Here is a 140,807-nt window from a genome sequence, read left to right as displayed (position 1 = left end):
GTTAGATACCAAAGAATGAGAATTGGATATCAATACACTAGCTAGAGCAAGGGAAAGAAAGACAAGAGACTTGAACCAAGTAAGGTATATCAAGGATGAGGATGAAAAAATGTTCCTAACTACGAAGAATGCAGTTATAAACAGATAGAGAGCTTATTTTCATATCTTTTCAATGAAGGACACGACATGAGTACTTTTTTGGGTGGTGAGTAATCAAAAGAGTAGAAATTACTCGTTTACCACCAAATCAGGAAAAAGGAAGTGGTTGTAGCTTTGAAAAAGATGAAGCAAATAAATTCAGTAAGTCCCTATGATATACCGATTGAAGTGTGGAAAGTCTTAGAAGAGACGGGTATAACACGATTCACAAATGAAGAAAATGCCCAATGAGTCGCGATAAAGCATTTAGCACTTATCAACAAGAATAAGGGCAACATACAAAATTGCATGAACTATAAGGGTGTTAAGTTAACGAGCGATACGATGAAGCTCTAAGAGAGGGTAATTGAGTATACAAATTGAGGCATGAGACATGGGTCTTAAAGAATCAATTTGGTTTCATGTCAGGGCGCTCAATAATGGAGGCAATCTATCTCTTACGAAGATGACATATGAAAAAGGATTTGCACATGGTCTTTATATATTTGGAAAAAGAGTATGATAGAGTCCAAAGATGAATTCTTCGGAGGATTGTAGAGAAGAATTGAGTACGAGTAGCATATATCCAAGCAATAAGGGATATGTATGATAGAGAAAGAACTGCAATAAGAACTCATGCAGGACAAACTGAAAGCTTTCCTATAACCATAGGGTTATACAAGGGCTCACTTTAAGTCTTTACCTTTTTTCCTTGGTAATGAACAAGTTAACGAGACACAGTTAAGATGACATCCATTGGTGTACATTTACTTAACCTTTGGTGGGAAGTGTTGGAAGCTAAAGGTCTTTGTCTAAGTAGGTCAAAGACAGAGTATATGGATTGCAAATTTAGTGGAAATGAGGGTCCAAATGAGATAGGGGTGGAGATTGGAGGTCAGGAAGTAACAAAGAGTGAATGTTTTCATTACCTTGGATCTATCTTGCAAAATAACGGAGAATTAGGTGGAGATCTCAACCATAGAATACAAGTTAGATGGATGAAGTAGAAGAGTGCATCGAATGTGCTGTGCAATTGTCGTGTGCTACTAAAGGTCAAAGGAAATTTTATGGGCCGACAATAAAGCTAACAATGCTTTATGGCACGAAATGTTGGGCGGTCAAAAAGCAACACATGAGAAATATGAACGTAGCATAGATGAGAATGTTTTGTTAAATGTGTGGCCAAATGAAAAATGATATAATTAAGAACAAGGACATTCGAGGTAAAGTAAGAGTGACCGCAATTGAAGATAAGATAGAGAAAATCGGTTAACATGGTCTGGGCACATAAACCAAGACCTACAAATGCTCTGGTTAGAAGATGCACTATGAACCGGAGACTCAGGGCAAAAGGGGTAGAGAATACCTAAGAAGACTTTGAAACAGACTATAAGAAAATATATGAAGTACTTAAAGCTAACAGAAAACTTGACGCAGAATCGAGCAATGACATCCTTGGATTCATATGCCGACTCCACTAGTTCGATAAAGCTTGGTTGTTATTTTTTAATATAAAGTGAAATTTCATTGGATAAGGTTCAATTCTTGTTGTTTAATATAGAGTGAGAATTAACCATAAGCCCTGTCACTTATATACACTTTATATTGAGGAGTATTGATGATGGGCCGTTGGGTTTTGTTGTATTGATGATGGGCCGTTGGGTTTTGTTGTTAGTCCATTTCAATTACAAAGTTAGAAACTGAAACTGAAACAGGGGTGTGGTGGGCAGGCAAATATATCATCGGATATATTGTTTCATTTCATTTCATGGCTGTCCTTTTATTTTAAACGGAGCGAGCATTTGAAACGAACCCAGTCCAAAACTAAATAGTGCTGAATCAAGGAATTGTTTTTTATTTATTAAGATTATAAATATATGAGAAATATTAAGAGTCTCAAAAGTAAGATTTTTCATGAAGTCCTGTCACTTCATGTTTTTTGCATAAAGTTTTATAAAATAAATATTGAGGAGACTCTCTCGAAGTCGGACTCTTTATGGACTCTATGTCACCTTACAATTTAACGTCAATTCCCGTGTCAATGCTATAAAACATTGTGTCAAAAATATGAGATGACAAATAGTTCATGCAGAGTTCTACTTTTGAGAGAGTCTGCTTAAAATTTCTCGTTTTATAAGGTTGAATGAAGAGTTTAACTTTGAGAGAATTTCCTTAACATTTTTCTATGGGTAGTGCTATCCAAACATTCTATATATTTACTTTTCACACACCCTCTCAATTTCTAGCTATCCGAATGAATTAAAGAATATCAATGACCCAAAATTAACAAAAAATATAAAAAATAAAAATGAATGTATGAATAACATTATCCTTCTCTATATGTATACATAGATCTCGATGGTTTACAATGTGAAAGGAATGTTGTGCTTGAAGTTGCATATTATTAGTTTATTAGTGTTTTCGTGTTTTGACAAGGGGAAGACCTACAGAGCCTACACTAGTGTACAAGCTCCCAAAAACACACCAAACCCTAAACCCCAATTAAATAAATTAACTAACCCTCATCATCATAATCATATTCATATTCATATTCATGATTCATATTGTATTGTCTTTGTTTGGATTGGATCAATTGGGCTGATCAGACATGAGAATTGAGAGAGAGATGAGATGCAACGAGTAATGAGGGAGGGAAGGCTCAGGCAGCACGTGAAAATATGATATATATGATATATGTATTCGCACTGAGATTCACATGGGATGGGGTGGCAGCTGGTTGCAGTGACGACATCATCATATCTGGCCACGACTTTATCCCTTTTCAATGTAAACTTACGTATGTTTCCAACATTCAAACATCACGTGTTTATTTAATTACTTCTTCTAATTATACAACTAATGAGAATTTTTTTTAAAGTGTATGATATTCAAGCGAATACTTCTCGTATTAGAATTTAACACCACATGAATTCCTGAAGTCTTGAGCTATTCTCTTCTAGTTCTAGTATGTGCTTGGTTCTAGTTTCCACCCAGATATATCCAATTTCTTTTTCTTTCTTTTTTCCATTTCTATTTCCAAGCTCTGCTCTCTCAGTGCTCATCCGATCGAACCTCCTGCACCCTCCTCAGTCCTCGATCACCTTTTTCTTATCCTCTCAGAAAGAGAGAGAGACTGTGGTGAATCATGCGTGGAGATCGCACATGACATATTACATATGTATATGTTTGTCCTTCCCTCCTTGTCTTGTCTTCTATATATCATATATAATAACAACTAAGATTTATAATGTACAAAGAAGTACAATATTAATATATAATGGTTACCACTAGTGATTAATGGTGGATGGACCAAACTTGAAAGGATATATTAAAAACAGTATATATATATTATGAAATGAAAAAAGGTAGGAACCTATGAAGGGATGAGATGAGACGAGATTAGACTAGATGCTTTAATAATAAGATAATAATATATAAATAGTTTATGGTGCCTCCTCCCTCATGACTTGTGAGGGAGAACGGAGAAGCAATTATATCTGTAGTGCAAGTGCAAGTGCAAGTGCAAAGTGCAAAACCACTCTTTCTTTCGTCACAAGAATTAAAAGTATTATATATTTTAAAAATATATCACTTTGTACAACCATCCTACCCTGCTCTTAGAAACGTGAATGCGAGAGGGAAGGCTGTTGTTCCAAACCAAATATATATATGCGACCAAGCTGGTTAGCTAGCCTGCGTTTAATACAATTTAAACTCCTTGCAGTTTCCAGTACTACTACCCACCCCACCCCACCAATGGGAAATTAATTCGAATGCGTAGATTATTCCGGGCAGGACTCAGGAGGAACAAATTAATTAAGAATAACAAATACAATTAGAGATAATTCTAGGGTTGTTTTATACACACTCCACATTTTGTTGATTATACCCCACATACTTAATAAACCTCACGTTTACTTTTTAGATTAAAATTTATCTTAATACACCTCACGTACTTTCAAATACTACCCTTACATTCACACTCTTTGTGAAATTTAAGATTTCTTTTTATATTCTCTATTCAATTTGCTGCACATTTAGTTTTGTCCACTCGAGGGTTTAGTCTTCCATCAATTTTCTGCACATTTAGTTATGATTATAGATTTTTTATTTCATTTTTTATGAAAATAAGCCTTTCATTAACATGAGGAATCAACATACAGTACAAGAGGAGAGAGCTAACTAGGCTCCTCTTCAATCCCAAATTTAAAATCATCATCACGAACTGCATACTGAGCTAGTTTATGAGCAACAACAAGCTTTGTTCTGCCATTGACAAAAAACATTCGAAACTTTTCCCCAACATTTGTATATTCTCCATGATACAACCCTCCGAACCCAGACAATCCTCCATAGACGTAATATCAGCTGCCCCAACATTTCAGCGGCTTTAACTGAAAGGCAATCCTGCATTGGTTTTGATTCGAATTATCGTGAAAGTTTACTTTTTAAATTTTATTTTTTTGTTTGTGAATGATTTGTGGTAGGTTTTGACATACCTCTTAACGTCATCGTCCAATGCATCACCATTGACTTCTTGAGAGATCCTCTTGTCCCATAATGCACGTAGTTTGGTGTCGTTGTCGATCTCAAGCTTATTCTGGCACCCAATGGTGGGATTCGCAATGTTAAACTTCATGTTTGCTGAAAAATGCTCCGCTTGCTAAACCACTCAAATTCGACGAGATCTTGGTAGCTTGTTTCTTGAAATTTATTGGCCCAACTAATTTGATTGTTTTACTCCAACTAATTTGGTTTTCGTGGGCTAGATAGTCATTTCATATAAAAGTATATGTCATTTAATAATAAATTTTTATGTAGGGTATATTCAATAATATGTGGAGTGCTAATAAAAATACCCTAATTCTATATCATTATCATCATTCATATGGTACATATGTACTAGTATTTGAGCCTTGAGCCGTGATATGCATGGAGAGCGAATAAAAGCCAATCAACTTTCAACAACAAAGAACAAGACTTCCACAGCTAGCTAAAAGGCTAAAAGCCTAAAAGGAGACACTGCAAAGGTATATGGTCAAAGAAAGACCTACTTTTACTCAATTTGTTATACTTTTTGGACAAAAACAATAGTGATTTTCATTGATAGATTAACAGTCATTACTGTCGTATAAAACACCGATCTTCAAGTATTATTTTTACTCTACATAGCACTTTTACTTTGCTATTTTTGTTTTTTTTTGTTTGTTATTAGATGGTTTTGAACACTAAACCTAGCATACTCCTACTTATGTCATCATACATCCACCCTTATCAAAGCACAAGAAGGAGCATAACAAAAATAAATAAATAAAAATTAAGAGAGACATAGTAATTAAGTCTTAAGAGCGCAATTACAGCCTTGCGGATTGTTGATTATTAGCAAGTGGTCTCTAACCTACGACTTTTCAACACCCAAGAACATGTCGCAATTATATAATATAGAAAGAGAGATTTGGATCCGGTTGGTAAATTTGATTAATCATAATACATGCATGAAGATTATCAGATTAGTGATAATTGGAAATTCCCAAATCATCTTTTTGCTTGATGTTTCTTAAAGGGTGGAGCAAATTAAGCAAAGCAAACATAATTGAAGAGTGGATTGAAAGGATGGAAGCTAAAGCGGAGTGATAGGGATAAAAGGAGCTCACTGCTCATATCATCACTTGCAACAAAAGAAAAAGGAAACCGTGACTTGTGTAAATGGTCTGTTTATTGTTTGGCGTTTCTTTAAGAATGGTATATTTGCATTAAGGGATGCATGAATAACACCACATCATAGTACTAAGTGACAATGATATGTTTGGTGTTAATCAAATGATTTTTTTTTCTGGTTGTGTTTAACTTTAACCGATTCCATAAGTTGCTGAATAATGTAAAAAGTCTCATATCATTCAACTTACAAAATAAATTACAACTTATATTAAATGGTTTCACTTCTAAGTGAATCGAGGTATTTTGTAGTAAAATTTCGCACCTATTAGATTGCACATGTAGTTAAGTTAAGAATAATATTAGTATGTATGGTTAGCAGTGAGCTAGTGGTTTGTCTAGTTGAAGTCTTAACCTTACTTATTCACTTTTAGTTAGTCAATCGTTATAATGGAAACCTTAACAACTCATATTATAGCATCTAGCTTACTTAAGTATACTAACAAAAAGGGGAATCCAATGTAGTAAGTATAGAAAAACTAACAACTCATGCTTGGTAGATAATTTCATGATCCAACACCACCAGAACGTCCAGAAACCAGAAGCGGGGTGTGTGTAGGCTGGGACCAATAGAATCTTTTTCTGGCATTTGGCATTGGCATTTGCATGGGGCCGGGGTACTAGTCCTGTCCTGGCAAACAGTCGTATCCTATCCTCTTTTCCGGCAAAGTGAAAACTGACAAGAAAGAAAAGGAAATAATGCAAATGCAATTAATTGAACTTCGTTTTAGCATTTTGGTAAGTTTTGGATGGAGCAGTAGCCAGTAGACAGACTTTTCCCATGGAACAGATAACCCCTCGCTTTTTTAGGACCTAAAAGCATAAACTCAATTACAATTTAACTACAAAAGCAAATGACCATCTCATCTGAAATGTATTTCTGGATGGTGGTTGTTCATCTCATTAAATTCCAACAGCCCCCCCCCCCCCTTTCTCCCATCTTAAATAATCCTCAACTTAAAAGCCCTTTGTCTCTTCTTTAAGTTTTCCTTCACATGACAATGTGTTATTGGATCGAAATATCACGTAATAGTGAACTCATTCCATATAAGTTGTTCTTCTTCTTTCTTACAGAAATTGAATCTTACCAACTTTTGTTTATTTTATTTTTAAATATGGATTAAGATCCGGAGACACATGCTTTTGACACACATTTAGATACACATTTTTGTGGGCTCACTCTGTAATGTATTTTAGTGAGTCAACCATCTATCTTTTATGTTTTTCCTCAAACATCATCTCTATAAAAAATTACCCAAATTCGAAGTCATATGACAGTTAGATTAAAATTAGTGTTTCTTTGTAGAACCTTATTCGTCCGTTTAATTGTTTTTTATTTGTCTTTTTTTTTTTTTGCAAATATATGTTCTAAAGTATAAATGTTTCGGAACGTTGAATTACATTACGAAGACCTTACAAAATGAGTGTCCAAAATATGTGTCTCCAAATCCAAACCTTTTAAATAGGGGTGTGATATTCACACACCCCTTTTTACTTCTCCCATGCTTTTTTGGTTTTCGAACGTCGGATCGGATGAGTTGAAGAAGATCAATGGACATAAATTAACAAGAGATGTGTAAGAAGTAAAAAAATATGTGTGGATAGCACACCCCTTTAAATATATGTATATACCTCTCTTATTAATCACTCTGTATTCTGTAATAGCATATGCGCACAAACAAACATAATGATGCTCCTCCACAAACACAAGCGGTTGTATGTATGACAGATATTACATGAAAACAGTATTTTAGGTTTACGAACACATGCATGAATGAATTGAATGAATGTATCTGGATTCTGTAATATCATTATATAAATCTCTGTGCGCGCGCAGTAGCAGTAGCATTTCCATTTTTCTTGATTTTGGAAAGAGGCACGTCTCTTTACGGGGTTGCAAAGTAAGAGTGGAATAATTTATAAAGTAAAATATGTGAACAAATAAATCAATAAAGCGCATTCCGCTCCTCCCAACCAGCACTTCACATGGAGATAGATGGAGATGCATAATTATTGATTATTCTTTTACTTTAGCTTTGGTTGCAACGCAAGGATGGAGAAAGGAGAAAAGAGAGTGGAAAGAAACAACAAAGAAAAGAACAAATTAACAGTGTACGGATGGAATCCTGGAAGGAAGGAAGCAGACTGAGAGAGACATACTGAGATGCCCTAAACCATTGTATTGAGTGTTCAATTTCGTGTTTGATTGATTAGATACCCTCCTTCTGCATCGCATCGCAGGCCTCGCGTCTTGTGTTGGAGTTGGACTATGGATTCATTGGATTGGCCACCAACCATGCACTTTCTTTCAATTTCCCACTTCCCACTTCCCGCAGTGAAAAATACAAACAAAAGACTGACAAACTTTTTCCTACACATGTGCTTTCTCCCCCTCTCACCCATGTAAATATCTAACCCACCCACGGATCATCCGCATTTACCATCTCTCCAATCTCCATTATTTATCTCCCTCTCTGGTCTCTGTCTCACCATTCAGTAATGATCGCTCGTATTCACTCAATTCATTAAAGGGTGCAACTTGGTACGAATACCAAATTTCGATATATTTCAAACCGAAAACTCTAAAATATTCTGTGTAATTCAAATTCAAAATCTACATTCCAAAATTAGAAAAAATTGAATAGGAATTGGAATATAGGAGATATTCTGAATCCGATCTGATGTTTCGAAGCTTGCATAACTCTATCATATATACTTAATTATGTATTTATTTACTTTGAATTTGAAATACAATGTGCTCAAGTATGTAACTCTTTATTCAGTTACAACTCCCTTGAATACATACATAAATGAGAATTTGAGAACTATATAATTTTATATTATGTAGAGAGCATGAAGATGCTATGTATTTTCTTTTATCTTGGTATAGATGAAGTCATAACTCTCATAATTTTGAAATTCCAAAAATACCGAATTAGTCGTGAGGTTATGAAATTCCAAAATTGAAAATGATATGCATTCTGAAACTTTTTGGATTGCGATTAAAACATGTATTTCCAATTAGATCCGACCAAAAATCAGGCCTACGCCTGCCTATATGTTATTAGCCAAGTGTATGCTCAAGAAAATAAAACAGTTTCGATCATAACAAGCATAGAGTGGGTTACAACAAGTGAGCGAGTGAGGGAGTGGATAAGGAGGCGCGCGCTCAAGCGAACCAAAGCATTGTTTGGGTGAGAAGTAGCAACTGAAAAGACATGGCCCCCCAACTTTTATGAATCGTATTCGAAACCATAACCTACCCCAACCCTATTCCCATTCAATATTTCAATACGATTACATTTGTGGATGCATCCACAAAATTTTAAACAACAACTGCGAATATGAAATTTATATATTTAATTTCAAAAGGAAACTAAAAAAAGAAGGAAAAGGCATCCAATTTTAAGCTAAAGCGAAAAATGAAAAAGTAGAAAATTTGTACATGAACTAGTCCAACACCGTAGTAGCTACTAGTAGTGGTAGATAAGGATAATGGAAAAAATGGTGACAAAAATTTCCCGGCTTTTTTGTACAGACAGAAATGAAACTGAAGCAAGATTCTTCCCGCCGGTAATATACTTGCAATTTTCCAATCAGCAACTCAACGCCTCATACTTGACTTGAATTGGGCGGTTAAACCCAACCTGCGACAGCAAACTCCCCACCACCGCAATGTCTCTGCAAAACACCCCTTGGAACGACGCTGCTGCCGCTGCTTTCGCTTCCGCTGACGACGAGTGCATATTATTCTTGTTATGATTACCACCATTCCTATTGCTAGAATTGAAAGAACAAGAGGAGGATTCCACTCGAGATTCTTGGGCTTGGGTTTGGGACACTTGCACTTGAATTACTGCGGCATGAGCAGCCTGACCTTGAGCTGCCTGTAATGCAGCTGCAGCCTTCTTCCTCTGTTTCTCCGCTGCCTCCTCCTCCGCGATGGTTGCCATCACGTTTGAATAACCCTTTTGCAGCAATCTGTAAAGCAACAGAGCCGACATCTTCGCTTTATCCCTAATTGAATCCACATCCCGATCATCCGCCAGCTCACACCGATCAATGAAAATGGTGGCCTTATCGGGCTTGTGTCGTAAACAGAGCAGCAAATGCGCTCTCTCCAACTCAGACCTCGAACACCCTCGTCGCAACCCTATCAAAGCATAGTAATCCACGTTCCCTGTTTCCCCTGAAGCCACCCTCTGCTTCAATTGCTGTATCTTGGTCGTCAGCAAACACAGCTTCCCCGGAATCTCCCTGTATCTCACGTTGTGCCGCTTCCACGCCGGCCCCGGCAGCTTCCGATCCCTCAAGATGGAATTGTACAGAAGCTTCAAGTGCTCCAGGTCATGTAAGCAATCCGGCAAACACCTGATGGTCTCCAGAAGTGAGGCTCTCCTGTCCAATGCTTGTATACAACTCGGCTCAAGAGCCAGAGTCCGATTGCAGTCCGCGATCGCCTCAGCGATCCGTCCCGCCGCCCGGAAAGCGGAGGCGCGCTGCATGTAGCACTCTGCCAGGAATCCCTGTGGGGCTCCACGCCGGCCGTCCACGATTTTGGAGAAGTGGCGGATGGCCTCTGAGTAAAGGCCTGCGTCGAGGGCAGCGATTGCGGCGGTTCGGCGGCGGAGATGGAGCTTAACGTGGCTAAGGAGATGGGTAACGGTTTCGGACTCGGATAACATCCTAGGAGGCGTGGCGGGTGAGTTGGCGGAAGAGACTGTGTCGTTAGAGAGGTTGAAGCTGGAAAGAGAGAAACTGTCGTCGGACCAGCATATGCTCTCGCGGCGGAATGCGGCGGTGGCGAGGCGTTTCCCGGTCTGGAGGAGAGCCATGGCGTCCTCCATTAGGCCGAGGTGGTAACACGCCTGGCCCAGAACCAAATACCTGCGTCATCAAGTGGTAAAGTAACTCAATTAGCAATTAGCAATTGTTTTTTATTTTCAATAATAACATCAAATTTAAAACAAGAAATGGTACCCTAACAAAACATTAAAGTTTATAAAACTGTGGGGCACACATGTCGAAATGCGAACGCCAATTGGGTTATATTTTTCATTTATTTTTAAAATTGGTTAGCTGGCTCTGCAAATATGGGAGTCAAATTTTCTGGAACACAACTGGAATTCATCCTTCTCGCCCCAATTCGCTCTCTCTTTTGATATTGGGGGCCAAAAATCGAGGACTTGATTTACAAAAGTTGGCAGGTGCATTTACTAGTGAAACGTATAAGGCACAACAACAAGGCTGATCTGAAAATAAATAATACCAGTAAAGTCATAAAAAGCATGACACAGAAGAAAAACAATTTTAGAAATCCAACGCGCATTAACCAATGGAACACAACACAACACAGCAGCAATCAATCCGAGGGTTTGAATTTACCTCCAATGCCCTTCCTTGTCGCCGTTTTTACAGAGGCCTGCCATGACCTTCTTCTTCAAGTCCGAGACAGAGAAGCACTTGAAGGAAGGATCCCGATCCGGCGAGCTGGAGGACGAGTTGCCGCTATTGGAGGAGAGAAGCTTGACTCGCTCACGGGAAAGCGGCTGAGACGAATTTTCAGAGCCACCAGAGGATGAGGAGGAGAAAGAGTCGTCGGTTGCCATTATGAGGCTGGGAATGTAGTCCTGGAGCATATCGGCTACCTCCTTGAAGCGGCGGAGATAGAGGAGAGACCTGGCTTTGAGTTCGAGGGCTTCCTCCAGGCGAGGGGAGACGGCGAGAGCCGCGTCCAGAAGGCCCACCGCCGATGCTACCTCGCTGTATTCGTGGGTCGCAATCAGGCTTCTGGCGTCTTTCATATACTTTTCCACAATCTGTGCCATCAAGGTTTAAACTAACATTTTGTAATTGATTTCTGTACAAATGTATATGTATAATTATTGAGTAAAGAATGAATCGGCTAAGAAAGAAATAAGATGAAAAGCAATACCTTTCGGGTGCTGAGCCACCAGTGCTTCTTCTCATTGGAAGTGGAAGAGAGACAGGAAGATGAATTGGTAGCAGTCATTGTTGCTGTTAATCTCTTGTAAGAGACTTCACCATTCACCATCAACCCCCTCTCCTCTCTTCCCTTCTCTTTTCTCTCTGCAATATTCCCTTCCAAACAAGGGAAGGGAAGGGAAGGAAGGACAAATATGTATTTATATATGGAAGCAAAAAAAAGAAAAAGAAAATGAAGATTAGAGAAGGAGAGAGAGGGAGGAGGAGGAGGATGATTTAAAATCTGCTCAAAAATTTGGAGAGTAATTATAAGGGGAAGAAGGTGGTGGAGGACAAAGCCCTCTTTTTTATAATAATAATTACTATTAATAAAAGAAATTGCCAGCTTTGACTCTTAATAATAGAAATAAAATCAAATAAAAGAGAGAGAAAAAGGGTTTGATCCCTGAAGTTAATTGCCGGCAGCATCATCTTTTAATTGTGACAGAAATATAAGTAGTACAAGACGTATTTTAATAAAAGATATAAAAAAATTTATTTTTTAAATTATTAATTTTTTAACATATATACCACATTATTTATATAATAACACGTGACTGATCACATTGAAAAATCCGTCTCGCTGCACACTGTGGTTAGATTCTCTCTCAAGTCTCTCGACCCTACGACCCTATGATATGACCAATTACGGTGGGTGCACCCGGTCACCGCATGGTTCTGACTGGATATACCCGGTGATCTATCACGGGTTCTTGGTTTCAACACTTCAACCTTGTGGGCGCAAAAGATAAGGCGCCACCAAATTTGTGCCCCCAAAACTCAAACTCGGTAAATACTCGAGACAAGGTCCGGCCTTGTTGTAATGATATATTCGATTTACTTGACATTTTGCCATGAATGTTTTGATTGGTGGATGTTAAAATGGAATTATGATGTTTTTAAGAAAGGGTTTATCATCTTTTGTTGCAGTCGTTCATATAATTTAACGCTGCTTTGTGGGTTATATATTAATGACCATTAATTGTCCTATTATGGCTGGTAATATGGATTATTAAAAGTAATGATGAATGAACAAATTGAGGACGCCTAAAGATCGACATGTTAAGTATTTGATTCATTGATAAGAGGGTGGTTAAGTAATAAGTGTAGTTTATCTATTAATTTAAACTTACACGATAAAAAAAATTAAAAAAAAAACAAACAAACAAAGTAATTTCTAGGTGTGGTATAGTGTGACATGTGAAGATGCTTTGATATTTTCTTTTTTAAATTTTTTGGGCCAGTATAAGATGCTTCTTAGCGATATAAAAACAAGCTTCATTCAATGTCTTTATTTTAAGGATCTGTGAGGACCAAATATATATTAACCACAAGATTATATTTATTTAGATTTAAAAGTTTAAAATATTTAATAATTTAATAAACAAAACCAACGTAAAATTCATGGACTATTAAGAAACTCATTTTCTTGTTTTTGTTTATCAAGTCGTCAAATATTTTAAGCCTTTAGATCTAAACTAATATAACTTTGTGGTTAATAGGCATTTGGTCTTCACAAATCTTAAGGACCTTAGGAGAGTAGGACTCAGTTTCATAAACTAAAAGAAAAGCTTGTACAAAAAGCAACTTTTTTTAGAGAATATGTTCTTTGAATTGTTCGAATGGAATGATTAAGGATAAGATAAGTTTGTCTCTAAATTTTGAGGAATGGGAGAGAGATAGTGAGTCTGATGATATGACGATTCTAACAGTAAAATGTAAAGAATTTTATAGAGAATACAGAAAATGAGAAAGGGGGATTAGTAAAATTGGATCGATTGGGATGATAGGCAAGCGAGCAAGGTAATTTTAATTTATAGGACCGGGGAGAAAGTAGAAAAAGTGACCCTTGCATTGTAAGGCACAGGAATCATGCTTTCCCTTTTGCTTTGCTTCGCTTTTATAATTTTTCACCCGCATTTCATATTTCTTTGATTATTAGCACATGAAATATGGATGGATGGATGGGTGGATAGACTGCCACTTGCCAGCATCAGCATGGGCTTTGTCTCTTCCTCTTATATAATTAACTTAGAGAAGTTTTATTGGCATTCTAAAAATCTCATTCTACACTCCTCATAAGTATATGTTTCTTTCCTAATAAAAAAAATTTACAATGTAAAATAATTTTTTTGAAATGCTAATAACAGTCCCCTAACTTAATTTCCCCTTCTTCCCCTTTCCATTTCCCTTTCCTGAGTATGGAGTAGTGGAGAGCGCCGTGCCCCCACCAAACCCCAAACCCCACCTCACAGAAACTCATTCATTCATTCCTGCCATTCTCTTAGCCACGTCACCTCGTGATCTTCTAAGCATATGTCCACGTGTCGGGTCCCGCGTTTCAAGGACCACTCCAAGTGTCCATATCAGCCAGACTCTTGGACAATGCTTGCCTTGCTGCCACCACCACGATGGCGATGCCCTCCCTTCCTTTTTTTCCATTCTCAATACATTATTAGGATTGGGGTTGAGGGTTGTGTGTGTTTGGTTATTATGCTGTCTATTGTATGATCAATCATTTTAATAGGAGTATAATATCCACACATCTTTTTTATTTCTTTCACACATTTTTAATTTTCGACCGTTGATTCAAATGAATTAAAAAATATCAATAACAGAAATTAACAAGGGATGTGAGAGAAGTAAAAAAAGATGTGTGGATAACACATCCCTTTTAATATCGCATATGATCCCCAACCCAAGTTCATAAACAGATAGCAGTGGCAGCAGCTTATATTTATTTACGTAAATATGTTATGAAGCTTAGAATAATTCCTCCCAGTTCCCCGCATGCAATAAATTAATATACTCAAATTCATAAACGAATTAATGCATCCTTTCATTTTTTTCATAAATAAATAGATCTTTCTTAATTGTTACTTAGTATTACGATATTTCTCTATTCTTGCAAATAAAAAGTTTTAGGTCCACCAAAGGCAAATTTGAACCCTATTATCGCTAGTCTATTGTGAGGCTTCGTCCACTTCCCCACCTTCTCAGTGTAGATAATATTATCTATTAAAAAGAATAGATCTCTCTTGATTATGTCAAGAAAAATGCTAAGAAGACATTCTCAAAGTGAGACTTTTTATGAACTCTCAGTTACCTCATGTTTTTGTAAACTAAATAACATGGAATTTGTTTATACCATACTTAGGGCCTCTGTATTTAGATCTCGTATAAATACTCAGAGGACTCAAATGTAATTATGTAATAAATGGAGGGGCAAATATGTAATAAGTGAGGAGTCTTTATTCTATAAAAGGGCCTCCTCACCCTCATAAACCTCAAGCCCTCTCATCCTCTCAAAGCTCTCACTCTTATATTCAGAGCTCTCTCTTCCTCAGAAATACAATATCAGTGTGGACGTTTGTGCATCAACAAAATTGTTGAATGAATTATTACTTTAAGTGTTGATTAACGTGTTTATTTCGTATTAGTGACGCATCATTTAGTTTGCAAATTAGTCTACCTAGGATTACTCAAACCTTAATCATACTCACATTTTTGTAACTCACACACAATTATATGAACCAAATGAATTAAAATTCGACATATATTTTTAATTAAATTCATGAGAAACAACTACAATAATTATACCTAACTAATTAATGGACTCCTCCTACGTGAAGACATGAAGACACGAAATTTGAAGTCTTCCAACTCATAAGAGATGGGCGTGGTATAACTACACCATTATTTGCTTACAAGGCCATTAATTGTTCACCTCATTGGTTATTATATATGAGAATTTTATGCCTTCCCTTAATTTGCATTTTTCAAAAAAATAAGGTTCAGGTTTGATAAATATTTTTTTTTTTGTTTTTAGTTTTTAGATGTTGTGTTTGAGATACAAAAAAAAGTATATGGGAGGAAGGAAGGATAAAGAAGAGTAGTGCGAATGGTGAAAATAAATAAAAAAATGAATGAAGACAAAATGAAAATAAAAAGCAAAAAACAAAATGGTTATGAAACGAGCCCTAAAATACAATGAAGTTTTTGAAGCTTTGTATTCATTATTGTGTAGGTTTTTGAAGCTTTGTTTCAATATTGTGGCTTAAAACAAATGCAAGGTCAATACAATGGTTCCCATTGAAAATATAGTTGTCGATGATGTAATTAACATTAAGAATGGAGGATGATTGATGAAAATACTAAATTCTTGTTGGAATGAGATTATTATGGGATGGGGACATACTAGACAATAATGGAGGCTAAGTTTGTTGCTCTTGCTCCCATAGCTTGGGGACCATTTGGACTCATGCGGGTCTACAAGTTAAGGCAAGGGCCAAGGGGTTTGGTTTCTTCCGATATCCACACAGAGATATGAGAAATGAGATGGCTGCAACTCGGAGTTGTACAGCTAAGAATTTAGAAATTAGAATTCCAGCTTGAAAACCTTGGGACCCAACCTTCCTTATAACTTGATGAAGAAGCCCATTTTTTTGGTACAAGCCATCAATACATACATGATGGATCGATCGAGTTATTGCACGTGTGTCATTCTGCTTTGAGCTAGCTACCTACGTGTCTTGTCTCTAATCTATATATATTTGGTATTGTAATATGGTAGTGAATTTCAGATCGATCATTTTCTTTTTCTGGTGTTGCAGGAATACATACATACATACATACATACATACATATATATATATATATAACAGATTTGGATTCTATTATTATCTCTTTGTCTCTTTCTCCCATCTGTCTCTCAGCAGCTGGACTCTTGGGAGGAAACAGAAGAGAGAAATCTAGCTAGGAGGGAGGGAGGGAGGTAGGGAGGCAGTTCAATTTTATTGGATACAGGTTTTGTAATGCTCTCAACTCTGAAGTGTGTGTTTGTGTGTATATATATTATATTATATATGTATGCTTGTTTTTTGTATGAAAGTAGTAGAAACTTAAAGGACGCACAACAACAAAACAAAAGAAAAGGGGAAAAAACATATATAGGGCGTGTACCCCGTTTGTGTTCTGTTCAAACATATGACGTGTCGACTCAGGAAGAAAGGATCTCATCATCTTTACGTTAGGGTAAGGCAGGATGGCCAGGTCGGGTCCTGGAAACCCTTGTTTTCTTCCATTTCCCTGCTCGAAATGAAGAACATGCATGTTTATGTAGCGTAGATTAAAAAAAAGGCAAAAATTCTCTTCTTTAGTAGAGTTATAGACCATAATTGGTGTTATTTTATTAGACCTTATATATTTTGGACTTATCTCCCAATGTATGTTGTGGGACATATATATGTTCATATGTCTGGTTTGATTGTATATTTTGGTCGAAGAGTGATTTACATGTAACAAGACATTAAAGTGGCGATATTTTAAATTTGGGTAAATTACATAGTAGCCCCTCAGGTTTGAGGTTTATTGCAATCTTATACAACATCTTTAAAACATTTCACTTTCATACCTCAAGTACTATTTTATTTCAATTTCATACAACCGTTAGATTTTCCATCCATGAATCTGTTAAATGCTGACGTGGCTGCCACATATATGACACGTGGATGCCAAATGTCTGCCATGTGGCAAATAAAATAAATTTAAATTTTTTTTTTTAAAACCTGAAATTGGAAGAAGAAAAAAAAAAAAGGGACCGAACCCAGAAGAAGGAGGAAGAAGAAGAAAGAGGAGGAGGAGGAGGAAGAAGAAGAAGAAGAAAAAAAAAAAAAAAAAGGGACCGAACCCAGAAAAAGGAGGAAGAAGAAGAAGAGAAGAAGAAAGAGGAGGAGGATGAGGAAGAAGAAGAAGAAGAAGAAGAAGAAAAAAAAAAGAAAAAAAAAGAAGAAAGGGACCGAACCCAGAAGAAGGAGGAAGAAGAAAGAGGAGGGAGGAGAAAGAAGAAGAAGAAAAAAAAGAAAAAAAAAAAGAAAGGGGTCCGAACCCATAAGAAGGAGGAAGAAGAAGAAAGAGGAGGAGGAGGAGGAAGAAGAAGAAGAAGAAGAGAAGAAGAAAGAGGAGGAGGATGAGGAAGAAGAAGAAGAAGAAGAAGAAAAAAGAAAAAAAAAAGGGACCGAACCCAGAAGAAGAAGGAGGAAGAAGAAGAAGAGAAGAAGAAAGAGGAGGAGGAGGGAGAAGAAGAAGAAGAAAAAAAAAAAAAAAGGGTCCGAACCCAGAAGAAGAAGAAAGAGAGAAAAAAAAAAAAAAAAAGGGACGGAACCCAGAAGAAGAAGGAGGAAGAAGAAGAAGAGAAGAAGAAAGAGGAGGAGGAGGAGGAAGAAGAAGAAGAAGGAAAAAAAGAAAAAAAAGGGGTCCGAACCCACAAAAAGAAGAAAGAGAAAGAGAAAAAGAAGAAGAAGAAAGAGAAGAAGAAGAAAGAGAGAAAAAAAAAAGTGGCAGATATATATATATATATATATATATATATATATATATATATTTTAAATTAAAAAATTATTTTATTTGCCACGTGGCAGACATTTGGCAGCCACGTGTCATATATGTGGCAGACACGTCAGCATTTAACAGATCCATGGATGGAAAATCTAACGGTTGTATGAAATTGAAATAAAATAGTACTTGAGGTATGAAAGTGAAATGTTTTAAAGATGTTGTATAAGATTGCAATAGACCTCAAACCTGAGGGGCTACTATGTAATTTACCCTTTAAATTTACTACCCGTTATTATATGTTTTAATCTTGAGTAAATTATAGTAATGGTCCATTAACTTTAACTCAATTGGAGCAATGGTCCCTCAACTAAAAATTCATTACCATTGGTTTCTCAACTCATTAAAACGTGCATCTATGATCCCTTAACTAAAAATCTATTACCATTTGACCCCTAACTTTAATTCAAATGAAGAAATAGTCCCTCAACTTTAACCCAATTGTAACAATGGTTCTTCCAACATAACTCATTTTGACAAAATTCTGACGAAGTTGATGAAAATGACCATAGCTACACGTTTTGATGAGTTGAGGGACTCCAATTGTAGCAATGGGCCTTCCAACATAACTCATTTTGATAAAATTTTGACGAAGTTGTCAAAAAAGATCATAACTACACATTATGATGAGTTGAGGGACTAATGGTAATGGATTTTTAGTTGAGAGACCATTGCTCCAATTTAATTGAAGTTAAAAGACAATTGCTACAATTTACTATTTAATCATTCTTCATGACATTGCATGATAAGTTTAAAACATTGTCATCTTGACATACAAGCGATTGTTCCTTGGTAGTAACATGCATGAAGTCATATATATGTAGAGCTAAGTACGTAAGTTTGTTAGGGATTATATATATGATCATATCTAGGGACACACGCCCTTGACATTCATTTTATACATGCTCACTTCATAATGTATTTCAACGATCTGCCTACATACACACACATACACACACACACACATATATATATATATATATATATATCAGACGTTTGTTATCCGACAGCTTCAAAACATTCCCCTCAGTAAAGAAAACAGGAAAAAAAAGGTAAATGTGAGGAACTTATTCGATATTCGACTATAAATATAAGAACTCCATTATGGTTCTTTCTAGAAAATGAATTCCTACCCTAGTTAGTTATTAATTATGGGATAATACTTGCGTTCTCCCTTGAGGATACGTTTATTCTTCCGTTTGCAAATAACGTATCTTTAATGTAGAAATTTCATAATCATAACTGTCCAGTCTCTTAATCTTCATTTGAAGGTATCAAGTAGCATAGTTATGACGATCTACTAATCTATTTGATATATTTGGATGATTAAATGATTACCGATTTGAATAATTTTTTGTATGGATAATATTTAAATGAAGATTGAGAAATTGAATAGTTTAAAACCATTTGATTTGAAGATCGTTTAGTCATTCATATGCATTAAACAATAAACAGTTCATAATGAGAATGCTACTTGCTATAAAAATACATCAATTGATTTGATATGAATGGATGACTAAACGATCTCTAAATTTGACTATAAAAGATCATGCTGCTTTCCAAAAAATGAATTTCCCGACCTAGCTATTAATTATTATATATATATTGAAACAGTAATATAAATTGCCACGGTGGCTATCAGTGTTTACAACAAGATCAAGATAGGTCCTTGTTTAGAGAGAGAGAGAGAGAGAGAGAGAGAGAGAGAGAGAGAGAGAGAGGCTGCAACAGCTACCATCGTCATGCAAGGAGAAAAGTGGGGGATCGATCTCTCTTTCCAATTTTTAAGTATTGAAAATTTAAATAATATAGGGATTAAATCCTTAAACAAAGAAACTTGATTAAAACTCTCTTGTTAATTAATTGGAAACGCTCGATCCCATTCTTAAAGACATGTTTGTGTCCAAAGGGGCAATATGTGACGTGAGCTCCTAAATATTCTCCTATGAAAAAACACACATGGTTCATCCGCATAGGCATAGATATCGATAAGGTTCTTGCACTATGCACTTTGCTCAATTTGACGGCAATTATCATTTATAGTGGTGATGATTAATTAACTATGAGATTAATTTAGTGGGTTTAATTCATCCAATGAAAGGCTTTCGGCTTTCTGTAAGCTAAATATATAAGCCTGTGCAGCTGCAGCAGAGAGGGACGCACGTGTCTTATGGATCAAATTTCACGTGGGAAAAGGTGTCCGTCCGTCCCACTCCCATGTGCAAAGACGTGCAGCTTTATGACGACGTTAACCAGTTTTCTTGGTTTGTTAGATTGATGAGTGAAAAATGGCCAACAACGCCAGCCTAATTGGTGTTGTGTTGGGTTGGGTTGGGGATGCTCAGACAGACACACTCTCAGTGGTGGTGGCGGTGGTGTGGTGCGACTCTTGCTTGTTGCTTTGCTCAAAAGTTGCTAACTAATACTGCCACCCAATTCCATTTTTATTTCTATTTTAAATACAATATGTTTATTTGAACAAACGATATTATTTACACTAAGAAAGTAGAAGAGCAGGCTAAACCTCATAATGGGCTAGCAACAATGTGATTCAAATTCGCTTTTAGCGAGAATCGAACTTAAAATCTCTCACTTACAAGTGAAAAAGAATACTACTAAACCGTACTACTAAGTGACATATTTATTTGAATTTTGAACCGACTAAATTTATTGGGACACTATCTTATATATATATATAAACTCTATTATTGTATGTGAACTTTATTTGTATTACAGAATTTGTCAGCTAATATGTTTTTTTTTTTTTTTTTTTGAAAAATTAGTATTTGGTCCCTAGATGCTAATGTTTTTTCACTGCGACTTATTGGTTTTTAGGTTTTAATCGATGTCTTAATGTATTAGCGAATTTATATGTTAGTAAATAACTTTAAAAAAAACGGTAATTGATTTAGGGTTTTGATATACACACACATTCATTAATCTTTTATTTAATTTTTAATTTAAAACATTTCCAAAATACAAAAAATTAAAATTACAATAATTTTTTACTCATTAATTTTATATAAAAGATTTTTAAATTTTTAATCTTTTTTTAGTACAACATTTTTTTTAATCTTAAGTGTACCAATTCTTATAATTTTCAGCTTTTTAAATCATAAATGTACATATTCATAAATATATAGATTTGTTATGTATATATGTATAGAATATGTTATATATATGTACATACATTTTATGGCAAAACATGATTTTTTTTATTGATTTTGAATTTTCTTATATGGGATAGGGAGTATAATTTATTTTTTTAATATTTCCATTCCAGAAATCACAGGTTTTATTTAAAATCTCATCAATATAAACAACTACAAATTTTAAATTTTAAGTTAAAAAAATATAATAAGTGACATGAAAATATATTAATATATTAATGTCAAAGACTTTGACCGAAAAATAATAACCAATAAGGTTGTAGTAAAAAAACATTAATAGCTAAAGATCGTATCCAAAGTCTTTTTATTTTTCCAAAGTGCATCAGTATTTTAAATATAGGGGTGTGCTATCCACACACCCCATTTTACTTCTCACATACCCTTGATAATTTTTGTCCGTTGATCTTCTTTAATTCATTCGATCCGACGACCGAAAATTAAAAAGGTGTGTGAGAAGTAAAAATGGATGTGTAGATATCACATCCCTACATATATTGCATCTTTTGAGTTCTATATATGTTGTCATCTGAATCCTGTAAATAAATCGTAAACCCTAATTACAATTGCCTTAAGCCCACCATGCTTGAAACAAACAAGAGTTGGTTATATAGGTTGGCAAGTGTCCAATTAAATTAATCCACGTATGTGCACGACTACTGACTTAAATGAAGGTGCTTTTCAGTACATGAACCAAACCTTTGAACTGTATACATCCCTCTCAACAGTGTGCTGCATGCTTAAGAAAATGACATAAGTTGAATGGAATTTAAAAATACAAATTATGTCATTTTCTCGATAGGTTAACTGTAATATAAAAATTAATTCTTGTAATGCTTTCAAAATATCATGGCACTTGCAGTCAAACTATTTCATTTTTCTAAGAGAAACATAAAGATTCCTAATTCCGAAAGTGGAATTTGATAATTAGCTCAAAAAATTAGTACATAATTAAAGCAACAAACTTAATAATTAGCTAGTTCAAGAAATGTCAATTGGAGAGAGGCAAAAAAAAAAAAAAAAAAAAAAAAAAACTTGCATGGGAAGTGGAGGTTCCCTCAATTTTTTCAATTTTAACTTTTATTCTCATATTAATTAAAAGTTGTACTCAATTTCACAGCTATAGTGGAAGCGAAATTATACACCGAATTAACTCAAGTTTTTAGTCATTATTTTTTCTGCAATTTTCTTTTCATTTTTAACAATCCTATGCAACATGTGGTTCATCAGTATCTTTGACCAACGTACTGAAATTACAAGAAAAGTCAACTCGATCGTAGCAACATGTGGTAAACTGAACATTTGTGTGTGTGTGTTAACTAAGAAGGATCAAAACATAATTTCTATATTAATTTAATAAACATGAAGGATGAACCATGTCTTAATTTTAAAATATGGATGGTTTTCCCTGGTGGAGACAGTAGCTGGTTAGATACCCAAACAAAACATATAGATTGTGGCACACCTGGTTTTAATTAAGTTTTTGTAAGGCGGCCGGTAATAAGCAGTTTCCAAAACAAAAGGAAAACTAAACCGACCCATATAAAGTACAACCTTTTGATCACATTGAATCGAGCGGATCTCAAAAGAGCCCGCTGTCACTCTAATTTGATGCAAGGATGGACGAATGAGTAAAGCTGAAAGTTTGATGCAATAATTGGGAACAAACAACATGTGCAAAAGTGGTATGGAGCTAAAGACTTGTCTTTGGAATTCCTTTAGATCGAACCCACCCCACGGCACTGCATCTAACAGCCTTTGCAAAAGCTAATCAGTCGTCCTTTAAATATTACTCAACTAAAAATAACACAAATTCCTTCTAAAGTCAGATATATAGTATATTTATTTATTCTTTGTATGATAAAGAAATTACAACGAGAAGCTTCTACGAGAGGTAGAGTGAAAAAAATGTCACAACCTTGTAAAACGAACTTATGGTTGAAGAGAAGTTTGTGAGAATTTTTCGAGAATTAAACATAACGGAATGTAAACGTTGACAAGCCCGTCATCTTTAAGAAACTTCATATATTTGATATCTTTCTTTCATATATTGAATACAAACATACGAATTTTTCCTGCATGAAATGAAACACTCACCCAAGACAACATCACAAATCCCTTACTTAATGCATCCCATCAACAAGATCCAGTAATAACAAGAATACTTAGAAGGATTTCGAATAACTTGTAAATTTTTTATTGGAAATAAAACAAAAAATCAATATTGATGTAAGAACTTGTTCCTGAATATTTAGGTACGTTGTGGGAATTCTGTGGGGTCTTTCTTCTCTTATCATATGATTAGATTAGGCTGGGTTTGCTTGGGGTTAAGATGTTTGTTGTGGATGTGGTTTTGTCCTTGTCCTTTGTTGAACGTTCATGATATATGCATACATACATACATACATATACACACAGAGACACAAATGTCAAAAGGAGAGAGCCAACGCCATACCATTACCAGCTGTCATGGTTTGTTTTTGTCTTGAGTTGCTGGGATGATTGCACATGCGTTTGTAGCTCTCCGTTATGAGGGAGGGCTCTGTGCTTAATTATGCACATGATCAGGCATCAACACATGCAACATATGATTGTCCGCAGTGGCAGGAGCAGGGTCACTTTGATGAGTTGGCCTATATATACATACATACATATATATATATATATATATATATATATATATGTATGTTAAACCAAGTTCTAGCTACCCATTTTCATTATTACACAGTTACCCATTTATTTTATATATGTATATATGTATATATGTCAAACTTGTAAACCTTATAATAATCAAATGACGAAAGAAGGACAATATTATAAATTCTCCAATTCCAAGTGGAATATAAAGTAGTAGAATTAATTGTACATTTGCTTAATTCATGAATCAATTTCCAGTCTAATAATTAAGTACATTTGCATATCACGAAACAATTTCCAATGATAACATATATCAAGATTGATAACCATCCACAACAAAATAAAAATATAAAATCGGAAACAGATATATTGGTGTATCCCATTTCTTTCTTTCTCCTCTTATAAGTTATGCATGCACGCGCTTGAGAAATTAAGATTTGATGACCCCCAACCCTAATGAAGTGGCGGGTTTGAGGGAGACAGAGTGCATGAGGTCACCAATGTGAAGATTATGTTGTCCCATTGGAATTCTTCGAATTCCAAACCTGTCCACCACACTAAGGGACTTGCACACATGAATTTTGATTCGCACCCGCCGTTGAGCCCTGGCCGGAACATACACTTTCTCGAAGGCAACCAGCTGTTTGTGAGGAGCCCAGTCTTGTGGTGGAGGGGTAGAGAGCACTAACAAAGTGTGAGACCCGTCTCTGTTGCCCACATTTCTCACGTCCACGTCAAAACTCACCGAAACCCTACTGCATTTTGCATGTGTCACTCGGATCGCCTTGACAGTGTCCGAATCAACGGTTGCGGTTGTGTTAATTTGAGAGGCGCGATGACGGCCATCGAGCGGGATTCCAACCACGGTGGGTGCAGTACCGGCTGCTATGCTAAGAATAAATTTGGTGTAGCTTAATCCATGCCCAAATGGGTACACCACTGGCCCTTTGTAGAATCTGTAGGTTCTTCCCGGGTACCCTTTTGATGGGTTTGACCTCATGTCCATCGATGTCATTGCCAAATTTTTAAGGTACTCCTCTTGATACCACGTCATAGGCAGCTTTCCTCCTGAGATTTGGATTAACAAGTATACATTAGTAAATGAATATATGATGATCTTTTTGAACTTCCGATTAACAGCTCCCAAGTAGAAAATAAAAGAGAAATATTCAAAAGCTAGTACGTAGCTGGACCTGGGTTTGTGATTCCAAACAGAACACGAGCGATGGCTGCTCCACCAGCTTGGCCCGGGTAGCCAGCCCATACGATTCCACCGATGCGCGGGTCATTATTAGCAAAAGACACGTCAACGGGGCCACCAGACATCAATACCAAAATAGTTGGGCCTTTGGATGCTGCAGCAACCTTTGATATGAGGTCTTGTTGTCCTCCAGGTAAAAGCAGCCCAGCTCGGTCTCTAAATTCAGCCTCAATGGATTGGTCAAGTCCCATCACCAAAACAGTAGCATCCGCTTCCAGGGATGCGTCGATGGCTGCACCGAATAATGTGTTGTTGGCGCAAGCAACATCCGCACAGCCCCACCGGTGTATTGTGCTTGCAAAACTCCCAAGCCCTTGTAGGGGCGTAGTGTATCCACATGCCACACCTACCGGTAATCAAGTTGTATCATGTTATAGTATCACACCACGTGACAAATGATATGATCACATATTTTTTTTGCTTGTGGAATGCTTACCGGCATAGTTGCCAATCATTGTGAGAGTAACATCAGAATTGGGGCCGATGACAGCAAGAGTGCGGTGACGATGGGTGGACAATGGGAGCGAAGGCCCGTGATTCTTGAGGAGGACGATGCCTTGCACGGCGGCCTCAAGGGCGAGATCCTGATGAGGTGGGCTGCATACGTCTTTGGGGCCCAATCTGGCATAGGACCCGCGGTCTCCATCAAACATCCCGAGTCTCATTTGGACAGTCACAGTATTCACCAATGCATTGTTGACGTCAACCTCCTTCAACAACCCCTTGTTCACTGCTTCCTCCGAGTGCACGGCCAGGAATGGCCCACAGTCTAAATCCAAACCTGCTTTAATGGCATCGGCAGCGGCTTCTTCCGGCGTTGAGGTGTAGTGTTGACTATTATAGAACACCCCCACTGAGTCGCAATCAGACACAATGTAGCTGCCACCCAACATTTAACTATTTCAAAATGGTATGAGGGTGCTTAGTTAATTAGTTAAATAATGGCGATTATATATAATTACCCGTCGAGGCGCCATGCACCGCGTATAGTTTTTTTGAGGAGATTAGGGTCGGCACAGGTGGGGACACCATTGACCTGATTGTAAGAACACATGACACTCGCCACCTTTCCTTCCTTGACGCACATCCTAAATGGCACATCGAATGTGTCCTCCATGTCCTGCTTGCTCACCTGCCAATTCCAAATGCCATGCATTTTCCAGTATCAAACATGCACTCAACACTAGTGTTTCGCCCGCGCGTGACGATAAGATAATCCCTCTAAACTGTATACATAGTTATAGTTATAGTTATAAAAAACTAGTGCTATTCACATACGTCTTTTTACCTCTCACACACCCTTGTTAATTTGGATCCATTGATCTTCTTCAATTCCGATGGCCGAAAAATAAGAGAGGTGTATGAGAAGTAAAAATAAATATGTGGATATCATCACGTCTATCGAAATGCAATCCTTGTAGCGTTACTCATATGCACTGTAACATATATGCCCTAATTGCTTAAGCGGAAGTTGTACACAAATCCACCAGCAGTATTATAGACTGTCCGACAGTATGATAATATATAATACAGGCTACAAGGAACAAAATAAAATGTAAAAGACAAGCTAAAGCATAAACTTGAGAGATATTTTTGGAGGGATAAAAAAGAAGAGATATTTTGGGAGGAATATAAGTAAACTCCCGTAAGGAGGAACTTCGCAACAGTACGACAGCTCATGATAACACAGGATGTCATATAAAAAAATTTTATATGCATGCGACATTGTATGATTCACACAACGATAGCTTGTATCTAGCCCATAAGTTTTTCTGCTCCTCATAGTGGGTTGGGGTCGTTGGGCAGTTAATAAGTATACAAGAGTGGCTGTAGGTGCAGGGTGGCAGCAAACTCTCAAGTCTCATCTCGTATTCACATGCGCATGGCCATAAGTTTCCAAGAGTGGATCACCAACTTACTCATGATAAGAGTCTTTACATATACATATACATATACATATATAATATAATTGCTACCCTAAATTATTAGATTATCAAATAACTACAGTAAATCATGCCAGAGACTCAAAATCAAGTATGAGATACGTGAACTAAACAATGTGTGGCCATTAAAGAAGGAAATTCATCTATTCCCTTGCATAGATATTTGTTCTTTATCCTTTCCATTACGTGACAAAGAGAAACAAATATGCATGCAAAAAATATATCCCATTACAGAAGCGTTACGTACGTAAGAACATGATTTTATGAATGTATATGCGATCATGTTGTATTATCAATTACTTACATACTTACCCTGGCGTTAAAGTGAAAACGATCAACTCCATTCCAGTTGTCGAGGTCATAAGCGGTGAAGTGCTTACAGCAAGCCGCCACCTTCAAGCGGTTACCGTCATTTCCCTGCAACCCCCTAACGTAGCTTGCAGCATATCTACCCACTACGGTTGGGTCTTCACCGGGAGTCTCCTGTGCCCGGCCCCACCGTGGGTCTCTCAGTACGTTCACATTTGGGCTCCAATACGTAAGGCCAGCCACACCGCCGTTGTACATTGCTCTTGCTTCGTCTGACACGACCTGCACAATATATATATATATATATATATATATATATATATATATATATTATATCCCCAATTGCGCACATTAGTATGTTCACTTTAGAAAATTTAGACCTACTAATGCTAGAATACGCACGCTAGTTAAGTTTGTCATTGGAATACTCAACGCGATACAGGTTGAGAGAAATTGCTCATCCAATTGAGTACCACTACCAGTACTGGATCTGGATGAAACTTAAAAAGTAATGCCTTACAGCTTCTGCACCATAGCATGGGCTAGAAATTAGAAAAGTATAAAGCAGTTCACCTACCTTTGTAACCCCACTTGTTAACATATCCATATCTCAACCGAGAAAAATTTTAGAACAATTTAATTGCATGATAGGTTAGACCACTTTTTAAATAAAACATAATGTTTGTATTTTGAGTACTATCCAACCTCACATATGCATGAGCCTCAATGTGTGAAGCACCACTCTTTGTGAGCGTGTTCAACTAACCACGTGATCAGACGAGTTTACTAAAAAAAAAAAAAAATTCTATTTTAAGTTTTAACCACCATTTCACATTAATGAATTTACAGTAAAAAACTTGATAACTGAGACATAATGAAAGATAAGGATAAACAAGCAAGTTGCAAGCCTTTCATGAAGCTATTCCTAATTAACATTGGACCATAAATCTGCCTTTTCAATATTATAATTATGAGAACATAATTAAAGTGGAATAATAGTAATTCTAAGCATACATGTGACATACTTTCCCTCTGTTTTGTTTTATGTAGGATGTACTGTTTTCCCACAGATACGTCACTCTATTTATATTTCTAATCTTTGGCTTCTGGATCACTAAACCAAACGTACTCACAACGCTAGCTTAACACTCATATAATGTGCCGGTAATCCAACTTGTATATTTGGATACTAATTATTCGATTTCTGCCCACCAGAAACAATACTGAAGTTTCATGCTTAAGAAACAAAACAAACAAAACGAAGAGAACCGAAAGCTGCATGTCATTCACACTCACAGTCACAGCCCAAAAGGCAAAAGCACAAAGCTACCTTTTCTTTCACTCTTCTAATATATTTCAGTATCACTGAATACACTGATTAGTAGAAGAAGAATATTAAAGAGAGCAAAAAATCTCACCCGTCCGATGGCTTCCCACAGAGAAGCATTGAAGGAAGCAGCGGTTGTAATGACTTGAGGGAAGCTAGTGGCACCAGGGAAGTCCCCACCAAACTTAGTCCCGGGGCCCACATTGGAAACGCCGTGAAGTGCCTCGGACCACCATTCGTAGCCTTTGATGCCAAGGCGTGGGACAGGCAGAGCAGTGTTCACCAGCAGCTTAACCTTCTCTTGCAATGTCAACCTTCCGAGAAGGTCCCTCACTCTGTCTTGTACGGGCAATGTCGCACGGCAAAACGGCAAGTCTTTGGTCGCCGCATCTTTTGGGTTGCAAGCGAAGGACTCACCTGCTTCGCAAGTTTTGGGTTGCTCGAAAAGACCCCAAACTAAAACTAAAAGAAGGAGAAGTCTGCAGAGCTTAATAATGGCGGGCGTGGGAGCAGCCATTAATAATTTGTAATTAATTGGCTAACCAACCGACTGCGCAGCAAGCCCTGAAAAAAATTGTGTTTTGAGAAGGGATGGGCGCTGTGAGAGGCAAAAGTGATCTAGTATATATAGCCATACTGCAACTGGCAAACATGATATGGATGATGTAAGACAGGCGCATTGATGCATGATTAGAATATTTGATATTCAGGAATAATGTTGTTAGAATAATGTAAAAGTGTAGTAGGTGGTAATATGTTAGTTAACGGAAGTATTAATGTGATTAGTAGTAGTTAACTTATTCTTACAAAAAAATTCTATGGTATTAGAACATGCGTGGATTGATATCAAATCTTTATTTGCCTTGCCCAAATTATTGGATCTTTTACTTAATAAGTGATATTCACGTGCTTGACTTCAATAAATTTAACACGCAAGAAAACGTACGCTTTTGGGTATAAATTTTACATTTAAAAAATTAAGCCATTGCAGAGTAATTTAAATAATACTGAGCCTCTTCACTTATTAGTTATTATTAGTGATAACAAAAATTCATGATTGAATTTACCAGCTGCCATTTCCATTTGAAAGTCTAATTAACAAGTGACTTCGCAAGCAAGTAAAATGAATAAACTGAGAAGATCAGAAGAGTAGGTTTTTGTAGGGCATCCGACGGCACTCATGGCAGATGTTAATTGGATTGATGAAACATGGATAGGCATTCCTTTTTCAAGAAATGTCGGGTCCGACATTGAAAAGAGAAATTATTAGATGATTGGGCGGTGAAGTTAGATAATCTAACTGCTTATAATACAAGTATGTTGGGGATACATTTAACCACCAGGACTATACATAAAAGTCTACCACTACCAGAATACTTCTTCAATTATCTAACTGTTGAAATTGCTGGTGGGTAACGAATGTCCACAGTGCATTGGTAGAAGTTTTCAATGTCCATACAAATTGAAAACTGACTTTGGGGGATGCAGGATATCATATTGTCAAAAAGGGTGCTGTAAATTTCAAATGTAGTAATACGAGTTGCTCTATAAATAGAGCACTTGACTGCAATCAAAAGACAGTAGAAAACAGAAGGAAAGTAAGATCAATAACAACATCCATTCCTCCCTCTTTTATTTATCATTCACTTGAGTTATAATTACAGTGTGATATTTTACCTCCACTTCACTCCATTCAGTAAAAGGTTATCTTTCTAACTTTTACATATTTATAACACTAACTTGTTTCTCAAGCATAGGCATTAACAACTAATAATGATGAGAAAATCTTGTTTTCTTTTGTTACTGACAAAAAATTAAAACCTTGTAAATCAAGCATGAAAGTCGAGTATTTTAACATGGTCTTGTAACTAAGTAGCATAGTTAAGTAATCATGTATAGAAGAGAAGTCAAGATTTATTATCATCTTTTATTGGATAATAATATACATAGAACGAATTCACCGTCACCGTAACGTTTCGGTTCAATAATAGAATTGTCCCAAATGCTATATGAGGTTAAATTAACACGCCTTAGCATCTCCAATGGATCCAATTAAGTAAGCAAATAAGTAGCCAAACTCTATTTGATGAGCCAAATAGGCGAAATCACGCTCCAATAGAGGAGTCAATTAATTAGGCAACATTGCCTACTTCTACATGGATAGTAACTAGACCCCACATCTTTATTTATAATAAATTATTCTATGTGAGGGGAAGAAACCAAAATAAAAGATAATCAAATGTCAAAGGTAAAAATATAATAAAAAAAATTTCGCTTGCTGTCTTTGCCTATTACAATAAAAATGACATTTTTGTCATAAAACAATTAAGTAGACAATGTGTAACACCAACCATTATAACACAGTGTATTATGTTTGCCTGCACCTTTGAAAACGCTCCAAGCCTTCAAATTAGTAGAATAGGCCCCACGCCAGCGAAGGTTGATAATGTAATTGGACGCCTCTTAAAAAGACTTGGTAATTACATTGCCGAAATCTGAGGACTTTGTCATGGTATCATGGCTAGCTTTCTAGAAAACGGGGGATGCTCGTGCAATAGATCACGAAAGCCAGCTTCGCTTAGAAGACATGTTTAATCAGAATATCAACTAACTTTACATGTATCAATCAGTAATCTGTGAAACCATATGATTGATTGGGGGTGCACTTGCACTACTTTAGTTTTGTATCAGCAAAGCAACAAGAAGGCATTACCAAATAGATGAAAAAAAAAAAGCATATTGTTATTGTTTTCTTAAAAATAAAGAAATACAGAAACAAATAAACATGGTTTTTTTTTTTCGTTTGGGACAACGTGGTATGAACATTTTGGACTTATTGTGTATTATTATAGAGAAATATTAAGAAGATTCCCTCAAAGTGAAATTTTTCATGAACTTTCTGTCACATTACATTTTAACGCCAATTCTCTTACCCACATTATAAAATATGATGCAATAAATAATCTCATTTAAAAAAAAAAAATTCTTAACATTTCTCGTTATTATATGGCTATGTTCGTGCATCGATGTTAATATTAGAATATAGAGGTCTTGGGCATGGGAAAATGAAAATGGGACAGCAACTTGTATTGTGTTGAGTCTCTTTTCTGGTAATTAGTAATATATACTATATATAATGGTTTTATTCACACATTTTTTTCTTGAAATAAGATTTTCTCTCCTCTTATTTTTATCTCCTCCTCTTTCCTCTTCTCACACTTTACTTTTTGTCTTATTGTCTCTATAAAAAAATCTATATAAGATGTTACATGATTTAATCGTAATCGTTCAAGTAAGAGAGAAAGAAAGAGGAGAGAGGAGAAAATCCTCCTCCCTTTTACTTTATCTTCTACACAATCCTTTTAATTTTCGACTGTCAAGTTGAATAAATTGAAAAATATCAAATGATATAAATTAACAAGGGTACGTGGATAGTTCCTCTCACTATACGTTACATCCAACCGTTAACGGGTAGGCCACCTCTTTTTTCTCTCATCTCTTTTTTGTCTGCCCTCGTATCCCCTCCTTTTATCTTGGACCATTCAACCAAATCCAATGGTTAACAATATGCCACCTACTACAACCCAATTATTTTTATATAAGCCAAAATTCGAATTATTCTCATCACACCACATGTTTTTTAAAATTAATTAAAGACATTCAGTTGATTTTTGACACATAAGACCCTCTATTAGTTTATATTTTCGTTTTATTTTCAACTATAAAAATCAATAAAAAATAGTCTCACGACCTAATAAATGGTAGAATCACACCCAAAAGTCTTGTAACATTTTTCTTACCTTAATTTTCAAAACTTCACAGCTAGGCGAAGGTGAAAATAAAGGTGAGACTTTCCGTTGAGATTCTTGAGTGACGAACCCCTTTTGACAGTGTTCTGGGACTCACTACTATGTTTTTCACTTATTTTGTTTAGTTTTCGGCTCAAATATTCTACTAAATATACATTTGTTGCTCAATAAACTGTAAAACTGCCTCCAAATTCCTTAAAAAGTCTAACTTAATGCTCAGGTGTTAGGCGAGCTTGACGCACGTAAAACGAGGCGAACTCAGCTCACGCAAAACGAGGTGAAACATGGCATGCAATACAAGGCAGGCTCTGCTCATAGAAAACAAGGCAAGCTTCTTGCACACAAAATGAGGCGAGCTCGCGCATGAAAACAAGGAGGCATACTTCGCACAAACCAAGCCCAGCCTTGCACACAAAAAACGAGGCTGGTTCCGTGCATGCCAAAACAACGCGGACTTCATGGATACAAAAAGGGCGAGCTTTTGGCATGCAAAATGATGTAGACACCTCACATTCAAAAAAGCTGAACCGAGGCACACAAGACGAGACGGGTTCTGCGCACGCAAAACAAGGCAAACTCTCGGATGCTCAGAAAGAAAACGAGTCGAGTTCCACGCACGGATAAAATATATTTTGAAGAACATGAATATGATAGTTTGTTGTAATAGTAAAAGAAAGAAAAGAAAAACTAACAAAAATCATTCAAATTCTTGGGGGTGGCAGAAAGTCACGGATTCCTTTTTAGCTGCCACAAAGTAACGCGTGCCTTTCTGCCACTCCAAGAATTTGAATCATTTTTGTCAAATTTTCTTTAATTTCTCTTACCACTTCTAAATATATTTTTCCATGTAAAATCTATTATAATTTGTGTTTAAACACTCGAAATCAACGATTTAAAACCTAAATTTAAAGATATTTGAACCCTTTTATTTTGTTAATTTTTCTTTTATCTAAATCTAAACTACTTTTAGGTTTATATATTCTTCTAAATATACATTTGTTGCTCAATAAATCGTAAATCCGTTTTCAGATACATTATAAAGATTTCCTTAATGCTCACGGAAAATGTTTCGAGAAAATAAAAACTTTACATTTTTCACAAAAAAGGTGGATTAACACCCACGTTTTTGTGAAAAATGTAAATTTTTTATTTTCACAAAATATTTTCTGTAAGCATTAAGGAAAATTTTATAAGGCATTTGGAAGCGGTAGAGGTTTTATGATTTATTCAGCAATAAATGTATATTTAGCAGAACATTTAAGTTGAAAACTAAAAACATAAGTTAAAAATATCGTAGTGAGGCCGAAAACATTATTAAAATGGAGTTCCACCCTCAAGGATATCAACGGAAAGTTTTACCTTAATTTTCAAAACTTCACAGCAAGACGGAGGTGAAAGTAAATAGATTGAACGATGATTTATATACTAATTTGCACAACCGACTGAAAACTGTGAGTGTTAACCCACATGTTTGTGAAAAATGCAAATTTCTTATTTTCACAAAATATTTTCCTTGAGCATTAAGGAAAATTTTATAAGACATTTAGAAGCGATTATGACTTATTGAGCAACAAATGTATTTTTAGTTGAATCTTTAAGCCGAAAACTAAAAAAATATTGGAAAAATATAGTAGTGAGGCCCAAAACATTATTAAAATGGGGTTCCACCCTCAAGAATATTAACCCAAAGTCTTACCTCAATTTTCAAAACTTCACGGTGAGGCGAAGGTGAAAATTAATAGATAAAACGATATTTTATGTACGAATTTGCAAAAACCAACTAAAAACCGTGAGTGTTAACCCACGTTTTTTTTAACAATCACTATTTTTAATCGGTTTTGCAAATTTTTAATTTTCGCGAAATATTTTCCATGAGTATTAATGAAAACTTTATAAGGCATTTGGAAGTAGATTTACGATTTATTGAGTAACAAATGTATATTTGGTAGAATATTTAAGCCACAATAGAAAAAAATTAAGTGAAAATATAGTAGTGAGGCCCAAAACATTGCAATTCGGGTTCTACCCTCAAGAGTATCAACGGAAAGTCTTACCTTAATTTTCAAAACTTCATGGCGAGGTGAAGGTAAAAATAAATAGATTGAACAATGAATACGAATTTGCAAAACCGACTAAAAACCGTGAGTGTTAACCCACATTTTTTGTGAAAAGTGCAAATTTTTTATTTTCACGAAATATTTTTTGGGAGCGTAAAGGAAAACTTTATAAGGCATTTGGAAGCTATTTTATGATTTATTGAGCAACAAATGTATATTTAATAGAATATTTAAGCCGAAAACTAAAAAAATAAGTAAAAAATATAGTAGTGAATGTTAAAACATTGTTAAAATGAGGTTCTAGGTTCATCTCATTTTGCCTACATGAAACCCGCCTCGCTTTGCATGCTCAGAGTCTGCCTTGTTTTGCGTGCGTAGAGTCCGTCTTATTTTGCATGCACCAAGCTTGCTTGGCACTTACATTTTTTTTTTGTTAAAAATGCAAATTTTTTATTTTTACAAAATATTTTCTGTGAACAATAAAGAAAACTTTATAAGACATTTGGAAGCGGTTTTATGGTTTATAGAGCAATAAATGTATATTTAGTATAACCTTTTAGCTAAAAATTAAAAAAAAAATAAGTGAAAGATATAGTAGGGAAGTCCAAAATATTGTTAAAATGGGGTTCCATCCTCAAGAATATCAATGCAAGTCTTACTTTGATATTCAAAACTTCATGGTGAGGTGAAGGTAAAAATAAATAGTTTGAATGATGATTTATGTACGAATTTCTACTTTAAAAAATAGTTTCGGGACCTAATGAATGGTAGAATCACATCCAAAGGTCTTACAACATTTTCCTTAGCTCTCACACAAAATATTTCCTAAAACTAAATATTTTAATTTTTCCAAAATTCATTATAAGCCACAATTCGAATTATTCTCATCGCACCACATGTTTCCTAATATTAGTTAGGACATTATGAAGATTTTCAACTCATTGAACATAAATGGGGCCCCTCTATTAGTTCATGATATTTTTTCAACTTTTTAACTTTAAAAAATAATATAAAACAGTTTTGGGATCTAATTGATGGTAAAATCACATGTAAAGGTCTTGCATCATTTTCCTTAGCTCCCATGCAAAATATTTTCTAAAACTAAATATTTCAATTTTTTCACAAAAATTGTAAGTTATAAACTCACGTTTTCAAAGCAATTTTTGAAACTTTTACAAGATTCATTATAAGCCAAAATTCAAGTCATTCTCAGGCATGCCAAATGTTTCCTTATATTAATTTAGGACATTCCAATGATTTTCGACACATAATATATTTAGGGGCCCTCTATTTGTTTATATTATTTTTTCTATTTTTCAACTATAAAATTAATAAAAATAATTTCAGGATCTAATAAATGGTAGAATCACATGTTTCCTAATATTAATATAAGACATTCCAAAAAATTAATAAAAAATAGTTTTCGGATCTAATAAATAGTAGAATTTATCCAAAAGTCTTGCAACTTTTTTTTTAACTTCCACTTAAAATATTTTCTAAAACTAAATTTTCAACACAAAAACTGTGAGTTAGAACCCACGTTTTCAAAGCTATTGTGAGAATTTTTACAAGATTTATTATAAATCAAAATTTCAGTTATTCTCGTCACACCACATGTTTCATAATATTAATTAGAACATTCCAAAGATTCTTGACACATAATATATTTGGAGGCCCTTCTATTAGTTTATATTATTTTTTCTATTTTTCAACTATAAAATTAATAAAAATAATTTCAGGATCTAATAAATGGTAGAATCACATGTTTCCTAATATTAATATAAGACATTCCAAAAAATTTTGACTCATAAAATAGAATGAGGATCATCTCTGGATCCTCTTTATCCTCAAATAGTGTCTGTTCATTGTACATCGTGCGATCAATTTTCGTTAGGTACTATTCATATTTAATTTTATATAAAAATATTTAAAATAATTTCTGACCGTACGATGTACAATGAAAAAACATATTTGGGATCCTTACAAAGAGAATTCAGAGAGAATCCTCATTCCATAAAATATATTTGGGGGCCCTCATTGTAATAAGCCTGATAATTAATCATTGGGCGTCGCAGGACAGCGCGGGGGCTAAATTGTAGGCAATGGGCATGCATGGGCAAGCTCAACGGTATGTAGTATTTACCCATTTTCCTTCCTGAATAAGTTAATAATATGAGTGAGTTCCCATGAAACAGAAAATGATATGACATTTGTATTACTCAACAATCAACATGAAGATGAAGGTACAATCACGGACTAAACGCAACTATATATTGTCCATACTCGATTTATTTGCTAGAATGCACCGATCGATAAAAGTTAGTTTTGTATGCGGTCAATTTTTCCCTGGACCTACCCGGAGGGCTGTAAGCAACAAATGTATACGTAATTATGTATCATGAGATCTGGTAAATCAAAATTAAGGAATATTATTCTTTGGACTTGATGATATTGCTTGCTTATCATAATTTATTAGTTGGGATTGGATCATATACCTAATTGTGTCATGATTATTGCTCTGGATCGGATCCTATAATTCGCTAACAAAATGATCAACGTACCCTATCACAATGGGAGAGTTGTTGAAAGATTTGATTATACATGGATAAAACCCAATCTCAATCATATCTATTTTGATAAAATTATATTCATCGCCTCCTTTCTTTCCCTCAACTCTGAATCTGAAGAGAGACTAAAAGAGACATGTACACTGTACAGTAAAGTGGGTTAGGCCGCAACTTGACAAAAACTGACATAAGTCCATTTCCAAAGAGGGACAAGGATTGTCTGCCCTCCCACTTCCCGTGCCCTTCTGTGCCTTTTTGTTTGTGTGGTCACAGTTAAAACACGTCAACATTTTATATTACTATTTATTTTTGTTTTATTATTTCTATAAAAAAAAATATTGATGTGACTTAACCATGACCACACAAAACAAGAAGGTATGGGAAGGCACGAAGAGTGAAAGGGCAGACAATCCTTGTCCTTTCCAAAAGGAGTTAAAGAAATCTTTTATTTAAACTTGTTATTTGCTAACTTATTTGACACTTTTATCATGTTACTTTAAAAAAAATTCACTCAAACTCACTCTTCAAAATTTATTTTTCATTATAAAATATTAGTATCTTAAGGGGGCGTTTGTTGCACCTCCTTAAGTGGGACTGGCTTGGACTAACTTAAGTGGAACTATAATCCTGTGTTTGGAATGGCGCTGGACTATGAGACTCGCCTCGACTACCAGGCGCTCTCTCCCTCACTAAACCTCGTTAACGAGTCCCAAGCTTTCGCTTGGTATTAAGTGGGACTAGGAAACAAGAACAGACCTGAGCTTTCGTTTTCCTTAGGCTTCGCCTTCTTTCTTCTACGGTGCCATCAGCTACAGCCCACAGCTGATGCGGCCACACCACTGCGTATACCTCAAAATCTAACCACCAAAATTTGAAAGAAAAAAAAAGAAGAAGCAAAAGATAACAACAATAGTCCCCAATTGGATAATTTCACCTTTTTCTTAGAAAATTTCGACATGGTTATTTTGTTATGGAATTTAAGATGGAGAATCAAAGCGTTGCGGGAGAGTTTGGGTTTCTTCGAAATCTAGGAGTTGTTTGCTTGAAGCCGATGCATGAATCACAATCCATATCATCTCATTGCTTTGGGAAAGGAGAGAAATGGATAGAGAAGGGGAGAGAAAGTAGCTTCAGGAAGAGAGAGTGATGGAGAGACGAAGAGGGAGATAAGGAGATGAGGGGGAAGGAGCCAACGAGGGAGAGAAGATTCCAGAGAGTACAGGTTTAAAAAAAGAAGAAGAAAAAGGTTGATATAAAATATTATTAAATATGTATTAAATAATATAATATTATTTAGTGTTAACTATTCAGTTTTTTAGTCTGACACTACATTAAACGCTTCACTAATTTAGTCTACCTTAGTCTATTATAAGCCAATCCAGTTTAGTCCCTAAGGCTAGTCCAGTCCAAAATAATCCAGTGCAACAAACGCACCATAAGTTTATCTTATCTTGCGGGATCTAAATTTTATCAAACAATATGTTTGAATAAAATATATTGTATGACACAATTTACTAACTTGAACAAGATAATATCGTTTGTCCAAAAAAAAAGCAGCAACTTACCTCATAAAAGTTGCTACCACTGTTGAAAATGCATTTTCTTACGTAGCATAACAAACCTAACTTTGTTCCAAAAAAAAAAACCAAACCTAACTTTATTATCCAATTGCTACCTCTGTTGAAGATGCTCAAAGATCTTAACATCCAAATAGGAAAGTGATTAAACTAATTGTTAGGGAGTTACAATAGTTAATGACACTAATTATAGAATATTGGCCAATTGTCCGTTATATTGTAACTCCATATTTATGTGTATATTTATGGTCTTTAAGATGTAACCGTAGAGTATTATCTACTCATTTGTGTATATATATACTGTATATTGATGGTGTAATCATTAAGGAAAAATTAGTTTGTACATGGTATCACATTTCTAACAAGCCTCGTTCGATCCTCATTCTTTGTGTTCTCTCTCTTTCATGGCTTCCTCCTCCACGTTTCCTCCTCTCTCCATTCCCAACATTTCTTATCTTGTTTATGTGAAACTCACTAACACCAATTATCTAATCTGGAAAAGCCAAGTCAAACCTTTCCTTATTGGTCAAAATCTTTGGCGTTTTGTTGATGGTTCTTTCCCATGTCCACCTGCCACACTTGCTCCCACTACCTCTTCTGACAAGTCATCTGACCCTCCAACTGCATCACAAGATTCCCAACCTAATCTGGATTACTTTTCTTGGTTTCAAACCGATCAAAGTCGAATCAGCATTCTCCGTGCCACGTTGTCTGAAACTATTCTTCCTCAAGTAGTTGATCTCTCTACCTCCAAGGATGTTGATGCACAAAACCGGAGATCTTGGAACAACGTAAATCTGACCGTGAATTTGCAAGAAAGTAAATAACACAAGAGGTATCGTGGTTCACCCCAATGTTTGGGCTACGTCCACACTGATTGTATTTCTCTGACTGTATGTATGGATTACAAGGGTGAGGGGGTGTCCCCCAAAGAAAGAGAGAGTTTGAGAGGGCTCTCCGTTTGTGAGCATAAGAGCTTAAGATAGATGAGCTTTGTGAGGGTGAGAAGGCTTGAGGTTTGTGAGGGTGATGAGGCCCTTTTATAGAATAAGGGTTCCTCCATTTTTTACATATTTACCCCTTAATTTATCACATAATTACATTTGAGTCCCCTGAGTATTTATACGAGGTCTAAATACGGAAACCTAAGTATGGTACAAACAATGGATATTTGGGATTGTCTTCAACATAACTTTTCGCAGCAATCTCTTGCTAATAGGGCTCAACTGAAGTTTCATCTTTTCTCCATCACAAAAGGTACCAAGTCGATCTCTGACTACCTTGCTCATGCTAAGAATCTAGCGGATCAACTGACTACCATCAATGACCCTGTCTCCAATTCTGATTTGGTCACTTTTGTTCTTCGTGGTTTGGGTCCCAAATATGGCATGCTTGTTACGGCCATTCTCTATTTCCCGCCACTGCCTAGTTTTTCTGATCTTTGTGCTTGTCTTTTATCCTTTGAGGCTCAGCAAGAGTTGGCTGTGTAAATGACTCCCAACGCTCAACTAAGTACTTTTCTCTCTGCTTGTAATCCGTGCGCACCCCGCACCCCTCGAACCCGTGTTCTACCCACTCGTTTTCCTGCTGTTGCCTCTGCACAGGGATATGGTCCTGCCGCCCGCCTCTCAACCCTGCTCATTCTCAAGGCCTCTTAGGCCCTCATCCTCCTCTTCGGCAATGCTGGAATTGCCGATAGTATGGTCATCTTGCTGCTTGGTGTCCTCATCCTCGTGCTTTTGCTGGTATGCATATTGCCTCTTCCACCGACCCCAATTGGTATTTTGATTCTGGAGCTACCAAACATATGACTCATGATGCACGCTTGGCTTCTACCTCAATTCCACTGACACGCCCTGATCCCAATATTTCCCCGAATACCAGGATAGACACGTGCTGGCCGACACCCGAGGGTGATGAAAACCATTTATTTTCAGTTATTTTGATGCTATCATATTTTACGTACGTACTTTTGACCCTACGTCAATATATGTTTTTAACTTTATATCTTTATAAGTATGTTTCTACTGTTACATTGATGGGGAAGAAAGTGAGAGCTTGGAGGCATGATAAAGGATTTTGCAAACCACTCACGACGGTGTGGTATATTCTCTTTGATGCACCCACTATGACTTGATTTCTCTTTATGCATATATTCTTCTTCCTATTTTCGAGTATTTCAGTTTAGTATGTGATTTTAAATTTCGGGGAGGAAATTCTTTTAAGGGGGTAGATTGTTACACCCATCCCTAATTTAAATTATATGTTCACTAAGTTTAAGATTATCTTGCTTTTAAAATTGTTTTTGGGTCTTAAATGGTGTGCCCAAGGGGCCCACCCCCTGTTTTGTCCCCGGTTCCCTTCCCATTTTCCTTCTTTTTCTGTTTTTTTTATGACTCTCTTTCTCTCTTTCTCTCTTTCTCTCTTATCTCTCATTCTTGACAACTCTCTTTGCTCCTCTCCGATACATCCTCTACACCCACATTCAGTTACACACACACACCCTAGGGCCTTAACCCAATAAACCCTTTTAGTTTAAAAACCCTAAACCCAATTATTTACCCTAGGTCTTTTATCAACCTAATTCCCTAACCCATTAACCTAAACCTAACCCAAGTCCTAACCCTAAACCCTAGCCGGCCCAAAACCTTTTATGGAGAATATTTTGTTAGGGAATATTCTATTGACGTTTACGAAATTTATCTAGGACCCTTCTTAGGGCAATTCGACGTCCAGAATTCATTTCCGACGTCCGTATTCCCAAATTCAATTGTTATATTAGAGTTTTATTAATTGGACCCTTTATGTGCTTAGAGGCAATTATCTGTGGCATTCCTTCTTCGATAGGTTGCGTGGCTCTTCGGCGATGAAGTACTGTTAGTGGGCCCCTTCTAAAAATGCATGTTTTGATAGTAGAAATGCATACATGAAAAGCTTGATTTAATGATTACGTTTTTTGAGATAACATGTTTACTGAGGCTAGTTTGAATTATTACTATTTTTCCTATAACCCATGTTCTTATTGAATATCCGATGGATGACGATATGATATTTATAACATGTTTCGAACACCTCTTATAGTATAGATGATGGATGACTTTATACTATGAAGTTGTTTTTCAATATATATATATATATGTTTAGTGGTTTTGTACTTACCTAGTGGTCCTTTCTGCTACGGGACGTAGGGATAGATTCCAGTCCATCCCGGACAACGGTTTGGTGTTGACATAGGGCCTGGAGTGTGTTTCCTCTAGCTATTTAGCACAGGGACGGGGAGCCGGCATGGGGCCTGAAGTGTATTTTCCTCTGACTGTCTGCTCAGAGACGGGGAGCCGGCATGGGGCCTGGGGGTTAACGGACATTCATTAATGATTATTATATATGAGTTATGATTTGAGACATTGCACAGCATGCTAGGTTTCGGAAAATCTATGTTTATCATGATATATATGTGTTTTCATAAAACCTGGGGGTTAATATGTTGGCAACTGTTTTGTTTTGCACCCCCTTCAGGACTTAGAATCGAGGCATACAATCCCGACGTCCAGTTACTTCAGCATCGGCATCTTCGAGTCCTCTCGGTGTAGGATTCATCCTTTGTTTCATTCAATTTTATATTATTTCTTTTAGTGTTCTAGTTAGTTGTATGCTCTGAACACGTTCCTTAAATGCTTATTCTTTATTCTTTTATATTTATAAGTCTTAGTTATCCTTTATTTTCAGCAATTGCACTCAATAAATGGCTTTCGTCACCCTCGGGTGTCGGCCAGCACGTGCCTATCCTGGTATTCGGGGAAATATTAGGATCGGGGCGTGTCATCCACAGTCTTCTTCTGATCAAGTTGTTATTGGTAACAACACTTCCCTCCCCATCACTCATTCTGGTAATGTCTCTTTCACTTCTGGTACTTATGTCATCCGTCTTTCCGATGTTCTTTGTGTTCCTTCCTTACATAAAAATCTGTCATCCGTTGCTCAATATACTAAGGATTCTCATGTTAGCATTACATTCTTTCCATGGGGCTATACAATTCATGATTTAAACACTGCGCTACACTAATAATAGAATACCAAAAGCATCCTTAAATATTAACACCCTAATAAAACATTGTAAACCATGAAATTTGGTTGAGAATCCTAAAAGCAATGGGAAAGTCGCAAGTTTGATGCATACCGCAGTTCTCTTCAAAGTAATGGCTCATGATCCCAAATCCACAAAGCTTTCTTCTTGCTATCTATTTCCACTTGATGTTCAATTCACTCTGTTACTTAATCTACATAAAAAATCCTCTGCTTTGATGAATCTCATTTCATGTTTAAAATTATTCACTTATGTAATTTATTTCCTCCACTTCCCGAATCCTGAGCAATATATGTGAATTATTATCGCACAATATCATCGCCTACTCCTACTCCCATCGTGTAGAGAGAGAGAGAGAGAGAGAGAGAGAGAGAGAGAGAGAGAGAGAGAGATCACTCTCGTATCATTCATTACCTTAATTTAAGATAGATGGTGCTAAACTTGTTCAAAATCAAACAAAAACTGTAAAGAGACTATCAAGAGCGAGTACCATGTAGTAATTAAGGAGAACATTAGGGAATCAAATAATGAATTCTAAATCTAATTTATTGGCAAAAAATCTGTTCTAGCCATAATATTAAATTAATTCACGAAAACACTGATGACCGCCATTTCCATTTTTTCCCCATAATCTAGGTTATTAGAAACTTAGAAAACTCATTCAACCAAAAGCCATTGCATAGACCGGGGGCCATTAGAAATTAGAATTAACCTAGTAGCAGTGTTGTGATTGTGTGATCGATATGTCTTGCTTAATCCCTAGATCAGACAAGTTTACATCCCCAAAGTCTAAGACTAAGACGGGCTTGGGTTGGAAGCACTTGATGCGTGTGGTACGCTCAAAACTGCCCCTTGGCCTTGTGAGGGGATCATCAAATCTCCGTCTTAATTCCCATTACTGTTCTAGTACTCGTCCTTTCTTCCACCACCACCACTATTGCCATCAATATAATCGCTACCCCTACCAAGAGCATCTGTCAACCCAAAAGAGCCTTGCGCTATCACGCACGGAAGGAGCCAGCAGGGACCCAAAAACCCTCGTACTTGCTCCAAGTCCAACCCTTTTGATGCCCAGGTCGCAAGACGAAATGGAGGGTTCACAAAGTAGCTTTGCCACAGCTAATACAAGTGACCAAGATGACGTGCTTCATAAGGACCTGCAAGACCATCATGTCTTGGAAGATGGGCTTCATCTTGATGAGGAAGCCTTGGGTTTGGACGACGTGTATAAGAAAATAACCAACACTACTACTACTATAGTCACTACGACTCGTACAACACTAGAACGTAATCGTCTATGCGGAGTTGATGTGGAAGCGGATAAATTTATAGAGGATTTCCGTAAGACATTGGCACTTGAGAGGAAGAAACCAGCAGAGAAATTTTGGGCAACGTTGTCTACAGCACTAGAAAGTCGTCCTTGCGGAGTGGATGCCCAAGCCGATCAATTTATTGAAGAGTTCCGGAGAAGAATGCGACTAGAGGAGCTTGAGAGGCAGAAATCAGCCGAGGACTTCTGGAGAATGTTGGCTCGATGGCCTAGTCCTTAACTTAATCATCCGACTACGTACTATTTAAGGTTAGAGTTTTATTTAGTTTGCAAACTAATAAATGGCACAAAAAGTTGACATGTTTGCCTTCATTTCGATTTAGAAATACATTACTCATGTCCGACTACTTTTTTATTTTATTTGTAATTTTAAGGTATTAGTATTAGTACTAACTAGTTATCCAGTATGATTTCTTATGATATGTCTTTCCTTGATGGGGTTAAGAGTGTTTTCATTTGAGTTATGACAAACACGTTGCTCATGATCGAGTTTGTAACTATGAAACCCCTTCTTGTTTTGCTTAATTTACGAAACAAAATAAATGTAATTAATTGCTAATACCGTTTGAGATTTTCTTCTTCTTCTTCTTCTTCAAAATTGCTTTATTTCCCAGGTAGGTATCCTCAACCTTGTACATAATTATAATACCTTGTTTTAAGGTTTTGAAACCAAACCAATAGCCTTGGTTGCCACAAATTCCAATGGGCTACAATCCGATCGGCATCCCGGCCGGTTCACGAGTGAGTCTGTTTTTGCCCTTGCTTGCTTCCCAAGTCTCCCCATTGCCATTGTTAGGCCATTAAGTAATTTAATATGTTGAATTAGTGGCCTAGTGGCCAAAAACCTTTCGGTGCATATAATAAAAAATGAAGGACATAATGATGTGGGAACATTATTATGAGAAGACAAATGATTATGTTTGTTGAAAAGAAAAAAGGAAGGTCATGATAATGTTTGTAGATGAATGATTATTCCTTTACTTTGGATTTTTTATTGGATGCTTTATGATGGATGAATGTGTGCAGCCAAGTGTGAGAGAGGGAGTGTACACCATTTCTGTTTTAGTAGCCCATCTTTGAGAGAGCAAAGGCAGCTGCAGAGAGCAGAAAAGAATAAGAAAATGCTCCCCTATTTGGTTAGTAATCACTCACCAAGGTAGTTGTTGTTGTAATAGCTTTGAGCTTTATATAGAGAGGAAATTATTCATTATATTTCTCTCTATTTGTTTCTTTGGTGTGTGAGAGTTATTGGTTGTATTGGGGTTTTGGGTTGTGAGCTTGCCAACACTTTGTAAACTCCCATTTGATTGATAGTGGATTATTGGGTGAGCTCCTACTGCTCTGAGGACGTACTCCAGTTATACTGACTGTTGAGGAACCTCGTTAAAATCTTGGTGTCTTTAATATTTTGTTCTTGCATTCAATTTGATATATTACCTGTGGGTTAGTTTGAGTTGGTTCCATAAGACTTGGTGCTATCCTAGCACAATAATTGGTATCAGAGCACTGGTTGCTCTTGGGTATTGTCTAGTTGCCAAAGATGTCAAACGGGCAAGATGAGAATCCTTTTGGAAGTAGCTCCGGGTTTGCAAGAACTACGGTGCAAAATGCAAAGTTCGAAGTGGAAAAGTTTGATGGCACAAACAACTTTGGGATGTGGCAATGTGAGGTCAAAGATGTGTTGGCTCAACAAGATCTACTTGCAGCTTTGAGAGAGAACTCGGAAGCTATGTCGAAGTTGGAATGGGAGAAATTAAATTTGTGGGCTTGCTCTTCAATTCGGTTATACCTTGCAAAAACTCAAAAGTATTTTGTGATGCGGGAGACATTAGCAAGTGTGTTGTGGCAAAAATTGGAAGACAAGTATATGATGAAGAGTGCAGAGAACCGGCTACACTTGAAGAAAAAGCTCCACCGTTTCCAATACAAAGAAGGTACAAAAATGATTAGACACTTTGATGCTTTTAATAAGTTGATTGCCGACTTGTTAAATTTAGATGAGGATTGTTGATGCACAAAACCGGAGGGGTTTTGAAACAACGTAAATCCGACCGTGAATCTGCAAGAAAGTAAAGAACACAAGATGTATCGTGGTTCACCCCAATGTTTAGGCTATGTCCACATTGATGTTGATTGTATATCTTTCTAACTGTATGTATGGATTACAAGGGTGAGGGGGAGTCCCCCCAGAGAAAGAGAGAGTTTGAGAGAGCCTCTGTTGAAGGGATGTGAGGCTTGAGGATTGTGAAGGTGAGAAGTTCCTTTTATAGACTAAGGGCTCCTCACTTATTACATATTTGCCCCTTCATTTATTACATAATTACATTTGAGTCACCCAAGTATTTATACGAGGTCTAAATACGGAGGCCATAAGTATGGTACAAACAGTAGTCCCCCAAGTCTTCAGTCAAGAGAGTCTTTTGGCTAGAGACTTGAAATTCAGTCCATGTATGGGCCGAAATAACTAGATGTCGTCTGGAACTGATACTCGATATGAGGCGGTGCTCAATGTGAAATGATGTTCAACTAGAAGTAGCACATGTTGCGAGCCTGCTCGACTTATGGCTTATGTTGCCTTGGTCGGCTCGGCTTGTGGCGTTTGAATGTGAGTGAGTCCCTTTTATAGAATAAGGGATCGCTCCTCAATACATAAATTGTGGGCTAGAGTTGATGCTCGCGGCGAGACGGATGCTCAGCAGGCGACGATGCTCTCTTATGATGGTAAGGGAGTCCCTTTTATAGAATAAGGGCTCGCTCCTCAATACATAAATAATGGGTGCTCTCTAATGAAAGTGAGGGAGTCCCTTTTATAGAATAAGGGTTCGCTTATCAGTACATAAATAATGGGCTAGAGTCCCCTAAGTATTTTTTATGAGGCCTAGTTATGGAAGTCCAATATCTGGTACATAGTGTAGTCCCCCAAGTCTTCAGTCAATAGAGGTTGTTGGCTGGAGACTTCAAATTCAATCCATGTATAGGCCAAAGTGGCGGTTGTTCGGAGGCGGTATTTGTATACCCTGCACTGAAGCTTTGTAGGTGAAGCTTTGCAAGTGAAGCTTTGAAGCTGAAGCTTTTGTAAATAAAGCTTTTGAAGCTGGAGCTCTCGAAGCTGGAGCTCTGTAAATGAAGCTTTTGAAGCTTGTTGATGCACAAAACCAGAGGTCTTGGAACAACGTAAATCTGACCGTGAATCTGCAAGAAAGTAAATAACACAAGAGGTATCGTGGTTCACCCCAATGTTTGGGCTACGTCCACACTGATTGTATTTCTCTGACTGTATGTATGGATTATAAGGGTGAGGGGGAGTCCCCCAGAGAAAAGAGAGTTTGAGAGGGCTCTCCGTTTGTGAGCATGAGAGCTTGAGAGAGATGAAGTTTGTGAGGGTGAGAATGCTTGAGGTTTGTGAGGGTGAAGATGCCCTTTTATAGAATAAGGGCTCCTCCCCTTTTTACATATTTGTCCCTCCATTTATCACATAATTACATTTGAGTCCCCCGAGTATTTATACGAGGTCTAAATACGGAGACTCTAAGTATGGTACAAACAAAGCTGATTGACATGAGTGATGCTCATGAATGTTTTATGTTGATTGACATGAGTGATGCTCATGGATGTTGACATGAGTGATGCTCATGAATGTTGACATGAATGATGGTCATGAATGTTTATGTATGATTGACATGAGTGATGCTCATGAATGTTTATGTATGATTGACATGAGTGATGCTCATGTATAATTTTGGAGTACTGGATGTACTTTTGATCACCTAGTTGGTGATAATAGCGGCAGACTGCCGAATAATTTTGGAGTACTGGACGTACTTTTAATCACTTAGTTGGTGATAATAACGGCAGGCTGCCGAATAATTTTGGAGTACTAGACGTACTTTTGATCTCCTAGTTGGTGATAATAGCAGCAGGTTGCCGAATAATTTTTTGTAGTACTGGACGTACTTTTGATCACCTGGTTGGTGATAATAGCGGCAGACTGCCGAATAATTTTTTGTAGTACTAGACGTACATTTGATCACCTGGTTAGTGATAATAGCGGCAGACTGCCGAATAATTTTTTGTAGTACTAGACGTACATTTGATCACCTGGTTAGTGATAATAGAGGGCCTGGCTCTTTTGGGCATATGGGCCTTCGCCCTCCATATAACATTTCAGCCCATTATTTTGTGCTTGCTTTTTTTCTTTTTTAATTTTTTTTATTTACCCTCTGATAGGGTTATACAGATATCTCCGAAAGATGAAAAATAAATTACATCATTCAAGAATAAATCCGACCATATGCTCAATGGGTCATGCCTATAATTCCCCCTTCTGCATGCCATCACCACCGCAATTATGTCTGCTTCTTTTTATTTTCTTTTGCTTTCTGCTTTTGTTTCCTGCTTTTGTTTCTGCTTTCTGCTTTTCTTTCTGATTTCTGCTTTTCTTTCCCTTTTGCAGATGGCAGACAAGGAATGATAATAGAATTAATAATAAGAAAAGAATCTTATCTCCGCTTTTGCTTTTCCCGTGGTATTTGCAGGAGATGGGATCTGGGTCGGCGACTGCCTCGACCGTGAGGACCTTCGTATCAGTGGTGATGAGTATATTCACTGCTTGCTTTGGCCCCGCGTGGGGTGGTGCTTAACAGGCCCTAAGGATTTTTGTGCAGCTTTGGCAATCAACTTGAATGTTGTTGGCCGTATCATTTGAAAAACCAATGCATCTCCATCCACAAGATTATGAGCAATTGTAAATCCTTTCTATCCACCACTGAGTCCTTACAAGTAGAGACTCTGAAGGTTGACTAGGTTGACAAGGTCGATAGGGAGTGGACCGGAGAGGTGAATCATGTTTTGGATGCCCAGAAAGATATTGAAGAATTTGCTGGACCGGAAAACACTCGCCGGACTGGAACTCTATCTGGTTATCCAATCATGAACACGGATTATTCCCAACCTTGCATAAATCGAACGCACTGCATGGACTGAGAAGCTCGCATGTGGTGGCAATCGTCTAGAAATCCAAAGCCCAGTTTCAAACAGACTTTACGGATGCCGTTGATTAGTGGGCTGCAGAGATCCGAGACCCAAGGAAAGGGGTTCGGGTTTGGCTTGGAACATTCAACACTGCAGAAGAAGGGTTTTGGAACAATTTTTTTATACCCTTGTTTGAAGAATCTGACAATTTTCTTATGTGGATTCACCACCTTTGGAGAAGGGAACGATGTGATCGTACTCGAAGCAGAGGCAGCCCTATCAGTTGCAGAAGCGCTCACAGACGACGTCGCTAGCGGCGTCTCACCGCCACCGCTCAGGGTGTCGACCCGGCACCATATCCACGTTTGCCCAGCACTTGCTCTTTGTTTTTTAATCGAAGAACCGTGGTCTTTCGTCACCCTTGCTCTTCGAAGAGCTCATCACACCTCCCACTTTTTCTCTCTTCTTCTACCTCCGTCGTGAAGACGGAGAAGTCAACCATCACATTTGTTGGATCACGCTGGCGTCGTCAGAGACGGAGAAGTCGGGTCAAGTTGGAGGAAGCGTAGTAGTAGTAGGAGTGGGGTGGAAGGATGTAGAGGAAGGTTCAGAGGCAGAAAACCAGGCGACCTAACTGCTGCAGAGGGAAGCAAAATATGAGATCTAACAACTGGGGGTGGCGCAGTACGCACATCACCTGAGGATGAGGTACGCAGGTTAGGAACTGGGCTACCTTTTCAAGGTGGTGCTGATTGGCGACTCCGGCGTCGGCAAGTCTAACTTGCTATCGAGGTTCACCAAGAACGAGTTCAGCCTCGAGTCTAAGTCCACCATCGGTGTCGAGTTCGCCACCCACAGCTTGGATGTCGACGACAAAGTCATCAAGGCCCAGATTTGGTTGGCTTTCTTGCTTCTCTTTTCTATGATCTGGGTTTTTCTTGTTTTCTTTTTTTTGTTTAAGGATGAAGATAAGGCCCAGATTTAAGGATGAAGATAATGCCTTAATATTGTTGAATTCCTTTCCGGACTCTTATGAGCATTTTGTTACCACTATTATGCATGGTAAAGAAACTGTGAAATTTGAAGATGTGTCAAATGCCTCGATGAATTATGAAATGAGGCATAGAGATAAAAATCGTGATAGTATCTTTGAAGCTTTATTTGTTAAAGGTAGATCATCGGAGAGGAAATCCTCTTCTAGTATGAAAAAATCACACTATCGACCTAGAGGAAACTCTAAAGGTAGAAAAACCTTGGAAATGGATGAATGTGCCTTTTGTCATAATAAGGGCCACTGGAAGAAAGATTGTCCTAGGTTGAAGACCAAAGAAAAAGAAAGTTCTAAAACCAATGTTGCTGAGGTTGAAACAGAATTTTTTTTATTTTGCTTTAACCACTTCCTCATCATTTAATTGTGCTACTAAGTGGGTGTTGGACACGGGTTGTACTCATTATATGACTCCTCACAAGGATTTGTTTTCAAGCTTGAAAGAGTTTGATGGTGGTGTTGTGTTCATGGGAGATGACAATCTTTGTACAACAAAAGGGATTGGTACAGTTCGTTTGAAGTTGCATGATGGCATGGTTAAAAAGTTGACAGGTGTTCGATATGTACCGAATTTGAAGAAAAATCTTATTTCTTTGGGCACCTTAGAATCCAAGGGCTTCAGGTTTCATTCAGATAGGCAGACATTGAAAGTTACTTATGGTGCACTTGTTGTGATGAAAACTCTTCGATGTGGTCATTTGTATCTATTACAAGGAAGCACTATGACAGATGAAGCGTCTATAGTCTTAGAAAATATGGGTACATCCGATTCAGATACTACTAGACTGTGGCATATGAGATTAGGCAATGCCAGTGAGAAAGCTCTACAAAGGCTTGTGAAAAAGGTCTTCTAAAAGGTGTCACGACTTGTAAACTTGATTTCTGCGAGCATTGTGTCTTAGGAAAGCAAACTAGGGTGAAGTTTGGTACTGCAGTACATCAGACGAAGATTATGTGCATTCGGATGTTTGGGGTCCTACAAAGACTCCCTCTTTGAGTGGTAGACATTGGTTCATGACCTTTGTAGATGATTATTCTAGAAGGTCTTGGGTTTACACTATGAAGCACAAGAGTGAGGTGTTGAGCATTTTCTTGAGTTGGAAGAAAATGGTTGAGAACCAGACTGGGAGAAAGATTAAGATTTTGAGATCGGATAATGGTGGTGAATACACATCCAACCCTTTCTTTAAAGTTTGCAAAGAGGAAAGGATTGTGAGACATTTTAGTGTCCAGGGAACTCCACAACAAAATGGAGTTGCAGAAAGATTGAATCGAACTTTGCTTGAGAAGGTTAGATGCATGTTGTCTCAGTCGGGTTTGAGCAAGTCGTTTTGGGCAGAGGCAGTCATTTATGCATGTCACATTATCAACCAGTTACCCTCAGCTGTTATTCAGGGTAAGACACCAACGGAGGTATGAACTTGGAAACCTTCTACTGATTATGATTATATTCATATTTTTGGTTCGCCTGCTTATTTTCATGTAATTGAAAATAAACTTGATCCTAGAGCCAAAAAGGCTTTATTTCTTGGTTTTAGTAGTGGTGTCAAAGGTTACAGGTTGTGGTGCCCAGAGATGAAGAAACTTGTAATCAGCATAGATGTGACATTTGATGAAGAAAGTATGTACAAAGACTTTGAGAAGAATGTGAAAAATGTCCAACAGGTGGAGCTTGAGAAAGTTGCCTCTAGTACTTCAAATCATATTTCCGCTGATGTCGAAGCCATTACAAGTGAAGAAGTTGGAAACCATGAGGATGTTGAAGAAGTTGAACTTGAATATTCTATTCAAGTTGAAGAGCAAGTTTCACATCAAGAGTCTATTGTCAAGAACAGAGGAAAGAGACAAATTACCAAGCCAGCTCGGTATAGTGACTATGTTGCTTTTGCTCTTCCAATTATCACTGATGATATTCCATCCAATTTCGAGGAAGCCATTGAGAGTGAGGAAAAGGAAATATGGTGCAATGTCATGAGTGATGAGATGAATTCTCTCTTGAAGAACAAGACTTGGGAGTTAGCTAAATTGCCTAAGGGCAAGAAAGCTATCGGTTGCAAATGGGTGTATGCCAAGAAGGAGGATGCTGATGAGAAAAGCAATGTGAGATTCAAAGCAAGATTAGTTGCTAAAAGGTATGCATAAAATGAGGGCATTGACTACAATGAAATCTTTTCTCCGGTTGTGAAGCACTCCTCAATTCGCATTATGTTAGCTCTTGTTGCACGGTATGATCTTGAGCTTGTGCAACTTGATGTGAAGATGATTTTCCTACATGGTGATTTGAATGAAGAGATCTATATGTGTCAATCGGATGGGTATACAGTGAAAGGGAAGGAGAATTTGTTTTGCAAATTGAAGAAATTACTTTATGGCTTGAAGCAATCTCCAAGGCAATGGTATTTAAGGTTTGATAAATTTATGAGAGGCCAAAATTATTCTAGAAGTCAATATGATCATTGTGTGTACTTCAAGAAGTTGCAAGATGGGTCTTTCATTTATTTGTTGATATATGTTGATGATATGTTGATTGCCTCAAAGAATGTTGAAAAGATTGAGAAATTGAAGAATCAAATGAAGAATGAGTTTGAGATGAAGGATCTTAGTGAAGCGAAGAAGATCCTTGGCATGGAGATCACTAGAGATAGAGCGAAGGGTTTTGTCAGTTTGAATCAAAGACAATACCTTGAGAAGCTGATTTGGAAGTTTGGAGTCCATGATTCAACCAAACCGGTTAGTACCCCTTTGGCTCCTCATTTTAAATTAAGTTATCTACAATGTCCTAAAATTGATATAGAGAAGCTGCAAATGAAAAATATACCATATGCAAATTTGGTTGGTAGTTTGATGTATGCAATGGTATGCTCTAGACCGGATATTGCTTATGCAGTTGGCATGGTAAGTCGATATATGCATAATCCAAATAAAGAGCATTGGTAAGGAGTTAAGTGGATATTGAGGTATCTCCATGGTACTCGAGATGTTGGTTTATGCTTTGAGGGAGATAACTCTGGTATTGGTCATTTTGCAATTGGTTATGTTGATTCAGATTATGCAGGTGATCTGGATGGAAGGAAGTCTACTACAGGCTATGTGTTTACTATGGCTAAAGGGCCAGTTTGTTGGAGGTCCATTTTGCAGTTTTCAATTGCCTTGTCCACTACAGAGGCTGAATATATGGATGTTGTCGAAGCTATAAAGGATGTCATTTTGATACATGGGCTGATTAGAGATTTAGGGGTTGATCAGAAACAGGTGGAGGTACATTGTGATAGTTAGAGTGTCATTTATTTGGCCAAGTATTAGGTTCATCATGCGAGGACCAAGCCCATAAATGTGCATTATCACTTTGTGCGTGAAGTCGTTGGTGAAGTAGAGATCATTCTTCAGAAGATTCCAACTAAAGACAACACCCCGCTGATATGTTGACTAAGGTTGTTGGTGTAGCCAAGTTTGTTCATTACTTAAACTTGGCTCACATTTTGCCTATATGAAGAAGGCGTTGAGCAGTAGGAGTTTTGGAGCATTTGGCTCGACATGAGTTGTTCTCTTGCTAGTGTTTATGAGTAATTTTTGTGTTGATTGTGTTGGTTGGCTTATCATGGCATTTTCGGAACTTGGCTAAGGTGGAGATTGTTGAATTAGTGGCCAAGTGACCAAAAACCTTTCGGTTTATATAATAAAAAATGAAGGACATAATGATATGGGAACATCATTATGAGGAGACAAATGATTATGTTTGTTGAAAAGAAAAAAGGAAGGTCTTGATGATGTTTGTAGATGAATGATTATTCCTTTACTTTGGATTTTTTATTGGACGAATGTGTGCAGCCGAGTGTGAGAGAGGGAGTGTACACCATTTCTATTTTAGTAGCCCATCTTTGAAAGAGCAAAGGCAGCTGCAAAGAGCAGAAACCTGAGAGCAGAAAAGAAGAAGAAAGTGCTCCCCACTTTGGTTAGTAATCACCCACCAAGGTAGTTGTTGTTGTAATAGCTTTGAGGGTTGTATAGAAAGGAAATTATTCATTATATTTCTCTCTATTTGTTTCTTTGGTGTGTGAGAGTTATTGGTTGTATTGGGGTTTTGGGTTGTGAGCTTGCCAACACTTTGTAAACTCCCATTTAATTGATAGTGGATTATTGGGTGAGCTCCTACTGCTCCGATGACGTACTCCAGTTACACTGACTGTTGAGAAACCTCGTTAAAATCTTGGTGTCTTTAATATTTTGTTCATGCATTCAATTTGACATATTACATATGGGTTAGCTTGAGTTGGTTCCATAAGGCTTGGTGCTATCCTAGACAACATAATATTCATAGATTCTGGGTTTATGATCTTCGTCTTGTTCCTTCCACTTTCAGCTAGCTAGATATCTTAGATTATTCTTGATTCATATTCCCTACAAGGATCATCATCTCTCTCTAGATTAATTCCTTAAATCTCGTCGCTAATTCAATTTAATGAAAATATTGAAAATGATTTGTTGTATTGTAAGGGAAAGATTGAATATAAATATTCTCGCAATACTTGTATGAAGATTGAGGAGTAAGACCCCTTTGATTATCACAACACATCTGATTCATTCAAGATCCAAATGAAACTGAAAACAACAGCACTGGCTGATGAACAGGTAAATTTACACCCTTTTGCCATCTGGATGACAATATATCTCTTACCTTTAAGCTCTAATACATAGTTCACATACAATTAATCTCACGCTACGTCAATCATAATTAACAACATTCTTCTTAATTAGTTTACTTCAAAGTTGAAAATAACCAATGAGATTTCTTGTCAGCCTTCTTCTCCTTAATGGGATCCAAGTTCGGTTTCCAAGTACTCTTGCCCGAAAGCTGCCTACTCAAATAGTCTGGTCTCGAGTCCAAATCTTCCGGCAAATCAAACTCCGGCACATACCTGCTCACGACCTTGGACGACGTCCTCTCCATACTAGATTCCTTGTCCTTGTTTGGCAACACAAGGGCTTGCCCGGGGTCACCTGCCGGGCATATTCTAGCAAACAAAGGTAAAAACGTTAGCGACCGCGATCGTAAAACCAAATTTGCACTTAAAAGAACACCGCGGATTTCTTCGGATGACAACGATAATGGTTTCCCTCGCTTCATTGGCAGCATCAAGTAAACCTTTTTCATGTCGAGCTTCAGGTCTGCAGGCAAAGGGGTTGCCCTTTTTTGGGAGACCGCAGAGCCGAATTCCACAACAACTTGCTGCGGGTTCTCTAGCATGAGCTCGGCAACGGTGAGGGGCTTATTGAACTCATGCACAGAGCGGTCGGATAATATGACTTTTCCGGTGGCATGGGATTTCCTGTGGGAGATGGAATTGCCCATGATGATGAAGTAAGTATTAAAAGCTCAAAAGCAAACTAGGATTTGACAATGAGCTGAACAGACTCGGGGGTTTACTCACATTTTATACAGTGGGATTCTTCTTAGCTTAGCTTAGTTTAGCTTATAGCTAGGATATGTTTCATATGTTGGTTAACCAGCTCCATCTTGGTGACGGATATATAGTTGACTTGGTATATATTTATATGTACAAACGATTAATTAACGAATACAATTTGGAATCTTGGATGGGGTCGTTGGGTTTGGAACTTTGGAGTGGGTTACACAGTTACACTTGACCACCTTGATTTTCATGGATTAGTCACAGACATGAACCTACAGGTAGAGGAATCTTTGACGATCAAGTCACTGGGATTCATCATTCATCCATCCTGCATAACTATGTTAACCTGTTAACTAACTTCTGTACAATTAATTTATTTGCGACTCATGCATAAATCATTTTCGTGCATATAAACAAATAGAAAATTGGTGTGCAATTATCATTTGCCTTTAAAAATCCATGTGGACATTAGGAGATTTTCAGCCTTGGAGGAATCACTTAATTTTGAACTTTGCTAGTATTCTTTATTTCTATTATGTGGATTTTTCTTTTTCTTTTTTTTTTACCGTGGAAAATTAATAAAATGACTTTGGGCCTTAATAATGATACGAGCAATAATTATGCAGAGGCCCATTTTACTTATGATTAATTTACTTAAAAATCTAGTATTTTTCACCATAATTATGTGCTAATTCATATTATTGAGTTTTTACAAGACAAAATAAAGACAAGCACAATATCTATCCTACTTTCTTGCTCAATACAAAAACAAACTAGACAAGGATTGAGGTCATAAATAAAATTTGGGTAAATTACATAGTAACCCCTCAGTTTTGAGGTCTATTACAACCTCATACAACATATTTAAAACATTTCACTTTTATACCTCACGTACTATTTTATTTCAATATAATACATCAGTTACATTTTTCATCCATTGATCCGTTAAATGCTGACGTGACTGCCAACGTGGCACACCACGTGGCAAAAAAAATGATTTTTAATTAAAAAAAAGGGAGTTTTAACGAAAAGTCCATGGTATTGTTCACTTTAACGAAAAACCACATTTTTACACTAAAAAGTCAATCCTGGTACTATTTATTTTACCCTTTATTTTGTCCTTATCGTTAAAACTCAAAGTTTTCAAGCTCTTTTCATTAGTTTTCCTAAAAAAAAACCACATGAATCTTCTTTAAAAAAATAAAAAAAATTAACTGAAAACCACCTCCCGCAACCCCCGACCCCCGCAAACAAACCCAGAAACCTTACCCGCCCCCCAACCCACCTCCCTCTCCTCCACTCTCTTCACCTCTCCTCCCATCAAAAAACCCAGCAAACCCCCACCTTCCCTGATCCCTTTCTCCTCTTCACCCCCACCCCCTTTCTCCATTCTCTCATCTGCAACCCCACCCACCCTTAGCAAACCTAACTCCACCACCAACCAAGCATCGAAAAAATTCAAAATTTGAAGGACAAAATTAAATACATACCTCGTTGTCGGAGCCGACCGACTCGCCAACGAGCAGGGTTCGGATGGGAGAGAAAGGTGAGTGCGAGCGAGTTGCAGAGAATAAAAAAGGGTGAGTGGGGTTGCAGATAAGAGAAGGGATAAAGGGGGTGGGGGTCGGGTTGTGGGTGAGCTGGGTCCTGAGGGGGAGGGTTACAGGGATATGGGATGGGTTGGGGGGGGGGGGGGGGGGAGGGTTACAGGGAGATGGGATGGGTTTTGTTTTGTTTTTTTATTTTTTTTAAGGGATCTGGGTCTGGTTTGTGGTGGTGGGGGAAGGGGGGTTTACTGGGAGATGGGATGGGTTTTGGTTTTTTTTTTTTTTTTTTTTTTTAATTTAGAAAATTCAGGTTTTTTTTTAAATTAAAAAAAAAAATTGCCACGTGTCACACATTTGGTAGATACGCGGCACAAATGTGGCATCTACGTCAGCGCTTAATAGATCAATGGATGAAAAATGTAACGGATGTAAAATAATACGTAAGGTATGAAAGTAAAATGTTTTAAAGATGTTGTATGGGGTTGTAATAGACCTCAAACGTGAGGGATTACTATGTAATTTACTCATAAATTTTTTACAAAGTATTGACATTCATATTTCCTTCCACACGAATCCAAAGACAAAGATCCAATTTAAAAGCCCACCAAGAGCCTAAATAAAACAAGTACTGAATAAGTTTTCAAGGTAAGGTGCGACGAGTAGTACACCTTGTCGACCATCCTCCTACTTGATGTATTGAGAGAGCCATTTGAAACCATCACCGTACCCCATTTTCCGTACAATGCTGCACATAAATACTTCTAATGGACGGACATTTGAGTCTGTTAGGTTTACCTTCCCCTTGCCAGTGGTGAAGTTGGTCAGCCCAAGGTGATACCGCAACTCATCCTCTGAGGCAGCATATGGTAGGTCAATCTTGTTCCCTAGAATTAGAAATGGGACAGTGGCTAGGGCTTCATCCGAAAGGAGCGCATCTAGTTCCTTTTTTGATTCTGCAAACCGCTCCTTGTCATAGGCATCCACCAGGTACACCACAGCATCTACCTGTAAAGCAAACCGTGTAGATATGTTAGCTCATGTTGGAGACATTCCTTGCTGATGAAAGTTCAAACACACCATGTATTGGACGATAATAAAATAAAATATATAAATTCAAACTTAAGCATCCACAAAAGGCCAGAGGAACAAGGTTCTATAGTTTCAGGCACAACTCACTTGAATCAAATTTACATAAATACAAAATTTGGTTGTATTAAGCAGAGACAATAAACCAACACTCAACCAGGACGACAAGAACAAGTTGCTTCCAAGAAGTTGCAGCACCAATACAGGGAGTAAAAAGAAAATTCAAGTGAAAAGAAAAAAACAAAGACTTTCTCAACGATCAAGAAAAAGAAGACCAGAAATCATACATTAAACCATGAATTTCTGAACTATGGCAAAAATTAAGCCTTATCACCGCATTGATGATCAGAAAAAAGACCTCTCGCAAGCAGGTTTACGTTCACGCAAGAGATTGGAAGAGGACTCTGCAGAGGTATGAGAAAAGGGCACAAGTGTGGCCGTTAATCAAGTTTTATGTATATCTAACCTTTGCATAGTAATCCCTCCAAACTCTGCGAGCAATCTGATGGCCTCCCAAATCAAAGGCCTTGAACTTGATTTTCCCAATGCTCAACTCCTCCGATGTTGGATACTGCGTGGGCTGATGCTGCACCAGCCTCTGAAAAAGAGCGCAACAAAACTCAAATTATTACCTCGCAAGACAACAATCCATTTGCAGCAACTTAATATTCAAAGCAATCACAACGCTGTGTACACGAAAAGAAAAAAAAAAAACCCATGGATTAGTTATTACTGTAACTGCTTCAACTTTGACTTTCTAGCTCATGTTTTGGGCATAAACTTGAATCTTGTTAGTCATGCTACCCTAGTCGACTGATTTGGATTTGCAAAGTTACAGCACTTAATAATTTAACCCCTTTACAGATTTTTTGGGCAGGAAACTGTAGATCTTCTAAATCTAACTCCTAAAATTCCAATTCTTTTCCTCAATCCTCAGTCTTCAACTTAGGAAAAGTAAATTTAATCTAATCTATGAATTCAAAAGATTGAAATTGAAGTAAACGGAGCGTTTCTGATTACCCGAATCCGAAGTAGGAGCCAATCGATAAGGAAATTAAAGCATAAAATTTAAAAATGATTAGCTGATAGAGTAAGAAAGAGAGAGGGGGGGGGGGGGGGGGGGGGGCGGAGGAAGGAACCGACCTCGTCTTTCAACATGTGGAGCAAGGTGGTCTTGCCGGCGTTATCGAGGCCGAGGAACAAGATCTTGGCCTCTTTTTGCCAGAGACCGAGGGACGCGAGCACACCGTAGAACCAGTCGAACAGAAACATGCTGCTGCTCCTGATGCTGATGCTGACACCGGATCGGAACGGAATGGGTCGGGTCGAGCTCGGATCTACGACGATCGAATCCTTATCGGATCAAGGCCTCCGATGAGAGTTCATTGACTCTGCGATCTCTAATTCTAATTCATTCTCAGCTCGCTCTACAAGTTTTTGGTGGTAACCGGTAAGTCTCAAATTAATTAATTAATTAAAATATATTATATGTAAGATTGGCGGCGTTTCGTGTAAATCTGTTTCACACGTTCCATTAGTTTTGCTTGGTGAATCGGATTTGGCTTCCTTTCGAATCTGTTTTGTGAAAATTTTCACGTTCTGATCGTTTATTATATACGGTTAAAAATTATTTTAAATTAATCATGAATTCTAATATCCTCGTACAGTCGTATTTATATTTTTATGTTTTTCAAAAGTTTGAAGTTCACTTGAGTTGGCTAGGTTTCACAACATAACCTAAAGCAAATTGGTCCTACAGTAAATCTTTTGCTTGTGGATGTAGTAAGTTGTATTGTACCAAATCAAAATTTGTTAGAAAAATGGAAAGATGTTGATGGAGAACAAATGTATTGAAGAGCAGCTTGAAAAAAGCAAAATTGGCAGCAAGGATGGTGCAATACATGTATGATCGTCGATGTCGAAATAGGACTTATAATATGTCGTTTCGAAGAGAATGACGAAAAGATCAAGACTCACCAACCTTGCTCGTGACATAAGGGCAATTTTAGCCAAAAACCTTTGCTTACTATCCCAAAACAGCTTTTTAAGTTTTGAAACTTCATTAATACTTTATTTTCTTTCCTATTTGGATGTTAAAACCTATTAGGGTTTGGTTTTGTGTTTTGAACCTACAAAAACACCTTGTTGGTGTAAGGATGGATTGTTATCTTTTACTTATTATCCGCTATATGTGTCCCTGATGATAACGAGGAGTCGGACACAATACACTCTTCCAATTCCGTTAAACAAGAGTCCTCAACATCCAATAAGAAGTGGGTTAATCTAACGAAGCCTGGTGAGGTAGGAGAAAATTTTAATTGTGACGGGAACACATGTGATATACTATTAAGGGTAAAAATGTAACTATATCCTCTAGAGGTGTAACTTGAGGATAGTATAGTAGTTAGTTTTGACAGTTGTTATGATAAGTTAGTTTACTCACTAAGTCTTGTGCCTTGTATAAATACTCAAGTGTGTAAAATTATTCTGATTATGAAATACAAGATATTTTTCCTAATATGGTATCACCTGCCTTCTCTGTCTCACGACCTTCGATCCAATTTCCCGCTTCTTCTCTGCTTTGATCGTCTTCTCTTCGATCTTCCACACTAATTGCAAACCCTAATTCTTCAAGTTTTGGCTATGGTGACTTCCGATTCACCGCTGTTATCCAACTCTGGTTCACATATTCATCCATCTCCTCATGTGATTCCCAACCCTAACTCCTCAAATTCCCAAAATGCTTCGACAGTTACTTTTATCACCATCCAAAACATTGGCTCCATGATACCGATCAAGCTTACTACCACCAATTATCTCACTTGGAGTGCCATTTTTGTTCCGATCTTCCGCAGGTACAATCTTACTGGTATGAATGATGGATCTCTGCAAGCACCGCCTCATTTTCTTCTTGATTCCTCTGGTAATCGTACTGCAATCTTGAATCCGGACTATGTAACGTGGTTTGAGAATGACCAAAATATTCTTATCTTGATCAATTCTACACTTTCTGAATCCCTAATTCCATACAATGTTGATGTTACGTATGCTCGTGAACTTTGGGCGAAATTGGAATCACGTCTTGCAGCAGCTTCTCAATCTCATATTCATGAGCTTCGTTCACGGCTTTGCAATCTGACCAAAGGTGAATTATCTGTTACTCAATATCTCCAGCAAATTGAGGAAATTGCTGATGCTTTTGCCAGTGTCGAAGCTCCGGTTGAGGATTCTAAACTCATCTCTGTTACTCTTCATGGCTTGCTTTCTAAATTTGATTATTTTGTGGATGATATTCAATTTCGTCTTGGTACTACTACATGTGATGAATTACATGGTCTACTTCTTAACAATGAAATTCAACTTGTAAATCGCAAGAAAACCACCACTGCCACACCTTTTCAGGCATATCATTCTTCAGCTGGTATTCTTCCAACCCCGCCTCTCTCATCATCTCAAGCCTTATCTGCTCACCCTACATTCAGCCATAACAATTAGGGTCGTGGCTCCTCCAATTCTCGAAATTATAATCATGGAAATCGTGTCAATCGTGGTAATTTTCGGTACAATAATTCAAGGCCAAATTACAATCGTGGAGGTTGTAACAATTCCAACAGTTCTGGAAATTACAACACGTTTGGCAAGAAGATCATCTGTCAAATCTGTCGCCAGTTTAATTATGAAGCATATGAATGTCCTCACAGGATGAATTCAAGTTACAATGGTAAATCCTTGCAGTCGGCTATGGTTGCTAATACATCATCCTCTACACCATCATGGCTTGTTGACTCTGGTGCTAGTTCCCATATGACCAACTCATATGCTCATCTTCAAAGTCCAGAAACTTACACTGGTCCAGACCAAGTCTTTATTGGTGATGGCAAAGGTTTGCCCATTCTTCATTCTGGCTCTTCGATTTTGCCTACATCCACTTGTAATTTTAAACTGAACAATGTGTTGCATGTTCCTAATTTGAAACAAAATCTTTTGTCTGCAAATCAATTTTTGCTTGACAATTGGTGTTCTATGCATCTTTATCCTTTTCACTTCACTGTGAAAGATCTTTCCACGGGGAGGATGCTTTTTAAAGGACCTGTTCAAGATGGTTTCTATCCCTTTCATGCTTCTCGATCTCCTTCACCTGCTGGTATTAAAGCTTTTGCAACAGCTACTAAGGTTTGCAGCACCATTTGGCACCAAATATTGGGTCATCCATTTACTAAAGTTCTTAATAAGTTGTCTGCAAAGTCTTGTATTTCTGTTTTACATAGTACATATAAGTCATTTTGCTCAGATTGTGTATTAGGCAAGTGTTCAAGGCTTCCCTTTGTTTCAACTTCTTGTAATACCAGAAAGCCTTTTAAACTCATTTACACAGATGTATGGAGGCCAGCATCTATTACTTCTAGTCATAGATATCGGTACTATGTCATTTTTGTGGATGATTACACAAAATACAGCTGGTTTTTTCCTTTGAAGTATAAATCTGATGTCTTTAAAATCTTAGTGCAATTTAAATCTTTGGTTGAGAACTCTCTGGGTACTAAAATCATTGCTCTGCGGTCTGACTCTGGTGGAGAATATTTAAGTTCTTCTTTCTCTAAATTTTTTGTTGAACATGGGATTGACCATCAATTAAGTTGTCCCCACAATCTCGAGCAGAATGGATGTGCTGAGAGAAAGCACAGGCACTTAGTTGAAACTGCTAGGACTCTGTTAGCTGCATCCAAGGTTCCTTATATCTATTAGGTTGAGGCCCTTGCTACTGCAATTTATTTGATAAACAGGCTTCCTACTGCTACAAATTCTTCACCTTGGGAATCATTATTCAAGAAATCTCCAGATTATAGTACTCTCGTAGTGTTCGGTTGCAGTTGTTTTCCATGGCTATAACCTTATACTTCATCCAAACTAGAACCAAAAAGCAAGTTATGTGTGTTCTTGGGGTACATCTTGCATCACAGGGGTTATAAGTGCCTTGATCCAGTCACAAAGATGATGTATATTTCGAGGCATGTATTGTTTGATGAATCCAATTTTCCATTTCATCAGTCACTTTTCCTATCCTCAAATACTTCTTCCCCACTACCTCAACCACTCATACAATCTTCCCTACCTATACCATCTGAACTCACCTTTACTTCTATTACTACCTCACCCTCTCAACCTTCAAGTTCCACTTCAATCTCTCTAAATATTTTTGCAGTTTCTCCATCTGCATTGCCTTTTACATCAACTTCTATCCCTGCATCCTCTTACCTCCCACCTAGTGATTCTGACTTTTCTCTTCCTATTCCCTTACCTTCTAATATTCATCCAATGCAAACACGGTCCAAATCTGGGATTTTAAAACCAAAAGCATAGGCTGCCACTAAACATCCACTTCATTCTCATCTTTCTCAAGATTTTACACCTACTACCTATTTGCAAGTTTCAAGTATCCTCATTGGCACCAAGCAATGCAAAAAGAGTACAATGCCTTGTGTAGCACAGGCACATGGTCTTTGGTTCCTTCATCTCCATCTCAGAACTTGGTAGGCTGCAAATGGGTTTTCAGAATCAAGAGGAAATCAGATTGATCTATTGAAAGGTATAAAGCTAGGTTGGTAGCAAAAGGGTTTCACCAACAAGAGGGACTGGATTATTCTGAAACGTTTAGTCTAGTAGCTAAACCTGTTACTATCAGATTACTTCTTACTCTTGCTTCTCAATTCAACTAGTTCTTGAATCAACTGGATGTGAGCAATGCCTTTTTACATGGCACACTTCAAGAGTCAGTATTCATGCAGCAACCTCCTAGTTTTGAGGTCTTTAGTCATCCACATCATGTTTGCAAGCTTTATAAATCCTTATATGGATTAAAACAAGCACCACGGGCTTGGTATGACAAGTTACGAGGTGCTCTTCACTCTCTTGGGTTCATTGGATCTCAGAATGATCACTCTCTTTTTGTCAAACGATCTCCACATCTTGTATTTATATTGGTGTATGTAGATGATATACTGGTTATTGGACCATCGTCTAGTGAATGTCAGCAAGTTATTTCTCAACTTCGCAGCATGTTTCTCATTAAAGATCTCGGACCACTTCATTATTTTCTTGGGATTGAAGTAAAGAGGTCATCCTCTGGCATTTTCATTAATCAAACCAAGTACATCTTGGATCTTTTACAAAAAGCAAACATGGATGGAGCAAAACCCTACAATACACCTTTAAGTACTGCTAAACTTGACCATACTTCTCCTTTACTTGAAAATGCCACTGAATACAGGTCCTTGGTTGGTGCTCTTCAGTATCTTATATGGACCCGACCTGATATCAGTTTTGCAGTTAATTTAGTTTGCCAATTCATGCATTCTCCTCGACTTTCTCATCTTCAAGCTGTCAAGCGACATCTTCGGTACTTAAAAAGCTCCATTGAACTTGGTCTGTGGTTTTCTAAATCTTCATATCCTCTCTGTCTTCAAGCCTTTTCAGATGCTGATTGGGCAGGTTGTTCCATTGATAAAAGATCTACTGGCGGATTTTGTATTTTTTTGGGCAGTTCTATCCTTAGTTGGAGTGCTAAAAAGCAACCAACTATGGCTCATTCTTCTATTGAAGCAGAGTATCGTTCTCTTGCCAATACAGCTGCTGAGATCACCTGGATTTGTAAACTTCTTGTTGATATAGGATACAAACTACCTTCTCCTCCTCAGCTTTGGTGTGACAATGTTTCAGCCATTTCACTTGCCAAAAATCCAAATTTTCATGCTAGGACCAAGCATGTTGAAATTGATTATCATTACATTCGGGAGAAAGTTTTAGCTAAACATGTCACTGTTGACTTTGTTTGTACTCAAAATTTGCTGATATTTGTACTAAGGCATTGTCAAAACCCATATTTTTGTTTCTTTGTTCTAAACTAGCACCTCGGATCCCTCAGTTTCGTTTAGGGGGGGATATTAAGGGTAAAAATGTAATTGTATCCTCTAGAGGTGTAACTTGAGGATAGTATAGTAGTTAGTTTTGACAGCTGTTATGATAAGTTAGCTTACTCACTAAGTCTTGTGCCTTGTATAAATACTCAAGTGTGTAAAATTATTCTGATGATGAAATACAAGATATTTTTCCTAATATATACCACGTGTTTTTATGTAAATGGTGGAAAATTTTACTTTTTAAGTTATTAACTTTTTAACATATATATTTCATCGTTTGTATAGTGACACGTGGTGTACCACCTCATGTATTGGTCACACTGAAAAATCTCTCGTGAGGTAGTTGGCTTAGTAAGCTTCAGAAACTGAGCCACATTTTAGGTCCTGGGAATGGAGAAGAAGAAGAGGATGGTGACATCGCGGAGAGTGTGAGACAGAATCGAGAAATGGGTGTTAAGCCAATGAGAGAGATGATACCATGTAGAAACGCAGCTGCAGGTAAAACAACAAAGGAAACGCAGATACAAAAGCTGAAATAATTGTGGAAGTGATGATTTTCATTCCTTGAATTGTCGTATACATAGATACAAGTATATTGGCTATACATAGAGTCGTAACGGAATATAATCTGATATACAAGATCAAAATACTTAAATTTGAAATGATACAAACTTAATACAAGGTTGTTGAGGATGTTGGACCTTTTTTTAACAAACTCCGACCTTGGATTTTCAATGTTTTATGGTATCAGCAATAATGATCAAAATTTGTTTGCAAACCATCGTATCAGGGTTTAGAGCTTAAGGTTTAAAGTTGGGTTTGAATGCACATTACTACACAAAATAAGTTACGCTTTCCCTTTTGAAAATAGGTTAGAATCTTCCAATCCTTGCTTAAAACTAATGGGTTTTCAATGTTTAGGGTTTAGGGTTCGGGGAGCAAGATATTGTATGTGTGTATATAGATATTCTTCCTCATTGCTAAAGAATATCATACACTTTTTCAAAACATCTGGCTCTTGTATTCTTTTCTGGAGATCATGTGTTGTATACCCTATTATATACGAGTGAATGATGTAATAATTAGGAAAATTTTCTCAACTCTTTCAAAGACATCTCATCTGAAGGTAGTCTTGATGTGGTATCTTATGGAGCAAGCATACTTTCAATTTATAATCATCTTCTATCTGCTTGGTTTCACAAGTTCAGCTGGTATTAGTTTACAGTTTTAAACTTAGAACTGAAGTTGAGGTGCATGCTTCTTTCCGGCCGGTGGAATTGTGGATCTTGGTGTCGCAATATTTTTATTAATTAGCATTAGAAGCTGGAACTATTGATTAATTGATCGATCCTGCTGGTGTTTGCACATTAATTTTATTATTCTCAGAGCTTCTTAATTAGCCAGCCTTTTAAATTGAAGTTGGCTTCTTTAGAATTTGCATCAAATTCTTGTTCAGCAGTTTGATCTTTTTTCTTACTAAACCTCAAGGCACATGGAGGTAGAGGACATAATTAAACACAAATCATGATCATACATATTTAGGACATGCAGGTACAAGTTACAGAATTCTTTTCTTATATATAATTTATTTTCCTTGTCTCCATTTTTTTCAATGATTCATCTGTTGAGTGTTGACACATGCATACATCTGTGAAATCTGATACCTCTTCCCTTCCCTTGATCCCAACCCCACGCCCAATCCAATGCTTTTTGTTAATTTACAATCTGATCATGATTATGGACCATTTTCAGTGATCAGGATTTCTTCACGATCACCACCGGACATTCTACATGTTTCGCACAATAATCACTCACACTTCCAAGAATAGTCCTGCAACAAAATATCAAAATTACAACAAGATGTCAGATGTAACTCATTAGATCCATCACAAACCATTAAAAATAAAACAAGTTAAGATAATTAGTTCATGTGAATGAATTTATAATATATACCTCTTAAAGAAACCATAACCATGGCTTCCCATGACCAAAGTGTCAGCTTTGAATTTCTCAACCGTATTACATATCACATTCTTTGGATCTCCTTTCCCTACTACTCTCACAATATGGGCCTGCATGTAGCACATAAATTAGTTAATTAACCAACTTATGATTAACTAATTAATTGAAACACACAATTGCAGAACACAACACATATAGCAGTAATCAGTAATTACATTGGTCTGGAAATTTCTGTAAACAGCTTCGGCTCTTTGCATCACTGAATTTACCATCTCAGTCCCGTATTTTTCTATGCTTCCAACCACATCGCTCGAAAACATATATGCTGCAAAATCAAGTACACACACATCAACTCCAAATCAATATTTCGATTTCAGTATTCCAAATTGATTAATTAGGTCCAAAATAGAAACCAAAAAGTATGTAGTTAGTTGTAATTTGTAAAGGAACGTCAATTACCCGCAGCGTCGAAAGTGGAATGGACAGGCTGCGGTTTGACATAGAGAAGAACGAGAGTGTTGTTTGCGTTTTGAGAAGAGAGGTTTCCCAGACACCAGGAGAGAGCATGCATGCTCTCTTCGCTCTCGTCTACTGCCACCACAATTTTGTGCTCTCTGCTCTTCATTTTTTCGGCCTCCATTGCTATAATTTAATAAAAATTGCTGTGTTTTTCCCTGAAGAACTTTGTTGTACGTATGCGGTATTGGGAAAACTTTGAGGCCTCAAGATATCGATAACACAAACCCGAATGAAAATATATAGGGGGGACTTTTGCCGTGGTTTTTGATGTTTTTGGTTCAGCTGCGGGATTACATTACATTACATTAATTGGATACAGATAAATTATTAGTGTTAGTAGTTTCTGGAATAAATTAAACCTCCGGCCCCCGTATGCAGACACTGAAAACAACTGGTCCTTCTCATCTAGGTTTGGCAAATGACCAAATAATTTAACTAAAGCTATGGGCTATAGACTAACAATTTAAACGAGCTACCACAGGAAATGGATTTGTACTTATTACTAGCATCGTAAAGGAATTTAAATGAATAACACATTGTTATGCGTTTAACATTATCATGTGACAGTGTATTAAATGACATATTTAGTCATCCGTCCAACTCGAAAATTTAGTAAACCTTCAACCTCTTTTGCTGAGCAGAGGAAAGCGGAGGTTCCTGCTGATTAAATATTACACAGGCCAAGTTTGAAATTTCAGCCCACCAAACCAGACATGTTACAGTCAATCATAAGGTTCTCGTCCAATAATTCACAGGTAGCCCGCCAGACTATACATAACAGATATTTGCATTTTGGCTTACTCTCTGTTTCTCTTGTTTTACGTCTAAAGCTTTATAATATCTAGTTATTCTTCGTACCAAAAAATAAATAATATCTTTCATTTGTTCTTAAAGTAACATGATTGACTTCTTAATGTAAAAATGTGATTTTTCATTAAAACAAACAGTATCGAGAACTTTTCGTTAAAGTTCCTTACATATAAGGGCAAAAGATGCACTTTTTTATGACTAGTTTTGATTTGCAGAAGAAACCACTTTTCACTACAATGTTGTGTTGGGGTAATTTACTTAGGGGATTATTTTTAGGGAACTTTAACGAAAAGCACCTGGTACTGTTCACTTTAACGAAAAACCACATTTTTACACTAAAAAGTCAATCCTGGTACTATTCACTTTACCCTTTATTTTGTCCTTATCATTAAAACTCAAAGTTTTCAAGCCCTTTTCATTAGTTTTCCTTTATTTTTATTGCTTTGAAGTATTATATTTTCTGAGGTTTTTAATTGTTAGATTTTTTTATCAAACATACAATAATTGAAACATAACGGTTAAAAAACTTTGAATATACTGTGGAGAATCATAGAACTTCTACTACTTAATAGGATATTTATGAAATAATTTAGTTTGGAATCCATCAAATCCAAATTTAATATTAGTAACTTGTAGCAGGAAAAGAGGGACCAGCCATCCAGAGGTGGGACTCGGGAGTAGAGAAAAGGTGAAGTGGGAAAGCGTCATGTTTGTCAAACTGATCCATAAGGCAAGGCAAGGCAAGGCAAATGAATGAATGAATGTCCAAATCTGTTTGCTGTTGCTTGCGCAACTTGACATCTCCCTCTCCAATCCAATCCCATCCAATCCATCATCATCTCCTCATCCACTAACGAGTGGTCTCCAAATATTACTATCTTCCATTAAAATCGGAGGGAAAATTGTATTGGAAAACTGTTAGAATGCATCCAATCTTGATTGAGTTGATTCTAGTGAAGGTAGGTATTCTCATGTCCCGGGCTTTCCCAGCCCAATATCTCCCTATAAAATTGGGCTTCACTAATGGCTTTCCCTGACCCATTTATGTCAGAGGCGGGTTGTCTGCCTTCCTATTTCCATACTCTTCTCATCCCCTCCTGTTTGTGTGGTCACGGTTAAGCCACGTTAACATTTTATATTGATTTTTTTACTAAAATAAAAAAACAAAAAGTAATAGGAATATAAAATGTTGACGTGGCTTAACTGTGACCATACAAAACAGGAAGGGATGAAAAGAGTATGGAAATAAGAGGGCAAACAATCCACCTCCATTTATGTCCTCAGTTTGACCAAAACTGAAAGACAGACAAATTAAATAAATATTTATTTGTTTCTTGTGATCCTATGTTTCAACTCAACAATGAATAAGGTTGTTAGGTACAGCATAGCCTTTGAAATTTCATGTATCAATTCAAATTAGGGTAATAAACTATTTTCCTCAATCTTGTGTTTTTTTTTATCCTTGGATAACTTGTCGTTTATGTGTAAGGTCTTAAACACGTGTTAAATTTATCATGTGTGTTAATAAGAGTATTTTGTCATAAACAAAAACTAATTTAGATTGAGCGAAATTGGAATTTGGTTATGAGGTGTGCTTGTGTGCCTCGTAGGCTTGTGAATCTTGGGTGATATTTTATGAATTTTTAGACCCAAATTTGATCATATTTACGCTTTTGGAATCTCATATAAGGGTGGAGGGTGAGGGCGGTGGAGGCCATTAGCCTTTGCCAAAGATGAACTTGTCGAACCTTCTGGACTCTTGACTTCTTCAAGTAATAGAGAGAGAGAGAGGTATTGTGTTGAGTTGGCTCCAAATGTCCCCACCACAAAGCGTCGACCACTTGCCTTAAACCTTCAGAAAGTTGCAGTTCAATACCACGTATATAGTTGTCCCATGAATTAATCCCAATCCCTTTTCCCTTTCCCATTCCCATTCCAAATATCTAATATCTACATGCCATTTATTTGCTTTGTCATTAGATTAAAAAAAAAAAAAAAAAAAAAGGAGAGAATCATACTTTTAAATAATGTGTCATCATTAAAAAATAAGCACGTTAATCGACACTTAATTAATAATCAATCATCTACAACAACCATATTATTTGGGTTAAAAAGTTGATCTCCCTCACGGGCAGTAGAGCTTACATACTAATTTTTAGAGAAATAGAGAAGAAAGAGAAAGAAATAAAATAAAATAAAATAAAAAACCCCGTGTGTACACTACCAGAAATTTTGTTGGAGGAACGCTCGAGCTTTGAAATGTATTTTGAGTAAACATAGTTTGCAGATTAGGATATAAGAACTCACTTGTTGAAGTCGAAGTTCACATGCTGTCGAGCTAAATTAGCCTACATATAACCTTGTCTGAAAATAATATAAGGAAAAAATATCACTGAAAACACAAGTGACAGAAAAAAAGGGGAGAGGAATATCATGTATGCCAAAAAAAAAGGAGAGGAATATCATGCGGAGCATACGAAGAAGCAGCCCCGACGAATCACATTCACACAGGTCCGTGCTGATGCGCTTTTGGAGTTGGATGAGCACGTTTCCCTGGCCGTCTAATCATGGAGCTGGGGACCCTTCAAGTTTAAATTAGTTCCGTTGGTTTCGACCGTTGATCAACGATCCCACGCTCAAAATTCAAACGTGGGAGGGATAGGTCATAGGATGACTAGGAATTCGAATTGGACGCGGAGGGGAAGGAAAAAAGTGTCCTACTCCAATAATACACTCATATTCAACTCAATATATAAGAATAAAAATTGCTATACAACAATTTGGCAACTGTTTCCCAATCAAATTATACATTAACCTGACAGTATTGCCCCTCTCTCCCAAAAAATTATGCAAATTACGAATATGAAATATTATTCACGCTTTCCTTTTTCTTTTAATTCTTCCTACCTTTCGGGATATCAAATTTAAAAAAGAGTAAGTGAAGAATACGAGCTAAATGCATTTTATTAACTATAGACCTAAATGCTTGTAAATATCAGCTACTACTTTAATGATAGCTCTGATTTTCGAGTGAGACTACATTACTCTATAGTATTAAATTATTCCGTCGCTTAAAGTCATTAGATCAAATTCAACAATTGCCCACTTTTCTAACACAATCGTTACATTTGGATCTAATGGCTCTAAATTACAGAGTATTCAATACTCCAAAATATATTTGATATTTCGCTTACTTTAATTCAATTTTTTATTTATTGCTTCATCTAAACGTTCTAAATACTTGAAAGTGTGTTTGACCGCACAGGACAGGACAAGTCGTGGACTTGATGGTTTTGTGAAAAAACGCGTGGGGCAAGACAACTAATAGTAATAATAATACTATTAGTTAATTAAAGTGAATATTCAATTGATTTTGATTAACATAAGTGCAAGGGCATTTTTGGAAGTTCGGGTCACCTTTCTTTTATTTAAAGTCCATTCTTTCAGACGCACACGTTGAGAGAAAGAACTGGACGCGCACACACGCACACAGAGGCAGAGTTTTTTGAATTAAAGAGAAGTTTTCTGAAAACATCGAAACACCGAAACAGAAAGAGGAGAATTGAGTGAGTTTTTGAAAACTATGGGAGACGTGATACTGTACGTGGAGGAGGATTTGAAAACATGCTCGGCAGTTTCGCTCTGCAGGATTTGCCATGAAGAAGAAACCGGAAGCTCCGATAAGACCATGGAAGCTCCCTGTGCATGCTCTGGAACTGTTAAGGTACACCTCAAAACCGAGTTTTGTTCTTCTTCTTGTTTTGGTTTTCTGAATAATCCCGAAAACGATTTATAAATCTGTTTTTTGTTCTCAGTTTGCTCACAGAGATTGCATACAGAGGTGGTGCAACGAGAAAGGCAATACAACCTGCGAAATATGTCTTCAGGTAATAACCAGCTGATCAGATTTTTCATTTTTGGCTTCTTTTCGAATTTCATTATCTCTTATTTTTGTATGGTGTTCCATATTTTAATTTGTTTTTAATATATATTCTAATTCGATGAATTGTTTTTTGCTGTTTTGCTTCGTGTTTACGTATTTCAATCTTCAAAAATGGGATTGGGTCCGATGTCGTTGTTGTTTCCAAGTCGATGAAACGATGTATGAAAACATCGTTTTCTGTTTTGTCAGGATTCTTGGCGTCTGAAATTTGTCTTTTCCCGTAACTTTGGTTTACGGTCGAAGTTATACTATTTGCTTCCTTCGTTCCGATGCAAAACTAAACAACATTTCACAATTAATGACGGAGTTCTGAGTGTTGTGTTAGGAGTTGTTATTGATATTGATATGTGCAATTTCCGCTTATGTTTTTATAGCAAAGAAGTGCGATATGACTTTTTAGGAGGTGCAAATAGTATAGCACAGTTTAAATTGGAAGAGAAAAATTGGGTTGATGAAATTTGACCGACCATAAAATATGTATATGTGCAGAGTTATGAACCAGGATACACAGCACCACCGCCAAAGAAGACGCAGATAGACGACTCAGCAGTAACAATTAGGTACGTCTCGTATCTTTAAGTATCCAGAATTAGATATATATAGTTTCAATTTTCATTTTTTCTATATAATTAATCAAATGCACGTTTAATGCAATATTGATGAATTGTATAATTGAATAATGAGGCAGACAGACTGTTTTGCAACTTGGTATAAATTCTAATGCTTGTATTAATAACATGGGAATGTGATTAGGACCACTAATTGGAATGTTTCTAAATTGCACAGATCCTTGATTCGATTTGATTTATGTTTAATATGTAATTGTTTTTGTGGTTACAGAGACAGCGTGCAGGTTCCGAGAAGAGAGCTGGAGGAGGAGGAGGAGGAGGAGGAGGAGGAGGAGGAGGAGGGCGCAGGAAGCCCAAGATTAGCAATAGAAATTGGCTACTCCTCTTCTCAATGCTCGTATGCGGCTGACAGAAGTGCATCTTGTTGTCGATCTCTCGCTCTCCTTGTAAGTTTGTTCTATCCAGATCTTTATGCACCATTATCTAAGCCAATATAACAGTCTGAAAGCAGCATATTCTTTTATATTGGCGATGGTTCATTTTAAATTAATCTAAATTGTAGAGATGTAGATTTTAATTTGGGTGCATAGAGAAGTACGTCTGCTCTATCCAACTTAGATAGGCCAAACAATCTATAATTTGGTCAACTAATATTTAGTGAAACAATAATAAATGCGTATTATGCAACCCACGACCATTGGCGTTGGAAAATATGTATTCAAGAATTGAATGAGTAGAGCATTATTGCTTGCTTGGTTGACCAAATTGGTCTCCATGTGGCAAACACGTATATATAAAATAAAAGTCGCAAGGAATTGACTTCAAATGGTGTTTGCCCGATTCAGACGGTTTTAGAAAGTTAATTGTCTCCAAAGGAAACATGCTTTTAACTATGTTAATTAACGATGAGTCTGAATTGCATTGCAGTTTACGGTGGTGTTGCTGGTGAGGCACCTCTTTGTGGTGCTTACCGGTTCCGACGAAGATTACCCCTTCACGCTTCTAACTGTAAGTAGCAGTACCTGCACAGCACCTACTACTCTTCATTTGGTTTCCAAATTTTCCCTCTAAAAATGTACTTGTTAATATATGATGTCGGGTGCTAATCTTGATTTGGCTGCATTTCAGGTGCTTATTATAAAGTCTAGTGGGATTATCCTGCCAATGTACATATTATTTCGAACAATCACAGCCATCCAAAACAGCATCCACCGCCAGTATCATCAATATCATCGTTATGAACAACAAGGCCCTGAAGATGAGACCGATAGCGAAGACCTGGCTGACAATGAAGAAGCTCAACAACATCATATAGTATGACACAATCTCTAATTGTTTTGTTTTTCCTTCCATTCATTTGTAACAAACAGAGACAGTAGAGAGCATCGTATCAATGCTCACCTGTCTCTGATGTATATACGAAATGAAATACTATCGATTCTTTTTTCTTTTTGTTTTCTTTCCTTCATTTAAAGATTTCAGGTTAAGGTTTCGAAATCAAATCCTATAAAGTTAGGAATCCACCAACCAAACCTAACCCAGAATTAGAAAAAAGTATTTAAGCAGGTTGAAGTTTAGAAACTCAGCAACCCGGATACAGGTCAGTTGGGTGAACAACCACTTTGATGATAAAGATAAATATATTGTAAACTAACAAGGAAACAACCGAACCAACAACCTTGGAAGCTTATCGGGTCCAATATCGGAACCAAAATGTCGACATTGCAACTATCTTTTACAATGGAAGAACCGCTCCCCTGGCGGAAACAGGAATTTGCCCAATTCTGGTGACGATGATATAGCTTAAACTAAAGAGTTGATCAATCCTCCCAACTAGAACGAAACGGCTTGAGGCTCAAAAATATGTACTTCCTCACTTTAGTTACACGTTCCCCAGAACCACTGGTAAGACAATTAGCAAACGCCTTGTGAGTAGCCGGCCATTCCCAAAATCTTCATTCCGAGTGCATACTCAAAGCTTGTAGAGTGCAAAAGAAGCCATCATTATCAACTTTCTTGCTGTAGTAGTCTTGCTCTATGCCAAACTTCTGTCAGGGAGTCCATGTCAATGCTTTTGGTAAACTCATGACTCGTCAATTTTGCCACAATACTAATCAACTCTTGAAAGCAAATGTTATCTCCAGATGCCTTCCTGTGTTTACCATATGTAGCCTCGAATTCCCTGGACTTGGCGGTAGCTTTTTTAAGGACGGAAATAGGAAGTCCTGTAGTGAATAATATATGTAGTAAGAACTACAATTTGCTAATGACTAAAATGAGCAATGCACAGATTCATAATAGAGTTTATTGCTTGCACGCTTGTCTAGTTCTCATAAAAAAGTTCCCAGTCATGCACATATTAACTGAGGGCAAGGTGCTTTTTTTTTTTTTTTGAAAAGAAGAGGGCAAGGTGCTTTAGATATACATTATATACATGAAGAAAACCATAGATGACAGCAAGATGGCTCAGATCTAGATCATGCCTCACAACCAAATGATTGCATTTCAATTACTGTTCTTGTGTTAAAGATGCTAGTGAGGAAGCAATACAAGACAAAGATACTTACCAGCTAACCGTGCAATGTTGACACCATAGCTTTTAGGGCATGCACCAGGATTCAACCTGTAAAGAAATGTAACTTCTTCCACACCTCCATCTCCGTTTCCAACTTGGCATGCCATATGACATAGTGAAACCTATCAAAGAAGCAAGGAAATAAATTAGTCACAGAACAATTTATAGCATCCGCATACAAGTGATCTTCTCACTAATCTTGTCAAAAGAAAATATAAATCAACCACAGAAGAATGAGAAAATACCTTAGAATTATTTTGATAATCTACAGCTAGTCGGTGATAATGGGTAGAAAACATTCCTCGGCACTGGACCTTGTAGATAAAATGTTCAAGAACTGATTCCCTGCCAGTTAAAGAGGACGTTTGAAGGTCGATGAGGAAACTAATTAAAAACACTAAATTTTAATTAAAAGGCAAAATCATTCACGAATATCTAGAATGATTGGCTCTTACGCAATGGCTTGTCCATCTGAAGTTGATGTTCCACGTCCAAGTTCATCCAGTGCCACCAATGAATTGCGAGTAGCTGAAGACTACAAACAATATTGAAATATATGTTTAGAACAATGAATAAATCATAACGCCATCTATATAATTTGAAATAACTTCAATTTCCAGTGAACTGATATACTCATTACACTTATGAGACATGGCACAAAATATCGAAACAAGTTGAGAATACATGATTTATGAATTTTCAAGAGAAAATGCACACATGATTTAAGAATTTTCTAGAGAAATGCATTCATAACCAAGATTAGAATCAGATGAAAAAATTTCAACCCACACTACCTAAATAATATATTTTTATGAAAAACGAGAAATCAGAACATACATTTATAACACTAAACTAAATTGAACCAGGTTGCTCTAAATAGTAATCTCACCAGCATTGTTGCAGTTTCTGAAAGCTCCGTCAGAAATGTACTTTGGCCTACCATGATATTATCTTTAGCACCCATACGAACAAAGATTCGGTCAACAGGAGATAGCTCAAAGCTCTCTGCAGGAACATCTGCTCCTAACTGCCGAAGAAACAAAAGCGAAAATGATCACACATTACAAGACAATGAATAACAAAGTAAGAAATTCAGACAATAAGAAAAGACTACCTTACCTGTGCTAAAATCACAGCCAAGCAAACCTGGCGAATAAGAGTGGACTTTCCACCCATGTTAGGACCAGTGAGAAGGATAAAGCTTGCATGGCCAGAACCTCCAATGGAAATGTCGTTGGATACAAATGTACCCTTTCCTAAAGAATCACTTCTAAGAACAGGATGGCCCAAACTTTTTGCAGAAAAACGAGGTACTTCATTAGTACATGATGAACTCATGACAACTGGCTGACAAGAGGGTCCTTCAAAATAATCACTTGCAATTGCTAGACTGATTAAAACATCGATTTCTGCAACATGTGGTGTCAATATCAGCAGTGAACATAATATAGACACTAAATACTAGACTCATGGACTTGTTTCTAGAAATGCATTTTTAGAATTTGTTTAACCAAAATGCATCGAAATTAACTATAGTTAAATTTGTTTAAAATGGACCCATATTTGTTACAATCACATAGCTACATCTATTGGGGAATCAATCACCTAGCAGTACTCTTATGTGTGTGTGTGTGTGTGTGTGTGTGTGTGTGTGTGTGTGTGTGTGTGATTTCTCTTATATTGCATACATAGCAGAATGCACTCACTAAAAAAAGGCAATTGACAAACTATGCTCCAGACTCCAGTCAATCCACCAAAGTTTGACCAAAATCGATCAGAACAAAGCAGACAATGCAGAGGGAAAAAGATTGCATACCTGCAGTCACAGAGACCAATTGTCTCCATTTAAGACGATGCTCGCAGAAACGTCCAATTAACCTCTGCAAAATGCTTTTTAGTGAGGACTCCTTATCAGTTTCAGCTTGCGAGAGCTCTGTCAATGACTTCTTGATATCTGGGGTCCAGTACCTCGAGAAACCCTGCATGTTAAACACAAGGAAGGCATGATCGTATTAATATAAAACCGTCAAAGCTACTTAATTCACCATTCCAAAGATTTTTCTAATTACTTTTTTGGACGAACGTAACTCATAATCCGGAGGAATACAACTGCACAGACTTTCTGGCATTTCCAATAGGTAAGAATCTTTTCCAACTGTGACATAAGTGATCTGCAACAGAGCAATGGAAGACCGAGTTACAAGATATAGTAACGTTTCTACTTAAAAGTACACTACTCAGAAATCAAAATGCCAATTTGTCTTCCATAGAAGTTCTTACCGATTTATCTCCCAGTAACTTTCTCTGTTCTTGGAGGTGTTTTGTTAAATGAGACTCTATCTCCTTTACTTTTTCACAAGCAGAGTCATACTCAATATCGACTCCTTCATGAGGTATTATACGACCTGAATTATTGGCTTCTACCCAATCAAAGGCATCCTTGAAATGTTTTAGAACTGAGTTGACATCAGGAAGACCTTTACCTGTAAAACAATGAACAATAAGATGCCAAGATTTCTTTAACAATGAAGGATGCATGCATGTACCAAAACAATGACCCTATACGAAGACTTTCTTATGGCAAGATATAAGATGTGAAATTATATCTTTTTGAAATGCAAAAAGCAAACAATACCCAGTGTCAGTAGATGATGAAGTTGTGCAGATTCAACATTTTCCAAGATAACGTTAAGAGAACAACATGTTTGAGCCATGAGTTCACAACCACGTAAAGCTGAAATAAACTCCTGAAGCTGTTTTTTTGCAGCATCCTCGTATAAAACCACTTTCTTAGCATTCCTTCCGCAAGCATTACTGCATCCAGTCACATTCAGTTACCGTAAATCATTCATTGGGAGCATTAGTAAGTTCTCCATAAGCATAAAATCAACTGATTCCTAGTTTTACCTACTAGAGAAGACACGCACAAGCAACCGCTCCATGTCCGGAAGCCTAGACACTGCTTTATGAAATTCAAGTGCATAAGGAAGATTAACTCCCTAGAAAGAAGCATATATAACATCTGCATGTTAGAAAGGCCAAGTGCTTGGGTATCCAGTTCAAGTCATCTAGATACTGTACACTAAGATTCAGCATTCAAGTGAAAAAATAAGAACCAGAAGTAAAATGTTAATATATTATGGAAGGAGTACCCGAAGACTTGCAACAGCATCCTGGCGTTGCTTTATTAATTCTACATGATAGAGAGGTCTTGCAAGCCATGTTCTAAGCAATCTCTTCCCAAATCCAGTAACACAGTGGTTCAATTGTGCATACAATGTCCTTCATAGAGCAATACATTATCTTAGAATTTGGATTGGAATAAAAACAAACCAGAAAAGCTTAAGACAATATGAAAGGTTTACCCTGAAGAGTCTCCATTTCTGTTGTTCTCAAAAATCTCAAGGTTCTCTAGGGCAGCTGAGTCAAGAACCATGTATGGTTTTGATACGGTATCACCAAAACCAGAACTTGGAAGTAACTCAAATTTTGCAAATCTGAGTATTGTCTCATCCAGGAAGGCCTGCTTTAAATAGAAAAGAGCACCTCCAAGAGCTGAAAGTGCACAGATGCCATTCTCACCTGCTCTCACCATCTCTGACAACACATCTGGCAAGCAGCCATAGCTATCTTCTTCTAAATGAGAATCACTGCCATGAAAACCGTCTTTCTTTGGAGAACCAGAAACATCTTGATCATCGGCACGCCTGTATATACTTCTAACTTCCTGAACAGTTCTCTCAGCATCCAAGAATTCCAATACTGGGACTAACTCATTCACTAGAGGACTTCTTGTATGCCTAATCAGCACTTTCTCTGTTTCAGGACTGAGTAGATTTGCAGGTTTTACAATTTCAACAGGCCTCAGCTCAGACAAGAGACAAGACAAGGCACTGCACTCTAGATCATCTCCAAACTGGTATTGGGAAAGAAATACTAGTAAAAAACATAATCATACATAACAAGCAATTCACTAAAACGACCTTATGACACATCTACATCAGCATCTTATGAAATGGTAATTAGGAGTAACAATGTCACAACTTGCCCCAATGATTATATATGTCCTCAAATAGCTAAAATATAATGGAAATGCAATGCATACATCCACAAACTCCGTCAGGCAGCAGAAGATCACACTATCAAACCTTTTACATTCATAACAGGCACAAATTTTCACCTATTATGCTTAGCGGTTACCAAGAACCCCTCTCCCCTCCCTCTCCCCACTGCTTTATTGAGTGATAATCTAGCCCAGTTCAGGGAGCAACTGTTTTATGTGCCAATATATAACTATATAATGATGAGAATAATCCAAGATAACTAAGAGAACAAGGTGAAAATGATGTTCTACGAGACTCATACCTGCCCAAGAATGACCCGGCTGGTAGCAACATCAACTACACAAACCCCAAAAACCCGCTCTGCATTTTCGTTTGCCAAATTCTGAGAATTTTCAGTCACTGCCATTAGATAAGAAGCATCAGGGTTTGCTGACAGCATCTCTCCCTCAGTTAGTGTTCCTTTTGTAACCACTGCACATATTTCACGTTTCACAACCTATACACCAAGGTAAATTCAGAAGTTAATACCATTTTTCTAATTAATAGCTCCAATATGGGTATCAAATTACAAGATGCAGTGGTAAGAATTATAACATAGAATATCAAATTAATCAGATGACAAAAATTCAAGGATACAGACCGACAAGTGAAAAATGAGCATACCTTATCTATAGAGCCATCCTTTTTACGACGAAGATCCATCTGTTCAGGTGTTTCTGTCTGCTCCACTACAAGAACTCGATACCCCTAGTCACTCAAGGCAGCTTAAATAAATCTCCCTCCATAGTATGAAAGAGGCTTCACATAGATGCTGAACTTTAGTAAAATAGAGTAAGACAGATATCTCCAAATAGAGTGACAAGAGTGAAACCAACCTTCCTAGCAAGTTTCTCCACGTTCATTGAGAAATTCTTCTCCGGAAATCCACAATGGGGTTGTTCACCCTAATATCAGGCAACGACAAATCAGTAACTAAAGAAAAACAAATAGGAAACACAATGGATGCATCCAGCAATCCTAACAATACAAAATCTCAAAACAATCAAGATAAAAATGTGAAACGAAAGAAAATACTATGTACCCACCCACAAAGCCAACACCAAGACAAAATTTCAAGCTTTATTACCTTCATATACTGCAGACCAAGTTCTTTTGCTCCTATATGTGCATCCATTTCAAAAAGTTCATAAAATTTGCCCATCTGCTCAAACAAAAATGAGATATTCATCATTTGACTGCAATAATGACCCTGAATTTGTGTGGCATAATTTATCATTACTTGGCTACTGGTAAGGACAAGCATACCTTGAAAAATATAACTTTGTCCATGTGCTTTGACTTAAACTCCCACCATTGTCTCTGAAATATTAACATGTCACTGAATTAAGAGTGTTCATAATAGTAAATGCCATAAAAACCCTTCACACCACTTATCTATCTAGAAGCAAGCAATTACCTGGCCACCTGATAAACTCTTTAAGAATCCGGGAGGTAAGTACAGAGTTCTTGGATCATAACTTGCATCTCCAAGGCTTCTTCTTTTGGCATCCATGCGCTGTCTGTTTCCATACCAAAGCAGTTGAGCAAAACACGTTTGAAATTGGGCTTCTACATGCAAACATTATCTAAATGCCTCCACAAGTAAAGCAACAAATACAGATCCATGCATACTAATGTACAAAAAGTTTCTTTTTTCATCATTGTCATACGCAAAACAGAAATACAGTAACAAATGTTTTCAGTATATAATTATATGATGACTGCAGCCTAGCAATACAACAAGCTTCAAAGTTAACAGTAACTAAAAATGGAAAATTACAAATTTCCAGACACAGCAATCCCCAATTCCCAACTGCCAAATAAAACAGGTGTACAGTGGGATGGCCCTAAAAACACCATTAGGAATAAGTATAGAAACTTACTCCCCAAGGAAGTGCAACTTCTCAGCTTCACGCAAGCTAAACCTTGATGAGGCATCACCAGATAAAACAGTATCCATACCATTAGTCGCCTTTGTCCCTGCAGTTAAGCAGATTCAAATTCAGCACCAAATAAAGCATAAACCAATTAAAGTTAATACAACTTGAGTATCCATTGACTGGCGATAAAAAAAAATGTAAACCTACAAAAAAGTTTTTAATAAGATACAAGTACATAGAATGAAGTATCTAACTGAGTCATATAAGAAAGAATAACTCTAGCTTGGCTTACATTCTCAAAATGTGGTAAATATACTTCTAAAACAGTCATAGAAGCACACATACATGGAAAACAACCATATTAATAAAGATAGACACATGAAAGCCCGCTGATATGTAGTAATTTTCCTAACAAAATCACATTTCTCATCTCCAAACAAAATGAACAAATAAAAGGCAAAATAGAGCACAGGCTCAATATGGCAATATCCTAGTACTTACCTTCAGCATTAGGGGTAGGCTCCGGTGACACACCCTTGAGGCCGTTCATACCCACATTTCCACCACACTTGGTCTTCTTAGCAGACCCCAAACTCCCTCCACCGCTCAATTTTCTTCTACCACCGGAGTCACCCCGCTTTCTTTTGTTTGTGTTCGTGGGAACCACATCATCTTCCTCATCCTCCAATTCCCTAAGCTCCTCTTCATCATCACCAACCTCAGCAACTAACTCTTTGTCCCCACTCTTTCCCCAATCCTCATCGCTCGAATCATCATCAGCTACACCGTTGCTGTCTTCCTTATCCTCATCCTCCATCACCATATCTACATCCACATTGGTGGGAGTTGGCAAAGGGCCTCGCCTCAAGCGCTTGAAAATCTTCACGGTTTCCGGGACCCACTCGATCTTCTCCATTTCCAAATCCAACATTTCTTCTTCAGCATCGTCGTACTGAACTAAATGCTTACCACTGTGCTTATTGAAGCACTTGACATAACCTTCGTACCAGCTCTTATCCAACGGCCAGTAAACCTTGATCCTCTTCCCGACAACCTCGTGGCCGTGGGATTTTTTGGGGCTGGTCTTGGAGCTGGGCTTGGAATCGAGAGGCGAAGGGGTTGTGGGGCTAGGGCTATGACCGGGACTAGGATTCGGATTAGGGTTTAGGGTTTGTCTGGAAAAAATGGGGGTAGATTTAGGGATTAAGGTTGGTTTGGAAGAAATGGGGGTGGATTTAGGGTTTTGGGTTTGCTTGGAAGAAATGGGGGTAGATTTAGGGTTTTGGGTTTGTTTGGAAGAAATTGGGGACGGAGTGGAAGTGGCTTTGGAGAAGAAGGAAGTGATTTGGCGCTGTGGGTTGACCAGTGGGGATTGGCCGTTGGTCCGACGACGCGACGCCGACATCGCCGTCTGTGAAGGTGTTAATTTAGCGAAGAAGAAGAAGAAGAGAGAGAGAGACAAGCTTACTGAGGGGTGTGAAAATGTGGAATCGCGGGAAGTGTGAGTGAGAAGAAGACGGAAGGAGGAGGAGTAGTTTGGAGATTGTCGAATAAAAGAGAGGAATGTTTTAATGTGGCGGGAAAATCAGCGAAAATTGCCCGGGAACTCTTACGGGGGTCGATGTTTTAATGTGGAGGGAAAATCACCGAAAATTGCCCGGGAACTCGCATTCTCCCTCCGTCCGCACTCAGCAGTCTGTTCCTCGTTCTCCATCATTTTAATTTATTAATTTTAACGAAAAGTTTCTAGTAGTATTTATTCTAAAGAAAATTATATTTTTACATTAAAAAGTTAATTTTAGTACTATTTATTTTACTTTTTTTTTTATCCTTATTATTAAAATTCAAAATTTTCAAGCTTTTCATTTGTTTTCTTTTTTAATTTCCGTTTCGTTGCCTTCGCTTTCGCGGTTTTTAAATTGGGCCAGCTTTATAAAATTAAATCGGGCCCAATAATCTACAAAGTCCTCGTCCACGATCAAATACAATAACCAAAGAAATTTATCCGATTCCCCACCTGAATTTTTAAGAGATATTCAACTTACCATTTGAAAAAGAAAAAAAAAATGTAAGCAATCTGTCACCTGAATTAATAATTGATTACCCTTTTTAAACTTTTGTGCGTGCGGATGGTCTTCTTTTATTCGTGTGCACTATACGCGACTTATATATTTTTTTAGCCACATTAGAGTATTGTTAATTTTTATTGGGTTAAAAAATTAATTGGAAAACCAGTCCAAGAAGAAACAACCCTGAAAAGACTAATATAGTCATACAAACTTTATATACTTCTACATAGAGGTGATCAGCATCACACTCATTTAAGTGAAAAATTGGATTAAGTTATCAGTGTGTGGTCAATTGCAACTCATTATTAAGTACGAGTTGATGAATTTGATTTAATTTTTTTATTTTATATTTTGAGAACTTAGCCAAATGATCAATTACCATTATGTCATCTCTAATTGCTACATTGTCACATTAGCTGGATAGTTGAGTATAATTTTGTTCTATTCCACAATCGAACATTTTTATTTCCTGACCATAACGAAAAGTAAAATTGGGCCGGGCCCAATTTACCAACCAGTGGTTACGCCGTTGCACTCAGTTATGATTCAGCAGTTTTGTTGCTGGCCTGCTGCAACTACAAACTCTACATTTCCTTCCACTTTATTCACCTAACTTTGAATCTCCATGCTTGATAGCTGAAAATCTCAATCTACCAAAAACTACCAGAAGGTCCATTCATGGCTGCCCAATGTCCCTATTTCTAAGAAGATCCTCGTCTTCCGTCCAAAGCCACCTTCTTTACTCTCAACCGCACCCAGCAACACCACTTTTAGATGTCTACCTACACTGCCGCTTCACCACCGAGCTATGCTCTTTCTATCAGGGATGAGAAAGACGGCGCCGCCGAGAGCAAGTCTACCTTCCTAGTAGTAGCTCTTTGCCTATGCCTGGTTTGCTTCATTCCCATCCTCATCGTTATCTCTATCATTCTCATTGTCAAATTCCATTTCTTTTGCCACACCCCACTTCACTTTTTTTTTACAAGAAAAACTACTAACTAGACCTACTACAATCTCCAATTTTACAACGTCAATGGTTGGCATTGTATATTGTGATAAGATTAGGGGGTTTATAGTGCCACCGCTGGTGGTTCGAATTCAGGTGCTAAAACTGATAGCGAGGACGAGGATAGGGAGAGTGTTCATGTTAGTTCTAGTGCGGGCCTGGAAGAGGTCGACATGGTATGCAAAGTGATCGACGAATTGTTTGCTTTAGATCAAAACATAGAGGTGGTCCTTGATGAATGCGGTGTCCATTTGTCCCATGATGTGGATTCTCCTTTGTTGGAGAAATTAAGTTGCTGTGGATTCTCCTTTAATGATGTTACGTAGACGAGATCGGAGATCATGAATGTGAGATTGAGATGCAGCAGCCAGTCTTGATTCCAGTTTCGCCTAAAGTTCTCGAGAATAATTAATTCCAACAGTATAAGGAATTAGGGTTTCAGAAAGTGTGGAATTGATCCAAATGAGGATATTTTGATCATTCTCATACCAAGAAACATACTCTGGATTGATGAGAGAGGTGTGATTGCCAAATCATCCAGTAGCATTTGAGGCGGTAGAGGTGTTGATCCATCAACTATGTCGGTGAGATTGTAACGACGAAAAATTGGAACGAACAAAGCACTCCAAGTGAGATAATTTGTGGTTGTGAGCTTAATTGGCACCATCGATCCAATGTTCTGAATCGTGATGGAGGAAGTTGTCGGAGGTGTGATCGTGACAGAGGAAGTCATCGGAATAAGTTGATGAACTCAAGCTGTAAAATCATAAGAAAGAGAAGCAGAAACCGCCATTGATGGGCAAGGCTAGGATTTTAGAGATAGAGAAGTTGCAGATATCGCAATCGTGATCGGGGAGAAAGAATAAGGAAGAGATTGCAGACGGTGAAGCGTGTTTAGATTAGGTCGTGAGACAGAAAACGGTTGATACCATACTGGGAAATAATATTTTCAATGATTGAAAATAATATTACATGCATATATACAAGTATTTCCACCAATAAAACAAACACCACATTCTAACTAACTAAAACCAACTATAACAAACTATCCAATATCTAAGGAAGATCTTTTTACATCTGCATTTACATTTGTACCCTTAATAGGGAAGGTGTGGAATGAGACGGTTGATAAAGGATTTAAGCCTGATATTGTTGTGTATAATACGATGCTCAGAGGGTAATTGAGGGGTCACAAGAGGTTGATGCTATCAAGTTGCTTGAGGTCATAAAAGCCAAGGGCCCATCTCTCAACGTTAGAAGCTAGTGTTCTAATTCAGGATTTTTGCAAGAAAAAAAAAATGAAATAAGCAGTTGACTCTTTTTATGAAATGCAAGAATCTGGCTGCCAACTAGATGATGTTGTTTACACGTGCTTAATCGCAGGATTTGGAAATCAAAAGAAGATGGAAACAATTTATGAATTGTTGAAAGAGATGAAGGAAAACGGTTGCACTCATGATGGGCGAACATACAATGCTTTGATTAAAGTGATGATAAGGCAGCAACGAATGCCAAATGATGCAATGCAGATATACAAAAAGATGATTCAAAATGGCATTGAGCCATCAATATACACTTATAACATGATCATGAAGTCTTATTTTCATACGAGGAATTATGATGTGGTTCGTGCAATATGAGATGAGATGATTCAGAAAGTGGTTTTACCTTGATGACAACTCATATACTGTTCTCATTTGAGGTCTTTTAAGTCAGGGAAAATCAGGAGAAGCTTGTAAATTTCTAGAGGGAATGGTCAAGAAAGGAATGAAGCCTCCTCAGCTTGGTTTAAACAAGTTTGCAACGGACTTTTACAGAGCTGGGAAACCTGACATTCTTGAGGAGTAAGCGCAAGATGAAGTTTGATGGTAAATTTGAAGTCTCCAATGTCTTTGCAAGGTGGGTTGAGATGATGAAGAAAAGGGTAAAGAGAAGAGATCACTCGACCTTAAAAATGGTGAAATAACGGACGAGGCATCATGGTTTCCAACTGATGCCATTTCCTTCCATACCTGCTTAAGTTTTAGCATGCATTAACAATTTGTTGGGCATTGAAAAGCTACAATTTATGTTGTATATTATCATAGTTCGTGCACATCTTTATTGTTTGCGTATTTGGTGTTGTAACTGGTTCAGATTTTATATACTTCAGCTGTATCACTTGATTTGTTGCCTATGCTAGCCTATATGTTATGAGACATGTTATTCGTTCCCAGTCAATTGTTTCCCCATTATTCTATCCCAATATTGGAGGAGGTTTCAAGTTTGAAAAACCCTCCTCCATAATTTGTTAAAAATAAATGTGAGGTCATCTCTAATGCACTGAAAATATGAGTCAAAATCATTTCAATGCACCAAAAACTAAATATGAGTTTCAGTATGAAATTTGAATCCAAATGGTACAGAAATTGAAGGGCCAAAATTTAAATCCAGGTAGCCATTGGACAGTTAAGATTCCTGCAACGCGAGGCCTAGGTGTCGAGCACTATGTTATATATTCAGCCTCTTCTTTATTTAAAAAAAAAGTGAGGCCCATTTCATATTTTTCTTAACAAATGATATTATCTACATTAAGGGGTGTGGGAGTGGGCTTAAGCCCCACAATGGGCTAGCAATAATGTGGGTCAAACTCACATTTGGTGAGAATCGAACCTAAGACCTCTCACTTACATGTGAATAAAAATATCACTAGACCGTAGTACTAAGTGGCGGGCCCACTTCATATTTGAGTCAACCAAATCTGAAGCCCAATATGGGTTTTCATTTAAGTCCTAACTCAATTTTTTTTTTTATGTTTGGGTTGCATTTTTTGTGTGTTTAAACCCAAATATGAGAATTTGAGAGATTTTAATGGATTTATAAATTCATGGATTTTTATGGAGTTTAACTGATTTGTAGATATTCTATGTAAAATTTTGATTCAATTCCCTCGAAATCTCATGGGGAGATGTGAGATTTGTGGATGCTTAAAATACACTACAAAATCTCTTCAATTCCCTCTAATTCCTTAACTTTCCCAAATTCTTTAAAGAGTAAATTGTAGCAATAGTGTTAAACCCCACCCCCATTTTTCATCCTATTTCTATTTTTCCCCTAGAACATATTTGTTATCTATCAATTTAGTCCCTTATTCTCTTTTAATCCTAACCCTTGATCTAGAAAGGCTATTGATCTTAAACTGCCATGTGGCAGCTCTCAGATCCCTCTTTCCTTTCATCTCTGCCCGAAACTCATCTCAGAATCTCAATGCTCTCTTTCTTTCGGTTTCTTCTCTCTCTCTCTCTCACACTCTCTAAGCTCCGAGAGCTTCTCTCTAGCTTTCACCTCACTTCCCTCACAAATCAAACCCAAAAAACCATATATTTGGAATCCTTGAGACCTAACGAACTCAATGGTACCCTTGCATGCGCCATCTGAGCACCGTGGGCTTTTCTGCCATTGAAGCCGAGAGCTTCAAAGCTCTAACACGCGAACCCAGGTGAGGATTGTGTTCCTTCTTCAAATTTCTGGGTTATGCATGTTGGTTTTATGACAAAACTCAAGGGTTTTGATCTCAGTTTTTCTCTGTGCTAATAATCTAGCTCCGACGACGAACTCTGACGAGTTCGAGGTCCATCTCTTCCCAAAACCTGCTGCAGTGCGTCCAGGTGAGTTCTTAGGTATATTTGTGAAGTTTTAGAACCCCTTATTCAAGCCCTAACTCTTACCATCCCTTGTGCATGCATGTCCGGTTCCGACGACGAACTCCGGCGAGTTCGTGAGTGTGTGTTTGTGCAGTGTGTACGTTGTGCAAGTGTGTGTGCGTGAACCGTGTGTGTGTGTGTGTAAGTATGCTTGCTGTGCGTGTGTGTGCTTATATATATATATGCATGCTGTGCATGCGTGTGTTTTATATGTATGTATCTATATATATATGTGTGTGTGTGTGCATGCGTGGGAGTGTGTGTGTTTATATATATATATTTATGTGTAAATGTTTGGTGTGTGTGCCGTGTGTGTATAAGTATGGGTTGGGCTCAAGCCCAAACCACCTCTTGATCCTAACCTATCCAAATCCAAGGCCCATTTCCATTTCCTAGAATTATATTGTTGGGTAGTTTGATTAACTGTACGTTCTTGTACTTAGGGACACTTATCGCAACGTTTCTGTCTTCACTAGTGGCGCAGCTTTTGATGGAGTATCTGTGAGTGGACCACCTTCGAAAAGTTGCATGTTTTATTGGTAGAACTGCATAATTTAATAGCATGCCTTGCAGAATTATTTGAATTGAGGATCGATGAATTTATGCTACGAAGTTGTATTTTAGAGATGAATTATGTTTTGTGCGTACCTAGTGAACACTATGCCGCCTGGGGCGAGGATCTGGTGTTGGCATTGAGGCCGGGAGAAATAATCCCTAGCGAAAGGCTGAGGGACACGGAGACAGGCATTGGGCCGGGAGGGAGATATCTCTGGCTACGGGCACAGAGACTAAGGTGCAGGCATTGGGCCGGGAGTATTATTATTCAGTGCACTCACTAGCAGCACAACTTGTATTATGCTTTTTGATATGATTTTCTGAGATTGATTTGCAGAAAGATATATGAATTGTTTTATGGCATGCTAAAGGTTTCTGAAAAGCTTATCACTTATTATTCTAGTAGTTTTCATTATTAAACTGTGGGGGTTAGTATGTTCATAACTGTTTTCATACTTTGTATGTATATAAACTTGGTCCACTCACCTTTGTTTTGCGCCCCCATTCAGGTCTTAGAAACGAGGCATAGAATCCCGGCATTAAGGTACTTCCGCAGCGGCATCTTCGAGTCCTCTCGGGGTAGGACCTACTCCTTGTTCATTCAATCTTATCTTAATTCTTGTTAGTGACTAGGTTTAGTTGTATGCTCTGAACACGTTCCTAAATTGTTAATTCATTGTTTTTAAATTCATAACTCGTATTTATTTCTTATTCCTAGCTTTTGTATCAATTAATGGCTTTCGTCACCCTCGGGTGTCGGCCAGCACGTGTCTACCCTGATATTCGGGGAAATATCGGGGTCGGGGCGTGTCAAATAGTCCCTCTACTTTAATCAAATTGGAGCAATAGTCCTTCAACTAAAAATCCATTACCATTGGTCCCTCAACTTATCAAAATGTGTAGCTATAGTCATTTTCATCAATTTCGTCAAAATTTTGTCAAAATAAGTTATGTTGGAATGACCATTTATACAATTAGGGTCCCTCAACTCATCAAAGTGTGTAATCATGGTCCTTTTCGTCAACTACGTCAAAATTTTTGTCAAAACGAGTTATGTTGGAAGGACCATTGCTACAATTGAGTTAAAGTTAAGGGACCATTTCTCCAGTTGAATTAAAGTTGAGGGACCAATGGTAATGAATTTTTAGTTGAGGGACCATAGCTGCACGTTTTGATGAGTCGAGGGACCAATGGTAATGAATTTTTAGTTGAGGAACCATTGCTCCAATTGAGTTAAAGTTAAGAGACCAAAACTAAAATTTACTCTTCTTTAAATTCTAATTCTAATTGAATACACTTGGAATGTTCTAAACTTATTTAAAATTATAATTGAATACACCTGAAATGTTATAAACTTCTTTAAAATTCTAATTGAATACATTCGAATTTCTAAGGATTTTAATAAATCATTTTAAAATCATGATTGAATACACATTGAATTTCAGAGTATCACTTAAAATCTTGATTGAATACCCCTAGATTCATTAAAAGAATTAAAATCCCGCAAAAACCCAATTGAATATACCCCTCTTAGATTTGAGTATTTTCGTTACAGTTAATCTAATTGGACATAATTTATTTAAAAAAAGTATTATGCATAATAGGGAACATATAAAAAGAATTATTGGCTTAAACCTCAGAACAAATTAATGAGGATTATGTCATGAGGATTTTTTGGCTCCCTTTAAGCCAATCTTGCAGCGGGCCATTAACTACCAATGCAAGAAGAAACCCATACATAAAACTATGTGCTTGTTTTTCAGTTAATCAACAAGTTCTTCTCTTGGTCATTTTATTATTTCCTAGCTGGCAACGGAATTAAGCTGCTTTATGGTCTGGACTCTGCATGGAACCTACGTGCTCGTTCCAAAACATTAGTCCCCACAGCCCTAATGCCATATGTCGATCGACAGAGATTATCTTTTTAACAAGCGCTTCATTTCTGTTTTTCGATTTACTGCTAGTCCAATATTTCTGTGTGCTACCTGTAACATCCCCAATTCCGCAAGAACCCTAGATGGAAAATTTTGGGCGTGGTGAATGCAAGAAGCCAAAAAGGAATTTTGAAGACTGATGCCCTTGAGTATTTAATATCCAAAATCTACTTCAAGATATTGAATTTATATACAAAATTCTCTATCAAAGAAGCAAGAGTACTCGGATATCAATATATCAGAAGGTAATAAGGACATCATAACATTGTTTTGCCCTAACTCGAACGAGAAGATGAACAAAACTGACTGCAGACTACAAATTTAGCGGACAAAATAAAAATAGCTAATAAGAGGCGTAAATTCCCATCATCCTTATGCGGCTCACATATATATATATATATATATATATGTATATATATATATATTCCTCCTCTTCTTCTTCAACAGGTCATTCATTTCTCCCACATCTTTCTTCTTTCTTCTTCTTGTTCATAAGTCTCTCACAACTTTTCTTTAATTTTACAAAATTCATTCATTGGTTTTATGAATAAAGCATCTCCCTTATGATGGATTGTTTGTTTGTTTGTTTGTGGCTTTTTTTTTCAAATTTTTAGATGACCTTCTGCAGTTTGATTTCAAAGAATTTAGTACTGTAGCATTATATACTTACCAATGAATGCACTAGATAATACATATCATGATCTATACTACATATGAGGTATGTTATCTTTTAAATTATGGTAATTGATTTCATATTTGCTCTAGTTCAAGCAAAATAAGGAATGAACGATTGAGAAACTAACAAAAAAGAGGATAAAATTGAACAGGATGATTTGACAAAGTTAGATTTCAGATACGTAGGTCTTGCAAAATCTCAATGAGAGACCAAAGAAACTCAAACAATGATACGAGAACTTCTTGTACTCATTGATCAAGCCCTAGAAAATCATCATCAGTCGTTTTTCTTTTATATATTTGTTAATGCTCTTTCATTAAAGTTGCGTTTTTTTTATGTATGTGCGTACTAAATTATTAAAATATTCAACGTACACTAACCAGTTAATCCAATTCTCATTTTTGCAATTTGAATTTTTGCGGTAAATGAATGTATTGAATGTGTGCCAGATATATTCTTAAATATGCATTTCCTGCACCGCAATTGTTATTCAAATTATAACATGAAACAATAGTTACTAACGAGAGAAATTTGATTTAAACTTTTGAGTCTATTTAATAGCATACCAACAAATTAATAAAGACATGTTCTTTATTTAATATGGTTGAGAGATTTTATTCTCTAATTTTTTTTAGAATTCTCCAATTTTGTTATGCCTTTTAAGAGAGTCCGCTTTTACTCACTCTACCGGAATGAAAAGAAAAAAAAAAGAGAAAATTTTCTTGTGATTTAGAATGAACCTTTCTTGGTGGAAGAAATGAACGATTGGCTCATGTTTGAGTATGATGAATCGCTTCGTGCTGGCCTGTTGCACCATAGCATATAGAATAGATCGAGGAAGCAAAGCAACCATTGCCTACTTGTCAGGCTAGATTCCATCCGATCTTGTTTGACTGCTGGGCAGTTAAGACGCGGTGGTTCTCTAAAAGCCGTACTCGTGATGTTGTTTCTATATGAAAATTGTGTGAATTTAGTTAACGGCGGCTATCCTGCCATAAAAATTAAAAATATTGGATACATGTAAGTATTGTAGTTAAATCATAAACGTGTGTTAAAAATACTACCCTATATATATGTTGTTTTATTGGACTCACAATTCTTGATGTTCGAACATAAGATGTAGTTCGTTTTTGTTTTGTTGATGTCTTTGATTGGTGAAGTATGTCAAAATGTAGTTTTTTTACTTTCGTTTGACCTTTTTTTCATGGCAACTTGGATGATACGTAAAGTTGTTTGTGGCTAATCACGATTCGAAGACCCAATGAAACTCAACCCATTGAAAGTGTTCATGAGGCATGCTTTCTTTGTCTTGCTGGTAATTCTTCTTTTCATTATTCTAAATTAATTTCGAGCTTAATTTCACTGTTAGCACTTTATTGCAAATATTATTCTAACTAGTAAAACTCCATGCAGGCAACTTGCGTGTTAGTACTTGCTTGCTTATTGATCAGCATCATCAAGCATATCGAGCATAGTTTACAGGTGAGCTTAATTAAAATAACCTTCACAACTCATTTATTCGTTAATTTATTTATAAAATATCTACATTATTTAAAACTTGTAAACCTTTTTGTTTGAGTTTCAGGTTTATAATGTTCTACCGGGTTCCCCTCACATTAGGTCAATGATGAGCCTTGTTCTCAAGGACTGCAAAGTGGCATTCATCCTCCTCATTGTAGTGATTGGTATTATGGGCTTCTTCCTTTTCAGTTATATTTTCGTAATGCGTAGTTCGGGAAGATGAGAGATGCATCTGTGTAACACATTGATCAAGCAAATGGAGGCCACCCAACAAGCAGAGAGAAAGAGCATGAATAAAAGCCTTGCATTTGCTACTGCAAGCCATGACATTCATGCTGCTCTAGCCGAAATCACAGGTTTGATTGACATATCTAAAGATGAAGTTTCCTCGGGTTCTGAGTTGGAGACCAATTTAAGGCAGATGGAAACTTGTGCTAAAGACCTATTTGGTATATTGAACTCTATTCTGGATACGAGTAAGATAGAAGCGGGGAAAATGCAACTTAAAGAAGAGGAATTCGATGTGGCGCAACTTGTTGAAGATGTAGTTGATTTGTATCATTCTGTGGGTTTAAAAAAGGCATAGACGTGGTGTTGGATCCTCATGATAGCTCTCTTATTAAGTTTCCGCATGCGATAGGTGACATGGGAAGACTAAAGCAGATATTATGCAACTTAATGAGCAACGCCGTCAAGTTTACCTCGGAGGGACATGTCACAGTCCGTGCTTGGGTGGAAAACCCCAGTTTTAAGAACTCAATAGCTGCTTCTCGCAAGAGCAATGGTGTTGCAAGACAATTGTTGTACTTGTTTAACAAGAACAACAAAGCCCAAGCCGACATGGGAAGAATGAAGCATGATCCAAATGCTTTGGAATTTGTATTTGAGGTGGATGATACAGGAATGGGAATTCCAAAGGAAAAGCAAAAATCAGTGTTTGAAAACTATGTCCAAGTTAACTGCTCTTGGAGAAGGAGGCACTGGCTTAGGACTTGGCATTGTTCAGTCTTTGGTAAGCAATCAACATTGCATTAATTTCATGTTTATATTTTTCCACTAATACTTATTTTCCTCTCAAAACTCATTTTCTCTAACCTTTCATCTCATCATATTTATTTTTCAAGTGGAAATTTCGACTTTAGCTAGTTTGCTCTGTGCTGTATGTAAAAGGTTTTTCTTCAATGATGATATATAGTTTCAATACAGGGTTTCTTTGGTTAATGTCTTACATGGTGGACCGTGGTTAAAGATGTTTTTTAACGGCGGAGATTGCTCAGTAACAAATAATGTACTTTAGTTTTTGAAGAATATTGTGTTTCTCTACAATGTGCCTATTACGATTTTGATTTCTTGGGAACATGTCTTTATAGTTTATACATGTTGATATTTTTTGAAATGCTGCATTATATGTAGGTACGTTTGATGGACGGAGAAATAGGAATTGTGGACAAGGAGATGGGTGAAAGAGGGACATGCTTTAGGTTTAATGTTCTGCTAATTGTACGTGATAATGTCTCCAAGGATAGCAAAAAAGAAGTGGACATTGATATGGGATTTGGCCCATGTACTTCTGATTTGGGGACAGTAGCCACTCACACTCCGAGTACTCCCGGATTGAGCATTCACACGCCAAGCCCCAGCTTGAACATTCAAACCCCATCTAGTACTCCTAAGGTTGATCGATCAGGGTCTTCTGTCGTCTTGTTGATTAAGAATGAAGAGTGTCGCAGAATTTCGCAAAAGTTCATGGAAAACCTTGGGATAAAAGTATTTACGGCAAAACAATGGGAGCAACTTTCTCATACTCTAGAGAAAGCAACTAAACACAAGGGGGGCTACCATTCTCGTCATCACAGCTCTTCAGGAATATCCGAGTTGGGTTTGCAAGATTGCTTGAGCAAATCCACATCATGCAACTCTACCAACAGAGTAAAGGAGGTGCCTTTGATCAGCGCAATGGACAGGAGTGGAACCAAAAACAATAGCAGCTACAATAACATGCTCCCTCTTTCTCTCTTTAAGAAGACGAGTCTTCGGGGTGCAATGAGCTTTGTATTAGTAGTGATCGATGCCACAGCTGCACCCTTTTCAAAACTATGTAAGATTGTGACTGAATTCAAAATGGATCATCACCAGAATAGTTATAGGAATGGTAATTGGTGCAGGGTTGTTTGGTTAGCAAGTCATAGGCATAGCATCGGCTTGAATGATCATGATATGTTTGATCCAGATGACGTAATCAAACACAAGGCGCTTCACGGTAGCTGTCTATACGAAGTGGTAAGACTTCTTCCAGAGTTTGGAGGTGCATTACCCAAGAGAAGGGCCACATTTCAGCAGCTTCCACACCAGGATGGAAAAGCGTTCAGAGCTCTTGCTAGTTCCTCAATATCACATCATCATCGGTCGTATAATAATCAGTTAAATCATTCAACCGACGATGAAGTTGAAGTATTGCAAGACCATAGTAATACTGGTGGTTGTTCAGGTAATGAGACACCTCGCAAGAAAACAAATTCACCAACGCTGACTCAACAATATCTGTCTCGTGTTGGCTCCGCCACATCAAGAAACTCACAAATTCCAGGTCCTCCTAGTGATCAAACACAAGAACATGCCATCGATCCGAACAGGCCCTTGATTGGAAAGAAAATTTTGGTTGCTGATGACATTGAATTGAACCGCAAGCTAGCTCATATTAATTTTACAAGGTTGGGTGCAACTGTGGAGCTTTGTGGAAATGGAAGAGAAGTCGTTGTCCTCGTTCGCGGTGCTCTAGCTAATCAAGGAAAACATGGATTCGATTATATACTAATGGATTGTGAGGTAATTATTTCACTCCTCATGGTTGATCAATAATTAATGGTTTAATAATCCAATCGTTTGGTGAAGTGATTTCGCACTTCTCTTTTGGGGGTGTGCTATCCACACATCCCATTTTACTTCTCACATATCCCTTGATAATTTATGTCCATTAATCTTCTTCAATTCATTTGATCCGACGGTTGAAAATTAAAAAGGTGTGTGAGAAGTAAAATGGGATGTGTGGATATCACATCCCTTGTTTTGGATCAAAACTTAAAGTTGATGTGCTTTTTGGTTGGTGGCAGATGCCGAAAATGAATGGATACGAAGCAACAAGGCATATAAGGAGGGGGGAGGAGCCTTGTAATCTTCACATTCCGATCATTGCATTGACTGGTCACGCATCGGGAGAGGAAAGAAGACGGAGGATGGAGGCCGTCATGGACGATCATTTGAGCAAACCGTTTAAAAGGGAACAATCGCTTGAAATAACGAAATGCATTGATGATAAAACAAATTGAAAGAGAGACGTTAATAAAGTATAGAGAGGAATATGATGTTATATGAGCTCACTGTTTTTAAGGACAAAATAAAGGGTAAAATGAATAGTACCAGGATTGATTTTTTAGTGTAAAAATGTAATTTTTCGTTAAAATAAACAGTACAAAAAACTTTTCGTTAAAGTTTTCAAATAAAAAAAGATTGTGGGTGAGTGATATTTTTCCGTCAAAATAAATAACTATAAGGGTATTTATGTAAAATGAAATAATTTAGAAAAAGTGAAGGGAAAGGGGAATTAGTGGCAGTCGAGTGAGTCAGTGGTGGAATTTTGCGATTAGGGCTCGCACAGGGAGAGAAAAGCTTCACACTTGACTTCCGGTCGTCGTCGACCTATTCTCAGGTAAATAGCTTGGAATCTCAAATTAAAAAGTCTCTCTCTGCCATACTCTGTGTGTGTGTGTGTGTGTATTAGCTCATATTGCATTCAGTGGAATACCCGCGGATTTGGAAACTTTGACGGATTTGGAATTCGACTGCAAATGTCAAAGTTTCCAAATCCATGGAGTGAAACTGTCTTACGAATTTCGTTAGAGCAGAGCAATCAATTGTTGTGAGCTCTGAGAAAAGGGCAAGAATTGGAGTGTGATTTTGCTCCTTAGTAGGGAAATTAGTTTGATATATGGATAGGATACAGACTAATGGAAGATACGGAACGCTATTCGATTAGTCCGTAATCAGCATGTTAATATTTTAGTTTGTTTAGTTTTTCCTTTGGATCCCCACCAAAAGAACACAAGAAAGTTTTTTGAATTGGTTTGTACGCGAAACAAGGATTTCGGTGGTGGGTCAGTAATCACTATGTTAATACCGTCTTTCACCTTTTCATTGTTTGTAGATGCTGCACTTGTAAAGTTGTAATCGTGCAAAGCAGAATCATTCTCTCCGGTTTGATTTTATCCTCCTATTGTCGTATTGATGTCTGTCTTCATTCATGTAGCGCGAGGTGACTGCAATTGTAACAGTTTACAGCTACTAGTTGAAGCATAGTAAGAACCATAAGTGACCTTTTGTCATCTGGTTTGTCAACAAGATTTCAGAACCTTTTTTGTCGTGCATGTTTCATGTCTCTTTCAAAATACGGCCATCATATTTGATGAAGCAATTAACCATCTATAAACAAACTTTGGATATAGGACCATAAGAGAACTCGTTATGTCAATGCCTTTCTACTGTCATTGGTTAAAACTTTAAAGCTAATTGTTTCCTTGTTGGGATCAATCGTTCTGCAGTATCATGGACGCTCAAATTCAAGAAGCAGTCCCTTGTAGGCCTTGTATTAAGGTGGAATTTCAGCTCGGTTCAGAAACATATTCTGTCAAGGAGCACAAGGGCATTCTTTCGGAGCAACTGGTTTCTGTGAAAGAAGAAAGCATGAGAATATTGAAGGACTTCATCACCAGACACAATGTTCCTAATGATGTCCCTGATGAAATTGTTGAAAACTCTTCGGAAGACGATGGTGAAATCCTTGAAAAGCCTCCTGTAAAGTCAAAGAAGACGAAGTTTACTTGATTACCTCTGTATTTCTGGTTTAAAACGTTAAAACTGTTTGTGATTGAGGTGCTCCTTTTGATGTCTTAGATAAACTGTTTTGAACTAGGTTTGGAATTACCTAGCATTAGCTACCTTTGTAGTACTTAAGTTGTTATGTTTTGGCATGCATTGTGTTGTATCATATAGGTTTCTCTATCAGCTTTTGAAACCAGTACATGCAATTATTTTTTTGGGAGTTTTAACGAAACACTTCATGTACTGTTCACTTTTAACCAAAAATCATATTTTTATCTTTCCTCGATACCACTCACTACACCTTTATTTATCATTTTTCATTAAAACTAGAGTTTTTTTTTTGAACTTTTCGTTAGTTTTCCTCTTTTTTTTATATATTTTTTATATTTTTTTCCGTTGCCAAAACTTAGTGTTGGTCGCACACGCGCACATGGACTGATCTTTGTCATTCATACTTGTTAAGCTCACAAAGCTTTGTATCGTAATCGGTTAATCTTTATTTCTTTTCGTTACAATTTGAAGTTTCGTGTCAAATGAGCGTATGGAAGGTGGACCAGATGTATCTGCATTTCCGTTCAAACAACTTGTTTGGGTCGGAAATTCTGAAAAGGAAGCTGAACAAGCAATACAAAGAATGCAAATGTCTGTCGTTACAATCTTTTTCCTTGTGGAGATGCATCCCAGTGGTAGACGATTGAATCCAATTAGATACACTAGTCTTACTCAATGATTCCAATAATGCAAACAGCTTATGGCTTACAATGCTAAACATACAACCGATTCAAAATGGTGCGGGATTTTGTAGTAATTCGTAAAATCGATTAAAAACAGTGAAATCTCATGTCTGCATTCTCTCACTTAAGATGCATTATCCACATACATTGGAAAGGAAACTTTGAGAACCATCGGACATCCGACATATAATCTCAAGCTAAATCATCACGTATCCCCTCTAAGAAAACACTAAATAAAACAAGAGAAAGACTTTGATGCAACCTAACAAAATTGGGTTGAGTAAAATGTATAATAATCTTGAAAGAAATCCTAAGATCAGGAGAAGTGTATACCATCCTTGTTGAACTGGGAAAGTAGGTCTAAAAATTGCTGTAATTTGAGCTTGGAGGACCTTTCGCCTTCAAAACCAGACTTCTTCAACACATCCAGCACCTTTTTCTTGAATTCGGATATCTCCCCTTCCGCATTACCATCCTCCACCTCCATCTCCATCCCATCATCGACTCCATCATCATCCATCTCCATGTCCTCATCCATAAACTCCATCACATCATTAGTATCCTCTTCTTGGGCTGTTGCAGGATTAAGCGCCTGTAGGGTCTTGTAATTCTTCTCGAGCAGATTGATGACACTTTTCTGCCTAAAAATTGAGCCAAGGGTTTTGTTTTTCCTATTGAAACAGATCCGCAAAAAGCCATCCCACTCCCTTTGGTTCACTTGTAAAGCCGGTTTCCTGGGCTCGATTCGAACGACAGAGGAATCCACCTTAGGCGGGGGGCGAAAATTGTTCCTTCCGACTTTGAGGAGGTGAGATACCCGGGACAAGAGTTGGGTGTTGACGGTAAGACGACAGTAGAGCTTGTCACCGGGCTGTGCGACCAGTCTCATCGCAAATTCCCTCTGAAACATTATAATGGCACATCGGAAAGCAGGTTGATGCTTCAATAACTTGAAGGTCAAGGGAGATGAGATTTGATAAGGGATGTTTGCCACACATATATCGAAATAGGGAAGCTCAGTCTTCAGCACATCTCCTTGAATCACCTATGTACAGAACCACAAGCAAACCCCTATCTTTATTCAATTCGGAATCCCCAAAACACATCAAACATATTTTTGCATAATCATACAACATAATTTCTTAAATTAAGCACAACAGTACTTGAGAAAATCTTCTGGCAAATATAATTATCATTTCGGAACAGAACTTGATGCAAATCCCAAAAACACATCACACCTAACAAAATCAACCAGAACAGAATTTGAGAACTTCTTTCTTAATTATCGATTCATAGTCATGGAAACGCTAATTGAAATTACCCAATAATGGATTTTCTAATTTAATAAAAATGCTCGGTAAATGAAATTTCTTTAATAAAAAAATTAAAAAAAACAAAGAGAAGAAGCGGTACCTGCAGGCGGTTGGAGTGAGGGGTGCCCTGGAAGCGGCGCTGCAGCTCGAGGACCATGCGAGCGTCAATCTCGACGGCGATGACCCTCTTACCAGCTTCTAGAAGCTTCTTGGTGAGATTACCAGTACCGGGACCGATCTCGAGGATGACATCGGTGGATTTGATGCCAGACTTCTGGACGATAGAGTCGACGAGCAAGGGGTTCTTGAGGATATGCTGTCCCTTGGACTTGTGGAACGAAATGCCTCCTTGGTAGGGGGTGTGCCCGGCTGGCCTCGCCTTCTCTTTCTTCGTTTTGCCTCCCGCCATCGATGCCAATTGACAAGCTTTAGTCACAGAGTTTCAGAGAAGGGTTTAGGGTTTTGTTCGCGGGTGGAAGTTGGAAGGGGAGAAAAGTGTTGGAAAATAAGACAGTGGCGCCACAGATTAGGGCTTAAAATGGGAGGTAAGGCCGATTCCGCCAATGGGTTATAGCGTTAAAAATAACTCGGAATGACACGAAAATCGTTTCTAATCAAGGGCTAGGCCGAGGCTTATGGGCCTCATTGGGCCCAAACCCCCAAATCAGGCTAGCGGGCTGGCTATTTTCAGCTCTCCAGCTCAGCCCATTTGAATGCCAACTAGCTAACGTCATGATGTCGTTAGGTTACCGTTGGAATTTGAAAAAAAAATTTGGACGAATTTAAAAAAAAAAATTATAATTTTTTTCCTATAAATACCTACACCATTCCTACAACATTGAAAGCTAAAGATAAGAAGTGTCACATAGATAATAATTTTATCTAAAATTTGCACAACTAATTACATCTTGACATATGTCACTCAAAATTCTATCCGAAAAATTATTGAGATTATATAAAGATAAGAAATATGGAGAGTTACTCACGTTAGCGACACGTGTTACTCGAAATCTTATCAAAAAAATTATTGAGATTATATAAAGATAAAAAATCCGGAGGCTTATTCATTTGGCGATAAGTGACACTTCAAATATATTTGAAAACCTTATTTTAATATGATAGTTTAATTTAATTAAAATAATAAATTATATTTGGTCTATGACCCTTTGGTCCCGTCGACTGGAGATGGTCTTTTGTCAAAGGGCTATGTTTGGCCTATGACCATTTGGCTCCCTCGGTTGGAGATGGTATAAAATATGACCTAACACTATTCATTAAAATATAATTTCTTAATATGACCTAGCACTATTCACTAAACTATAATTTATTGCAGTGCTATAGGGCTAAAGGGAGCCATTTAGCCTTCCTTCGGTTGAAGATGACCTAAGATTTTTGCAGAAATTTTAGTTTTAGACGAGGATATTTAGATGTATTATGGTTTTTTATTTTTTATTTTATAATTATATCAAAGGATACATTATGGTTTATTTCTATATAAATATTATCTATAATAAATAATTAAATTGAAGTTTGTTTAATTCAAACAATGATAACAAAGTCTTATTGAGCTAAAGTGGGGTTGACTTGATGAATCTTACATTATCATTGCACTCGATTTTGCGCCACGCCTCCCATTAGCTCCAAGTACTAGTTCGTTTAATTCATATCAATTTAAATACAATCTAGAAAATACTAAGAACTTAGATTTTTAATCAAAATATTTATCATGCCAGAAGGTGTAAAATAAAAATGATATAAATGGGGGCATTATTTGACAGAACATTTTGTATGTGTAGAATTCTCCTATTTTTTCTGTGGTCCTAACTTGTAATAGTAAAACTCCAAACAGCTGATATGCTATTTTGCCGATATGAGACTAATCATACTTGTCATCTTGAAGGAGTTTATACAACAAATTATCTCCTTCGGCCTGTGGTTTTCACTCCCCTTTCGGAAGGACTGCTTTACCTCAAAATGAAACAACCGGCCCTAAAGCCGGGAAATACAAAATTGAAGAGAGAGAGAGAGAGAGAGAGAGAGAGAGAGCTGTATACGGGAGCAAGGAAGACGGTTAGATCTTCTCTACTCAAAACCTCTACAACTTTGACAGTTTCTTCTTAAACCTTTTCGAGATGTGCTTAATCCGGGCTTGCAATTCATTTCTCTTGAAGTAATGCTGGGCATTTGACATCATAACCATTATATCATGCTTCACAGCTTCCAAGCTTCTATAATAGTCGTTCTCTAACCTCGACTGGATTAGTTCAGGGAACAATTGCACAGGAAAGCTGCAAAATATCCACAAACCAAGACATCATTATTTTCTCAAATCTTAGTTTCAGCCAAGATCGATGATAGGCAAGCATATATGTTGCGACCTTCCGCACATTCTTTCTACTTTATCAGAACTGAAATGGTTAAACCATATAATAGTGTTTCTCTACCTGTTGCAGAAATCCGCCTTCTGAACAGCTTGATTCAATTGTTGGATTGTTTGCAAGTCCTGCATCATTCACAGCATAATTAATTAATATCCTTGATGATAGAAAACAGTTTCAGAATGATTAAGTCTTTCCTAATGATAATTGGAGCTTTGAATTCCAAATCCCACAAACTAACAAGACAGGTACACGAAGTATTTGCACAAACCTTCTGTTGTAAGTTAGAAAAAATACACAGAAGCTTCTCTTTGCTTTCAGAATCAATATGGGGCTGTTCGCATGAGGATGGATCATCTACTATGGACGGTCCACGCAATTCCCAAGGACAATGCAAATGGGTTTCATCATCATTCTCATACCGAACCTCATATCTTAACCAAGGGCTATCGGGAAACTCATGTGACTTGGCCTGGCACCGAACAATTCGACCTACCCACCAAGTCCCACCTTCATCTGAAATTGAATCCCTCCACCAAACCGCGCATTCCTCCCCAGTGGTCCAGTTTCTTCCAATAGAAGCATCATACCACGTTTTCTCAACAATGAAATCATTAAAATCAATTTCAGGCAAAGTCAACTTCAATGCTTTACCAAGGATAGCAGAAGAAGGGTCTACAAATCTAAGTTTGATTTTACAGCAACTCTCCCCCGAACCAGGCAGTGAAGCATAAACGAGGCTTTCAACCTTGCAAATTTCCGCAACTTTGATGTTTTCCTTAATTGATTCCCAAGGACCCCAAGGACCCTCCTCTGAATTCTTGACTAGTTTTAGATACTCTTGATGGCCCTAACAATCACAAGCCCAAATATTAATTATCAAACAGTAAATTCTAAAGCATAAGTAACAACCAAAGGACCAGAAACCATGAATCATGGATATTAGAAATCACCTGTCTCAGGTATACAACTTCATCACCTAGCTGAGGAATATAACGGTAACCATCCTCATGTTTTGACAACATCAACCATGGCAACTTTCCAGCGGGGTTAACTAACATGCTTCGGGTTGAAGAACTTTGGCCATAGTCATTACATGAACCCTGATGACTTCTCGTAGACTTTGGTCTTTGATGAATCTGGTCACACAATTTAGAACAGGAGTCTTCTGCATCCTTTGATGTCCCCAATGTTTGATGGCCCCATCTCAACTTAGGGCTACAGCTCACAGAGTCCACCTTCCGTGAAGTTGCTTTGATCTTAAAGGTTCTTGTTCCGCGTATAGCATTGGTTGCAGCAGCGGGGAGATCCATTCCTGAATCATGATGGTCGTTGATATTTGTTGCATATTCTTTGACATTACCACCAGAACCTTCTGAATTAGTCCTGTGCTTGCAAACAAACTTCAAAGAAGTTGATCTGCCAGCACCTCCACCCACTTTCCGTACCCCAAAATTTGAATTTGGATCCATGCTTGAAGAATCGTTGGGGATTAAATCTCTAGAACTTGTGGAGTTTTGTGCAGGAAATTTAAGAGAAGCATAATCACCAGAGTGCTTTCTTCTAGCAAACTCCTCTATCTCCGGAGAACCCTCAATTCCTTTTTGTTTGTGCTCGCCCAAAGCGGGGGAATCAAATGATGAAGATACAAGGGCCTCTTCAGTATGAGAAAGCTCTCTACTTTTGAGACCATCCAGATCCTCAAATGCACGTGTTCCAGTATGTTCCTCATCCCTGCAAGGCAAGACACCTTCATAATTTTCCTTTCCCTTAATTTTTGAATGATTACAAAATTGTTCACAATTATTCTCAGGAGTAACATACCGATGGACATTATTCATCTCTTCTATATGGACATTAAAACTAGCAAGCGACCCAGTAGCTGCTTCCAATCTGACTCTGCTATCCTGGTAACTTGTGGATGCTTCCAAAGAATTCTCTGTCTTTACAGTTTCCCCAGTATCTGTCAAATCATTGGCTATGAGATTTCTTGAAAACTTTAGGTCAACCACATCCACCGAAGAGGAATCTGGATCCACAGAGCTGTTAATAATCCTGTTATCTGGAGTGATATCTTGATATCTAGAAGATGGAGACACCAAATCAGCCTGATTATTATCTTTGAGTTTTACATCCCTTGGAGCCTCTTGCTTCTTAATCTTAAAAACCAATTTCGGCATGCTTCTGACGTTTGACTGAGACGAACAAACTACACGTGGCTTCGCTATATTGATAAACCCATGTCGAGATGGTTCTTCTTTAGTATGGTTTTGTTGCATTATCTGGAAGTCCCCATCATCACTTTGAGTGTGGAATTCTTGCTGAAGAGACTCACTATTAGATGAATCATCTTCCCAATCATCTTCTCCTTCTGTAGATGTTCCAGGGTTCTGAGAAAACACAGTTCGAGCATTGCGTGCTGCTACTCGCTGGGGTCTCAATGTCTTTGCTTTAGAAGACTTCCTCTTTGAAACTTTCTGGCCACCTTTTGAATTTTTAGTTCTTTTAATCCCAGATATAATGCGATCATGCTCACCCACTCTCCTTTTCTTGACACGCCTCTCAGAAGACTCAACCTAAAGATCATTAAAATTCAATCGATGTAGGGCGAACAAAACAAAAACTGGTATAGAATCTAAAGATAGAGAGAGCATTTTTACCCTTGGTCTTTTTCTCCTTGATCGACGAAGGCCATCCTTATGACTGCATCCAGCTTCACTGTCTTCTTCGCTGCAGTCTGGATCACTAGAAGAACTGGTGCTAATATTTCCTTTCTCCCCTTCACTGGAATTTTCATCAGTAACATTATACTCCGAATCAGTATCTTCACTTACAACCTCATTTTCTGGTTCCCATAACATGGCATCAATAAAATCTGGTAGTGGTTCGATCATTCTCTCCAAATCTGGCAAAGGAGGCATCATATATTCTTGGCCTGTATTGATATCCACACCAACAGAAAATTTCATGGATGATGGACGCCATTCCATGCCCAGAGCACCAAGTCTTCGTTGCTGGTATGTACTCTGATAAGGTTCGGGGTATGGTATCATACCTATCATTTCCAATAAATTTATATGATTATGAGAAAATACTGTGAAAACTAAAAATAAATTAAGAATCCACCCAGTAGGAGCCAGAAAAATACTTGAATCACATAGAGGATCTTGAAGATTCCTCCGGTAAGTGGAAAGTTGTGTCTCCTGTAACATGGATAATATGTTCCAAAATGAAAAGATATATCGATTCAATTTCTTAATGTGCAAGTTGATGCTAACTGCAGACATGGAATAAATTCACTACAGAACAATTTAGTAATGACAAGAGCGTAGTGAGAAGATTTAACCTGATCAATAAGATATCCAAACTCATCCCGTGCAAGGGGGCGATAATCCCCAAGGAAGAACTGTAGAAGAATCACACAAACAGCCATCATAGAGGAAATTCATAACTTCAACTTGGAATCAAATAGAGGAAAGGACAAACCTACAAAACAAATTCTTACAATACCTGATCATATTCAGCATCTTTTTGAGACTCACCTTCACCTGTGTTTATTAAATATATTTGGCCAACATCGTCTGAAAGTACTATTGATGTACCATCCCTATGTAACAAAGAGAAAATGTCTCCAATATTAGCAGAAAAAGGTTAAGCATTTTAGTGTAATTAATACAATATACATGAAACAAAAATGATGGTAGTAAACATAAATCCATCTTGCTGAAAACGGGAAGAAGAGAGGGGTGAGATATTGAAGAGCTATGAGGTAGCATCAAGGCAATTAGCTTATGTCTCCTTACAAAAGTAAACCTCCACAAAGAGTAATAACTATAAAATGAGAAAACAAAATTCAACATAATTAGCTATTGTACAGCTCACTTACGCCGAAAACTTCCCATCAACCAACTTTACGTGTCCAAGTTCATATATCTTAATAGGCACGCCCTCCCATATCTAGAAACACAAAAAGAAACAACTTATGAAACAATCAGCATTAGGAGCGCAATGCAACAGAAAAGAGAACTTAACAAAGTTAGGGGATTAAGCTGAAACTCACATCCCAAACTATTGTTTGCCCATCATACCCAGCACTCATAGCAATTCGAGGATTGAAGGGATGAACATCCAAAACATAAGACTGCCAAGAGTTTAACATACAAGTACCAACAGATCAATAGATTGAAAAAAATCAAATCCAATTGAAAAGCTATTTCTTGGTGCAGAGATAAAGAATTGGATAAAGAAAAAACCTAGATGGTGTATCTGAATCAAGAGATTATAAGCATTACGATCATCAACATCTCGATTTGTTATGATATCAGACCCTACTTACCGATGCAGTGTGACCAGTTAAAGAATGTACTAAGCTACCATCAACAGCATTCCAAACACAAATTCTGCAATCTGCATAATCATTACACTTATTAAAGAGCAAAATCGAGGTTTGTATACCCTAGTACTTGAAGCGGGATTAAATAAAATATAATAAATATTACAAAAATGAAAAAAGACATGACAGTCTGTAACTTGATGGATGCGGTATCCCAAGCCAGAGCATATGGTAGTTGGAATTAGGTGCTTCCTAAAAAAGTGGCATTATTTATGTATAAATCATGGTAAGTACTCTACCCATGATAGCTGCAAGCACAAAGCGGTTATCCAGGCTCCACACAATCATGTTAACACCACGAGGGGTGGGAAGAAATCTTTGACGTGGGCCTCCTCGAGGAGGCTGAGGAGGCAGTGGGGGAGGTGGAACTTTTAGATGATATGCACGTGTCCAACGTCCAACTTTTCCCTAAAGTGAAGAGAGAATTATTTTTAAAAAATGACCTAGAAATCAGTTGTCTTGTACTCATTCACATCAAATTAGACTCCACAAAAATGTAAATAAAAATACTCATTCAAAGCAGCTCACATGGAATTTATGTGATCTTGGAACCCATATAATGGCACTGCCATCACGAGAGCAGGTAACTATGTTGTTGTGACAAAACCTGAGAATTCAAAGACTGTCTTAGCACATTCAACAAAAAAGGAATATCGTACAGATGCTACACAAGACAGCATAAGCACAATGCAGAAAATATCAAAGAAAAATCATTTCAGACATATACCAGGAATTTTTGAACTTCCCATTAGTCTCCTCCTTGACCGAGTCAGAAAATGAAGACTTTGAAGGAATGACACAACCACTGCATAGGAAAGCAGAAAAGATTACATGAAAAAGTTTGAAAAAAATGAGAAGAAAAATTTCTAATAACAACAATAAACAAAAATCTGTTGTCAGAAAGAACCTGAGAGAAACAAAAGAAACGATGGAACAAAAGAAAACAAGAAATTTCAAATGAGACTTCACAAGACATTTATTTACTCAATTATCTATGTGGAGTTTAGGAGCAATGTAGGTCTATGTGGTTTAAGCAAATATAGTGTGCACTGTCAGACACTGCCACCCAAAGCCGGTGGCTGTGAGCAAATATTGCCACATTGCCACAGAACCAAGTGACAGCTCATAGGTCACACAGTGCCTCTATTAGGAACCTCCGTTCCATCTATCAAAACATCTCACGTATAGAGGTGAGCTTATTCAGCCAAACTTACCATTCTCCTTAAAATTACCAATTTGGTAAAGTTTGGTGCTCTTTTTATGTGTTCTAGTTCCACATGCGGTGAGCTTTGGATTTGTAATACACTGGGACATTGGAAAAACTGAGAAAACTGATTTAAAATTGACCAAATTTCAGCCAATTTCTGGAAATTTCAACACTTTCAGAGAAACAATGCAGCAAATATTTTATAAAAAACTAAACCAAGATGTTGGCAAAATGGCATAATTTCATCTTTCTCCAGCATCGTACCCAGTGCACAAGGCTCCCGCTTTACGCAGGGTCTGGGAGAGGTGAATGTCGGCTAGCCTTACCCCCATTTATTTTTAAGACATTGGGACAACAAACCTGAATTGGACATAATTCACGTCATTCTCATGGCCCGCCAGTACATCCATCTCATGTATTGGTTGTTCTGAGTTATCAGTATTAGATTTTAAAGCATTCCAGACCTGCAAGTAGTTTGGTTTTGGTAAAATATCCAACTTCACATGTGACAAAAGTCAACCAATGCAAGCAAATCAAAAGGCAGCTGTGCACTAATCATATGAACTAATGTAAAAATTCCATGGTTAAACATACCCTTGCAAAAGTGTCAGAGCTACCAGTGACAAAAACAGTCCCATTGGCATTGTAAGCACAACAAAGTATTTGATGGCTCTGTGGACCATTGCTCGAGGAGGATCCAGTGATTGTAATAGCATTGCTCTTCCCTGCAAGTAAACATCACTTGATGTAAGTCCCATCACCCAAGTAAGGCAACAGTGTCAGAAGCATTATCTAACCAGTTGAAGTCTCTGAAGGTTTTGGCATGTATATTCGCAGCGGGCATTGGGAGGACCTAGCATCCCAGATTCGACAAGTCCCATCATCTGATGACCTACAAATGTCATTAACTCAGGATACAACCAGGGAAAGGGGAAAAATCTCAAAGAGCAATAACTCCAAGAATTGAACTTACGATAGAAGTTGGTAAACAGCACTAAGCCTGGGACTAAAAGCAATAGCAGTCACAGCCCCAGTATGCCCCTGAAGAACTGAAATTGGAAATCCATCTGGCAAACGCCACTGCATGTAAAATAACTATTCACTGGCTGATACATAAGAAAAGAAGCCAAACTGACATGTTAAATGGTAGGGTATACATACAACTCGAATGGAAAAGTCATTTGAAGCAGATGCCACCAAAGCATTGTTCGAACTTACAGCCAAGTCAGTAATGTCTCCCTTTGATTCATAGAAAAAGAAAAGTAGATCATATAATACAGTATAACAAATGAAGCCCCCAAACAGGGAGGGAGGGAGGGAGGAGGAGAGGGGGGGTGTTTGGGGGATAGAGGGTGAGAGAAAGAAAGAGTTTGTAGATTATTAAGTCAACAATCTTAACTCACTTCATGTCCACGACAGCTAGCCAAGCAAAGTGCAGTTTCCATTGACCATATCTTCACAAGCCGATCATCTGCACCCGTGATAACATATCTCCCGGACCGATCAAAAATGGCTACATGATAAAAGTATTGGTCATATTTTTTGCAAAAAGTTCATAGTAATACAAATTCCCAAATTCATATACAAAGTGCAACATGTAAATGTAATTATGTATTATGGAACACATGGAGATATTATCAGTAGATGGAACCAGAAAATGTATATTTTAATTTTTAAGACAAAAATGAGAACAATTTAGAACTACAAGTACATCAGTTTTGACTTTATATTCCATTGGCTTAAAACTCCCTACAAATACAAAAAGGAAAATGCTTGGATAGTGTCTATATTATCTGTATTTATTATTATTTATCCTTATCCCATACAATGTTGACTTCCATGGAAACAAACATTAATTTAGCATACCCTTAAGAAATCAAACTCCCAGAAAATAATTGTTTCATCCAATTCTAGTTAAGAAGTGAGCCATAGCACAGCAGACAGCATTATGATGCCCCCAGAAAATAAATTGTTTAATTCAATTCTAGTTAAGAAGTGAGCCATACCACAGTAGACAGCATTACGGTGCCCCCGTAGCTTCTTTTTGTTGTTCATCTTCTGCACCATAGTTGATGGTTTAGCAATCGCATAACATGCAGAGCGAATGGATGGAGCTCGATGATGCTTTGCAAAACCTCCTCCAATTTCCCTTAAACTAAGGCCATGAATTTGATCAGCCTGCATGTAAGGCCAACGCAGGTGAGCTGGCAGGGGCTTAACTCTCTCATTTTCCTTATTCCTATCACCTGCAAAAAAAGGAAATAAAAATTGCAGAAATAAGTAACATATGAAGAAACCTAATGTCTGGAAACTGAAAAGATACATGGTAGTGAAAAAGAAAAAGTCTTGAAGCAGCCTACAAATTTATCTAAGTGAGGGTTCTACTGTGGTAAAAGACCCAAAAAAGTATTTGAGCCAAACCTAAGCAGTTACATGCATAGGATTACCAAGCAGCATAGTATTAGGTATGATACACATTCCTTTGAGCAGGAAAGACAGAACTTTCAAAGATGCAGTCGGTTAAGAGGGGTCTTATAGGTGTTACACAAACATAACATGTTAAATAACTGTTATGTCCCAGGCAGTCAAAGAAAAGGTACGGCAGAAATCTCTATCGAAGTTGTCATATTTATCTACAGCAGAGTAGTTGAATGCTAATATTTCTTAAAAGGACATCGTGAGGAAGGATATTTACCACTGTAAATCAAGACAATTTACAACTGACCAAAGATTTGTATAGCAGAGATTTCATCCTCTAAACAATCATACCGCCATAATTATGCATTACTCATCTTTTCAAGTAATTTATTAGTAATGCAGAAGATTTCAATAAAGAAATGGTTTAATTCCAAGTACACTTTTTCCAATCTATCCACATGCAGAAAAAAAACCAATTGAGAATCAGAGATATATAAAATATGAAACGTAAAATATCACATACTATCCAGAAGCGAGAAGGAATCAGTTCCCAGTAATGTAGGGACATCAGCTGCATTCAGAGTACTTCTTCCAACCTTGCCATGTAAAGGAGTGGCTATACTCAGTAGCAGTTGCCTTAGAAGCTTTACCAAGTGATCTCTCTCTATATGAGGATACCTATACATCATACAGAAGCTAATCACTAAAAACCCAGCATAGGAAATAAAATGACTAGGCCAACCTATACAGTATAGAAAGAAAACAAAGGAATGCAATAAGAAAACCGGTGCACCCTGATCATTTTTTCCAACATGTAGAATTCAGGTTAATGCTCAGTTCTTCTGTTCAGATACCATAGAACTTGTTTGTTTACCACTACTGCCAAAAGTTTAAGCAACTATTTCATATTCTAACACGACCCAGTACATTTCCTCTTTTACGTATCAGATGCCAATTGTCTGTTCGACTGGACATGGATTGAGGACCAAAGCTTAGGGTTAGGGCACCAATACCAGACAAGGGATGTCGGCATGTAATGTGAGGCTTGGGTGTGTGTTTTGCTACATGTATTACACATTTATTAAGTGACTACTGTTAAAACTTAAAACATATATCTTCTGTAATAAGAGGACACTGGACGCATTACATAACACCAATTCTAACAAGAACAAAATCTATGCTTGGCATTGAGCTCTTCGTATGAGTGTTGGACAAACTAAGGAAAATATGTACCTTTCAACCAAGTTGCTGTAACTCAATGGGAAAGAGGTAGCATCCTCATTATTGTCACTTCCTATTCCGCTCCTTGAAAACCAAGCATGAAACCTTCTAGGTAGAAGCTGATGTTCCAGAAGATCATTCCCAAACTGTTCGAAAGTCCTCTGGCATGGCCCAAGAGACAGAAAATGCATAATCAAAAAATAAACCTCTCTAATGTCTATATCGACTCCAGCCTCGACAACATGACCTGTATCCCTCTCTTCTTTCCCAAACTGAGCCTTCTCATTTAACCTATTCAAAATGCTTGGAGGTGCCATAGCAAAAGAAGTTGCACCACCAGACAAAGTACACTTCCGAGGATCCATTACTTGAGTACAACCTGAAACATTAAAAACCAACCATTAAACAAAGTTGATGAATATGAATGGCATCTGCGGACTATCTGAAAGATTCTAAATATATTCCACAAAAACGAACAGAAAGCTAGCACCCCAGAAAAACTTTCCCAACCAAGGTATATGATCAAATGATATCTGCTTAAAATATCAGCAAAATTTTTGAACGGTGAAAGTATAATACCTAGTCAGTGTGGAACGAAATGAAGCACACACTATATATCCATAAAATTAATTAACACTGCTGGTCAATGTGACTGAATATTGAAACACACTAATGGGAACAAATTTATTACCAGGGGCAAGAAAATACAGAGAGCCTGACAGAGCAATTACCCAGATCTGAACAAAGGTAGTTATTACGAATAAATGCTACAAATTTACTCCATAACATTTCCATACTACTTAAGTTGTACGTTTTGTACTATACAAAACATCATGTGTGGTGAATGATATATAAGTAGCCTACAGAAGCCATATAACACCTAGAGGAATTTCTTTTTGTTTTCTTAGTAAATTACTTAGTAGACCACCAGCTATTGAACTGACCTTCACCGTTGTTCCCAAGGGGAGGATGTGCCACTAGGCCCAAAAGCTGTTGGAAACTAGAGCAACTTTAATGTCCTCAAAAAGGAAATGCCAGCGTGGAGTGCAATTTTTGTCCCTTTCACTCAACTTATTGCAAACCAAGCTAACCCTTAATGGGGAAGCGGAAACCCTTTTATTTTCTTCCTATAGCAAGGCAAAAAGGTTTGGCGTTAATGATAAGGTTGCTCCATTATGAACCAAATATAGGGTTCGAAAGGGAAATAACCTCTCTACAAAAGGGGTAAGGCTATGTATATGCTAGACATAACCGTCCCCAGGCCCCAGAATGAGAGGACTCTCATGCATTGGTTTTCCCTTTTATTCATTTTGACTGCTAAGCAGCTACGAATATGAGTCATTACTTTTCTAAAAGTTCAAGCAACATTTTAGGTGAGTTAGAAACCATGACATGCCTGCACAATCTAAGCCTGAATTGGTAAAAAGGCTATTGAGTCAAACGACTCAAACCCAACTGTTCTCAAGCCAGCCTGCTGCTATAACTTGGATGAGCTCAAACAAGTTAGACCTGGATAGAGACAAAAAGTGCAAGAAAAGAAAAGGCTTGAACTGCCAACCCAAAATTGTTAAGATATAATAATGCATTCAACAATTCATTAGCAGTTTCCGTGCAACTTTCTCTAAATTATGCGGTTCTCTACTAAATAGCCAAAGATGGATGCACCGCTATAACTCTTCCAATTATACGAAGTTTTAACTGCAGGACCATCCTTTTTCTTTCTTTTTTGACTTTTCGTGAAATTAACTCCGTAAAAACAAAAACAGCTAAAGGTGGGTGCTTCATATAACGGATGACTTCATTAGCTTCCATTAGCTAACATATACGAACAAACAAACAAACAAACATATAACGGATGACTTCATTAGCTTCCATAACTGGAGATCGTTCTCTATTCAATTCTCATGCCCTCCGTTAATCAATCAGTAAATGGGACTCGTTCATTTAAATATGTAATTGAAAAGAAGTAGAAGAGACAGCACGTAAACGGAAACCAGCCAAACAAATTGAGAAATGCACGCTGCATCAAGATTTTGTGTTCATGAGCTCACAGCGTATTATCATTATTCGTACTAATCATTAGGCATTAAGTTGAAACAGCATAAGTAGAAAACCATATGAATAAACGTGTGCATTGTAGAAACCTCTGAATTTGGTTCAACAAAGTAAAAGAGGGGCAGAGAAGTTGACTGCAACTGAAGAGGCTGCCGAACCCATTTAACGGAAACCTGAAACACAAACATTAAAATTCCAAAACTTGAGTCACATGTGCATCAATCTCGCAACATTTTGGTTCGGAGCGACAAGCGCCTGAAAATCATGTGTTTTGGATTATCTAATAAATCATTAGTGCTTAATTACAGTTCCATAACGGGTAAACTAAAGCTTAATCACATCCGAGGAGGAGCTTAATTACCTTAAAGGAAATCAGAAAGTGCAGTTGCTGACTTGCTGACACAGGAAAAACCTGAAACTGGGTTTTAGGTTTCCGAGGCAGGAGAAGAGGTTGCTGTCCCACGTCCGATCGTCCGACGACCGCCTTCCGATTTTCAAGTTATAATTCTAAATCTTAACCGTACGGGGTTTAGTCGAGTTTCTAGTTTGTATGGATTTCGGTGATTGTCGTAGAGGATTCAGGGATGCTCTGCTCTGCTAATTCATGGAGGACGAATCCTATTAATTCTCCGAAATCTGCCTCGATTAATTAATGAATTAAATGCGTTAATTTAGTTTCCTTATTTGTTTTTATTTTTACTTTTCTATGTATAGAAAAAGCGATTCGGTATGTGCGCGCTCAATTTTTTTATTTTTTATTTTTTATTTTCTCTCTCGGGAAAAAGTACTTTTCTGTTTTTATTTCTTTGAGTTATTATACAAAATAGTTTCTAAGATTTGCATGATCAATATAAATGGTTTCTGAGAAACTTTTTGGGCAATTTTCAAAACTTTGTAACTCAATCGTTTCTTAACTAAATTCAACCCATAATATATGAAAATGAAGATAGCCTGAAAGATGATTGGTTCGCGGATGGAAAACTTGTCGGAAACTAGTAAACTTTAAACGTTCATAATTTCTTCAATACCCAACAAAATCGAGTGATTCAAAAACGAAAATCATATTTTATAATGAGACGAAGAGAATGATACCTTTTTCGAAGGCTAACTCCCTGTGGTTTGGTCGGACAATGGCTCGAAAATGGCTACCCATTTTCGAGCAGTTTTCCAACCAAACCATAGAGAGTTAGAAGTCAAGAAAGATGAAATTCTCTTCTTCTCGTCAAGAAGTATGTTTTTTGTTTTTGAATCACTCGATTTCATTGAGTATTGAAGAAGTTATGAACGTTTAAAGTTTACCTAGTTTCCGGCGAGTTTTCCAGTTTTCCCGCGGACCAGTCATCTTTCAGGCTATTTTCCGGCCATCGCCAGCAATCATTGGGCTTCCAAATATATAACCTTGTTCTACACTTTCTTATCTTTATTTTGATATATTATAGGTTGAATTTGGTTAAGAATCGATTAAGTTACGAAGCCTTAAAAATTGCCTAAAGAGTTTTTAACAGAATGATCAAATGGTGGACAATTTCGGTATGTGCGCTCTCAATTTTTTTATTTTTTATTTTCTCAAACAGGAAAAGTACTTTTCTGTTTTTATTTTACATTCCAGTTATTTTTTCTTCGAAAGGAAAAATGAGATAATACCAAAAAGAGAAATACACAGACAACATTCTGGTTAAAATTCAGTTAATGTGATTTTTTTGCATCCCCACCTTACGTAATGAACTCATTCCCCCATTGTATAATGTATTTTCACAGTAAAAAATTTGTAATTGAAACCATTCAATCTCTTAATCTTCATTTGAAGATCATTTCAACAAAAAATCATTCACATCGGAATCGTTTAATCATCTAAATATATTAAATAAATCAACAGTTCATCATAAATATGCTATTTGGTATCTACATCGTTGAACATTTGAATGATTAAACGATGTTTGTTTTGAATGATTTTTTTCAAAGTTGATTTTCAAAAAACAATTAAGAGATTGAATAGTTTCGATTATGAAATATTTATGATGAATATATGTTATAAGTGGATAAATAAGCTTATTTAAGGAAAATGCAATAATTATCCTTTTTTTCATCAGCTGGGAGATAGTAATTAGAAATTCGAAGTTGATACCTCTTCTGATATCAAAATTTAAACTTGTAATCTCATCAATGCGCACGGTTGATACCTCATTTTTCACATCCAACCTGTGCATGACAAACCCTGTCGTCTATCACTAAATCCTTCAATTGCTTAGGGATTACTAATCCTACTTAATATCTATTAAGATCTATACGTGTGAACAACGAGAGTAGGCAAATCTCATGTATGCGCATTGTATTTGCAATTTACGAAACATAAAAGAAAGAAAAAAATCCTAATAGATCAATATCAAAATACAAACGTAGTACAATTTCAGCTCCATTCATTTCAGCTAACTGATCTCATCAGACTCCCAATACAGTTCTGCAATGATGGCATGCCATGTCGAATAATCTTGAAAATTTTAACAAAACACTCTTGGTACTATTCACTTTTAACGAAAAATCACATTTTTACCTTTAACTGGCACTATTCACTATACCTTTAAAAAGGGTTTTTCGTTAAAAGATAAATTTTTTTAGACTTTTCGTTAGTTTTCCTAATAATCTTATCTACTCAAGCTAAGCTCCAAACAGAGTCCGAGCTACAACAAAAGAGTAAATGGAACCTAGGTTCAGCAAGGTAAAATGTAGACAAATCTTGGCAGATGGCGCTGCTGCGGTTGATGAAGCAACCAATGATGTACTCCCAAGAAAAGCTCGAAACGACCTTCAATAGAAACATGTTATTTCCATAGTTGAGTGGCTTCCCACTCACTGATATTTCAAATGGCATCAATGAATCGGATGTCAAAAGAAATGGGATTAATCTGCCACACATTTATGTTTGCGTATTCCTCTAAACATTGTTTCAGTTGGGCTTCACTGTATCCCTGTTCAAAAGCAAACATTCCACAAGGCTTAAGACAAAATAGATAGAAGTTCGAACATGATTATATAATTATATTTATCACTTTCAAGTTTTGTACTAGTTGTTTGACATGATAAGCAGTGCAGTTGGATTTGCATTAGATCCACTTATATAGGTTGGCATTCAATTATTTATCTGAACATCGTTCACAAGATGCTTAAAGTTGAGTTGCAAAAACTAACCTTCCTAGAAATCAGATTTAGTGCATGTGCATAGCTCACATCCTGCTTGCCCGTCGTCTCAGACTCATCTCGCAAAATTGAATAGATATCTCCAATAGGATCCAGACCAGATTTCTGGCGATCATCTGAGTACAAAGAGAACTTCGACATATGCATCAGCCTTAATGCCTCATCCACATCAGATTGAGCCACAGTTTCAGAATGTCGGAGTCTTGCTATTGCCTGTAAGCAAAAGAAGTTAGTTTGTCTGTTGCGTGATCAACACACCCTGTAAAGTATAAACATCTATTGCTTCCTTCTTCAGATGAGCATTTCCGAGTAACCCATCCAACAAACCAAGAAAATCTATTTATCTATAATACCCAAAAAAGCATACTAGATTTCCATGCTAGATAATTCTTCCTCTACTTATGGACGCAGTTTCTTGAGCAACCCATAAAATGGGTAAAAGATGGTACAAACAATACTGCTACATATTACCTTTTTACAATTCCAACCTAAACATCTGACCCACTCCATACACAGAAAGGTTCCGCTTAAATACGCACCATTTAGGTCGTAACACTCTTAAATTGGGTGGCTTTCCCTCTGCCTGATGAAGATGGCAGAACCCAAACCCTATGCCTATGTAGGTGGCTTGAAACCATCAATTTTGCCACCTCAGTCAACTTTGATGCTCTGTATATATTGTTGTATCATTTCTTGCCATCTCATTCTATTGTGATACACAGCATATATTTGCGGAACCACATTTATTTAAATGAAAAAATGAAAGGCAGGACTTACAGCTGATATTCGAAGAATGCTGAGCAGAGTTCTCACAGTTGTATAGGAATGGGGTGCATTCGATTTAGCTTCTTCTTGCCGAATGCTAGAGTAGGCACTAGCAATATACTCCTCAAGTTCCTGTGGGACTGAAGGAGACAATCTTCTCACTGCAGAAATATATGCCCTGAAAAAAATCATAAAAGAAAGGATCTTATCAGAAAGTACCACTAATCAGCAGACTTGAAAACAAGGATTTAAGTAGCTTTACAAATTACAAGTTCTATACAGAAAAATCATACTCGTTTGCATGGAAAAGTGATCAATAGAAAACAACAACAACAAAGCCTTTTCCCACTAAGTGGGGTCGGCTATATGAATCCTAGAACGCCATTGCGCTCGGTTTTGTGTCATGCCCTCCGTTAGATCCAAGTACTCTAAGTCTTTTCTTAGAGTCTCTTCCAAAGTTTTCCTAGGTCTTCCTCTACCCCTTCGGCCCTGAACCTCTGTCCCGTAGTCACATCTTCGAACCGGACCGTCAGTCGGCCTTCTTTGCACATGTCCAAATCACCAGAGCCGATTTTCTCTCATCTTTCCTACAATTTCGGCTACTCCTACTTTACCTCGGATATCCTCATTCCCAATCTTATCCTTTCTCGTGTGCCCACACATCCCACGAAGCATCCTCATCTCCGCTACACCCATTTTGTGTACGTGTTGATGCTTCACCACCCAACATTCTCTGCCATACAACATCGCTGGCCTTATTGCCGTCCTATAAAATTTTCCCTTGAGCTTCAGTGGCCTACGACGGTCACACAACACGCCGGATGCACTCTTTCCATCCAGCTCGTATTCTATGGTTGAGATCTCCATCTAATTCTCCGTTCTCTTGCAAGATAGATCCTAGGTAACGAAAACGGTCGCTTTTTGTGATCTTCGCTAGATTGCTCCGGTCATTAGTGTGGATAAGTATATAAATGGATAGAGATAGGAAAGCAAACACAAGATGTACGTGGTTCACCCAGATTGGCTACGCCCACGGAATAGAAGAGTTCTCATTAATTGTGAAGGGTTTACACAAGTACATAGGTTCAAGCTCTCCTTTAGTGAGTACGAGTGAATGATTTAGTACAAATGACATTAGGAAATATTATGGGATAATGATCTCGTAATCACGAAACTTCTAAGTATCGGAGTGTGGTGTCGTCTTGACTTGCCTTATCTGTCTCATAGGTAGATGTGGCATCTTCTCTGGAAGTACTCTTCCTCCATCCAGGGGTGGTATCTTTAACTGGTGGAGATGCACAAGGTAATGTATCAATTTCACTTGAAGCTTACTTGTAGTTTCAGGCTTGGTCAAGCGCGATACAAACCATGTAGTAGGAGTCCCCCAAGTCGCCGAGCTAGGGGGTCTGCTGAAAGAGGTGACAGACAAGGTAAGCAATCAGAGCTCCGACTGATTGTTCACCTTCTCCCCATCTTGCAGCAGCATGAAGGATAAAGAGAAGAAAAATGAGAAGAGATGATATGAGATACTTTTGCTTTTGAAGAAGTAACTTTCCACAGGCTTATTCTTGAACTGAGCTGGAGGGTTTTCTGGTTTCCTCCAGAGTATAAGGCCGACTGAAGAATTTGAGGGTCAAAACAAGTCCATCAAATCTAGAGTACGTTCCACCCTGCTGATATGGGATACTTTTGCTTTTGACAGAGTAATGGATGTATCGGCACGTGTGCTGTTACGCTTGTCTCCACATGCTTCCTTGTATCCTTCGCACTTGCCCTATCTGTTCCTCGAGCAGATGCGGAATCTTCCCTGGAAACATAAGATGATGAAGATGAGTACTCGAGAGCAATGCCAGGTAAGTAATCAGGTAAGGGGTTCCAGGCAGTCAGTTCCTGGCTGGAAGCTTGATTCCAAGTACTGACTGATTGCTCTCTTTCTCCTTGTCTTGCAGGTAAAAACAAGGCCAAAAGAAAAAACAGGGAAAAAGCATGATATGGGATACTCTTGCTTTTAACCCTGATGATGAGATATTCTTGCTCTAGTATAGCTTGTTTGCAGAGGTATTATCGGGGGGAAAGAAAGCTGAATATTTCAAAAGGCTTTGTTGGGAGTGCCCTCTCAGATATGATGAAGGGTTGAGCATTTTTGCAGGTCTGCCTGTCCGTTGGGGATGGAGGTCGACATATATAGGAGTCTCCCTAACAACAAGTAGTAATGCTATTCCTTTACCCTGCTTGGTCATAGCACGGTAGTGGAAGCTGCCAGTTTCACATGTTTTAACTCTGTCAGAGCACTTTGAAAAAGTGGTCTGTGGTATCTGGCTCTCGAGATTCGGAGAACGATGCCTCTTCGATTTTTGAGAAAGCAATCATGCTGGGGGTCTGACTCTCGAGATTCGGAGAGCAGTGTCTCTTCGATTTTTGAGGAAGTAATCATGTTGGGAGTCTGGCTCTCGAGATTCGGAAGGCGGTGCCTCTTCGATTTTGGAGCAAGCAATCTTGTTGGGAGTGTTGTCTCGAATGTGAGTAAAGGTTGGACATGTTTGCTAGTCTACCTTGCCACGAAGCACAAAGGTTGACACACAGGGACTTTCCAATTATCCAGCAATGGTACTGTTCCTTTACCCTCTCTTCGATTTTGAGAAAGTAGTCATGTTGGGAGTCTGGCTCTCGAGATTCGGAAGACGGTGCCTCTTCGATTTTGGAGCAAGCAATCTTGTTGGGACTGTTTTCTCGAATGTGAGTAAAGGTTGGGCATGTTTGCTAGTCTACCTTGCCACGAAGCACAGAGGTTGACACACAGGGACTTTCCAATTATCCAGCAGTGGTACTGTTCCTTTACCCTTGTGGGTAATAATATGGTAGCTAGACCTTCAAAATTTATGTGTCTAAACTTTGTTAGTGCTGTTTCTTTGCTATTCTTTTACCTTTCTTGGTCAGAGCGATGTAGTGGGAGCTGCAAGCTTCACGTGCTCAACTTTGGCAGAGAACTTTGGCAAAGTGATCTGTGGTACCCATGAGTTATTGTTGCGTGTGGGAAGTGGGTGATTGAACAGTAAGATTCATGTGCTTTCTACTTCACCAGAAGTCTTCGACAAAATGCCCATAATTTCTGCAAAGCTGAGTGTGCGTGTGACAGGTGCTGACAAGGCTAGAAAAGTAGGTGCCTCTTCGATTTCTGAGATCGGCCCTCGTGGTCTCTGAGCAGCCCAGCTTTTGAGAAAGCGAGCGCCTCTTCGATTGATTCGGAGAACGGTGCCTCACCGATTTTTGAGAAAGCAATCATGCTGGGGGTCTGGCTCTCGAGATTCGGGGAGCAGTGTCTCTTCGATTTTTGAGAAAGTAATCATGTTGGGAGAGTGGCTCTCGAGATTCGGAGGGTGGTGCCTTTTCGATTTTGGAGCAAGCAATCTTGTTGGGAGTGTTTTCTCGAATGTGAGTAAAGGTTGGGCATGTTTGCTAGTCTACCTTGCCACGAAGCACAGAGGTTGACACACAGGGAAGTGGGTGATTGAACAGTAAGATTCATGTGTTTTCTACTTCCCCAGAAGTCTTTGACAGAATGCCCATAATTTCCGCAAAGCTGAGTGTGCGTGTGACAGGTGCTGACAAGGCTGGAAAAGTAGGTGCCTCTTCGATTTCTGAGATCGGCCCTCGTGGTCTCTAGGGAGCCCAGCTTTTGAGAAAGCGAGCGCCTCTTCGATTTCTGAGATCGGCCTTCGTGGTCTTTGAGCAGCCCAACTTTTGAGAAAGCAAACGGCTCTTCGATTTCTGAGATCAACCCTCGTGATCTCTAAGCAGCCCAACTTTTGAGAAAGCAAACGCCTCTTCGATTTCTGAGCAGGCGCCTCTTTGATTTCTGAAGCTCCGTCGAGTGCAGATTTTTATAGAGGCTGGCATTAAGTTCCAAAGCACACTTGAATCTCCACCAGTAGAAGCTTCATTCTTGCACTTCTAATATCTTGATTTGTCCGACCTCTTCTCTCTTCAACACCTTTGAAAATGTCTGGCCCCTCCGACCGTCGTTTTGACTTGAACCTTGTTGAAGAGGCAGCCCCGCCTTCTCCAGACAACATATGGCGCCCATCCTTCGTCTCCCCAACTGGTCCTCTTACCGTTGGGGATTCCGTGATGAAGAATGATATGACCGCTGCGGTGGTGGCCAGGAACCTTCTCACTCCCAAAGATAACAGACTACTTTCCAAACGGTCTGATGAGTTAGCTGTTAAGGATTCGCTGGCTCTCAGTGTTCAGTGTGCAGGTTCTGTGTCTAATATGGCCCAACGCCTATTTGCTCGAACCCGCCAAGTTGAATCATTGGCGGCTGAAGTGATGAGTCTTAAACAGGAGATTAGAGGGCTCAAGCATGAGAATAAACAGTTGCACCGGCTCGCACATGACTATGCTACAAACATGAAGAGGAAGCTTGACCAGATGAAGGAAACTGATGGTCAGGTTTTACTTGATCATCAGAGATTTGTGGGTTTGTTCCAAAGGCATTTATTGCCTTCGTCTTCTGGGGCTGTACCGCGTAATGAAGCTCCAAATGATCAACCTCTGATGCCTCCTCCTCCTAGGGTTCTGTCCAGTACTGAGGCTCCAAATGATCCCCCTCCGGTGCCTTCTCTTTCTGGGGCTCTACCGACTGCTGAGACTTCTCCTAAGCAACCTTTGTGAAGGCTCCCTCTTGTGTGTTTATTTTGACTCATGTATATGTACATATTTGTAGCTTATCGGGGATATCAATAAATAAGCTTTCCTTCATTTCAACGTATTGTGTTAAATACACCAAAGCCTTCTTCGCTAAGTTCTTTGAATTTTCTTTTGTTGAAGCTTGTATGTTGAAGCTTTCTGAGTGGAGCATGTAGGTTGGGGTAGTGTTCCCTTAATTTCCCGAGTGAGGAAAACTTCTTGGTTGGAGACTTGGAAAATCCAAGTCACTGAGTGGGATCGGCTATATGAATCTTAGAACGCCATTGTGCTCGATCCTGTGTCATGTCCTTCGTTAGATCCAAGTACTCTAAGTCTTTTCTTAGAATCTCTTCCAAAGTTTTCCTAGGTCTTCCTCTACCCCTTCGGCCCTGAACCTCTGTCCCATAGTCGCATCTTCTAATCGGAGCGTCAGTAGGGCTTCTTTGCACATGTCCAAACCACCGTAACCGATTTTCTCTCATCTTTCCTTCAATTTCGGCTACTCCTACTTTACCCCGGATATCCTCATTCCTAATCTTATCCTTTCTCGTGTGCCCACACATCCAACGAAGCATCCTCATCTCCGCTACACCCATTTTGTGTACGTGTTGATGTTTCACCGCCCAACATTCTGTGCCATACAGCATCGCCGGCCTTATTGCCGTCCTATAAAATTTTCCCTTGAGCTTCAGTGGCATACGGCGGTCACACAACACGCCGGATGCACTCTTCCACTTCATCCATCCAGCTTGTATTCTATGGTTGAGATCTCCATCTAATTCTCCGTTCTTTTGCAAGATAGATCCTAGGTAACGAAAACGGTCGCTCTTTGGTATTTCTTGATCTCCGATCCTCACCCCTAACTCGTTTTGGCCTCCATTTGCACTGAACTTGCACTCCATATATTCTGTCTTTGATCGGCTTAGGCGAAGACCTTTAGATTCCAACACTTCTCTCCAAAGGTTAAGCTTTGCATTTACCCCTTCCTGAGTTTCATCTATCAACACTATATCGTCTGCGAAAAGCATACACCAAGGAATATCATCTTGAATATGTCCTGTTAACTCATCCATTACCAACGCAAAAAGGTAAGGACTTAAGGATGAGCCTTGATGTAATCCTACAGTTATGGGAAAGCTTTCGGTTTGTCCTTCATGAGTTCTTACGGCAGTCTTTGCTCCTTCATACATATCCTTTATAGCTTGGATATATGCTACTCGTACTCCTTTCTTCTCTAAAATCCTCCAAAGAATGTCTCTTGGGACCCTATCATACGCTTTTTCCAAATCTATAAAGACCATGTGTAAATCCTTTTTCCCATCTCTATATCTTTCCATCAATCTTCGTAAGAGATAGATTGCCTCCATGGTTGAGCGCCCTGGCATGAACCCGAATTGGTTGTCCAAAACCCGTGTCTCTTGCCTCAATCTATGCTCAATGACTCTCTCCCAGAGCTTCATTGTATGACTCATTAGCTTAATACCCCTATAGTTCATGCAATTTTGTACGTCGACCTTATTCTTGTAGATAGGCACCAAAGTGCTCGTTCGCCACTCATTTGGCATCTTCTTCGTTTTCAAAATCCTATTGAAAAGGTCAGTGAGCCATGTTATACCTGTCTCTCCCAAAACTTTCCACACTTCGATTGGTATATCGTCTGGGCCTATTGCTTTTCTATGCTTCATCTTCTTCAAAGCTACAACCACTTCTTCCTTCCGGATTCGACGATAAAATGAGTAGTTTCTACACTCTTCTGAGTTACTCAACTCCCCTAAAGAAGCACTCCTTTCATGTCCTTCATTGAAAAGATTATGAAAATAACCTCTCCATCTGTCTTTAACCGCGTTCTCTGTAGCAAGAACCTTTCCATCCTCATCCTTGATGCACCTCACTTGGTTTAGGTCCCTTGTCTTCTTTTCCCTTGCTCTAGCTAGTTTATAGATATCCAACTCTCCTTCTTTGGTATCTAGTCGTTTATACATATCGTCGTAAGCCGCTAACTTAGCTTCTCTGACAGCTTTCTTCGCCTCTTGCTTCGCTTTTCTATACCTTTCACCATTTTCATCGGTCCTCTCCTTGTATAAGGCTTTACAACATTCCTTCTTAGCCTTCACCTTTGTTTGTACCTCCTCATTCCACCACCAAGATTCCTTTTGGTGTGGGGCAAAGCCCTTGGACTCTCCTAATACCTCTTTTGCTACTTTTCGGATACAACTAGCCATGGAATCCCACATTTGGCTAGCTTCCCCCTCTCTATCCCACACACATTGGGTGATTACCTTCTCTTTGAAAATGGCTTGTTTTTCTTCTTTTAGATTCCACCATCTAGTTCTTGGGCACTTCCAAGTCTTGTTCTTTTGTCTTACTCTTTTGATATGTACATCCATCACCAACAAGCGATGTTGATTAGCCACGCTCTCTCCTGGTATAACTTTGCAATCCTTACAAGTTATACGATCCCCTTTCCTCATTAGAAGAAAATCTATTTGTGTTTTTGACGACCCACTCTTGTAGGTGATCACATGTTCTTCTCTCTTCTTAAAGAAGGTGTTGGCTAAGAAGAGATCATATGCCATTGCAAAATCCAAGATAGCTTCCCCATCCTCGTTTCTCTCCCCAAAACCATGGCCACCATGAAAACCTCCATAGTTGCCTGTCTCCCTGCCCACGTGTCCATTTAAATCTCCTCCTATAAATAACTTCTCCGTCTGAGCAATTCCTTGCACCAAGTCTCCAAGATCTTCCCAAAATTTCTCCTTCGAACTCGTATCCAACCCTACTTGAGGTGCGTACGCACTAATCACATTGATAAGTTCTTGTCCTATTACAATCTTGATTGCCATGATTCTATCTCCTACCCTCTTGATATCTACAACATCTTGTACCAAGGTCTTGTCCACGATGATGCCAACACCGTTTCTCGTTCTATTTGTGCCCGAATACCAAAGTTTAAACCCTGAGTTTTCTAGATCCTTTGCCTTACTACCAACCCACTTAGTTTCTTGTAGGCACATAATATTTATCCTTCTCCTCACCATAACTTCCACTACTTCCATAGATTTTCCCGTTAAGGTTCCTATATTCCACGTTCCTAAACGCATTTTGCTCTCTTGAACTCTACCCTTCTGTCCTAGCTTCTTCACCCTCCCCCGTCTAATAGGATCAAAGTACTTCTTTTGTGTGTCCCGGGTAAAGTTGATAGGAGCATATGCTCCCAAACAACTTTGAGTGGAGTCGTTCGAAAAGAAGTTTCTATGGCCCCCTTGCTCATTTAACACTGCATCCGGGTGCCGATGGAGATACAGCGACCCTTGCTCACTTATCACTGTGCTCGGGCCACACAGCGCGCCACTTACGGGTGACGCCCTAGCTTTAGCGCGATTTTGTTCTGGATTCATTTTCATAAGGATTCGACGTGATCATGGAGTGCCGGCTGTCGACTACCTGACGCCCTCCCCCTCCTCCTTTATCCGGGCTTGGGACCGGCCATGTAAGACATAGGCGGAGTTGTGATCAATAGAAAGACTAAAACAAAAGAGAAGATCCCAAAATCGGTACTACTGAGCTTTCCATGGTAAAAGTGATGAGAAATTTACCGAATAACAGATGGCTCAAGTGGAGTGAAACCAAGAGCCGGAGATTCTTTATTCTGATGAACATAGACAACATGCCTAGCCATCTCAAGATCACTATCCATATCTGCTCGATCCAGGATTAACCATAAAAGATCAAATCTTGACAAAAGGGCCGGTGGAAGATTAATGTTTTCAGCAGGAGTTCTACGTAGGTCATATCTCCCCCTTCAAGAATATATATAAAACTACAGTAAGAGTTTGCAGAGATTTTACACAGAAGGTTAGCTTCCAGCAGTGGAAAAGGCACCACATAATTAGAGCAATATGATTTAGAAGAGAAGTGACAAGGAGTAATGCCCTATATGAACCAGATTAAAAATAAGTAGAAAGATTTTTACCATGCTGGATTAGCTGCAGCAAGAACAGCAGTTCTTGCATTCAAGGACGTAGTGATCCCAGCCTTGGCAATGCTGACAGTCTGCTGCTCCATAACTTCATGTATGGCTGTACGATCTAATTCATCCATCTTATCAAACTCGTCAATAGCACATATTCCCATATCCGCTAGCACCTGAAATGAGTTAATACTTCCACAATTCAACATCCAGAAACACACAAAAAATAATCATAAAGAAAGCCTAATAGAGAACTATGGGGAGTCTGATCTAATTAGGGATTATACAGTGAATTGGTTATGGATTGACTCCTGAAAACTGGTTAGGTTTTACTTCCCCTCTTCACTTTCTAGCTATTGCTTCTGCATCAAAGGCACACACTGGTATGATGCAATAAAAGTTTAACATTAAGAACTCTCGAGTATTATGCATTTATTTGGCAAGTATTTACTGGTTTGTAATTTTGTATCCTCTTCCACTCATACAACATGGAAAAATAAACATATATATATATATATAACTGAAAGGAGCATTTGTATCTCACCAATGCTCCTCCTTCCAGGACCATTTCATTTGTGACGGGATCTTTCTGAACAGCAGCAGTTAGACCAACTCCACTGCTTCCTTTGCCAGTTGTATATACTCCCCTGGGTGCTACATTAATTATGTGTTTGAGAAGCTGGCTCTTTGCAACTCCAGGATCACCCATCAGACAAATATGTAAATCTCCTCTAATCTGCATTTGGAAGGAGAATGTATTATGAACTCTTGTGGTCCTATCGTGCAAATGATAAAACATGCTATGACTGGTCTACTTTATCACAGACATGATATGAGCTTTGGAAATTATCCTAAAAATAGAACATTTGGCTTGGGAATCCCATCTTATAAAGGAAGGAGACAAATTGCAAACTGAAACTTAATTGACATAACCATTAACCAGTGACCAGGACATGTAAGTGCCAGGTCAGGAAGCTGCAATAGAGGGAAGGAAGAAGGGAAGACTGCTGATCTTTCACTTCAATGTAGAGGATACATCCAAATGATACCCATAATCTTGTGAATAAAAATTCTCAGAAGGATAAGCAAAATTCAATTTAACAATGTGTAATTGAGTCAGATGGCATCTGGTAACATTGAGAACTTACCTTCATTCCATCTTTTAGTTTCCTGTGAGGAGCGCCCACTAGGAGCAGAAGCAGAGCCTTTTTGATATCTTCATGCCCGTATATTTCAGGTGCCAAAGATCGAGCCAGCTTTTCATATATGTTACCATCCTCAGCCAAACGTGCAACTTGTTCTTCCTCATCTCCTATAAGTTCATAACTGTGGCATAACTCAAGTTAGTACACAACACTTTTTTTCACCTAAGAATTAAAGAGGTTTATCAATGTAAGTAAAAAGAACAATACGTTTAGCAAAAATTGTACCACAAGCACCAGATAAACCCTATGTTAAGAGTTGAAAAGATGGGAACAATATATAGTACAAGATTTGTACGAAAAGTAATTTAGTCAATTACACAAGTATCGATGATTTTGTTGACTGAGAACTGATAAACGAAATGCATAAACCGATGACAAAATTGTACTGAACATGGAATAGTGGCTTACTCTTCATATTTTTTCTTAGTATGTGTGATGGACATGGCTTCTAAGTAAGTATCAGCAACTAAGCCAGCCCGCATTGCTCTGAAACCAGTATAAGGAATAGGAAGAAAAATCCCAGATAGTTTCACAACATCACCCGGAGCTACCTAATGGTGTTGAGGAAGAGGCGCATGCAAATTCAAAGAAAATAGTTATAATCAGTTAAGTAGAAGCAGGATGTCATCGCTTCCTGCAGTCATGTGAAGCGGAAGCCCCCCTGTCTACCCCATTGCAAGGGATTCATTCAAAACTGTAAATTTAAGTTTAAAATACTTTATGATAATTAACATAGAAGTATTCAACCTTTCTTGTGAGTTCACCCCGGAAGTGAACGGTCATTGTCCGTGGAATATGGCCTTTTGGAACATCTTCAGACAACTCTTGTATCTTTGCCTGAAATTGAACCACATCTAACTATATCACAGAAGAGGATGATAAACGCTACTGTTGAAAAAAATTAATGCAAAACCATATTCTAATACAGCTGTCCCCGTGTTATTAAATAATTGTGACTAAATCGGCATAAGGTACCTCCTGAAATTTCAAGAACTTTGATGCCCTGAGTTGAAGAATAAGGTTCCCCTTTGTTCTATTTGTTATACAACGCCTGGATGGGCATTCAAAAAGTGGCATAAAGACTCGGGCAGTTACTTCCTGTTAGGCACAAAAAGAATTCATTAGTCAACAAAAGTGGCTTTAAAGAAACTAGGCACAAGGATAGGCGCAGTGGCATTGAATAAATTATACTCCAAAAGGGAGAGAAATAAGAAGGTTTGAAATATGTTGAGTATGTATGGGTTTGTAGCTAGCAACAAATGTTTCAAAATACGCTGAATACCCAAACTGTATTATGGCTTAGTGGCAATCAAATGGCTGAACAAAAGGATTGTGTCTAAGTACCTGGTAAATCTCAAAACCACATTCTTCACATGTATAGACAGCTACCTGCATCAATGGCTTAACATCTGAACACCGCGTCACAATACCTGATATCCTTACAAGCTGACCAATATGTGAAGCCTTGACCTCCCTAATTGCATATGGCTTCACCTTTCCACTTGAAGATGCTCTTATGTAAACTTCACTAGAATACATATGAAAAAACACTAGTAAATTCAAACATCATAGAAAGCTTCACTACAAATGGAAGTTGAAGCATATGAAACTTATTAATAAACTACAACCGAAGACATGGAATAGATGTAAAAGAAAGTTACCAATATGAATCTGAGATAAACCTCTGTTGAACTTACATCGTACCAGCATATTTTCAAAACATATACTGCAAACCAAACTAGCTAATACCTTTAACAAAATCGACGTTCATTTACTAATGAGTCATGAATAACAAACTACTAAACACAATAGTTAAACCCGAAACAGGAGGTGTATCAGTGTGACCACACAATTCAGTGAATTCACACATTTAGACCGAAATTTCATTCAAACAAGCACAACCGGAATTAGGATTTTGCTTTGAACTCACAAGTAGCGCTTGATTTCAGGAGGCATCTTCTGGTGTGGATCCGGACCATCCATATTCTCTGGTCCATCATCAGACCTTTGAGTCATGAGTATGTCATGATCATCATCTGTAAATGCCTCTGTGGGCTCCGGCATAAGCTCATCAATAGCATCAGCAAAAATACCAATATAACGCCGAGTATTTTCTTGAACTCGATTGCGGAATTCTTCATCCAATTCTGCGTACTGCATAACACAAATTAACAATTGATTTCGTATAAGAAAATCAACAACTCATTCACAAATAATAATAATAATAATAATTAGGTCTTTGCAACAAAATCCCAAAAGGCATAGGCGGAACTCACACTAAACAAGTCCTCAATATCAATCTCGATAGCTCGAAATTTGCGGTTTGCAACTTGTTGCTGAAAAGTAAAAAACATTTAGATATTGCTGCTGAATAGTCAAATAATTCAGAAAAAATGAATCCGGCATTCAATCCAACGGCAAATTAGGGTTTTCAGACCGTACTATCAAAGCTTACAAGAAAATGTGGTAAAGAAGAAGAGGGATACTCACAAGGATGCGCATGTATTTGGGTTCGCCATTCGAATCGGGAAAGTTGGAAAGAAAATCCTTGGCGAGCTCTGTCAAAAATAAAAATGAAAAATAACAAATATTAAATCGAGTATTGACGGAGGATAGAGAGAGAGAGAGAGAGAGAGAGATCGGTAGACGAAAACTGACCTTTTTCAGCGCTGAAGTCGATGTCCTTCATGGTTGCCGGCAATTGGAGAGAGGGGGAGAGCAAGAGACACACAGACTGAAAAGTAAATGAGAGCTCAGATTTGGCGGCAAAAGACGGATACAGGCGAAGGTTTTGGCGGGAAAATAAGGGGAGGGTAATTTCTTTTCATTGAGCTGGGCCAAGGCCGTAAAAGAAGGCCCATTAGTAGGGCCGGCCCAAGCTCCAAGTAATCGGTTCAACCGTTCAAGATTAATTGAAGAGAGATGAGAGTCAAAAAGAATATAATTTTTTATAATTGAGTTGTCTTGACTCTTGTGTTTGTTTACAAGCAATTTGGCCTTGCCTTGTGTTATATAGTGAACAATATCCGGAAAGTTATGGGTTCATTTGAAAGTAGTTTTAAAATATCTGAAAGTGTTTTTAGTGAAAATGATTTTGGAACCAATTTAGTAAAAATACAAGTAAATCATGAAAAATCACTTTAGTATGTCACGTAAGAAGTGCATAATTGGTGTTTCTGGCAAGCACTTTAAGTGCTTTTGAAACCCGAAAACATTTTTTCTAAAAGCACTCCCAATCATTTTTAAAGCAGTCTAAACGAACACTATATCTCTTGTCAAGGAAATTTTGTGCGCTTCTAAAAAGGCTTCAAGGAAAAGTTTCATACTAACAATTCTCTGGTCTCAAGAATTGGTCTCAAATTTAAAGAAATTTGTGTTTATTGATATCATCGTCGTATTCGGTTACCAAACCGTCATGTCACGTACAAAATGGGGAGGAAATAGAGTGTCATTTCAAGCAAAGGGAATTCTTTGTAATTTCACAAAACCTCAACGGAGGCAAAACAATGGACTCTATACCAAAATACTTCATTTTCCGGGCCGTTCAACTGCAGCCTTGAAGCACTTCCGGATGCGGAGGATGATATTCCAGTGCCAAACCATCTTGCCTCTGTCAAACTAGCTGTAACAAGAAAAATCACTCTTCAGAAATACATCTCACTTAAATCGAAGAATCAAATAAGAAACTAAAGGCAAGTTTTAAAGAATAAAGCATGGTACCATACAATGAAAGGTCGCAAAAATCTTCTGTACCTCAAGACAATCGCTACGGAGAGATTGGCTTCTGTTCCCTGGTCTTAGCCAACTTCAATTGTGTAAGTTTGTCCAAGATGGCGGGCTCTAAAGGAATTGGGTCAAGACAACGCTCAGCTGCTGCAACAATCACCTGCTCGATAGAAATAAGTCAAAACCGATTATTTATGGAGAGAGGTGAAGGAGATCTCAGGCCTCAACCATTCAAAAGTTGGGGCCAATAAAATAGATATGAACTAAGATGGAGAATCTATATGAAGTTACGAGGTTCAGGATGGAGAGCCAAGATTATTTTCTATATACCTCGTCCAGCAGAAAGTCAACGGCAGCTTCATCTTCTGCCATTTCCTTTAAAGGAGTCCTTAGGAACTGTATATCCAACTGAATTTGCTGGAATCCGCTCCTATTAAAAGTTTGGAGTCTGACAAATTCTTGCAAGCTTTTAAGGCAAAGTTTTACCAAGGTCGTTACCACCGACTCCTGCAATTTGCAAGCACAGTCAGTTCATGTTGTTCCTATACCAGTACCAATACTGGTTCAAGCAACAACTAGTTCATTACCTGCGTAAAATCAACTTTCGTAAATATTTCAACTTTTTGCTTAAAAAGTTTTGCTAGATGGGTTTCCAACAGCTGGCTTCTAGCCCTCTGGGTGTTTGACCGACTTAATTTTTCCTCTCGTAATGGGTTGCTCCGAGATGAGGCAGTGCTTCCGTTGCTGTCAGCCCGGCGATGTCTGCGAATGCCTTGGGGCAAAATCTGCTTAACTTCACTTCTAATTGCTTCCAACTAACACAGGAAAGAAAGGAATGAAATGTGCAGAGCAGCTGACAACAAATAATAGATTTAACAAACAAGGTACCAAACGAGTTCTCTCAACTTGACTCTTATTCCAAGAGAGTATTAAATGGCAGGGGGAAACAAATTATGTACTGACCTCTTGAAGAAATAAATCAACAAACATATGAACTTCGCGGGGTTCCTTGTGCTGCAAAAATGTTGAACAATATAGACAAATTAAAAGTACTTACAGGGTAGTAAGTTTAATCCTTTCTTAATAGTTTAGTGCAAATGATATACTTCCTATTATTCAAATATTGCCTAACAAAAAGTGTACCTGGACCCAATTTGGTGTTGTGAACCTCTTCTTTAAGAGAACTGATATCCGCTGAGTTCTCATATTTATGTACTGAAAAGAGAAGATCAAAACATTATATGTTATCAAACTTTTGTCTGCATAATAGATAAAAGTGGTTTGATCATGGTAGCCCAATGAATAAAATGCATTTTGAATAACCCTACAATGTGCAGAAACTTTTCACCCGCTGAGCGGAAAATCCGACAGATTTCTCCAGGAATGAAAGTAGGTCCGTATTCATAGCCTCTAACACCACCACCAGAAAAGGAAGCAGCTATTTCCTGACAATTAGAATATGAAACTTCAATACAAACCCCTGAGGACATGGAAAGAAGTATAACTCGGGTATTGATATTTTTTAAGGAACAAAACATAGTTGTTATTAGTTGGCTACTTGCCTCGGTGATTCTTGGGATGGCATTTTGTTCAATGAAAACAGAAACTTGGGCCAGCACGAGGACAAGCCCAGCCAGAACTTTGTCATCTTGTATTCCCTCTGTCAAACCTTGATCTTGACTGGCTGAGCTATTCTTTCCTGAAAGCAAGAGAAAGTGACCTTCAAGTGCCCTGAAGAAGTCTTGAAACCCTTCTTGGACCCAATCAACAATCAAGTCTTTCAGTTTAACCAGCAGTTCCAAATTATCATCTAGAAGTTGGCGGAAGTCCTGAAATGAAATGATAGAATAAAGAGATAAGCATCCACTTTTCCCCCTTCTGATTAGTAAAATAGCCTTGCATTTTGCAATGGGGAGAAGGAGGATGAACTTAACAGCAAGAGACGAAAAAAATATATTATAGAAATGCAAAAATTTTAAATGGGAAAATGTTTAGACCCATGTTCCAAAAACACCAAAACAAATTAAAAATAGCTGCCGCATATGCCAGTGCATTCAACCATGACCTTCAGGAAGCATGTGTGTCCAAAAACACATTAGCAAATCGCTACCATTCGAACAATCATAGGCTAGAAATGTATATTAATATCTATATAGAAGGAATTATAAACAGTTTCAGTTTCAGCTTCAGCTCTACTGGCAACACAGGAATCATCTATCATGTGTACATCCGGTACAAAAGAGAGATGAAGCTGTAAATTGATGCAAGCTTAGTTTACGTGCAATAACATAGACTACTTAGTATCTCATACATTACCAGTAAGACATCCATGCTGCCTTGGAGCACTGCCTTTTTTCCGCCCTCCAGAGCAACTTGTAAGGAATACTCTTCTCTGTCCTTCTGTCTAGTGTGGGCTTTTGTGAGGGCATCTGCCAGTTCAAACAAATTCAACTCAAGTTACTCAACACAGGGATAGCATAAAAAGATAGAAGTTTAAACAGAAAAACATGGCCTTGGATAGGGCCAAATGTTGGCATAAAAGAATCCATCTTGACCCTAATTAGTTGAGCTTGAGAATCAAGATTACGGTTTAAGAATCAAAAGAACTTAAGAACAAATAACTCACAAACTAAGAAATAATAACCTGAAATGTTGTTTAGGAGATGAGAAAATTTGTTGCTAACATATAGTTTCACAGTAACCCGAGCAGCCTGAAGAACACAGATTAATCTGTATGCTTAAAAACCATCCTTCAACAGTAACAAGAAAATAAAATCTACTATGATTCCTGAGTGTGAAAGAAAAATTCAAACTTTATTATAAAGATACATTGAAATAAAACTAAAAGGGAGACCTCCAGAGAATAATCGGAGAGAGCAGCCTCATTTAACACATCATCCATCAGAAGTACATCTCTCCATATAATCCCTGCATGCAGATGGGCTTTTGTTAAAGTTCTCATAATATAACAATACCCAACTAAATACTTAAAATAGAACAAATGGTGATGAATTGATGGATTTTTATAGTGTTAAAGTCTCCATTTGTTAAAGGAGGGGTAGATGTAGAGCAGTGTTAAGGATGGTGTACTAGCACATTGGTCATACTTACAAAGAACTCCTAGTAGATCTGCTGACCAGATTTCTGTCTTTATGTATTGCTCAGTGGTTTTGAAGTGCCTAAACAAACAGCAATTACATTCCGTGAGCAAACTGCTACCGTACAACAAAGTATTTTAAATTAAGAAACTCCCTTACCCGGCAACCAAGTCTTGTGCAAGCTTGGTTAGTTGCGTATCCGAATCAGGAAATATTACGCGATAAGCACGGACAGCCTCCGCAAACTCACGAACAGAAGTCTAAATTGAGTGCAAATAAGTTAGTGATTCATCAGTGCAGTTATAAGTTACAGACATTGAAGAGAAAGAGGGAGAGCGAGCAGAGAGTAATCATGAAGCACTAGGGGGAAAACTTAATGCCTATTTAAGTTGAATAGAAACTTTTGGTACAAGTACTATGTTCGTCTAAATTTAACCTATTTCTCTCACTTTGTTCTAATATCTTTAAAGGTGTAAATAATCACTCTCCAACAATTTTAAGATGCATACTTCATGCAGTGAGTTTATTGTTAACTACAAATCAGGTACATACATAGATGTGCCAAAACCAGCCAGTCTCGAGAGAACTTGGTTTACCAATGTAAATGGTTATTATATTTTATAACTAAACAACAGTAAGAGCCTTTGCAACATAAATTGCATCATAAATTGACTTATATCACATCATAAGGTGAAAGAACAATTTCCATTAGATGCTCATACACAAAGTTTTTTGGGGGTTCTTTTCAGTTCAAGTCGTCACACACAACTTGCCAAAGATGAAAAACCAAAATGATGCTCCACTAGTCCACTGTCAGATACTCACCTCATGTGCAGTAGCAGGAACTGTGTCAGTAGAAGGATCATTGGAATCCAGTGAAGCATTGCCTATATCTTCTATCTTAAGCTGAAGGCCAGCAACAGATTGTTCCAACTTCTCAAGCAACTTCACCTTTAAGCTGTCAACCTGCCAAATGCAAGCAATATGTCATCAGGCGAAAAAAAGATTATTGGAATTTTCTTTTCAATGCATTTTCTTTGTTGCGATTCTTCTTGTGAACAAAAAATGTCCACATCCATGCCTTCACTTACTAAGAAATTTAAAATACATTAGGACTTGAAGAACAAAAAAACAGGATAACCTATTTTTGAAATGTCTACCAATTTCCTGTGAGTATTGTTCACACAATTTAACTGTAACAATATAATATTGAATACGTTTTTTATGGTTAAAGCCATGATGTGTTAACACGGTAATATGTAATCTAAATGGCAAACTTAAATAAAAGTGCAGTACAGACTGGGAAATCCAATTGCTTAAGAAGCACAGCAGCCTCAGCTCTTGCTTGTATAGATTCAGAATCTGAGAACAGCTTTCCCTGAAAAGAATAATTTGAAAAATCATAAGACAAGTTTTCCAACAGCACACATCCAGTTGCAGTCAGTAAGTTATTCGGCATGAAATTATGATTTTAAACATTAACTTTAACAACATCTCAGATGGTGACTGTCCATTCTTCTGTCAAAGTATGCTTAAGAAAGTACAGTAATATGACACAGATACACAATAAATGGCTAATAAGAAATAGCTTGATAGCTAGTGAAAAATGTCATGCCTTGATTCATAACTTTTACTTCATCTAATAGGATACAGCTTACTCATGAGCATAAACATCTCACTCACATGACTCACAGCAATCCCAAGAGCTCGGAGAGCTTATTTTAGGACGACACATGCATCATATTACTGAAACATTGTATTCATCCAAGGGAATGTTTCCCACACGTTTCAAGCAGTGGCCTTTCATGAAAAGAGATTACATGGCAGTACCTGAATGTTACATCTTAAAACTAATCCTGTGTCCAAGATATAGGCACAATCCTAACATACTGCATAATCCCTTACCAATATTGATGCTAATACTTCAACCAAAAACTGCATAACGCCTATCCATGTATTAAAGCAAATGGAGTTATATATTATATGCCCCTAACATATAAACTATGACACCATCCAACTAAAAATTACTACCTCGACTGCAGAAACTTAACAAGAACCCCCAAGAGAAACGTTGCAAGGGAAGTAAGGATAAGACATCTACTTGTTTCTTGTTAGGTATGGGTAGAGAGAAAAACCAGTCTCGCCATATTATAAAATGGAAAGAAAGAGAAAGAAAAAAGGATAAACCTGCAAATTCTTGATAATTATGGTCACAGCTTCTTCAGATGCTCGCTTACAATCCTGGAATGAGGAGTCTCCATATGCCTAATTGTGGACAGCCACAAAGAAACAAGATACAATGTAAATAAAACTCCACACAAAGGTAAACTCTGGTCCTGAATGCAAAAGATCATAAGAGATAGAAATTACCTTAAATATTGGTATTGCTCCTGTATAAAATTTGACCGCATCAGCATATGCTTCTGATTTGATACACTTCCCGAGCCTAGCAGGTAGATCATATATGAACTGCCGTTCCACAAAAAAAAAAATTTATGTAACCCACAAGGCCAGACACTGAAATTAAAACTGAAGTGTCATGAAGTCACACATATATTGCTCGCCAACCTGAACTTTACGAAGAAGGTTGCGTGTGCGATGCAACTTTTCTATGTGTTCCCTCTTCTCAGAAAGAGAAGTGTTGACCCCATCACTTCTAGATTGCACAGACATTATCTGCAATCATTGTCAATGTGAAGTAAGCTACTATTACACTCCTTTTTTCCTTCTTTTTCCTCTGAAAACAAAAACATAGCTTGAGCGAGACTCAGTTAAAGTATAAACAATTGGACGTACCTTCTCAAGGAGCTGTTCCATATTTGCCTCCATCCCCACAATATTACTTTTCATCCTGTTGGAAAAATTATCCAAGACCAGAACATTATAAGAGACTCTTGGTTATATTATCTACAAGCTGAAACATGATAAATGATATGGTGGGTAGCAGAAATTTCGTCAACATGTAAATATAGACATATAAGTAAAAAAAAATAAAGACTTACTGTTTAATAGTATCTGTCGCGCTAATAAACTTGTTGTAGTTCTCGTATACTAACATTTGTAAGTCAGTATCAAGATTCTTTATCTCAGCAGCCATCTGAACATGTCTCTGTAGAAGCCCTTCCAAGTTTGATTTGTGTACCTGCAAAGTTCATAAAACTCTAAATGCTGATTCAAAGTTCGAATTTCTGCCTCATATTTGACAACAAAATCAGCGTATTATGATCATTCAATATACAAATGCCACAAATCACGCACAATCAACTTATTGGAGAAAACATACATCACCATATGAAATCAACAACATTCCTACAAAGTCCTCTACCCTAATTCTGAACCAAATGCCCGTCTCCAATTCTGCTACGAAAACCAACGGTTCGTTCCACTCCACAAAATTCCCTGCTCAATTCAAAACAACTTGATGACATTTTTTTGAGCAGCCACTAATTCCATTTTTCACCTCTACAAACTTCGATACGACGTAAATATTCATAAATTTCCAGACACAGCCTTCCAATTCAACCTTAAATCTGCCCTAATTACCAGTAACGATTACGAATGTCCCAAAATTAAGTAAACAAAACAGCTGAATCAATCATGTATTTGGTAAAAGATAAGAGTTGGAGATCGTACGAGGAGATGCATGTACTGGTCGGGATCGAAGGAGGTGGAGTTGATGGCATCGAGAGTGGCGTACTTGGACGATGACTTAGAGTCGGGAGACGACAGCGAAGGGTCAGGGGAGTAGAAGCTCGACAGCAGATCCCTCATCCTCTTCGCCTTGTCGTCCAGCGGCACCTCGTCCACATCCATTTCTACTTTTCTTCTTCTTCTTCTTCCTCAACCTTCAGCCTCTGTGATCCGAGATTTGGCGCCGCTGGAATGTAACCGGAATTTTGTAACAGGATACAGTTATGATTTTGTTAAACGACGTAGACCTTTTGACTATTTGAACCCTTACATACCTTTGTAATGAATTTTTATTAGTTTTTATTACTCCTCTGCAAATTTTTAAGAAATGACAACTTCTATAATTATCTTCGAGAAATGTTCAGCGATTCATTTAAAATTGAGACTCTTCGTGTATTATCTGTCATTTTATAATTTTAAGATTTACATGAAAATTGAAATTAAACTGTGACGTGATAGATTAGAATTCATAAAGAGTCAATTTTGAAAGAATCTCTTTAGCATTAATTTGCTTTACTATGGCTTGAAGAAGATTAGAGAGAGTAATTGCAATTACGACTTTTTCTTTTTTGCACTAACTTATCAGAGCTATTTTGAACACTCATAAACAATCAACTCATAACTATCACTATTTTTTTTTCTAAAACTATTTGGAACATTAAGGAATCAATTTGAGTCCCGACTCTTGTTCTTTGCGTATCTATTTGGATACATCACTCGTTTAGATATAAGCAACAAGATTTCATTTAAAACTATCACTAATTTTAAAATCATGTTACAAGTAAAATATTTGATCATTGCTAGTTACCAAAATGAAGATCACTAAGTTGATTTGTTTTGTTATGTGAGTTTTTATGTTGTTGAGACAAAAGCAATAGTGGAGGAGGAGGACTCGAAACTAAGATACTGAGTGCGTGAATTTTACTAACCACTTGAGCTACAATTTATTGTGTTTTATTTTTTAACTTCATGAATAGGTTTTGTCAAATATCATGGCTACTTGCATAGCCGGGCTATATAGCAGAACTGAGCTCAAAGAGTAAAAAGTCAATTGTTTATCTAAGCCCAGTAAGCCCATAATGTCTTATACCATATTTTAACACTAATTATACAAATAAACGACTGTTATGATGTCATTTTTATACAATTTGTGTCTTGTATAAAGTGTATGTGTTAAATTGATTAATTTTGAAGTTGTCTTGACCTTCTTGGTTTAGACAATGACCATGTTCATTTGTTCATGTATAAAATAAGTTGCTTATCATTTTTTTGGATCAAAATAAGTTGCTTATCTATCACACAAAGTAAAAGTTGTTTTATTAAAATAAAATAAAATATATTGCAGAGGAAAGACTTTACAAACAAGCAACAAATAGATGCAACCATCGGAAAAATAAAAATGTCAACGAAGTTGCACCAAAGAAGCAACAACAAAAACTAATTATATGTGGGGATATTTCATTTTCGCTAAATAGACTCATTAGTAGCAGAATGAGCAACTTTCAAGTTGGTGGACTTAATGGAGTTGAGAACCACCTCATCAGGTCGACACAAGTTCTTGAATTTATATTTGTTCCACTCCGTCCATACATAATACTTGATGGTGGGGTACAATAGTTGATGATAGTATGTACAAAAATGTACATAAACAATAATCAATGTTGCGTGCAAAAATATTATCAATAGTCTATGTAAAAACAATTGTTAATGGTCATTTTGCTAATAGATGCAAACAATGATCTAAAAAACGCTAGCAGGAGTCTAGGCAGGCTGCCTAGGCAGATTTCAGTAATTTTATTATACATCATATAAATTAATTCAATTTACTACATACCATGTGAATAAACATTGAATAATATGTTATTTTTTTAAAAAGAAAAATATATGTGTAAGAAAATATGTAAAATTTTAGACCTTTTATATCATCTTCTAAGCCTATAAATTTTTTTGGGCATTTTTCATTAATAAAATGCAAGATTGGGCCTTGTATTCCTTGTTTCACGTTTGAATGTAATGGGCGCAATGGACCACCACCAACAACCCAAAAGAGAATATTGATATTCCCTACAATAAAATAATTGAAAACCAAATGTGTAAATAATAAAAGAGTAATGTTAGGAAAATTAAATTTGTAGATTAAATTTTGTAAACTAAATAATATCAAAATTAATGATTGAATTATCACTTAAACATTGATAAGTCGTAAGTGTGGTCATTTTATATTAATAACACATTATTTAATTTATAAATTTAATCTTCATAGCATTACTCATAAAAAAAACAATTGAGAAGCAAATGCGTGAAAAACAAAACAATTGAAAAAAAAATGATAGAAAAGGAGAAAGTTCCTGCCTTCTGTAATATTCAGAGCATAATGCCATGGTGTGTGCAGCTACCCTTTTTCCATCGTGTAATTAATGGCAAGATGCGTTAGCAAAAATGGGCTGTCCTTGCACTGTATATATATATATATATATATATATATATTAGAGCAACTCCACCCATGGAGCCTTCCCCCTGGCAATGCACTATTGAATCCACCATTTTGAACAGTAACTGCCTTAAATGAATAGTAACTGACATTAATGAACAGTAATTGCCATTTGCATCTCCACCCTTGGAGCCCTCCCCCCAGGCAATAGGCAATAAAATATTAGTTTTTTTGTTTGTTTAAATAATACAAAATAAAATTATTTGTAAATTCGAATAAGATTTTTTAAATTGTTCTCATTGCGCCACGTGTCATTTTATAAAAACAAACAATTATTTAGCGATGGATTTCGATAAGATT

At 37.6% G+C, this 140,807-nt stretch overlaps 12 protein-coding genes and 2 pseudogenes across 16 annotated transcripts; 4 read left to right on the top strand and 10 right to left on the bottom strand.

Moving 5' to 3' along the window:
• Nucleotides 1-9,190: 9,190 nt before the first annotated feature.
• Nucleotides 9,191-12,246, bottom strand: LOC103432634 (uncharacterized). Of its 2 annotated transcripts, none has more exons than XM_070819469.1 (3): nt 11,789-12,246; nt 11,239-11,672; nt 9,191-10,740 (listed from the first exon to the last, which is right to left on the bottom strand). In XM_070819469.1, exons 1-3 carry the CDS (start codon nt 11,906-11,908, stop codon nt 9,450-9,452), a joined length of 1,845 nt encoding a protein of 614 aa, XP_070675570.1. In that variant the 5' UTR covers nt 11,909-12,246; the 3' UTR covers nt 9,191-9,449. The 2 variants fall into 2 exon arrangements, with proteins under 2 accessions (XP_070675570.1, XP_070675571.1); XM_070819470.1 differs by having other exon boundaries at nt 11,239-11,692; nt 11,789-12,109.
• Nucleotides 12,247-24,193: 11,947 nt separating this feature from the next.
• On the bottom strand, nt 24,194-29,469 carry LOC103432633 (probable beta-D-xylosidase 2). Its single transcript, XM_029100456.2, has 6 exons — nt 28,967-29,469; nt 27,552-27,830; nt 26,259-26,428; nt 25,733-26,175; nt 25,229-25,642; nt 24,194-25,103 (listed from the first exon to the last, which is right to left on the bottom strand). Exons 1-6 carry the CDS (start codon nt 29,390-29,392, stop codon nt 24,466-24,468), a joined length of 2,370 nt encoding a protein of 789 aa, XP_028956289.2. The 5' UTR covers nt 29,393-29,469; the 3' UTR covers nt 24,194-24,465.
• A 25,605-nt stretch (nt 29,470-55,074) lies between these two features.
• LOC103432694 (uncharacterized) lies at nt 55,075-55,668 on the bottom strand. The gene has a single exon (XM_008370892.4). It carries the CDS (start codon nt 55,666-55,668, stop codon nt 55,075-55,077), a length of 594 nt encoding a protein of 197 aa, XP_008369114.3.
• A 2,080-nt stretch (nt 55,669-57,748) lies between these two features.
• On the bottom strand, nt 57,749-60,116 carry LOC103419158 (small COPII coat GTPase SAR1A). The gene is made up of 3 exons (XM_029100455.2): nt 59,506-60,116; nt 58,829-58,960; nt 57,749-58,281 (listed from the first exon to the last, which is right to left on the bottom strand). Exons 1-3 carry the CDS (start codon nt 59,632-59,634, stop codon nt 57,961-57,963), a joined length of 582 nt encoding a protein of 193 aa, XP_028956288.2. The 5' UTR covers nt 59,635-60,116; the 3' UTR covers nt 57,749-57,960.
• Nucleotides 60,117-66,787: 6,671 nt separating this feature from the next.
• Nucleotides 66,788-68,381, bottom strand: LOC103432631 (universal stress protein A-like protein). The gene is made up of 4 exons (XM_029100454.2): nt 67,701-68,381; nt 67,457-67,566; nt 67,233-67,351; nt 66,788-67,110 (listed from the first exon to the last, which is right to left on the bottom strand). Exons 1-4 carry the CDS (start codon nt 67,879-67,881, stop codon nt 67,035-67,037), a joined length of 486 nt encoding a protein of 161 aa, XP_028956287.2. The 5' UTR covers nt 67,882-68,381; the 3' UTR covers nt 66,788-67,034.
• A 3,453-nt stretch (nt 68,382-71,834) lies between these two features.
• LOC103432632 (uncharacterized) lies at nt 71,835-74,530 on the top strand. Its single transcript, XM_008370830.4, has 6 exons — nt 71,835-72,294; nt 72,386-72,457; nt 73,003-73,073; nt 73,354-73,528; nt 74,010-74,090; nt 74,211-74,530. Exons 1-6 carry the CDS (start codon nt 72,154-72,156, stop codon nt 74,400-74,402), a joined length of 732 nt encoding a protein of 243 aa, XP_008369052.3. The 5' UTR covers nt 71,835-72,153; the 3' UTR covers nt 74,403-74,530.
• A 157-nt stretch (nt 74,531-74,687) lies between these two features.
• Nucleotides 74,688-83,367, bottom strand: LOC103408170 (DNA mismatch repair protein MSH6). The gene is made up of 21 exons (XM_029100453.2): nt 82,142-83,367; nt 81,644-81,740; nt 81,178-81,280; nt 81,027-81,080; nt 80,848-80,922; nt 80,597-80,665; nt 80,385-80,468; nt 80,023-80,217; nt 79,023-79,573; nt 78,810-78,939; nt 78,565-78,656; nt 78,293-78,471; nt 77,938-78,140; nt 77,727-77,828; nt 77,474-77,636; nt 76,777-77,066; nt 76,547-76,684; nt 76,113-76,192; nt 75,903-76,002; nt 75,650-75,779; nt 74,688-75,307 (listed from the first exon to the last, which is right to left on the bottom strand). Exons 1-21 carry the CDS (start codon nt 83,043-83,045, stop codon nt 75,090-75,092), a joined length of 3,957 nt encoding a protein of 1,318 aa, XP_028956286.2. The 5' UTR covers nt 83,046-83,367; the 3' UTR covers nt 74,688-75,089.
• Nucleotides 83,368-84,483: 1,116 nt separating this feature from the next.
• On the top strand, nt 84,484-86,681 carry LOC103408169 (pentatricopeptide repeat-containing protein At3g62470, mitochondrial-like; annotated as a pseudogene).
• A 1,086-nt stretch (nt 86,682-87,767) lies between these two features.
• Nucleotides 87,768-96,484, top strand: LOC103432686 (histidine kinase CKI1-like; annotated as a pseudogene).
• Nucleotides 96,485-96,635: 151 nt separating this feature from the next.
• Nucleotides 96,636-98,125, top strand: LOC103419153 (uncharacterized). 2 transcript variants are annotated; one of them, XM_029100452.2, is made up of 2 exons: nt 96,636-96,790; nt 97,680-98,125. In XM_029100452.2, exon 2 carries the CDS (start codon nt 97,684-97,686, stop codon nt 97,960-97,962), a length of 279 nt encoding a protein of 92 aa, XP_028956285.2. In that variant the 5' UTR covers nt 96,636-96,790; nt 97,680-97,683; the 3' UTR covers nt 97,963-98,125. The 2 variants fall into 2 exon arrangements, with proteins under 2 accessions (XP_028956285.2, XP_070674652.1); XM_070818551.1 differs by lacking the exon at nt 96,636-96,790 and adding an exon at nt 97,285-97,436.
• A 631-nt stretch (nt 98,126-98,756) lies between these two features.
• LOC103419154 (ribosomal RNA small subunit methyltransferase-like) lies at nt 98,757-100,559 on the bottom strand. Its single transcript, XM_029100450.2, has 2 exons — nt 100,107-100,559; nt 98,757-99,738 (listed from the first exon to the last, which is right to left on the bottom strand). The coding sequence occupies exons 1-2, from the start codon at nt 100,413-100,415 to the stop codon at nt 99,010-99,012; spliced, it is 1,038 nt and encodes a 345-aa protein (XP_028956283.2). The 5' UTR covers nt 100,416-100,559; the 3' UTR covers nt 98,757-99,009.
• Nucleotides 100,560-101,743: 1,184 nt separating this feature from the next.
• LOC103419155 (uncharacterized) lies at nt 101,744-114,360 on the bottom strand. 2 transcript variants are annotated; one of them, XM_070818548.1, is made up of 26 exons: nt 114,040-114,360; nt 113,768-113,851; nt 111,636-112,002; nt 110,926-111,080; nt 109,991-110,230; nt 109,388-109,497; nt 109,146-109,223; nt 108,958-109,064; nt 108,782-108,876; nt 108,579-108,709; nt 108,345-108,448; nt 107,505-107,582; nt 107,306-107,384; nt 107,017-107,185; nt 106,721-106,791; nt 106,445-106,525; nt 106,271-106,341; nt 105,895-105,991; nt 105,731-105,790; nt 105,533-105,587; nt 105,045-105,439; nt 104,209-104,960; nt 103,338-104,118; nt 102,656-103,234; nt 102,451-102,509; nt 101,744-102,294 (listed from the first exon to the last, which is right to left on the bottom strand). In XM_070818548.1, exons 3-26 carry the CDS (start codon nt 111,986-111,988, stop codon nt 102,102-102,104), a joined length of 4,893 nt encoding a protein of 1,630 aa, XP_070674649.1. In that variant the 5' UTR covers nt 111,989-112,002; nt 113,768-113,851; nt 114,040-114,360; the 3' UTR covers nt 101,744-102,101. The 2 variants fall into 2 exon arrangements, with proteins under 2 accessions (XP_070674649.1, XP_070674650.1); XM_070818549.1 differs by lacking the exon at nt 113,768-113,851 and having other exon boundaries at nt 114,040-114,156.
• A 1,715-nt stretch (nt 114,361-116,075) lies between these two features.
• LOC103408168 (DNA replication licensing factor MCM7) lies at nt 116,076-130,293 on the bottom strand. Its single transcript, XM_029100449.2, has 15 exons — nt 130,161-130,293; nt 129,993-130,060; nt 129,779-129,838; nt 129,433-129,656; nt 128,847-129,030; nt 128,478-128,600; nt 128,250-128,339; nt 127,911-128,053; nt 127,446-127,623; nt 126,842-127,033; nt 126,301-126,473; nt 125,924-126,127; nt 117,651-117,816; nt 116,865-117,086; nt 116,076-116,644 (listed from the first exon to the last, which is right to left on the bottom strand). The coding sequence occupies exons 1-15, from the start codon at nt 130,189-130,191 to the stop codon at nt 116,537-116,539; spliced, it is 2,166 nt and encodes a 721-aa protein (XP_028956282.1). The 5' UTR covers nt 130,192-130,293; the 3' UTR covers nt 116,076-116,536.
• A 569-nt stretch (nt 130,294-130,862) lies between these two features.
• Nucleotides 130,863-138,362, bottom strand: LOC103408142 (vacuolar protein sorting-associated protein 51 homolog). Of its 2 annotated transcripts, none has more exons than XM_017324930.3 (21): nt 137,960-138,362; nt 137,329-137,468; nt 137,123-137,177; nt 136,895-137,002; nt 136,697-136,795; nt 136,514-136,591; nt 135,627-135,704; nt 135,152-135,292; nt 134,486-134,586; nt 134,340-134,407; nt 134,083-134,156; nt 133,873-133,939; nt 133,545-133,657; nt 132,791-133,057; nt 132,557-132,673; nt 132,372-132,443; nt 132,192-132,242; nt 131,816-132,043; nt 131,559-131,735; nt 131,256-131,388; nt 130,863-131,124 (listed from the first exon to the last, which is right to left on the bottom strand). In XM_017324930.3, exons 1-20 carry the CDS (start codon nt 138,137-138,139, stop codon nt 131,269-131,271), a joined length of 2,334 nt encoding a protein of 777 aa, XP_017180419.3. In that variant the 5' UTR covers nt 138,140-138,362; the 3' UTR covers nt 130,863-131,124; nt 131,256-131,268. The 2 variants fall into 2 exon arrangements, with proteins under 2 accessions (XP_017180419.3, XP_008345230.3); XM_008347008.4 differs by having other exon boundaries at nt 131,228-131,388; nt 137,960-138,284.
• Nucleotides 138,363-140,807: the final 2,445 nt, after the last annotated feature.

This window comes from Malus domestica, chromosome 03 (genome assembly GCF_042453785.1).
Source record: "Malus domestica chromosome 03, GDT2T_hap1".
Lineage (NCBI taxonomy): Eukaryota > Viridiplantae > Streptophyta > Magnoliopsida > Rosales > Rosaceae > Malus > Malus domestica.
This window is presented reverse-complemented; position numbering and strand designations above follow the sequence as displayed.

What these genes read in the sequence shown, in the direction of transcription:
- LOC103432694 (XM_008370892.4), bottom strand. Translation starts at nt 55,668, where the DNA reads ATGGGCAATTCCATCTCCCACAGGAAATCCCATGCCACCGGAAAAGTC.
- LOC103432633 (XM_029100456.2), bottom strand. Translation starts at nt 29,392, where the DNA reads ATGGCTGCTCCCACGCCCGCCATTATTAAGCTCTGCAGACTTCTCCTT. An exon ending in GTTTTCACTTTAACGCCAGG is followed by an intron (nt 26,429 to 27,551) that starts GTAAGTATGTAA and finishes TGGAATTGGCAG; the next exon opens with GTGAGCAAGCAGGACATGGA. An exon ending in GGTGCATGGCGCCTCGACGG is followed by an intron (nt 26,176 to 26,258) that starts GTAATTATATAT and finishes GTTGGGTGGCAG; the next exon opens with CTACATTGTGTCTGATTGCG.
- LOC103408142 (XM_017324930.3), bottom strand. Translation starts at nt 138,139, where the DNA reads ATGGATGTGGACGAGGTGCCGCTGGACGACAAGGCGAAGAGGATGAGG. An exon ending in ACCTTCTTCGTAAAGTTCAG is followed by an intron (nt 136,796 to 136,894) that starts GTTGGCGAGCAA and finishes GTGGAACGGCAG; the next exon opens with TTCATATATGATCTACCTGC. An exon ending in TTCCTGCTACTGCACATGAG is followed by an intron (nt 134,587 to 135,151) that starts GTGAGTATCTGA and finishes CACTCAATTTAG; the next exon opens with ACTTCTGTTCGTGAGTTTGC.
- LOC103419155 (XM_070818548.1), bottom strand. Translation starts at nt 111,988, where the DNA reads ATGGATCCTCGGAAGTGTACTTTGTCTGGTGGTGCAACTTCTTTTGCT. An exon ending in ATGACTTTTCCATTCGAGTT is followed by an intron (nt 109,065 to 109,145) that starts GTATGTATACCC and finishes TTTTACATGCAG; the next exon opens with TGGCGTTTGCCAGATGGATT. An exon ending in AAGTTGTATACCTGAGACAG is followed by an intron (nt 103,235 to 103,337) that starts GTGATTTCTAAT and finishes TGTGATTGTTAG; the next exon opens with GGCCATCAAGAGTATCTAAA.
- LOC103408170 (XM_029100453.2), bottom strand. Translation starts at nt 83,045, where the DNA reads ATGTCGGCGTCGCGTCGTCGGACCAACGGCCAATCCCCACTGGTCAAC. An exon ending in TGGCTGTGATTTTAGCACAG is followed by an intron (nt 76,685 to 76,776) that starts GTAAGGTAGTCT and finishes TTTCTTCGGCAG; the next exon opens with TTAGGAGCAGATGTTCCTGC. An exon ending in TCAGATGGACAAGCCATTGC is followed by an intron (nt 76,003 to 76,112) that starts GTAAGAGCCAAT and finishes TTTAACTGGCAG; the next exon opens with GGAATCAGTTCTTGAACATT.
- LOC103432631 (XM_029100454.2), bottom strand. Translation starts at nt 67,881, where the DNA reads ATGGAGGCCGAAAAAATGAAGAGCAGAGAGCACAAAATTGTGGTGGCA. An exon ending in TTCCACTTTCGACGCTGCGG is followed by an intron (nt 67,567 to 67,700) that starts GTAATTGACGTT and finishes TTGATTTTGCAG; the next exon opens with CATATATGTTTTCGAGCGAT. An exon ending in ACAGAAATTTCCAGACCAAT is followed by an intron (nt 67,352 to 67,456) that starts GTAATTACTGAT and finishes TGCTACATGCAG; the next exon opens with GCCCATATTGTGAGAGTAGT.
- LOC103419154 (XM_029100450.2), bottom strand. Translation starts at nt 100,415, where the DNA reads ATGGCGGGAGGCAAAACGAAGAAAGAGAAGGCGAGGCCAGCCGGGCAC. An exon ending in CTCACTCCAACCGCCTGCAG is followed by an intron (nt 99,739 to 100,106) that starts GTACCGCTTCTT and finishes TTCTGTACATAG; the next exon opens with GTGATTCAAGGAGATGTGCT.
- LOC103432634 (XM_070819469.1), bottom strand. Translation starts at nt 11,908, where the DNA reads ATGGTGAATGGTGAAGTCTCTTACAAGAGATTAACAGCAACAATGACT. An exon ending in GGTGGCTCAGCACCCGAAAG is followed by an intron (nt 11,673 to 11,788) that starts GTATTGCTTTTC and finishes TTGATGGCACAG; the next exon opens with ATTGTGGAAAAGTATATGAA. An exon ending in GACAAGGAAGGGCATTGGAG is followed by an intron (nt 10,741 to 11,238) that starts GTAAATTCAAAC and finishes TTGATGACGCAG; the next exon opens with GTATTTGGTTCTGGGCCAGG.
- LOC103419153 (XM_070818551.1), top strand. Translation starts at nt 97,366, where the DNA reads ATGTCTGTCTTCATTCATGTAGCGCGAGGTGACTGCAATTGTAACAGT. An exon ending in CAGCTACTAGTTGAAGCATA is followed by an intron (nt 97,437 to 97,679) that starts GTAAGAACCATA and finishes ATCGTTCTGCAG; the next exon opens with TATCATGGACGCTCAAATTC.
- LOC103432632 (XM_008370830.4), top strand. Translation starts at nt 72,154, where the DNA reads ATGGGAGACGTGATACTGTACGTGGAGGAGGATTTGAAAACATGCTCG. An exon ending in GTCGATCTCTCGCTCTCCTT is followed by an intron (nt 73,529 to 74,009) that starts GTAAGTTTGTTC and finishes ATTGCATTGCAG; the next exon opens with TTTACGGTGGTGTTGCTGGT. An exon ending in ACCCCTTCACGCTTCTAACT is followed by an intron (nt 74,091 to 74,210) that starts GTAAGTAGCAGT and finishes GCTGCATTTCAG; the next exon opens with GTGCTTATTATAAAGTCTAG.
- LOC103408168 (XM_029100449.2), bottom strand. Translation starts at nt 130,191, where the DNA reads ATGAAGGACATCGACTTCAGCGCTGAAAAAG. An exon ending in ATATTGAGGACTTGTTTAGT is followed by an intron (nt 129,657 to 129,778) that starts GTGAGTTCCGCC and finishes TGTGTTATGCAG; the next exon opens with TACGCAGAATTGGATGAAGA. An exon ending in TCCTGGAAGGAGGAGCATTG is followed by an intron (nt 126,474 to 126,841) that starts GTGAGATACAAA and finishes AACTCATTTCAG; the next exon opens with GTGCTAGCGGATATGGGAAT.
- LOC103419158 (XM_029100455.2), bottom strand. Translation starts at nt 59,634, where the DNA reads ATGTTTCTGTTCGACTGGTTCTACGGTGTGCTCGCGTCCCTCGGTCTC. An exon ending in TCCACATGTTGAAAGACGAG is followed by an intron (nt 58,961 to 59,505) that starts GTCGGTTCCTTC and finishes GCTCTTTTTCAG; the next exon opens with AGGCTGGTGCAGCATCAGCC. An exon ending in GGAGGGATTACTATGCAAAG is followed by an intron (nt 58,282 to 58,828) that starts GTTAGATATACA and finishes TTTGCTTTACAG; the next exon opens with GTAGATGCTGTGGTGTACCT.